Source organism: Oryza brachyantha, chromosome 6 (assembly GCF_000231095.2).
Source record: "Oryza brachyantha chromosome 6, ObraRS2, whole genome shotgun sequence".
NCBI classification, from domain to species: domain Eukaryota; kingdom Viridiplantae; phylum Streptophyta; class Magnoliopsida; order Poales; family Poaceae; genus Oryza; species Oryza brachyantha.
In genome coordinates, this window is record NC_023168.2 from 519,100 (window position 1) to 630,238 (window position 111,139).

The 111,139-nt window shown below is 42.2% G+C and overlaps 22 protein-coding genes and 1 non-coding gene across 47 annotated transcripts; 10 read left to right on the forward strand and 13 right to left on the reverse strand.

Moving 5' to 3' along the window:
- Window positions 1-800: 800 nt before the first annotated feature.
- LOC102704150 (6-phosphogluconate dehydrogenase, decarboxylating 1) lies at window positions 801-3,838 on the reverse strand. Of its 2 annotated transcripts, none has more exons than XM_006655647.2 (2): window positions 3,751-3,838; window positions 801-2,530 (listed from the first exon to the last, which is right to left on the reverse strand). In XM_006655647.2, the coding sequence occupies exon 2, from the start codon at window positions 2,522-2,524 to the stop codon at window positions 1,079-1,081; it is 1,446 nt and encodes a 481-aa protein (XP_006655710.1). In that variant the 5' UTR covers window positions 2,525-2,530; window positions 3,751-3,838; the 3' UTR covers window positions 801-1,078. The 2 variants fall into 2 exon arrangements, with proteins under 2 accessions (XP_006655710.1, XP_006655711.1); XM_006655648.2 differs by having other exon boundaries at window positions 3,746-3,828.
- A 2,866-nt stretch (window positions 3,839-6,704) lies between these two features.
- On the forward strand, window positions 6,705-12,553 carry LOC102703870 (extra-large guanine nucleotide-binding protein 3-like). The gene is made up of 9 exons (XM_006655646.3): window positions 6,705-8,263; window positions 8,348-8,485; window positions 9,312-9,416; window positions 9,520-9,702; window positions 10,149-10,326; window positions 10,408-10,652; window positions 10,934-11,106; window positions 11,415-11,612; window positions 11,876-12,553. The coding sequence occupies exons 1-9, from the start codon at window positions 7,304-7,306 to the stop codon at window positions 12,264-12,266; spliced, it is 2,571 nt and encodes an 856-aa protein (XP_006655709.1). The 5' UTR covers window positions 6,705-7,303; the 3' UTR covers window positions 12,267-12,553.
- A 220-nt stretch (window positions 12,554-12,773) lies between these two features.
- LOC102718563 (pentatricopeptide repeat-containing protein At5g27270) lies at window positions 12,774-16,956 on the forward strand. The gene is made up of 8 exons (XM_006656499.3): window positions 12,774-13,257; window positions 13,361-14,678; window positions 14,766-15,074; window positions 15,246-15,350; window positions 15,442-15,529; window positions 15,648-15,769; window positions 15,897-15,961; window positions 16,046-16,956. The coding sequence occupies exons 1-8, from the start codon at window positions 12,790-12,792 to the stop codon at window positions 16,601-16,603; spliced, it is 3,033 nt and encodes a 1,010-aa protein (XP_006656562.2). The 5' UTR covers window positions 12,774-12,789; the 3' UTR covers window positions 16,604-16,956.
- A 2,261-nt stretch (window positions 16,957-19,217) lies between these two features.
- On the reverse strand, window positions 19,218-21,752 carry LOC102718847 (putative F-box protein At3g25750). Its single transcript, XM_006656500.2, has 2 exons — window positions 21,666-21,752; window positions 19,218-20,779 (listed from the first exon to the last, which is right to left on the reverse strand). Exon 2 carries the CDS (start codon window positions 20,758-20,760, stop codon window positions 19,561-19,563), a length of 1,200 nt encoding a protein of 399 aa, XP_006656563.1. The 5' UTR covers window positions 20,761-20,779; window positions 21,666-21,752; the 3' UTR covers window positions 19,218-19,560.
- A 415-nt stretch (window positions 21,753-22,167) lies between these two features.
- LOC102719126 lies at window positions 22,168-24,695 on the forward strand. Its single transcript, XM_015838402.2, has 3 exons — window positions 22,168-22,337; window positions 23,318-23,969; window positions 24,365-24,695. Exons 1-3 carry the CDS (start codon window positions 22,246-22,248, stop codon window positions 24,533-24,535), a joined length of 915 nt encoding a protein of 304 aa, XP_015693888.1. The 5' UTR covers window positions 22,168-22,245; the 3' UTR covers window positions 24,536-24,695.
- A 747-nt stretch (window positions 24,696-25,442) lies between these two features.
- On the reverse strand, window positions 25,443-27,858 carry LOC102704618. 2 transcript variants are annotated; one of them, XM_006655649.2, is made up of 2 exons: window positions 27,789-27,858; window positions 25,443-27,054 (listed from the first exon to the last, which is right to left on the reverse strand). In XM_006655649.2, exon 2 carries the CDS (start codon window positions 27,031-27,033, stop codon window positions 25,846-25,848), a length of 1,188 nt encoding a protein of 395 aa, XP_006655712.1. In that variant the 5' UTR covers window positions 27,034-27,054; window positions 27,789-27,858; the 3' UTR covers window positions 25,443-25,845. The 2 variants fall into 2 exon arrangements, with proteins under 2 accessions (XP_006655712.1, XP_015693922.1); XM_015838436.1 differs by having other exon boundaries at window positions 27,621-27,850.
- Window positions 27,859-28,015: 157 nt separating this feature from the next.
- LOC102719400 lies at window positions 28,016-36,821 on the forward strand. 6 transcript variants are annotated; one of them, XR_005812041.1, is made up of 3 exons: window positions 28,123-28,364; window positions 28,456-28,614; window positions 28,706-28,961. XR_005812041.1 is itself a non-coding variant. In XM_040525065.1 (3 exons), the coding sequence occupies exons 2-3, from the start codon at window positions 28,479-28,481 to the stop codon at window positions 30,185-30,187; spliced, it is 1,296 nt and encodes a 431-aa protein (XP_040380999.1). In that variant the 5' UTR covers window positions 28,123-28,364; window positions 28,456-28,478; the 3' UTR covers window positions 30,188-30,467. The 6 variants fall into 6 exon arrangements, 3 of the variants coding, with proteins under 3 accessions (XP_015694293.2, XP_040380999.1, XP_040381000.1); XM_040525065.1 differs by lacking the exon at window positions 28,706-28,961 and adding an exon at window positions 28,972-30,467 and having other exon boundaries at window positions 28,456-28,558; XM_040525066.1 differs by lacking the exon at window positions 28,706-28,961 and adding an exon at window positions 28,972-30,467 and having other exon boundaries at window positions 28,489-28,558.
- Window positions 30,515-31,443, reverse strand: LOC102704893 (SKP1-like protein 5). Its single transcript, XM_006655650.3, has one exon. The coding sequence runs from the start codon at window positions 31,365-31,367 to the stop codon at window positions 30,891-30,893; it is 477 nt and encodes a 158-aa protein (XP_006655713.2). The 5' UTR covers window positions 31,368-31,443; the 3' UTR covers window positions 30,515-30,890.
- A 4,603-nt stretch (window positions 36,822-41,424) lies between the features above and the next one.
- On the reverse strand, window positions 41,425-56,104 carry LOC102705438. Of its 7 annotated transcripts, XM_040524897.1 has the most exons (8): window positions 55,953-56,104; window positions 53,643-53,740; window positions 53,453-53,499; window positions 53,282-53,365; window positions 53,156-53,185; window positions 52,758-52,919; window positions 44,956-47,184; window positions 41,425-43,088 (listed from the first exon to the last, which is right to left on the reverse strand). In XM_040524897.1, exons 7-8 carry the CDS (start codon window positions 45,408-45,410, stop codon window positions 41,789-41,791), a joined length of 1,755 nt encoding a protein of 584 aa, XP_040380831.1. In that variant the 5' UTR covers window positions 45,411-47,184; window positions 52,758-52,919; window positions 53,156-53,185; window positions 53,282-53,365; window positions 53,453-53,499; window positions 53,643-53,740; window positions 55,953-56,104; the 3' UTR covers window positions 41,425-41,788. The 7 variants fall into 7 exon arrangements, with proteins under 7 accessions (XP_040380831.1, XP_015694071.2, XP_015694070.2 ...); XM_015838585.2 differs by lacking the exon at window positions 53,156-53,185; XM_015838584.2 differs by lacking the exon at window positions 53,156-53,185 and having other exon boundaries at window positions 52,758-52,930.
- A 468-nt stretch (window positions 56,105-56,572) lies between these two features.
- LOC102705634 (ruBisCO large subunit-binding protein subunit beta, chloroplastic) lies at window positions 56,573-62,426 on the reverse strand. The gene is made up of 15 exons (XM_040524843.1): window positions 62,358-62,426; window positions 61,204-61,428; window positions 60,986-61,111; window positions 60,427-60,564; window positions 60,227-60,322; window positions 59,702-59,944; window positions 59,374-59,608; window positions 59,076-59,245; window positions 58,751-58,828; window positions 58,556-58,627; window positions 58,308-58,412; window positions 58,036-58,128; window positions 57,860-57,952; window positions 56,916-57,039; window positions 56,573-56,820 (listed from the first exon to the last, which is right to left on the reverse strand). Exons 2-15 carry the CDS (start codon window positions 61,420-61,422, stop codon window positions 56,807-56,809), a joined length of 1,806 nt encoding a protein of 601 aa, XP_040380777.1. The 5' UTR covers window positions 61,423-61,428; window positions 62,358-62,426; the 3' UTR covers window positions 56,573-56,806.
- A 1,396-nt stretch (window positions 62,427-63,822) lies between these two features.
- TRNAD-GUC lies at window positions 63,823-63,894 on the reverse strand. The gene has a single exon. It is a non-coding gene; the product is annotated as a tRNA-Asp (tRNA).
- Window positions 63,895-64,193: 299 nt separating this feature from the next.
- On the forward strand, window positions 64,194-65,760 carry LOC102705918 (ADP-ribosylation factor-like). Of its 2 annotated transcripts, none has more exons than XM_015838406.2 (5): window positions 64,194-64,440; window positions 64,530-64,620; window positions 64,695-64,810; window positions 64,943-65,042; window positions 65,323-65,760. In XM_015838406.2, exons 1-5 carry the CDS (start codon window positions 64,387-64,389, stop codon window positions 65,598-65,600), a joined length of 639 nt encoding a protein of 212 aa, XP_015693892.1. In that variant the 5' UTR covers window positions 64,194-64,386; the 3' UTR covers window positions 65,601-65,760. The 2 variants fall into 2 exon arrangements, with proteins under 2 accessions (XP_015693892.1, XP_006655716.1); XM_006655653.3 differs by having other exon boundaries at window positions 64,211-64,440; window positions 64,917-65,042; window positions 65,323-65,584.
- Window positions 65,761-66,296: 536 nt separating this feature from the next.
- On the forward strand, window positions 66,297-71,577 carry LOC102706201. Of its 3 annotated transcripts, none has more exons than XM_040525259.1 (3): window positions 66,297-66,631; window positions 68,927-69,039; window positions 70,360-71,577. In XM_040525259.1, the coding sequence occupies exon 3, from the start codon at window positions 70,371-70,373 to the stop codon at window positions 71,430-71,432; it is 1,062 nt and encodes a 353-aa protein (XP_040381193.1). In that variant the 5' UTR covers window positions 66,297-66,631; window positions 68,927-69,039; window positions 70,360-70,370; the 3' UTR covers window positions 71,433-71,577. The 3 variants fall into 3 exon arrangements, with proteins under 3 accessions (XP_040381193.1, XP_006655718.1, XP_006655717.1); XM_006655655.3 differs by having other exon boundaries at window positions 68,927-69,032; XM_006655654.3 differs by lacking the exon at window positions 66,297-66,631 and having other exon boundaries at window positions 68,879-69,039.
- Window positions 71,578-72,120: 543 nt separating this feature from the next.
- On the forward strand, window positions 72,121-73,659 carry LOC102719685 (pentatricopeptide repeat-containing protein At1g08070, chloroplastic-like). Its single transcript, XM_006656502.3, has one exon. The coding sequence runs from the start codon at window positions 72,121-72,123 to the stop codon at window positions 73,657-73,659; it is 1,539 nt and encodes a 512-aa protein (XP_006656565.2).
- Window positions 73,660-73,915: 256 nt separating this feature from the next.
- On the reverse strand, window positions 73,916-75,122 carry LOC102719968. Its single transcript, XM_015838383.2, has 2 exons — window positions 74,801-75,122; window positions 73,916-74,311 (listed from the first exon to the last, which is right to left on the reverse strand). Exons 1-2 carry the CDS (start codon window positions 74,884-74,886, stop codon window positions 73,939-73,941), a joined length of 459 nt encoding a protein of 152 aa, XP_015693869.2. The 5' UTR covers window positions 74,887-75,122; the 3' UTR covers window positions 73,916-73,938.
- Window positions 75,123-80,189: 5,067 nt separating this feature from the next.
- On the forward strand, window positions 80,190-83,330 carry LOC102720249 (protein SMG9-like). Of its 2 annotated transcripts, XM_006656504.2 has the most exons (8): window positions 80,190-80,466; window positions 80,997-81,105; window positions 81,400-81,515; window positions 81,629-81,748; window positions 81,859-81,948; window positions 82,171-82,304; window positions 82,521-82,785; window positions 83,087-83,330. In XM_006656504.2, the coding sequence occupies exons 1-8, from the start codon at window positions 80,221-80,223 to the stop codon at window positions 83,237-83,239; spliced, it is 1,233 nt and encodes a 410-aa protein (XP_006656567.2). In that variant the 5' UTR covers window positions 80,190-80,220; the 3' UTR covers window positions 83,240-83,330. The 2 variants fall into 2 exon arrangements, with proteins under 2 accessions (XP_006656567.2, XP_040381021.1); XM_040525087.1 differs by lacking the exon at window positions 81,859-81,948.
- A 1,391-nt stretch (window positions 83,331-84,721) lies between these two features.
- LOC102720531 (gluconokinase) lies at window positions 84,722-86,733 on the forward strand. 6 transcript variants are annotated; one of them, XM_015838682.2, is made up of 6 exons: window positions 84,722-85,101; window positions 85,474-85,516; window positions 85,639-85,690; window positions 85,768-85,889; window positions 85,981-86,060; window positions 86,168-86,733. In XM_015838682.2, exons 1-6 carry the CDS (start codon window positions 85,074-85,076, stop codon window positions 86,602-86,604), a joined length of 762 nt encoding a protein of 253 aa, XP_015694168.1. In that variant the 5' UTR covers window positions 84,722-85,073; the 3' UTR covers window positions 86,605-86,733. The 6 variants fall into 6 exon arrangements, with proteins under 6 accessions (XP_015694168.1, XP_006656568.2, XP_015694171.1 ...); XM_015838684.2 differs by lacking the exon at window positions 84,722-85,101 and adding an exon at window positions 85,154-85,302; XM_015838685.1 differs by having other exon boundaries at window positions 85,055-85,101; window positions 85,584-85,889.
- On the reverse strand, window positions 86,686-89,272 carry LOC102706663 (protein MODIFYING WALL LIGNIN-2). The gene is made up of 3 exons (XM_006655656.2): window positions 88,981-89,272; window positions 87,931-88,133; window positions 86,686-87,258 (listed from the first exon to the last, which is right to left on the reverse strand). Exons 1-3 carry the CDS (start codon window positions 89,074-89,076, stop codon window positions 86,940-86,942), a joined length of 618 nt encoding a protein of 205 aa, XP_006655719.1. The 5' UTR covers window positions 89,077-89,272; the 3' UTR covers window positions 86,686-86,939.
- A 1,953-nt stretch (window positions 89,273-91,225) lies between these two features.
- LOC121054697 lies at window positions 91,226-92,939 on the forward strand. Its single transcript, XM_040525037.1, has 3 exons — window positions 91,226-91,317; window positions 92,388-92,486; window positions 92,568-92,939. The coding sequence occupies exons 2-3, from the start codon at window positions 92,393-92,395 to the stop codon at window positions 92,708-92,710; spliced, it is 237 nt and encodes a 78-aa protein (XP_040380971.1). The 5' UTR covers window positions 91,226-91,317; window positions 92,388-92,392; the 3' UTR covers window positions 92,711-92,939.
- Window positions 92,940-93,835: 896 nt separating this feature from the next.
- LOC102720807 (uncharacterized membrane protein At1g75140-like) lies at window positions 93,836-96,392 on the reverse strand. The gene has a single exon (XM_006656506.3). The coding sequence runs from the start codon at window positions 96,324-96,326 to the stop codon at window positions 94,404-94,406; it is 1,923 nt and encodes a 640-aa protein (XP_006656569.2). The 5' UTR covers window positions 96,327-96,392; the 3' UTR covers window positions 93,836-94,403.
- A 644-nt stretch (window positions 96,393-97,036) lies between these two features.
- LOC102721089 (acyl-CoA-binding domain-containing protein 2) lies at window positions 97,037-99,747 on the reverse strand. 2 transcript variants are annotated; one of them, XM_015838353.2, is made up of 5 exons: window positions 99,633-99,747; window positions 99,115-99,232; window positions 98,614-98,676; window positions 98,262-98,368; window positions 97,037-97,421 (listed from the first exon to the last, which is right to left on the reverse strand). In XM_015838353.2, the coding sequence occupies exons 1-4, from the start codon at window positions 99,642-99,644 to the stop codon at window positions 98,286-98,288; spliced, it is 276 nt and encodes a 91-aa protein (XP_015693839.1). In that variant the 5' UTR covers window positions 99,645-99,747; the 3' UTR covers window positions 97,037-97,421; window positions 98,262-98,285. The 2 variants fall into 2 exon arrangements, with proteins under 2 accessions (XP_015693839.1, XP_006656570.1); XM_006656507.3 differs by lacking the exon at window positions 97,037-97,421 and having other exon boundaries at window positions 98,074-98,368.
- A 967-nt stretch (window positions 99,748-100,714) lies between these two features.
- On the reverse strand, window positions 100,715-103,378 carry LOC102721373 (superoxide dismutase [Fe] 1, chloroplastic-like). The gene is made up of 8 exons (XM_006656508.3): window positions 103,156-103,378; window positions 102,508-102,735; window positions 102,241-102,435; window positions 101,997-102,168; window positions 101,769-101,887; window positions 101,258-101,284; window positions 101,147-101,170; window positions 100,715-101,062 (listed from the first exon to the last, which is right to left on the reverse strand). The coding sequence occupies exons 1-8, from the start codon at window positions 103,306-103,308 to the stop codon at window positions 100,823-100,825; spliced, it is 1,158 nt and encodes a 385-aa protein (XP_006656571.2). The 5' UTR covers window positions 103,309-103,378; the 3' UTR covers window positions 100,715-100,822.
- A 953-nt stretch (window positions 103,379-104,331) lies between these two features.
- On the reverse strand, window positions 104,332-106,505 carry LOC102707498 (60S ribosomal protein L13-1-like). Of its 2 annotated transcripts, none has more exons than XM_006655658.2 (5): window positions 106,443-106,505; window positions 105,909-106,029; window positions 105,129-105,262; window positions 104,850-105,008; window positions 104,332-104,771 (listed from the first exon to the last, which is right to left on the reverse strand). In XM_006655658.2, exons 2-5 carry the CDS (start codon window positions 106,015-106,017, stop codon window positions 104,547-104,549), a joined length of 627 nt encoding a protein of 208 aa, XP_006655721.1. In that variant the 5' UTR covers window positions 106,018-106,029; window positions 106,443-106,505; the 3' UTR covers window positions 104,332-104,546. The 2 variants fall into 2 exon arrangements, with proteins under 2 accessions (XP_006655721.1, XP_015694094.1); XM_015838608.1 differs by lacking the exon at window positions 106,443-106,505 and adding an exon at window positions 106,335-106,423.
- Window positions 106,506-111,139: the final 4,634 nt, after the last annotated feature.

Sequence of the window (111,139 nt, forward strand, 5' to 3'; positions counted from 1 at the left end):
TATATCAATTATCCACATTAATCAAAAAGGGATATTATTCCAAGCCGTTAGATCATAGTAGATCTAGATTATAAATATTAATATTTTAATTAAACTATGTCTAAAATTTTGACTTGGTTGATTTTTTTTTACCTATGAAAATTTTGAGATATTACTGTTTTGACGATGAATCCAACTCTATTAGTTTTGTTAGGAGTTGGGTGTGAAATTCAATTATATTATCGGTTTTATATATATACCATAATTTCGTTTACAAAAATAGAATATATATATATACATATATAATTCAATTTTATTTTAAATATATACACAGTATGATCGTGCTAACTATATATAGATTGTAATGGTTGAGACGAAGGAATATATATATATATATATATATATATATATATAGTAAAGAAAAAACAACTGTGCATATCCTATTTGAAGCCGTAAGATCTCATTGAGTCTTTGCTCATCGTATTGCTACGGTAACAAAATTTTAAAGATATACAAGATTAATATTCTACGAAGTTATGATAAGAAAAATAAAGATAAAAAAAAGAAAAGATCATACTTATCATCGTAGTATCCCATTGTAGTTAAAACAGTAATTGTATTTTATAGATACTAATAGTCTAAAATGATAATTAGATCTAGCCGTGCAAATGCGCGGGCTAACATGCTAGTTTGTTTTTAAAGTAAACTAAGTGCAAATTCTTCTTCCATAACGTTAAGGAGATACTGGAGGCTAAAGAAACAGGTTTCAGGTTTCATGTAAACTAAACATGATGAGAGATTTATCTAAAAAGCACAATGAGAAAACAACCATGCCAAAATGCAAATTTATTCATATATAAGTATATGATAAACTTACAGAGATCATCACAACAAAGGTTCCAACAATAAATATCCATGTTCTCTCCACCCTGGACTGCTTACACTAAAAGAATGGAGATAGCTATGGACCTCCTTATCCAAATTAACCATAAACACAATAACCATAAAAATTTCAGCAACAGTTCCTCCCCGCTACAAGTGACTCAGCAGCAAGTAGCAATTCAAATTTTAACCGAAAATTTGAAGCATTCATTTCATTTCACATCTTGGCAGCAGCGCGGGCGATCTTGAACCACTCGGTGTGGAAGGCGCCGGGAACGTCGACCCTCTCGTAGGTGTGAGCCCCGAAGTAGTCCCTCTGTGCCTGCACCAGGTTGGCCGGCAGCCTGTCCCTCCTGTAGGAGTCGAAGTATGCCAGGCTCGCCGACATGCCCGGGGTGCTGACGCCATTGTTGATGGCGAGGCAGACCACCCGCCGCCATGCCGCCTGCCTGTCCATGATCTCCTGGGCGAACTCAGGGTCCACGAGCAGGTTGGCGAGGTCGGAGTTCCGGTCGTAAGCCTTCTTAATGCGGTCCAGGAAGATGGCACGGATGATGCACCCTCCCTTCCAGATCCTCGCGAGCTCGCCCAGGTTGAGGCTCCACCCCTTCTCCATGCTCTTGGCCTTGATGATGTTCATGCCCTGCGCGTAGCTGCAGATCTTCGAGGCGTAGAGAGCCTGCCTCACGTCTTCGATCAGCTGCGCCTTGTCCACTGGCAGGTCGCTGGAGAAGTCACCTTGGAAGATCTTGGCAGCCTCGACGCGCTCATCCTTCAGCCCACTGAGGAACCTGGAGTCCAAGGATGCCTCAATTGTAGGAGCAGCCACAGAGAGCTCGGCAGCCTGCTGCACGGTCCATTTCCCGGTTCCCTTCATCCCGGTCTTGTCCAGGACCTTGTCGACCAGGTAGCCTTCACCCTGGTCATCCTTGATGCTGAATATGTCAGCTGTGATCTCAATCAGGAAACTGAGGAGCTCGCCCTTGTTCCACTCAGAGAACACCTGATGCAGCTCACTGTTTGTGAGCTTACCAACCGACTTGAGAACGTCGTACGCCTCAGCGATCAGCTGCATGTCACCATACTCAATTCCATTGTGAACCATCTTGACAAAGTTTCCAGATCCACCTTTGCCAATGTATGTGACGCACGGACCACTGTCAGGAACCTGGGCAGCCACCTTGAGAAGAATATCTTCAATGTACTTGTAAGCCTCAAATGAGCCACCAGGCATCAAGGACGGGCCATTGCGGGCACCCTCCTCTCCTCCAGAAACACCCATCCCAAGATAGAGGAGGCCACGCTCCTCCATTGCCTTCTCCCTCCTCTCCGTGTTCTCGTACCACTCATTTCCTCCATCAATAATACAGTCACCCTGCTCCAAGTGTGCTGCAAGAGTTGCAATGGTCTGGTCCACTGGTGCACCAGCCTTGACAAGCATGATGACAACACGTGGCTTCTGAATGGAGTTCACAAAGGATGCAGGGTCATGGAAGCCATACACAGGAAGGTTTCCTTCTGCCTTGGCGCGCTGAACAGTCTCATCAACCTTAGATGTCGTCCTGTTGTAGACAGAGATGGGGAACCCTTTCTCCGCGATATTGAGGGCAAGGTTCTGCCCCATGACCGCAAGGCCAGCAAGACCAATTCTAGTGACAGCCATCTCTACCTGCAGATAGATGCAACAGAAACATCAATATATCATGCACAGAACAAAATTCAGTTTGTGCAGATAAGCACAAGTATGAAGACGTTGCCTTCTCTTTTAACAGAGTACAAATGCCATTTCAAAAGGACAGTACATCAGAGCTGTGTACTAAAAATATTAAGTCAAATATAAGGTGTGGCCTCATTTAAATGGCCTATAGCAATACTAATTTCATACTTTTAGAAGGAAAGCATATATAAGGACAAAAATTTCAGCATTGTGTGGGACATCATTCATGTATTGTGGAAAACATCCATTATTTTTGAAAAGAATGTATTGTGGAAAGGGTATATAAATGTATGAAGTGAGAACATCCTGAAAATATGCCTGCGCTAATCACCCTTGAGGTTTGATGCTTTTAACATGGGGAATCATTCGGTCAGTTTTGAGGTAGAGAGTACATATTGCAAAAACATTCCACAATTAACAGAAAGCAACGAGTGATAACATTTCATATGTCTGCCATCATAGCTAGCATAACTACCGCATAACAATGGTAACAAACATATGACCGGGCGATACGTTACAATGACAGACAGATCCATGCCTAACAAGCATTTGAGGAAAATGCGAAAGCAGTCGGGAGCAAGTTTCCTCAACATTATAGTGCGATAGGTGACACTGGATGGAGCCAGTAGGCAGTTAGGCACTGAAAGAAACCAAACTAAAACTACTAGCGGTAGCAACAGGCACCAAACTTGGCGCACACACACTGACACAAACAGTACAAATACCATTAGCAGCAGCACTCCATGTGCAAACCAACTAATCTATCATAGGCATAGCAACAAACTACTACTGCTACTAGAACATGCATCTAAATTCCAAGGTTCTTTTGAATCTCTAATAATAAATCTCTAATATAGTAGTAATTAGTAAGTTGTAACCAGAGGGAACAGTAACAGAGAAACGAAATCAGGCAGTAAAAACTGCCAATTCTCCAAGAAACCGCCACGCCATGCCCAATTCTTGCCCCTCAAACTCCACCCAATCCCTCCCTCCCACCGTCCCTCCTACACTCCCTCCCAGTAACCTCAGAGACAGATCCTTCCTCATTAAAACACTACGCCGGCGACGACGGATCAGATCAGCTGAAACAACAAACAAAAAAAAGGGCGCAGCGCAGCGCGGGGTGGGGAGAGAGGAGGAGAGATCGGAGCGCGATCGAGCAGATACCTCACCTCAGCTGCGTTAGATCTGGCTCAGGCTGGCTGATGAAATCGGCGCGCTGCGAGTCGACCACCTACCCCTCTCCCTCCCTCACTCCTCCTGCCTCCTCCGCTTTAAATAGCCCACCAAATATCCCACCTGGCGCGCTCTCTCTGGCGGGCGGGGCCCGCCACGGACGCGTTGGGGGTAGGCGGGTCAAACTCGGGGGCTGACGTGCGGGCCCGCCTCGCCACCGGTGGGGTGGGTCCCACGTGGCATAGGCAGGGGAGGGGTTGGTGGTGCGGTGTGGATGGGACCGTGGGCCAGCGGCGGCGGCGGCCCAGTTGAAGACCACGGACGTTCTTCGCATTTGTGCTGACGTCATTCTTCCACATGAGTTTGTTTTTTATGTTCAAATTCGAGTTTACATTGGATTAGATTATGGTTTGGGTCTTTGGGAAGGAGACCTTTGGCTGCAGATCGAGCGCGTGATGGATTAACTACCTGAAAGAGACTTCCATGTGCTATGATGCTATACATACATATTGGGCATGTTCCTAAGTGAGAATCCTTTTAGACTACTTTCTCGATATCCATTAAATTGTTTATAAACGACTAAATGATGTGTTTTATATAAAATTAGTTTACATTTCTTCAGTTACATATTATAAGAAATCATATTCTTGTCTAGATTTATTTATCTGCCAATGAACCTGGACACATATATAAAACATATACATTGATACATGGATAAATCTAGACAAACCTAAAAAAGTCTTAATATGGAACGGAGGAAATATAAAATTTACTTATCAATTAAAATCACTTTTTGATAAATTAATAATTAATACTAAATTGAATCTTACACTCCCTTTGCTTCTGTTTAGTACGTCGTTAGCTTTTGGGTTTATGTTTAAATATTTTTTTAAAAATATCTAATTCTTAATTACTTTGTTGTTTATTTGGAATACGCGGAGTAAGAAAGTAGAAATTGGTTTATTTTCATACAAAGTTTGAAATTGATGAGTTGATTTATTATGGGATGAAGAGAGTGTGTTGTAAGGTGTTTTTTGGCTTTGTCTTCTCTACAATTCACTAAGGCCACGTTCAGCGGTACGGGGGGAGAAGGTTAGTTATCTGGCACGAAAAACTTAGTAATAGATTAGTATATGTTTAATTGATTATTAATTATTAAAAAAATATAAAATAGATTAGTATGATTTTTTAAACAACTTTTGTATAGAAATTTTTTCAAATAATACACCGTTTAGCAGTTCGTGTAGTGTATGCACGGAAAACGAGGCGGTTTAGTTATCTAGCTAGCGGTGCCGAACGCTGCCGGCCCCGTTCGGCCACCCCATAAGTTAACTAAGCTTTCCTCGTTTTCCGCGCGCACGTTTCCCGAACTGTTAAACAGTGTATTTTTTATAAAAGTTTTCTATAGGAAAGTTGTTTTAAAAAATCATATTAGTCTATTTTATAATTTTTTAATAATTAATTAATCATGTACTAATCTATTACTACGTTTTCGTGCCAAGGCATAAGTTAACTAACCTACCCACGCCAAACGTGGCCTAAGTCTATGGAAAAAATGCACCGATATCTCATACCAAATTTGTGTAGTTATTTTGTGTTATACTAGATGCTAAATATTTTTCTATAAATTTAGTTAGGTTCTAAATGTTATAGTATGTAACAAATGACTATATAAGTCCTTGGGAAAGAAAGTTCTTAAATATAGAACTGTGCATAATTTGTGATTATCGCATAATGCACACCACTCTTAGTCCTTGAATATACAACACACGGTTCACTCCTTGCATAATTCCATGTTCCCCAATGTGATTTGCAAGTGTGTATGCTCGCTAACCTAAGAGAAAAAAAATGGAAAATGCTTCAAACTAACCTAATCTCATTTGCTAAAATTTGCAGGTCGAGAGACAGGACAAACGATCCCCTTGGCAGCTTGGCAATACAAGCTGTCTTTTTTCTATTCTTGTTCATAAGCTTGTCATTTTGATTTCCCTTGCAAATGCATGCTTATCACGGCATTCTCCTCGTTGTTCACTGCAGAAATAATGGCGTCGTACATCGTCAACTTGGGCGCCATTCCATACAAATTTTCAGCAACCACATGAGATGCTTGCTTACCTGCATTATTGCTTTGCCCAAATACTCAGAGCAGGAAGACCTTCATTTTTCACTCGCAGTAAACTTCAGATTTTCACTCAGATCGACTGCAGCTGCAAGCTGCAAAAAGGACACACTACCTTCAATCCACTGACAGTAATGTCACTGGAAAGAGAGAGAGAGACAGAGAGGTAATGAGAAAATTTTAGGCAGTGTCCTTTTTGTTCTGCACTACTGTTGCTGTTGCCGTTTTAGTGTCTGCACATGACTGTTATACTTTATTAACCTCCCTGCTTTTAATTTGTACTGTCACATTGAATCTCCCTTTTTCTGCTGGGACATAGGAGAGCACAAAAACAAAAGGTTGAGTGTAAAAGGGTCATTTTTGCAAGCAGGAGAGATTAAAGAAAAGCAATGGAGTACAAAGTGCAAAATACTAGTATCATCTTTTCCTTTTGCAGATACGCGCATGGATGTGCAATTGTGCACTGCTCAAGATTCACTTGACCCACACCACACCATCAGTCCATCACCCACGCTGTCACGCTGACATGATGATGAGTTGATTACACGCTGTGAAGGAGCAAAGCAGCAGCAACATCATAGAATCCATCCAAGTTTCAGGCTTTCCGCTCTGCTTTGTGCTTCCATGCCAGCCGAGCATTTTCCCATTTCCTTCGTGGAATCCAGATGTGCTTCCATTCCATCGAAATGGAGAAGAAAAGAAAAATAGAGAGCAAAGAAAAGAAAACCGAAAAGAAAATACTGTACAGTTAGATATTCTTTTTTCTTCCTCTGAGAGACCGAGACCATGGTGAGTTAGATATTTCTGAAATGATAGGATACGGATGCAGAAGCGAAACCGCTATAGGAAAGGGAAAGAAAGAAAGAAACCAAGGGTTGGTTTGTTGCTGAAACGGTCGTCTCTTCAAGTCTCGAGTCTGAACCCTCGTCGTCTCCATCCCATCCCATCCCTTCCAGGCTTCCACTACCATTTCGTCTCAATTCCCAATCCAAAAACACAACAAGAGGGGAAAAAAGAGGAGAAAAATCGCAACTTTACCGGTCCAAGGATTGGTAGAGAGCAGGGCGATAGATATTCAACTTCGTTAGTCCAAAGGCGACATCCCTTTCCTACTTGGGCATCAACTCGTTCAAAGGTCAGCCTTTTGGAAGTGGGAGTCCTTGACTGACCGGGGGGTGCAGTTGTTGGTGTTTAGTATGCTTGCTCTTGGTGGTCCAAAGATTGGGCTTTGACCCGGCTTTGGCCGTCGTCGAGGCCGATTGAGGCGGCGGCAGCGGGGAATTCCTCGATCCGCGGTGAAAAGATTGGGTTTTGAACTCCACCTGAGAGAGAGAGCTTGGGTTGGAGTGATTTTTGGTTCTGCTCCATGTTTACCCGATTTGGGAGGTGAGGAGGCTAGCTAGGTGTTGGAAGGATTGCGGCGAGGAGATATGGCCGGAGCAGGAGCCGTGGGCGGGAGCAACTGGGAGGAGATGGTGAGGAGGATGCTCCCCCCGGGGACGACCATCCCGGAGGCGCCGGCCAACCTCGACTACTCGATTGCGCTCGAGTATGACGGCCCGCCGGTGTCCTACGAGCTCCCCCGGATCGATCCTGTCGACCTGCCGGCGATACCCACGGCGCAGCTGGTGTCCGGCCCGATTGGGAATGGCGTGGCGCCGGTCGTCAGGCCTGTGTATATGCCAGTGCACCGGAAGCAAGATGCTCGACGTGCTGAGCCACCGGTTGCACAGGTTAGGAGAAGCTCGGAATCCGTCGATTCGGTACCACGGAATGAGGAGTTCTCCGACGATGACTCCTGCTCCGTGTCGCAAGAATCTGCGCACAATTATCATGGGCAGAGGGCTAATAGGACAACTGCTCAGGAGGGAAGAAGAGCTCAGGTAGTCACCTTTGGGGTCACTGAGGACAGCAGGTATGAGAGCAAAGAATTTGATGATGTATCAGAACAGTATGTGGCGGTGACCAAGAAGGAGAAGAGGGGAAGGACCTGCAGCCGTTGCGGCAAAAGGAAGTGGGAGAGCAAGGAATCATGCATTGTTTGTGGTGCAAGGTTTTGCAGCTACTGCGTGCTCAGGGCCATGGGCTCGATGCCAGAAGGGCGGAAATGTATAACTTGCATTGGCCAGGCAATCGATGAGAGCAAGCGGTCCAAGCTAGGGAAGGGTTCGAGGATACTATCACGACTGCTCAGCCCATTGGAAGTAAGGCAAATACTGAAAGCTGAGAAGGAGTGCCAAGCAAACCAGCTCCGACCTGAGCAACTCATCATAAATGGGTTTCCCCTTAATCAAGAAGAGATGGCCAGCTTGCTTAGTTGCCAACGGCCTCCTCAAAAGCTGAAACCTGGAAGATATTGGTACGACAAGGAGTCAGGCTTGTGGGGAAAGGTAAGTCTGTTTGTGTTGGTAGGAGAAGATCATACCTTCTTATGCAATTTGAACATTTCCTAACATTTTTTTTTGTGCTGGTAGGAAGGAGAAAAACCAGACAGGACTATCAGCACTAACCTAGCCTTTAATGGAAAGCTTCAGCCCAATGCCAGTAATGGCAACACGCAGGTTTATATGAATGGAAGAGAAATTACCAACATTGAACTGAGAGTTTTGAAGGTATCTGTGTTCTATCCTTGCAGACTCACTTTGAAAGAGGGGAGGGGGGGTATGATAGTGGATATCTCTATAAAAAATGTTGTATCACATTTTCTGAACACTACATAGCATAGACACACTTTCTTATTGAACACTGTGACATAAACCAGCCTACACTTTCCTATGATGTTCAAACAAGGAGGACAATATTACGATAGAAAATTAGGTGCATACCACACAAATTTTTGCCTGTGAAATGAATGCAGTCTAGCCAAGTCCTATTTTCCCTCTTTAGAAATACACCACCAAAAAAATGAGTTCACTTAATACCATCCAAACTTTACAATTCTTGTCGATCGACCACGCTCTTTACTTCATGTTGTTATCTCCTAATTGCTGATTGGCTTGACTTTATTTTGGTCGGTAAGAAGCCTTGGGCTCTGTCTAAGTACGCCTCACTTTCCTTCTGCCCACTTGCCTGGGTTTGGATGAAGTTAAAGACAGGTAAGCTATCTAGTCGAGTCTCTGTTAGGCCATTGGACGGGAGGTGATGGGAGTGGTAGTCGACAAGATTTGGGAAGTTTGGATGGTATTAAAGTGATCCAACAATTTTTGTCATATATATGTAAAGAGGAAAAATTGAGTGGTATATTGTCATTTTATTAATTACCGATATATAAAGATGCTTGTAGTCTGACTATAATATTCCACCAAAATAAGAAAGATTGTAATTAGGAACTTTGTGCCTGGATTTAAGAAACAGAGAAGGCACTTTCTTTGTGGGTAGTATAATTGTGCTATCACTATTGCTGTTGGGTTTGCCTCAATATATGAATCATTCTTGCAGATCGCACAAGTTCAGTGCCCCCGTGACACTCACTTTTGGGTTTACCATGATGGTGGCTATGAGGAAGAAGGTCAAAACAATATCAAAGGGAAAATATGGGAGTCAGTACGTATCTTGGTCAAAGGAATTTTTAACTCATTCACTGTACTTCCTAAAACTATTTTATGTCTTCTTGTTATCTTAACAGATTTCGTGTCCTTAATTGCAGCCTGTGACACGTTTTGCATGTGCCTTGTTTTCACTACCTGTGCCTCCTGCAAACTCTGATGAACCAAGAGACGAAGCTCCTTATTCAGCAAGAACGGTTCCTGATTACTTAGATCAGAAAAGAGTCCAAAAGCTTCTTATACTTGGATCACCTGGAGCTGGTACAAGCACCATATTCAAGCAGGTCTGACCAAATTGCACATAAATGCACTAAACTTTGACTTTGTTATACACTTTTTAGGGTGAATCCTACCTTTACCTACATGCCCTCTATGATATACAGCTTGAACTTGATTGCTGAAGTCCATCTGTTTAGGTAGTGCCTTTTTTGGTGATATAAAAAACTAGAAACCCTCACTGTTGGAAGCACGAGACTGTTGGTTAACTTTTGTAGGTGACAATCACATATGTAAACTAACATGACATGCATTCTGCAAGCTAGCATTGATCAATTTTCAGATGTGTAGTTTAGTTATCATTGGTATGTTTCTTTTTCAATAAAAATGCCTGCAAATTTCTATGGAGCACCACACAAGTTCATTTTGATAGGTGGATGTACAGTTTCCAGTGGATAACTGAGCAGTCAGCTTTTTTACCCTATTATACATGATGTTTTCTTTCCTAAAACAGGCAAAGTTATTATACGACACTAGATTTACCCAAGAAGAACTTGATAGTATCAAATTAATGATCCAAAGCAACATGTTCAAGTACCTCGGGATCCTTCTTGAGGGCCGTGAGCGTTTTGAGGAAGAGGCTTTAGCTGGATCAAATAACCCAAGCTCAGAGGATGAGAATACGCAGCATGGTAGAACCACAGCTAATATATTCTTCACTTCTAGTTTTCAGGAGTATATATGATAACTTTAAGTTTGTCTTATTGATGCAGATGGAAGTCAATCGAATGGTTCAAATTCTTGCATATACTCGATAAATGCAAAGCTGAAGAAGTTCTCAGATTGGCTTTTGGACATCATAGCGATGGGAGACCTTGATGCATTCTTCCCTGCAGCTACGCGTGAATATGCTCCAATTGTTGAGGAAATGTGGAAGGATCCTGCCATACAAGCAACATATAAAAGAAAAGACGAATTGCATTTTCTCCCTGATGTTGCTGAGTACTTCTTGAGCAGGGTATTTAGCTCAAAACTTACATATCAAACAACAGTGAATTCATCATTAAAAACATGTATTAAAGACTTGTTCACAGCCTGCCTTTGTTCAATGTCAGTGAAATCCCTCTAGATTTTTATACCATATTTGTTCTTACAAATGCTACAACAGCTTGAAACACTAAGTATTTGTCTTACTCCAGTATCCAGTGCTATATACTGTGCTCCTGCACTTCCTTGTTTTTATACACCATAGGTATTTGAATTCCTAAGTGACCTGTCCTTTTTATGACATCCTTGCAGGCCATTGAAGTATCAAGTAATGAGTACGAACCTTCAGAGAAGGATATAATTTATGCTGAAGGAGTAACACAAGGGAATGGATTGGCCTTCATTGAGTTCACCCTGGATGACCGCAGCCCTATGTCAGAGCTATACACTGACAATCACGAGGCGCACTCTCAGACACTAAACAAGTAAACTTTTTTTCCTCATGTCTGACGTGCTGTAAATCTTCTACATATACCCCAAACAGTGTCATTTATTTTCCTTATCCATCTGTCATTTTTTTACTAACTCTGTAAATAAAATAGCCTTAGATGTCATATTAACATTGTTGGTAACTTATCCCTTGGTTGCGGCAAACCCGTAGCAACCATAACTTTTTTCTACTGGGTTAGTGAAATAGGCAGGCTACTTGCTCTTTGCTTGGGTTAGTTACCTATTTCTTGTGAAGCAAGTAACGGAAAGCTTAATTGTCTCATCAGCTTTTACTCCTGTCCAGATATCAGCTGATTAGAGTAAGTGCCAAGGGAATGAATGAGGGATGCAAGTGGATGGAAATGTTTGAGGATGTCAGCATGGTGATATTCTCAGTAGCACTCAGTGACTATGACCAGCTGGGGGCCCCTTCAAGTGGCGGCAACAGTCCCCTTATGAACAAGATGATCCAAAGCAGGGACTTGTTTGAGGCTACAATCAGGTACCGGCCTTATTATTGTCATGAGCCAGATAGTTTTGTAAGTTCAACAGTTCCATAGTTTCAGAAGATCTAAAGAAGAGCATCTAAAGTGATAGGTGATAGCTTCAGGGAGGTTGATATAATTATTTGGTAGGATTGCATACTTCATACTTCCGAATACCGTATCGCCTATATAAAGTTTAGGAGAACACTGTTAAACCTTTCCTGAAATCAGTAAATCATCATTCCAGGATCAGAGTTACTGACCTATACACTTCTCTCAGGCAACCATGTTTCCGCGACATGCCATTTGTTCTTGTGCTCAACAAGTTCGACCTCTTCGAGGAGAAGATCGGACGCGTCCCGCTCTCCACCTGCGAGTGGTTCAACGACTTCAGCCCGCTCCGGACTCACCACAACAACCAGTCGCTGGCTCACCAGGCGTTCTACTACGTCGCCATGAAGTTCAAGGAGCTCTACGCCTCCTTCACTGACCGGAAGCTGTTCGTGTGGCAAGCGCGCGCCCGGGACAGGCTGACGGTGGATGAAGCCTTCAAGTTCATCAGGGAGGTGCTCAAGTGGGAGGATGAGAAGGATGTGGGCGGTTACTACCCAGATGAGTCGTTCTACAGCACCACAGAGCTCAGCTCCTCACGCCTGATCAGACAAGAATGAGGGGAGTGAATCACATTGCCCAGAAAGAAACAAAGACTGGAGCTGGAGAATGTTGCTCTTCTTTTTTTCTCAGTACCTCTATTTTTCTTCCCCTTGGGGTGAATTTCCAACCAATTTAGATCTGTGCAGGCAGAGATGGTTACTGATTGTATTGTATAGTGTTTGCTGTGTTAGATTGTCAGGTGGAGATGATGTTTGTGGTGTGTTCTTTATAGATCATTAATTAAAACATTTTCCATACTAATTTGCCAATCAAATATAGTGGAGGGCAAGAAATAGTTAGCTTGAAAAATCATGTGTTTTCATGGTCTGGATAAAGTATTCTTCTTTGGTCATTTTTTACCAGTTAATTACTGCAAAAAGAATTCTTTAAGCTCCTAAGATGAAATACAATCTGTTCTTTCGGTCATTGCTCTGACATGTTGGCCCCACTGTCAGTTACACATAACCAAGAACGGAAAAGAGAAAAAAAAATCTAACCTTATCTCCTCTCCCCTTCGCGCGCTCCTCCCGTCGCACTCCAATGGCTGCAGCGATCGCCGGCGCCGGCGCCGCATCCACCGCCGTGTCCATCACCTGCTCCTCTTACGAAGACGACGGCGCTGGCTCATGGTCGCTCTCATCCGGCACGTCGTCGTCCCCGCGCCGGCGCCCGTACCGGCGGCTCCTCCACGACGAGGCGCAGCGCCTCCGCCGCGAGCGCCGGGGCCAGGGAAGCGGCGCGCAGACGCCACGGTGGGTCCGGCGCACCCCGGACCAGATGGCGCGGTACGTCGAGGACGACCGCGCCGGCCACGTGCACGGCCTGCACGTGGTCGCCGCCGTCCGCGCGGCGCGCGCCACGGCGTCCCGTCCCTCCTCCTCCGCCGGCATGCGCGAGGCCATGGCAGCGTTCGTGGCGAAGCTCACCTTCCGCGAGATGTGCTTCGTGCTCCACGAGCTCCGCGGCTGGCGCCAGGCCCGCGACTTCTTCGCCTGGATGAAGCTTCAGGCAAGCCAAAAAAAGAAAAATCTTTTTATCTGAATCCCTAACGATTTCACCTCAGTTCCCGAGCTGATCACCATGGATGCATTTCATTTCTTGGCCATTCCAGCTGTGCTACGAACCGAGCGTCGTCGCCTACACAATCCTTCTCCGATTGTACGGTCAGGTAGGGAAGATCAAGCTCGCCGAGGAGACATTTCTTGAGATGCTTCAGGCCGGATGCGAGCCAGATGCAGTGGCATGTGGAACCCTCCTGTGTGCATACGCCAGGTGGGGGATGCACAAGGACATGCTGATGTTCTACGCCGCGGTGCGACGGCGCGACATTGTGCCATCCATTTCAGTCTTCAACTTCATGGTCTCATCTCTGCAGAAGCAGAAGCTGCATAGCAAAGTCATGCACATATGGGAGCAGATGCTGGAAGCAAATGTAGCCCCAAATCAGTTCACATATACCGTTGTGATCGGCTCATATGCCAAGGAGGGTCAATTGGAGGAAGCCATGGATGCATTTGGTGAGATGAAGCGACGCAAATTTGTCCCGGAGGAGGCAACATACAGCCTCCTGATCAGCTTGAGTGTCAAGCATGGCAAAGGGGATCAAGCATTGAGGATTTATGATGATATGAGGGTTAAGGGTATTGTACCAAGTAACTACACCTGTGCATCTCTCTTGACACTCTATTACAAGAATGAGGACTACTCGAAAGCGCTTTTGCTGTTCTCTGAGATGGAGCAGAATAAGATTGTTCCTGATGAGGTTATCTATGGAATTCTTGTTAGGATATACGGTAAGCTTGGGCTTTACGAGGATGCCCAACGTATGTTTGAGGAAATCGACAAGGCGGGTCTTTTGAGTGATGAGCAAAGTTATGTGGCAATGGCTCAAGTTCACATGAATGTTCGAAACTATGATAGAGCATTGCAAGTTCTGGATTCAATGAGGTTGAGAAACGTAAAGCCATCACAATTCTCCTATAGTGCTCTTCTTCGATGTCATGTTGCAAAGGAAGACGTAGATGCTGCTGAAGATACTTTCAGAGTGCTCTCCAACTATGGTGTGCCTGATGTGTTCTGCTGTAATGATCTTCTTAGGTTATATATGAGGCTGGGCCATCTAGACAAGGCTAGGGCACTCATTCTGAAAATGAGGAAGCAAGATGTCCAGCTTGATGAAGATCTCTGTTTGACTGTAATTGAAGTTTGTTGCAGAACCGGTATGAATGAGGATTCGGATAAGTTAACGGAAGAGATGCAGGAGAATGGAATGACCATGAAGAATGCAGCAATGGTGATTCAGAATGAAGGTGATTCATTGAAGGCTTCAACGGATAGTTTGGCATTTAGCACAACATTGAAATCCTTGTTGGACAAACCTGGGGGCTTGTCTAATGCATCCCAATTAATCACAAAATTTGCTAGGGAAGGTGAGGAGGCTAGGAGCCGCACATAACATTGTATGCATGCCTGAAACCTACTGCTTCTTACTGCTGGCTCTACATGGATCTCTGCAGGGAATACAGATGAGGCCAAATTCCTTTATGAACACCTTACTGAATTGGGAGCCAAGCCTGATGATACTGCAGTAGCTACTTTGATTGTCCAATACGGCCAGGCTCAGCAGTTAGAACAAGCACAAAAACTGTTTGAGGTATCATCGGCATCGTTTCCAGGAGAGGCTGTCTACAATGCAATGGTTGATGCATTATGCAAATGTGGCAAAACTGAGGAGGCGCATCGTCTTTTTATGGAGTTGATTGATCAAGGCCATAATGGAGATGTTGTGACAATTAGCATACTTGTCACCCACCTGACTAAGCATGGTGAGTTTTCCTTTTTTGCTGGTTGCTTTCTTCAAGCTGCTATATAACTTACATTGCTGCAGATGAACTTGTGACCAATTGACTGACTGTTTAGAGGCCAAAAATATAGTATCAATACGTTTATTGAGATATTTTATTGCTTTTACATTGACATATTGGTATTACTCACAGGGAAATTCCAGGAGGCAGAAAACGTCATATATCGCTGTTTACATGATGAAGCTGAGCTCGACACTGTCGTGTACAATACTTTTATCAAGTCAATGCTCGAGTCAGGTATGGATAATTTCTTCTGTTAGATAAACAAGCAAACCTTTCAGATCCCATGGTGTCATAGCTAACTATAACAGCTCTAGCTTCCAAGCAGGCAAACTATACTCCGCTGTGAGCATATATGATCGCATGATATCTTCTGGCATTCCAAAATCAATGCAGACATTCAATATAATGATAAGGTAAATAATTTTCAGAAAGACGTCTTGAAACTCGGCTCCATAAGTATGGAATTGTTTCCCTTCGATGTTTTTTTTTTGTTGAGATCGTTATATCAATGGCTTCAGTTTTCTTGTTCAGTGTTTATGGCCATGGAGGAAAACTGGACAAGGCTGTTGAAATGTTTACTGCTGCAGAGGAACTAGGCTCACCGATTGATGAGAAAACATACACAAATATGCTCAGTTTCTACGGAAAAGCAGGTTGTTTTTCTCTGCCTTGTATACAGATCTAAGGAACTTTGATAAAATTCATAGAAAAAAATCGTAGATTGTACTTGTTTTTTCTCTCTCTCTTCATTCTATTCAGTGTAAAATGTTATTTCTGCAGGGAAGCATCAGGAGGCGTCTTTACTATTCAGTAGAATGAAGGAAGATGGTATCAGGCCTGGAAAGGTATTGTTTTTGTTGGAGCAAAGCAAGAAATCGTATACTTATGCTTTGAGGTTGGCTGATTTGGACCTAACCTGCAATGCGCAGATCAGTTTCAACACCATGATCAATGCCTATGCCACTTCAGGATTGCACAATGAGGCAGAGATGATGTTCCAAGAGATGCAGGAAAACAATCATGTACCTGACTCGCACACATATCTAGCCCTGATCAGAGCATACGCAGAGAGTAAATGCTACTCCAAAGCCGAGGAAGCCATCCAGATGATGTTGAGCAGCAGCATAACCCCTTCATGCACTCATTTCAACCATCTCATGTTTGCCTTTCTGAAGGAAGGTCAGATCAATGAAGCCCAGAGGATCTACAACCAAATGAAGGAGACAGGGATAGCTGCTGATGTGGTATGCTGTCGGGCAATGATGAGGATGTTCCTGGAGCATGGTTACACCGACGATGGCATCCTGTTCTTCGAAACGGAATGTCGAATTCTGAAACCTGATAGCTACATCCTGAGTGCTGCATTTCATCTTTATGAGCATTCAAGCAGGGGGTCTGAAGCTGGGGATGTCCTGGATGCCATCAATATGAATGGTGCTTCTTTCTTGAGGAATCTAAAGGTTGGATCAAAGTTGGGAGCAAGATAAAACAGATAGGTGGGGTTCTACGAATGCATCTTGAACAAGTTGTGACATAATAGCTAGTTAGCTTTTCTTTTCAGAGTAAAACAAGCTAATCTTGCTAGAAGCAACCAGCAAAGCTACTTCAGCCTGCTGGGATGCAGTGAAAACTGAACCGAGCAAATGACTAGTAGTTCAGTAGTTCTCCTTTTTCTCCCAGAATGGTAGGATGTATGTAAATAGCCCTATTAATTTGGCCCAACACAGCAAATGAACATGGAACATTCTCCCAGAATAGGAAACGAGTGAATAAAAGCACAGTAGCATGTGCACACAAGCATGAAACATTCTCTACCATTAGTCCGTTAGCAGCAGGAATATTTAACAGCTCTCAGTTCAAGTGAATAAGCAACTAGTTAAGTACACTTGCATCAAGTCAAATCACACAATATTACACAAGCATTGTACGCCAATGACTCAAAGTGCCAGCTCCCCAAGTGCTCATACGCGCACACAGTTGCGGAACAGAAATTTGTTAAGCCCTAGTGCTTAAAATAAAATATAAATCTTTTAATTAAATTTTAATTAAAAATAGTAATTTTTCAATATAATTTTCTTGGTCGGGCGTGGGGTTCCAACCTAAATTGCCCCATGCCTGATACCCCTGCGCATTCATATCATATCGATCTCCAAGTTAGTTGGCGAGTGGACATTATATCCACCGGACACGATTCCTCTTATGTACTTTTAGCCTAGATTATTCATTGGCTTTTGCACATGTTTTTTAAACTATTAAACGATGATTATTTTTTAAAAAAGTTTATATTTATAAGTTCACTTTCTCACTATTATAGAGTTGATTTTAAATTTTATACTCCCATCGTATTTTTTTATATGACGCCGTTGACTTTTAGGTCACGTTTGACCATTCGTCTTATTCAAAAAAATTATATAATTATTAATTATTTTGTTATAATATGATTTATTATTATAGGAACTTTAAGTATGCATTATAATTTTGCATATTTGGATATAAATTTTGAGTAAGACGAATGGTCAAACATAATCCTAAAAGCCAACGGTGTCATACATAAAAATATATGGAGGGAGTATTAGTTAATTTCATTGCTTATAACATCAAATAGCTATCAAGAAAATCAGATAATCTTTTATCTTTTTATCTTTTATTAACCAAAAGAACATCACCTATGTATTTACGGTGATATCTCTTGCAATGTTACATTTCAAGTTATCTTCAATCTAGCCCTACCATTTACTACGTGGCTATCTTCCTTTTTCTTACATCCGCCTGCATTGCCAAAATCATTTATCTTTATATCTTATACTGTAAGACTCCGTGTTTAACAAGAAAGCATTCTTCCTAAAAAAAAACTAGACAGAGAGGTGGTCTAATAACACGTGCCATATGCGAGAGGTAATTCACTGAGGAATCTGAAGGTTGGATCAAAGTCGGGAGCAAGGAAAAACAAATACTATATCCTTCCTTAATATAATCATTTTTATGTTTTTAGTAAAAAATAAGTTCGAGAAAAATGACTGATGTATTTTAATAAATGAAAAATGAATGAAAATAAAAGAGTATACTCAGATAAAATGAAAATATTAATGAGAAATAAATGATGAGACAAGTAGTACTATTAATAACTACCAAAAATCTATATTTTAATATAAAATTTAAATTCTAAAATTGATTATATTATGTAACGGAAGCCTAACTTGGTTAGGGTGACATTTGAGGAACACGGTGAAAAATGCCATGAATAGTGTCAAAAATACTATAGCCATAATTATTTCAGGTACCGTAGCAAATACTATATATTACTGTATGTTTGATCTGATCCACATGTTTTAATCCAAGGACAAAAGGATGATCTAAATTTTGGTTACTGTAGCCCATCCGGATTGCTTGGTTAGACATATATTACCTCCGTCCTAAATGTTTAACGCCGTTAAATTTTTTATACACATTTGATCATTTATCTCATTCAATTTTTTTGAATATATAAAGCTATATATATGCATAAAAGTATATTTAACAATAAATAAAATGATATAAAAATAATTAATAATTAATTTTTTTAAATAATACAAATGGTTAAATGTATATAAAAAATAAACGACGTTAAACATTTAAAAACGAGGGAGGTAGTTCTACGTATGCATCCTTAACAAGCTATTACTAGCATCTTGCATTCCTTGTAGAAGCAACGAGCAAAGCTGCTGCAGGATGCACTGAAAACTGAACGTGGCACAGAACAACACTGAACCGAACATACAACTCCCAGGATGTAGAGAACACTATTTATTTGGCCTGACGCGGCAAATGGAACTTGGAGGATCCAGTTTTTACGACGTTTGTTTTTAAAAGATATATTATTTATACGTAAGCTCATTGGTTTTTCCAACTGATAGTCACGTGGGAAAAAGAAATACTACCCCGGTCATTTATATATACGACGCTTCGGACATTTAAACTTAACTAGTTTTTATTATAACCTTTTGTCCTAACGACAAACATTAATGATTGGAGGGAGTACTACACTTCCGTTAACACAAGTGGATTATTAATGTGATTTCTCAAATTCCAGATCAAGTTACCGTGTGGAAAAACACAAACAGATGTCCCACAAGATAAACACATGTGATTGAATGAAACACTCTTTAACGTCACCGGCACTCAGTTCTAGGCTTCCACCTTTCAGTTCCAGCACAAAAGCAACAGCTAGATAATTAGAAACAAAAGCATTCCAAAGCACCCACACAATACTAGACTAGACAATGCAGCTAATAACTGAACTGAACTGAACTACAAAACGACTGCAAGTGTTAAGCTAACCAATTATTACCACCAAGAGGAACTCCTAGATCTGTAGCCAAGTTGCTGGTGTGTCTGATCTACATCAGAAGGCAAAGTTTCTGAGAAGCTGATAAGATCATAAGAGCAGGAGCAGTTGTGATGCCAATCAGTACTGGCCGTCTCCATCTGAATAGAACATGCTTGGGTACACCCAGAAGGCTTGAAGCTGGCCATACCAGTTCCTTTTGAACACAAGGTCATCATCAGTGGTAGGATCCCACACAGCATCTGCATCATCACCCAGCCCATGAAGGCTCCATGGCTGAGAGTAGTGAGCATAGTACAAGCAGTTGCTCCTCCCTCCCCAGCTCTCCGGGTTCTTGAAAGAAAATGGCGGGCTCCTTGCATCACCCCCAATGAAGAGCGCCCAGTTCTCCAGCTTCTTCACCTCCACCCATTTTGCAGGCTTGGTCGACATGTCCAGACGGTATGTTCTGTAGACGACTGGTGCTCCAAACGAGAAACTCATGTAATGGTCAACGACGAGAAGCATGTCACCGCAAACCACGAACCATGGCCTTAGGTATGGGCATTCATTCATGCCATCCCACCAGAGAGTCTTCATCTTCTTCAGGCGAAGCTTGGGTGCCAGCTGCAGAGCGTAGAGGCTGTATTCGATCACAGCGAAGAGCTGGCCATTGAATTCCACGATCTGATCGACCCGATTGACCGGAAGCTTGAGCTCAGACCAAGAATCACTCCCAACCGGCCAATCAAACAGCGAGGACTGGGTGCTGATCAGGAGATGCGAGCCGCGCGACGTGATGGGAGCCGTCAGAGTGCCACAGTAGTAGAACTCCTCCCTGTCCTCGCTGAACGGGAGACGTGGAGGCGAGACCTCAGCGCCGGTGAACACATCAACAACGAGACAGTAACCACGGCGGCAGCAGATGAGCTGACCATGCGACGAGCCTGCGAAACGCATCTTCTGCAGAGTTTCTCGAGGAATCTGGCAGCGAAGCGGGGTGCTCCGGTTGGCAAGATCAATGACCTCACACGCGCGCAGCTTCTTGCGGCCACCATTACCATTTTCGCTAGAAGGGAAGCAAGGGGGCTTGACGCGGACATTGGGTCGGACGAGGAGGGGTGGAAGTGAAGCGCGAAAGGCAGATTTTGATGGGTAGGATGAGAAGGCAGCACGCCAAGCATGGCAGGTGCCAGTGAAGGCGAGAAGGTCACGGAAGGTGCCCAGCAGAGCAACAATGGAGTGAAGCAGGCTATCTGGGAGCTCTGCCCAACCTTGGATCACAGATGCAGCGGGTGGCGTCGAGCCAGAGGCATCGGAGATCTTGCTGTGGCTTTGCATGTTGGACAAATTAAACTCCCTGCGACACATAATGAATTCAAACACAAGTTAGAAGGATGAAGTGATCACAAGAATGAACAGAAGACGGCAAGTCCGCTTGAATTTTCACCTACCACATATACGCACAAGGTATTAAGGAGGTCATCTTTGGTTTTTTTAATAAAAAAATAATGAAACGACCTATTTATAAACGAAAAATAATTTGTAAATAAAAAACATATATATATTTATAGTAATCTAAAAACTAAAAAAATAAAAATAAGCTACAATGAAAAAACACAAAATTGACTCAAATGTAAGATTAAAAATTTAAATTTTAGCTTAAAGCATAAGTGAAAAGACAGTGTGCAAATCATCGTTATACACTGTAAAAAAACAAGATTCAACTATAAAACCAGTACATTTTTAATATTCAGAGGAAAAAGACTAGTTCTTTTTTTTCATCCAGATCATGACAAAAAATAGAATGGTGCGAAAAAAAAAATTCCATTTTGACGCCTCCCCTAGCCATTTGCAGATCAATTCGTGGTAACGAAATTTCTGCTCAAAATTCACAGGCAGGCATCCAAGTCGAGTATTTTCTTTTCCAGAATAGTAGATGAACATGCCGCATTTATCTGATCATAAACCTAATACGTGATCGGGCCATCACCAACCTAGGGTTCTTCATAGCTAGCACATCCACAACAAAATCAAATCAGCGCAAAAACCCCAACCCGCGCGCAGATCTCACCCACGAGAGCATCCGCCGCGCGTCTCTTGGTTAGGATCGGATTCAGAGGCAGGAGCAACACAACGTTAAACGCCAACACACACACACACACACACACACACACGAGGATGAGAGGTCGAGAAATGCATCAAGTACGAGAAGAGAAACAGGTGTCAGGTGGTGGGAGAGAGACCGCAGTGCAGCGCAGGCCTTGCAGGTGGCGCCTCCTCCTCCCCGGCGGCGTCCTCCTCCTGCTCTCCGGCGATGTCAGCGATTCCGGAGACTGAATGGAGTGAAGGCTTCCACTTCTGCTAGTTTTATGGCCTCCCGTCGTGGGCCCATTTTGGGCTTTCTTTCTAAATGGGCCTAAAAATATGGGCCCAACTTGGGCTGGCTTCTAATGCTATACGGGCCTGCGGATTATATGGGTCGCTTCGTTTTCGCCGGAATTTTTTATTTATATATATTTTTTAATTACAAATTTTAAAAAATATTTTTTTTGTTCGAAAAAATTATAACCTTGTAAATATTCCTTTTTCAGTTAACTGTTGTCTCTCTGCGGTCACCGAATGTCACGCCAGATTTCGCGTAGGGGCGTTTATATTTTTCACCGGTATTCGGTTATAGATTTGTAATTTTTACAAACAAAAATCTATTTTTAAAAAATTAATTATATATATATATAAATAAAAAAAATTCGCTTCGCCTCCGAGTCCGGACGCGCCGCCGATTCGGTCTTCTCGCCGGCGATTCCGGGGAAGCTAACAGCGCCCATGGCCAGGGTCCGGCGGAAGCGGCGGCGGGGAAGAGCACGGCCGCCGCAGGGTGACCCCTCGGCAACGGAGCTCACCGCTCTCGGCCACAGGTCCGCAACCCTAACCAGGAACCCATGCATGATAGGTTTCTCTTTTTGTTCGTCTCTTTTATTGCTTTTGTTAACGCGATTTTACTACGTGGGTGGTGTGGATCTAATCACGCTGAGTTCAGGGAGAAGAAGAACGCTCCTCATACCATGGACCGATGGTATAATTTCATCTCATGGTAGTATGGTGCCATGAGCCCATGAACAAGGGTTATCTGAGCAGTGCTCACTTGCTTTTGTTGGTGTGAAATTATTGTGCTCTATTGGGAGATGATGAATGTCTGGTGTTCAAATTCAGATATTGGAATCTGATGTGGTCTCATCACGATTCTAGTTAATTATATAGTTCCAACACGTTTATGGTACTTTCTTCAAGCAAAAAAAGACATATTATGGTACCTGACAAGACATTATTGTATGGTAGCACTGCCAATAGTGGCTAAATTTGGGCTGCAAAAGGAGTAAAAATCGGTCAACAAGTACAGAACTTTTTCCAGGCAAATGGGGTGTATTGCCACATATTCATGTTCTCAAAATGAGCATTTTCATCACTTTTGGTGATATTTATTTCAAGGGTGCTCTACAAAGTACTGTTCTGTCGTTGTTTTGAAGATTTTTTTTTAAAAAAAAACTAGATTTGGTACACTAAGCAGATTACAACTGTGATGTCCAAGATATCAAAGCTGTAGGCTGTTTTGGACTTCTGGTGCAGCCTATTTTGTTTGGCATCTAGGACAATGCACATTTTATTCTGGGGAATGTTACGGTTCAATGAAATGGGCATTTTTATTTACCTCAATGTGTCGTCAGAGCCTATTGCATGATAATGGTTCAAGAAGCTGTAGGTGAAGTTACTGCTTTATGTTGCTTCATTGAACCGACACAGTTTGGTCAACATCGCTCCATTTCTAAATCTTTACTAGTAATGTTATCTTTAGTCCTTTCTCTGATCCAGTAATCTTGAATTTTCCTTTGTTTGACAGGGAAGATCCTGTTGCAGAGAGGCCCTTTAAGAAAACCTACCACTCATCAGATTCTACATCCTCAACCTTGTGTGAGCCCCATGTTTGGTCAGGTCTCCTGGACAGCCTGCTTCACCAAGTCATTGCTTTGCTTAGCTCATTCCAGGACTTGCTTGCTTTTAGTGGCACCTGCCACTCTTGGCGAGCTGCAGTATCTTCCTTCCCGTCCATATATACTTTCACATTCCCACCTCTCCACCTAAAACCACATGATTCCAATCTCCATTCCCTTTGCAGCAATTTCAAGGACATCCTTTTAACTTCTTGCAAATGGCAGCTTGGTGATCCATCCAAGAGAAACCTATCCCTCCGCGAAATACTCCAAATTGCATGCACTATTTGGGTTGCTCTCATGGGTATCTCATCTTCTCGTATCATGAGAACTGCCTCCTTGTTGATGTGTACACTAGCATTAAGATGGAGCCTCCCAAACTCCAATCCTCGAGCAACAAGGAAATCTACTATGGCATCCTCACAGCTCCACTCAATTCACCCAACTCGCGTCTCGTGCTTTGTTCGAGATCCTCGATATTCTATTGGCAGGTTGGAACAAACTCTTGGTCAGAGCACCCCTTTTGCGGTGAGCGCATTCTTCAGATTGTGCTCTTCAAAGGTGAGATGTTTGCCATGGACTTTCATCATAGGCTCCATACGGTGCATTTCACACCTCAGTTCAGCATGCAGTAAGTAAGGGTTGTAATGGGCGAAAAAGAGCTTGTGGGCTTACATTTCTTACATTTGAAGCCATGGTTGGTGATCTGTGGTGACATGCTTCTCATGCTTGACGTTTCAGTAGGCACTCGCCAATTATATAGCTTCCCTGCCAAAGTATTTTCTTCCTTTCAAGTATTTCGTCTTGACTTTTCTGCTGAAATAGCCAAATGGATGAAGATGGATAAGTTGGAAGATCATGCTATCTTTGTCAGCCTTGATAGGAGGAACCCTACTTTTTCTTGCATGAGCCCTGAAAGATGGGGTGGAAAGAGTAACTGCATTTATGTTGCGCAGCCATCTGAAGATTCTGATGAACCTTGGACTACAGTCGAGCTTGGTCAGTCAGTTCTTCGTACAGTTCGCTGCTTTCCATATGGCCATCGACTCTTGCAAACCAATGGCCATGGCAGTCAATTAGAGAACCTCTGGGTGCTCCCCCGTTTTGTTTATGGTGCTGATCAGTGATCGATCATCTCCGTTTTGTTGACATCAAGTTTTAGCCAGCGTTGCACAAGCTCTATCAATACTGCTTGTACCTGTAAGGCTGTAATGGTTTCTTGACTTGGCATAAATGGATTCTTGTAAACTTAAATCGAAGTTGTAATGTCAGTTCCTCATTTTCACATTAGACTAGAGAAAAATATCCGTACGCCACACCGGATCAAGTCAATTGAAAGTTAATTGAAGTTGTGGTGAGTGGTAGTTGTGTCGGGTTGAGACCAAAATCTGAATTGAAAGTTAATTTCACATCCTATTTAGGTGAAACGTATGTTTGTTGTTTTTTTTTTGAAAAAAGTATAAACAAAATCATAACACTATTACAATTTTATTTTTGTTGTTAATTGTATTTTTACTTAGATTTTAAAAAAAACTAGTGCTATTCCATTTTTGTTGTTAATTGTATTTTTTTAAAATTAAAGGTAAATTATGTTCCCGGTGCACTTTGCTATTACAATTATTTTGTTGTTAATTGTATTTCAGCTAGAAAGAACATGACCTTAATAGGTTCTGTACCTACCTAGTAACGATATCATTTATATATTATTTCTATGAAAATAGTCTATAATTTTTTATATTTTTAAATTCGACTATTTTGTGGTGACTTCAATACGACGCTGACAGAATTGTAAAAAAATATTTTTGTATTATTTTAGGGAAACCGATCGATATGGTCGTGTTTACAACATCTCCCTGCTCGCTTAGACATTCGATTCTGTCAGAATGCAGCAAGGATTCAATCTTGCTGGCCCAGTAAGCCCAACTAGATCCGCCCATTTTTTGGGCAGTTACAACTACCAGCAAAGTTTTCTTTCCAACACCCTAATGACAAATGACAAGTGGATTAATGTGCAAATCAAATTAAAGAGTCCACATTCGCATTCATAAGCACTACCTAAAGTGACCTATCTTACAAGAAAATTTAGATGTCCTGCAAAGCAAAATTTAGAGCATCATATCACAAGCCAAAGTGCACACAAGCGCATCCCAGCGAGTAAAAACGAAAGCTCAAAACACATAGTACGGAACATTCTCAACACGACCAGTGGCAATGCTCAACAGTATCGAGTTCCAGATTTCTAGCACAAAATGACTAATTTTAACTACAGAAGCATACAGTGTTAAGCTAAGCAATAGAACGATTGCAAGTGTTAAGCTAAGCAATAAGACCATCATGAGCATCTACTAGTATTCTAGCCAACTCGCAGATATCTCTCGCTACGTCAGAAATGGAAGTTTCAGAAGAAGCTAATAAGAGCAGAGCACTTGTGTGCCAATCACTGGCCGTCTCCATCTGAATAGAACATGCTTGGATACACCCAGAAGGCCTGCAGCTGACCGTACCAGTTTCTTTTGAACACAAGGTCATCATCAGTGGTAGGATCCCACACAGCATCTGCATCATCACCCAGCCCATGAAGGCTCCATGGCTGAGAGTAGTGAGCATAGTACAAGCAGTTGCTCCTCCCTCCCCAGCGCTCCGGGTTCTTGAAAGAAAATGGTGGGCTCCTTGCATCACCCCCAATAAAGAGTGCCCAGTTCTCCAGCTTCTTTACCTCCACCCATTTTGCAGGCCTGGTTGACATGTCCAAACGGTATGGTCTGTAGTTCACTGGTGCTCCAAATGACAAGGTCATGTAATGGTCAACAATGAGAAGCATGTCATCGCAAACCACTAGCCATGGTCTTAAATATGGACATTCCTTGCTGTCATCCCACCAAAGAGTTTTTATCTTCTTCAGGCGAAGCTTGGGTGCCAACTGCAAAGTGTACAGCCTGCAGTCAATCATGGCGATGAGCTGACCATTGAATTCCACAACCTGATCGATCCGATTAACAGGAAGCTTGAGCTCAGACCAAGAGTCACCTCCAAACGGCCAATCAAACAGGGAGGACTGTGTGCTGATAAGGAGATGTGAATTGGGTGACGTGATAGGAGCCGTCAGAGTGCCACAGAAGTAGATTTCCGTATGGCTCTCGCTGAACGGAAGACGTGGAGGTGAAACCTCAGCACCAGTGAACACATCAACAACAAGACAATAACCACGGCGGCAGCAGATAAGTTGACCATGGGAAGAGCCTGCGAAAAGCATCTTCTGCAGAGTTTCTTGAGGAATCTGGCAACGAAGTGGGGTGTATTGGTTGGCTAGATCAATGACCTTACATGAGCGTAGCTTTCGACGACTATTGCTGCTACAAGGGATACAAGGGGCTTTGACGCGGACATTGGGTCGGACAAGGAGGGGTGGGAGTAAGGTGCGAAAGACAGATTTTGATGGGTATGAGGAGAAGGCAGCACGCCAAGAATGGCAGGTACCGGCAAACGAGACAATGTCAATGAAGGAGCCCAACAGAGCAACGATGGAGTGAAGCAGTCTTTCTTCGAGTTCTGCCCATCCTTGGCAAACAGACGTGTCAGTGGGCTTCGAGCCAGAGGCATCAGAGACCTTGCTGGGGCTTTGCATGATGTTGGATTGCCAGATTGCCTGCAATATATGCAGTTACAGTTAGAAGGACGAACTGATTAAAGAATGAAACAAAAAACTGAAAGCTTGCTAGAATTTCAGCTACCAAACATATGCATGTCATTATACAGGAGAAGAAGATTACGATTCAACGAGATGCATTTTTTATGTTCAATGCAATAGACTATCATATAGGAAAAAGGTTAGTCGTTGTTTTATTTTTCTGGAAATATTTGCCTGCTTATATTACAGTTTTGAGTTTATATGCGAATCCACTATATTCAAATCGTGAGAATAAAAAATGGTCAGAGACTTTTTGGCGTATCGATTGCTCTCTCCACTTGCAGTTGCAGATGAATCAACTCATGCATGGTTTCCAAATTTCTATTAAAAAACCACCATCCCCCATCCAAGTCGAGTAGTATTTTTCTTTTCCACTCCAGATTGATATCATTGATCAGGGGGGGGGGGGTTTATGAACTATGCCATACCATATTACCATTCAATAAACAAACCCACTTCACTTGATCAACCATATCATTCTAGGGTTCTTAGCTAGCACATCGAAAGACAAAATTCACCCCTACCAAACGCGGGACGATCCCAACCAACCGCAGCACGCCCGTTTCCCGGTTAGGTCAGGGGTGAGACGAGCACTAGAAGTACACACTATACACCAAGATGCGCGCACACAAGAGGCGCAGAAATGTATCGAGTGAAAGGGATGGGGGGGAGAGGGCAGAGAGAGCGCAGGCCTTGTGGAGTGTCCTCTCCGGCGACGTCGGTGCGCGGCTCGCCTCGCCCTGCCCTCCCTTCCTCTTCTTCCAGAAACCGCCTCTCTCTCTCTCTCTCTCTCCTGCTCGTTTTATGGGCTTCAACCGTGGGCCCAGTATGGGCTTTCTTAACGGGCCGAAGAAGCAATGACGGCCCAGTTGATTGGTTGGGCTTTCGTTCCTTCCATTCCATCCATCCCAACCGCCGCGTCGCTTGGCTTCTCCTCCTCGCCTCCGCCGCCGCCTCCTCGGTCTCCTCGCCGGCGCATCTCAACCCGGAAGTAAAGCCGCTGGTAAGTGCGCGGTAAAGGGGCATGGACGGCCGCCGCCGCAAGAGGCAGCGGCAGCGACAGCAGCAGCAGCCCGGGCCCTCGCCGCCAACGGAGCTCACCACTCTCGGCCGCAGGTCCGTGCCCTAACCATGATTGGTTGATTGGTTTTATGCATTTCTGTTTCACTTTTTGTTGCCTCGAATTTACTGAGTGGACGCGGATCTAATCCTCCCGAGGCGAGGAAGAACCCATGGTGTAATTTCGTCTCGCGATGACACGAACGAGGGTGAGCTGACCAGTGCTCGCTTGTTCTATGATCAATTGCGAAACTATTGGTCTAGTGGGCGAAAATTAATTAGTTGCTGTCCAAATTTTAGATACAATTTAACATGGTCTCGGCATGATTCTAGTTGACTGCCGGTACCTGTCATTCTTGAATGGTGGTGGTCATGCCAATCTACAAAGGGGGTTGCAGAAGGGGTGAGCCGATTAATGAATTGATCAAATGTTCGTTTAAAGCATTTCCAGTTATTGAGGTGAATTGCCGCGTGCTCATGTTGTCCAAATAATATTTCCGTCGCTTTTGGTGATATTTGTTCTGAGGGAGCTCTACAAAATACTTACTAGATTGGGCACTCAAAAGAGATTACAACCGCTGCTGTTGCAGCTGTACGGGGGTGATCAAGAATATCATAGATATCAATGTTGTAGGTGGCTTCTGGTGTAGCTTATTTTGGTTGACATCTAGGATGTTGGTGCACATTTTATCCTGGGAATGGTTACAATTAAATGAAATGGGGCATAATTCTTTGTAATATGCCACTCCATTTCTAAGTCTTGGTAATATGCCACGTTCGCTGGTGCAGCCGTCTTGAATTTTCTTTGTTTGATAGGGAAATTGCTGTTGAGGAAAGGCCATTAAAGACAACCTGCCACACATCGGTCCCCACATCACCTGCCTTGTGTGAACCCCATGTTTGGCAAGATCTCATGGACAGCCTTCTTCACCAAATCATTACTTTTCTTAGCTCATTCCAGGACTTGGTTGCTTTTAGCGGCACTTGCTACTCTTGGCGGACTGCACTCTCCTCCTTCCCATCTACATATACTTTTACCTTCCCACCTCTCCACCTCAAACCAGATATCCCTGATATCCATACCTATTCCAGGAATTTCAAATACAGTCTTTTATCTTGTCGTAAATGGAAACTTGGTGATCCATCCAAGAGAAACATATCCCTTTGCTGTTCAGCTCCACAAAATACTCCAAATCGCATGCGTTATTTGGGCTGCTCATATGGGTACCTCATCTTCTCATATCGTAAGAACTGCCTCCTTGTTGATGTGTACAATGGCACTAAGATGAAGCCTCCCATACTCCAATTCCTAAGCAACAAGGATATCTACTATGGCATCCTTACAGCTCCACTTAATTCACCGAACTCGCATCTCCTACTTTGTTCGAAATCCTCCATATTCTTTTGGCAGGTTGGAACAAACTCTTGGTCAGAGCACCCTTTTTGTGGTGATCGCATTCTTCAGATTGTGCTCTTCAAAGGTGAGATGTTTGCCATGGACTTCCATCACAGGCTCCATACCGTGCGCTTTGCACCTCAGTTCAGCATGCAGGAACTAGGGGTTTTGTGGGCAGAAGAAATGTTAGTGGGTGTACATTTTAAGCCATGGCTGGTGATCTGCGGTGACATGCTTCTCATGCTTGACCTCTCAGTGGGCACTCACCAATTACATGGCTTCGCTGGCACCTTTCAAGTCTTTCGTCTTGACTTTTCTGCGGAGACAGCCAAGTGGATGAAGATGGCAAAGATGGAAAATCAGGCTCTCTTTGTCAGCTTTGATAGGAGGAACCCTACTTTTTCTTGCATGAGACCTGAAAGATGGGGTGGGAAGAGTAACTACATTTATGTTGCGAAACCATCTGACGATTCTGATGAACCGTGGACCGCCGTCGAGCTTGGTCAGCCAGTTCCCAGTACAACAGACTTTGTTCCAAACCATCATACCATCCTACGAAGGGAACCCAATGGCCACTGCAATCAACTAGAGCACCTCTGGGTGCTCCGCAGTTCGACTTACGGTGTTGGCCAGTGATCTATCATCTCTATTTTGTGGTCGCCATGCTTTGGCGTTGTACGAGCCATATCCATACTGCCCGTGGCTCTGTACCTGTGATGGTTTCTTTTGCAAACGTGCATTGAAGTTGTGATGCCAAATCAGTCGATATGATATGCCTAGTTTTTACTTGTCCGTGTGAATGCATGCTTGGTGTTACATTATCGTTGATTGTGTTGTGTGACTCCACAAGACCCTTCAAACTCAGGTGTATATACATGCTGTTTCATGAATGACTAAAGTACATTGAGGGAAATCTGCATTATTGAATCACCGTATGCTACCCAGTAGTAAAACCGTACAGAGAGCAGTGTATGAGATTAATTGTTGATTGCTTTTTATGAGATGATTGCTAGCTATATATATATAGTATATCTTGACATCTTTGACAATGCAGGAGCTGCATTTTCGTTAATGAAGGTGTTTGAGGTTTGAGCAACTGAAGAAACTTTTGCAAGGTAAAGCAATGCATATACTCGTATATGCGAGCAATAACTAATTAAGCATAAACCAAACCATACTAAACAAAATTTGTTCCCAATAATTACACTTATTAATACCTAGCTAGTAATAACTAGTAGTAGGAGTAATTAACAATCTAGGAGTAATTAGCAATCACATCACATGTGACATAGGAGTAGTAGACTAGCTAATTAAGTAGGAGTAGATGTGTGTAGCTGGGCTACTGGAAGGCCCATTCGTGCTCTTTAATGATCGCCTGCTCCTCCTCCGGCGTGAAATCGTTGACGATGCGGAACAGCTTCCTTATCTGCTCCGGCGACTTGCCCCTGATGTGATCCGCCGTGCGCCGGATGGCCAGGCCGATCAGCCCGTCCACGCACATGAAGTTGGCCGCCGTCAGCAGCGCGTGCAGCATGTCCATGCCCACGTCGATGAACTCGGCGTCGAACCTCTCCAGCTCCTCCGCCGCCGCCTCGTCGCCGGCGCCAGCGCCGGCGTGCCTGGTGCAGTACTCGACGACCTTGGCGAGCGGCTTGGCGGCGACGTTGGGGAGGACGACGCCGGCGGGGTCGACGCAGTCATCCTCGATCATGTGGCGCAGGATCTGCGACAGGCTCGCCGCCGCCTCCGACACCTCGAAGCGCTCCCCGTCGGAGCTGATCAACGTGATCATCTTCTTGCTGCTGTCTCCTTCCATTGATGATCTATCGAATCGAAACGAAACGAAGATGCTAGCTGATCGCGATCGATTTCTTGATCTTGATTGAGTTGAAGATTTTGATTTGGTTGATTGGAGATCAGGTGTCATGTCTGTATTTATTGCGTGATGAATCGATCAGCTGCTAATCGGAAACGGATTCGATGAGATGAATTCGATTCTGAAAACCGCGCGTGGATGGATAAATTCGAACTGAAACCGAGAGGGGTTTCCTGGTGTAAATTCGAACTGAAACAGTGCTGTTTCTGTATAATTGGTAACCGTTGGATTAGAGTTGTGCGGTTTGGATTCGGAGATGGATAATTTTCAGAAAGATACTTTATATATCTTATCTTATACAAGGCTGCACGCACGTAAAACGGAGCGACTCATTAACCCAAAATAATTAGTTACTTATTAGCTTAAAAAACTTAAAAATAAATTAATAATATTTTAAAGTAACTCTAATATATATATTTTCAAAAATTAAAAAATATTATTTAACGGTTTAGGAAGCATGCACACAATAAAATGATAGAGTGTGAGTTAGGAACTTGCTTGTTCAAACATAGCCGGTTAAGAGCATCTCCAACAACTTCTCTAAATTCAACTGCTAAATGTCTATTTGGCTACTCCTATTTTATTTGTCAAGTTAAATTCATTTTTCGCTCGAACAGTCTCTTTATCCATCTTCTCTATTCCGAGTCTATGACATCAAGACCCCACGTGTCAGCCTCTATAGCCATTATTCCTCCTCTTTCTCTCCATTTTCTCTCTCCCTCTTGTGGCGTAGCTGCGGTGGTAGTGGACGGCGACGGCATAAGGGGAGGCAACAGGTGGCGGGGATGGCGCGGCAGCTGCCGGCGTTCGTGCGCAGGGACGACGCGATGGCGTGGGCGGCGCCGGCGACAGGGGACGGCGTTTGGCTAGGGGGACAGACACGATGCACTGCAGCACGAGGAGAGAGATGTGGTGGGAGGGGGAGTGGTAGGGCCCACGAATAGCCAGCCAAACAGATTCTCCATGTTTGGCTAGTGAGGGATGTGATTTGGCCATCCAGATGGCTTGGTTAACTGGATGGAGAGACTGTTGGAGGGTATTTTCTTTTCATACTTGTTAAAATTTAACTTGGCCAACCATTTGGCAATTCTATTGGAGTTGCTCTAAGATGTTTAGAGTTTAATTCTGAATAGAGAAAAAACCACCATCTCTAGCAACATCACCGGTCTCAATCTAAGGCAACACGACAAAGTAGCTATCACCCTAGCTTATGCTTATGTTTATAAGTCAAAATTTGAATTTTTTACCTTAAATTTAGGGTTGATTTTGTAGTTTTTTCATTGAAGTTTATTTTTCAGTTTTGGCTTTTAGATTGATAATAATACGTATATAAAAATTTTATTCACAAATTATTTTTCATTTGTAAATATGTTGTTTAGTATTTTTCATTAAAAAATCCAAACAATCACCCCATATATCTGCCTTCACCTATGGAGATCAGCATCCAAATGTAGGCTACCTAAAACTACCTATAGTCAAAGTTTATTAAAATGCACTAGAATGCATTTTAAAGCACTTTAGATACCTAAATATCTAAAGCTACTTATAGTCGAAGTTTTTAATTTTTGCTTATATCCTTATTTAAAACAACAAGAATTATGGAATCGGACTGAGCAGGTCAATGTGGATCATCATTTCACCTATCTGGAACTGTTTTACAATTATACATATTCTTGTCCAACAATTTTTACCTTACAGTCTTTTAGAAAACTTTAATCATAAATAGACCCTTAAAAAGCTTCAACCAAAAATAGACTTTTTTGCTTGACGACAAGGCCCATTGTCTCAGTGCCGAGGTCCAATGTCTCGGCGCCAAAGATGATGGTGCCAACAACCTTGACCCTCGGGATGGCTGAGTCATTGACAGGGAGAAGGACGGCGGCAACAACATTCGTGCTAAGGGCCTATTTACAAAAAGGTCTAAAAAAAACTTATACGTAAGAAAAAATATTTACAAAGATGTTCTCGGTATTGAAAAAATGTATTATTTAGTAGTTTATTAAGAGTGTGCGTAAAAACAAGCAAAAAGCTGAGAAAAATCCATGTAAGAACGCAGCCCTGGTATGCAGCTTAGCCTAGTTGTTTCACAATTTACATTACTAGACAAACTTTAATGGCCAGTAAACATTTCTGAGTACAAATTAAAATTACAAGAAAAAACGTTGGCAACAGGCCAGTGATCCAGCCAGTATCGGGGCTATTTGGTAACATGGGCTGGGCCCAAAGCTTCAATTCCAGCAAGGAAGTTCCAATTGTTGGTTATTTGGGCTAGCCCAAAAGATCCAGGTCTGCAGCATTTGTAATCATCTGTCTTCAAGTAGCAGACAAGCCTCCTGTTCTACATCCATCCTTTCACTTTCATCCTCTTTTTTTTAAAAAAAAATCACAAACAAATCACTGAGCACTAGTGCTAGTCTCTGCTATATTAACCCACTATGATGGCTGTGCTGTCCTTTTTATTGGCAGTAATCAGTAGTACATGTATATCCACTCTACAATAGACAAGTTTGTCTCTTTGAGCTTTCTTAATCTTGCCATCCAGACAGCTTCACAAACCTAATCATTTGATGTTCACCACCTGTTCTTGCTTCCCCAACTCTACTGCTACAGTGTTACCTGTAAGCAACATGACCTCAAAATGATTCTTCACTATCCATGTTTTGCACTCCATGTGGACAAAATCTCACATACAAGAAAAAAAAGGAGGTATTCTTGCAGCCAAACATGTGTGTAGTTTCTCTCAGACCACATGCCTAGTTCACCAGCCTCAAATTTCAAAGTCACACTTTTAAAAAAAGAATTATGCCTCCAAAGTAAAATGTAAGAATCTACAACTCTTATCTTCTTTTACATGTGGATGTGATCACTTTGAACCCTTTTTTGGGTCAAAAATGACTTGATGCTCACCTAGTTGCCAATATGGAAAACCAAGCTGCATACCTAGCCGGCCAGTTGCCGTTTAACAATGACTGGAATAAAGCTCATCAGCATCAACTTTTGTCCTTTTATTTCACCTTTAATTTTCTCTCCAGCATGCCCCATCATTTGTAGCCCTGAGAGGCCTCAACATCTTTGATGGTGTTGCAACATTTGCTTCAAGTGAGAAAGAAAGAGATTGCATCGATGGATAGCACACATCCACAGCAATGACAAACAGTGCAAGTGTTCATATGGAACAAGACTGGACTTGAGACTTTGAAGTTAACCTTGTGGCCTTCATTGGCTTTGGGTTGCCAATACTGGCCCAGGGGTTCTACACTTCTACTATACTTCCAGACCCTGCCAACTGAATGTGACCAGAAGATGCTGCAGGCCAGAGCTGAATGTCGTCATGAATTGGACAAGTTTTGAATTTTTCATGGAAAAGATTGTGAGTATTGACCAAGTTGTGTGTATTTGTGTACACCCGGTCCAAATTCAAGTCTAGTCTGCGCCTGGGTTTTTCATCATATTTGACTAAGGCCTTGTTTAGATTGCAAAAAGATTTTGCAAAAACATCACGTCAAAACTTTAAACACACATTTGAAGTATTAAACATAGTCTAATTATAAAATAAATTTCAGTTTCCGCTTGGAAACCACGAGACGAATCTTTTGAGCCTAATTAATCCGTCATTAGCGCATGTTGGTTACTGTAGTACTTATGGCTAATCACATACTAATTAGGCTTAAAAGATTGTCTCACGATTTTTCACATAACTGTGCAATTAGTTTTTCATTTTGTCTACGTTTAATACTCTATTTAGGTGTTCAAAGATTCGATATGATGTTTTTAGGTGAAAATTTTTAGGAACTAAACAGCCCCTAAGATGAAAATGGAGGGTGCCGCTTTTATGTTTAGGGTCAACCAGGTCTAGAACTGAATTAAATATTGTGCATGGTAATTGGTAAGTTGGAACTATAAGATCAGTGCATCCAAAATCCCTGGTTATCTTCCAACCACATGAAGAAACAATTACTAGTTATAATGGATAAAATCTATAGGTGAAATCCAGCAAGGAAAACATAAAGATTCCTAAATTGCAACATGACATGCAGGTCACTGTTGTGTCAAAAAACGGTGGTGAATTTTTTTTTAAAAAAAAAAACATGTAGAGATTTAATTTGTTTGCAGTGAGAACTGTGGTCTCTGAGTCTCCACAACACACACACACAAAAAAGAGAGTAGATTTTGCATCGCACACAGGAAAAACCGAAAATGATGTGAGGAGGAGTAGATGAGACGGGTTGGAATTTGGAAGATGCGAAAGGATCGCATAATTTCATACCTAGACACTTAAAAGACTTCTACTATGTGCACTTGTCACCTCAACTTTAATTTTCTTTCCTCCTTTCTTTCTTTTTCTCTTTTCTTATCTAGATTGCAGAGAAATTTCTGGCTGCTGCTAACTGCTGCTTACATAATCTATCTTGGCTCAAATAAATGGATTTGTTGTCCTGTCCTTTTTTCTTTATGACACCTGCACTTCTAGATACAAGATGTCATGTGTAAGTTCTCTTATTGTTCACACTGAAAGCTACCATCATGAACAAATCTTTTTGGTAACCTCCAATATCCCCCCAAAAGAAAAACCATGTTGTACATATTAAAATTTTATGAACTGTTATTGTTTGGACAGAAAAAGATTTTATTTTTATTTTTGCAGCCCCAGCAAAAGATTGCAACTAGAAGTCAGTATAACAGAAAAACAAATGAATTTGAGTTTTCACAGGCCTTTGGGTCGTTTCCATCTTCAAAGTTTATGTATTGCCTAGCTAGAAGATTGGCAGCTGTAATGCACCAGTAACTTTGCTGCATCTTTGTTAATTGTTTCTACAGCACCTCAGAATTCTTGGGACATACTCATGCTGTCTGTTTACTGCTCCTACACCAACTTTGGCACTAAAGGAAGGAAGGAGTAGGGATTAGGAGTTCTGTGGCCTTGTGTCATGTCCACCAATATGTCTACATTATCCAGCCATTGTTGGCTGTCATGGGTACACAAATCGTATGCATCAAGTGACAGCAGATTTCAGTTAGTGCTCAAGATAGGTGTCATATGTAACTTCAAACCTAGGCTTTTTGGACACTTTGCATTCACATGACTTGTTCTTGACTCCATACCTGAAAGTTGAAACTAGCACAATCCAATTAAACAGTTTCTCTGAAAGTTTTTCCAAAATAATATAATTGTTTGTATGGATAGATCTGCAGAAACCTCCTGGTCTTCAGAGATTTGCAGGGTCTCCCCAATTTCAGCAACAGTTAAACGATGGAGAAGGAATGAGTTCATCTTCCACTATTGTTTTTGTATTTATTTGTGTATCTTTTTTTGCCGTTCAAAAAGAGTTGGCGCGCTCGCTTTGATTATGCTGTCCTTTGATTTTATTTCTTATTAATTATTTTGCTCGTGTTGGTGATGACTTTTTTGCGATACTAGCATAAGCTTATACTACTAGTTTGGATTGATTAATCAAAAGGAAATCATAAAGCAATCTGAGCATGGCTGAACTTTTGAATCAGAGCAGTTGTACTACCTTTGTTCTCAAGGTGTGTGCTGCTACTTGTTATTGTCCTTAATCAATTGTATTATTATCACACTCCTTTTTTCTTACCATCTGAAGTCTGAACATGATCTGAAACCCCCTTTTTAGATAATATCATGATCTGAAACTGTTGGCCAGAGCATTGACAAACCGGAGAATTTGGCCTCAGCTGCTGCTGCTGCTGCTGATCCTGAGTGAACTTGTTTCTAAACTACAATTCTGAACTGAACCTGAGGCAGGAATCTTGCCGGCTCAAGTTCCATCATTCTTCCTGAAGAAACAACAAGCAAGCAGAGGGCTTGATGCAGATAAGAAAACATGGATGTTTGGTTGGGTTAGGGCATCTTGATTAGTTAATCTGACATGAATGACTCCAAAAACATCAGTTTGTTGTCTAGTGCAGAAATTGCGCCGGTCAACTCCTTAATACATCCATATCTTGCCTTCCATCGCTTTAATCCAACCGGCGATCAGAGAACGGCTATTAGCAACTTGCATTAGTTAGCTGGCCAGTACCAGTAAACAAGAATTGCAGCGATGAGTAAAGTAATCAGAATGGCAGGTGAGGATGAGAAGAGGGCAGAGGGATGGATGAAGCAAGAAAAGACGAGGTGATTGTGAATGAATGATTAAACAACAAGAAGACAGAGGAGAGGCAAACCCGGCATGTTATGTATAGTTCCTCCTGCAACGGTAGCTTTTCCCGCCTTTTAAGCGACGTTTACTTCTACAGCTCACTCACTCTATGACAAGCACATGTACATGCTACTTATCTACTCCTACGTGATAGTAGTATCTACTACGTTTGTTACCTAACGGTGAGTTTGAGCAGTAACGGCTACAATAAGCAAGAACAAACCAACACTCAGAAGGAGTTCCTCATCTTTTCAGCCTACCAGATAATAAATTGAGAACTACCAAACGGTATATTTTTTATAAAAACTTTCTTTAACATTTTCAAATCAAATTTCAACTTTATGGTAAAGAGTTCGGACATGATAATATCAATACAAATACTTGTATGCATTTTTATGTTATGTAGCATAGACTAAGATGTTAAATTGATTAAATTCAGTTTCTTAGCATATGCTTGGCTCTGGAATAATTGAAATCATGATAATAAGTGTAGAAGTATCTATATTATGGTACATAATTTAAATTATATTGGAAGTGTTTATATTTTAAAACGGATGAAATAACAGCTAAGCTGATCACAAATACTCTCCGTTTTAGATATTGATACAGGTTAAATTTATGCACATCTGCGTTTGAGACGTGCAATTTTTGCTTGACTGACGTACAAGAAGGGATCAAGGGAAGAGGAGAAAAACGTTGGGGGAGGAGACGACAATGGCATGGCAGCAAGTGCCAGCGTGGTGGTCAAAGAAGACTTTGCTTGCAACGGTAAGAAAGAAGAGCTTGTCTGTTTCTTCTGAACTTGCAAAAAAATTCTTACTGTACAGTAGAGAGAGAGAGGATGGGGTTGTTGCACTAGTGCAGGAGATGACACTGGGGCCCTGCACCTCTGCCTGCACATGTGCAATCATGATGCAGCCTCACCAGGGCCATCTCTATACCTCTATCTCAATACTTTTATCAAGAAAAAAAATCTCCCTATTTCAAATATATCAATTTTAGTGTTCCAAATTTATACCAAAACATCTAAATATTGTATCAAGAATAAATTCTCTCTATTCCAATCTAATTACAATGAGGCCTATTTAATATCCATGTAAAACTCCATAAACTATTATATTTTACGACAGAGATAACATAAGCGTGTAGGGTCATTTTACATATTTTTCAAAAATAAAAATAAAAAAGAATATTTGCTCTGATCTTTTTTTTCATTCTAAGAAAATTTACCACTTGTGAGGGGCAGGTCAGGTAAGGTGATGAGAGGAAAACAGGCAGGGGTGCAACCCACAGAAATCATGGGTTACCTACTACAGCCCAGTGGCAAGGCAGGGCACATTAGGAAAACCAAACAGGGGCAGCACAAGCCTCCCTCATCATCATGCCCACCCCATGCTGCTTGCCTCCCTGTCTCCCAAGATGTCAATATGCCATGCCACCACCACATAAATATCTACTGGTACTACTAACATGAGTAGGTTAACCAACCTTACCATCATAAACTCAACATCAAAGACATGGTTGTAAATGCTTCTTCTGTAAAGCTAATATTTGACTATTTGGTTTTAGTTGGAATGACAGATATGAGTTTTAAGGCTTATCTGGCTTAGAGAAATTGTAACTCAGCAGGAATAGGAAAAGTGTATGAATATGAACGTGTGCCCACACCAATCGAGATTTTTTTAAAAAAAGATTTGAGTCGATGCAATTTTTTTATGTTCTCTCTATAATTTGTATCAAAGAAATTTTTTTATTGATTTTCATTTTATTTTTACAAACCAAATAGCTTTCAAAGAAATTAATCCTTAAAATTTTAAATCATTTTGAATTCCTCCAAACCAAATAAACCATTGGTTAAAGGGGCTATTTGGAATGTAGTCACACAAGAATTTGTACGCGCGACTTTAGCTTCCAACTGTACGAATTCCTTGTATATATCTTTGTTTTACTTTTATTTACATATACAGTTGAGATTTATATATGTAAAAAATATGAAAATTTTATTTTCAAAAACAAAATGCTGATACATCATCGATCGTTTTCTTCATTTGAGAAAAGGGGAAAAGATAACCATCTTGCCTCCCTGGCTTATAATTTAGTCACTTGCCATCAATAACTGTCTTATTGGGTAGGAAAAAGTCGCACTTATGGACCCCCAAATCACAATTAATCTTCTCTAATACGCTTCTAAAAACTTTGCTCTTCACGCATCCAAAGTCTACCACTTAATACAAATATAAAATGCATGGATGATTTCATGGCCACTCAAGCCTCTAGAGGCTTGCACATTAGTCCACTTATTATTGATGGGTTGCACATTAGTCAAACAGGGTATTTTTCATAAGCAACTTTTGGACTGCATATGAACCCCCATAAATCATAGTTGCACTTCTTTTCAAAATTCTCCTAATGATATGTCCAAACAGTAATTAATTAATCGAGCTGACCATCACACCCTTCATGCACAATGAGAATAATGAAGTGATTAGTAGCAGTACTAGTAGTATATATTACTTAGTGACTCGATGTGTACGTCGAGGCAGCTTTGATATGGACGGCTCCGTAGACCTCCTTGTACGTATGCTTCTTGACCTAATCACACATAAATTTAAAAAAAATCCTTATTTTTTTCGTTGTTAATTCTGCCGTAGATGGACTGCAACTTGAACTAATTTGCAGTCATTATTTGGTATAGTAGTTGATTGGGATAAGTCGACTCCTGATTTGTGATGTGCTTGCTGTTGATGTCTTGATGATGTGAGAGATTCTTTGAGCAGGTGCATTTTCTTTGCAAGAGGGTAGAAGAACACAACACAAAAACAAACTCTTTATTTTGTGTGTGTGTTTTAAACAAAAAATGAACCTGACTCTTTAATGCAGAAAGGTGAGCTCATCCCAACAAACCCTGAAAGAGCAACTAAGGTTTGATTTTTGTCATGATGCTGTTTTCTTAACCCTTATGGTTTGTCATGCAAAGGGAGCAACATGTATGTGTCAGGTGATCATCAGGCATAATGCACATACAAAAAATTATCCAGAGGTTTTAAGTAAGAACTAGCTGCTGGTGTTCAGCTATTTGTGCTGATGTTTACACTAAACAAATGGTTGAAAGTACAATGTTTTGTGCAATGATCAGCTTATAAAGTAAGGAGGATTACATCACATTCTATCGAAATAAAGCCCAGATGCATGGTTGGTTGGACAAAGGTGAGGAGGGTATCCTTAAGGGCTGCTGCGAAATGGCATAAAAGTCAATAGGATGGCATCACATTTGAAAAATAATTGCCAAAATCCATGTGTATCTCATGGTTGACCATATATACTTCCATGCGAACTTATTTGATAAAAAAGAGAACTATTTGTCACTCTTAAGATTAAGTGATAAACATATCATCTCTAGCTATGACATGTCACTCTTAAGATTAGATGATAATATATCGTCTCTGGCTATAACATGTGGATGATAATAGATCGTCAAAGTCTATGACATGTGGATGTCTATGACGTATGGTCTAATGATAAATCTGTTATTAGTGGCAAAAGGTTAATTATTCCGATAAAAAAGTTGGTACTAAAAAACACCGAGGAACGGTGATAACGTAGAGTTGTGGGCGCAATACTTAACCAGTTCATTCAATAGGTTTTTTCTTAGTGTCACCCATAATTCTAACAGGGATAGCGGGGGCCACCCCATAGCGGATCCCATAAACTGCCTGAAAAACATATGAATTTGATCCGGAATTACAATGGTGGCCGGCCAGTGACAAGAAATCATGACAAGGTTATTATATTTTGCACATATATATAGCCATACAGTAGAGATTGTGCATGCTGGTTGCGCAATGCACTAAGAAAGACTATATAGAAGGGTTTTATTTCACTTTCACAACCACATTTTTTCCAACAGAAACCAACCACGAAGCATGACTGCCAGAGATTTTCGGTGGCGATGAACAAAGAACCATATTTCATCAGTTACAATTGTCTTCCAAGCAAAGAATAACACATTAACAACTAGCACACTTCCTCTACCACTATGTCATCATCATCATGCATCCAAGGGGGGGCAAAGCACCGAATTAACAGTGTCACTGAAACATGAACAAGAAAGAAACAAGAAAGAAGAACAAATCCCTCTCACAAACACAACCTCCACAGCAATTTCCAATCTTTCCATCCCACAGCCCCGTTTAATCATCATCATACCCTCCCCCTTCCCTCGCCAGAATCGGCGACCGCACTCATGCCTTCCCCTTTCTCCATGCCCAGCCTCTTCTCATCTTCCATTCCCTTGAGATGACCTGCAGCCTTCAGCGCCCCGATGTTGCTCACATTCCCAAAGATCAGAACAATGATGCCGAGGAAGCTGCCCAGGAACGCGGCAGCAAACGATCCTCCAGCACGCCCAGGGCCAGCTGATGCAGCAGCGAAGCCAATCATCGCACCGACGCAGCGTACAAATGCATACCACACCGCGAAAGCACCCTCCTTCCCAGGCGGTGAGGCATCGAGCAACAGAATGCGACCAAACGAGTACAGCACACCGTTGGCTGTGCTCTGGACGAGAGCGATCACAATGATGTGAGCAGCTCTCCACCTGTGGCTCTTGAAGTAGAATCCAGCACCGGACACAAATAGGCAGATGATGAACCCAAGCAGCTGCATGCGAACAGCATCAGCACGGATGATGATCTGGATTGGGTGCAGCAATGGGAGTGAGATCAATGGGAACAGGAAGTAGAGTATCCACAACACGAGCACAAGGACTGGCTTGATGCAAACACCACCGATAGCATACAATGTGCCACTAGTGAAGATGCACATTGTGGCGAAAGATGAAAGGAACACTGCAACCAAGCTTCCAATGGCCTGTGGGTAACGCACAAGGGTCATGCTGTAGCTGAGCTTGGTGAAGAAGTTGGGCTCAAATGCCGTGGTGGGTGATGAGCTGCTGGGCCGGTTTGTGAAGAGACCATGACAGATGCCAATGAACCAGATAAGGCCACTGAAGATGGAAACGACCCAAAGGCCTGTGAGCTGGTCAGTGCGCCGAAGCATGTGGTACATGAAGGCAGCCATGAGTGCTGCCCCAATGCCACCAATGGCAGTGCAATACAGGGTGAGCTGGCTGGCAGCAGCACGACGGCGAAGGACAAGGTGCTTGCCAGAGTCATGTGCAGCAAGACCACGGATCATGAGTCCAAGATTACGTGTATGCACAGCCTCAGCAACAATGATGGATGAACCAATGAACAGAATGTAGAAGAGGAACACCCAGACTGTCTTGAAGAAGCCAGTGAGGAGGCAGAAGAATGAGCCAAAGGAAGTCGCAGCAATGAGGATGAGCGACTGATACTGGCCACGATCAAGGTGGTGTGCAGCCTGGGTGAGGATTGGAGCTGCAATGAGGATTCCGATTGCCCATGACAGGCCACTCCAGCCCAACGGGGACAACCGAGATCCATCAATGGCAATCGAATGCTTGGTCAGCCTCTGGTACCTGCCAAAATTTCACAAACTTGGTGTGAGGATGATGGTTTGGCATGTACAAGTAAAGATTGCATGTTATTAGCTCTAAGTATAAACTTCCAAGTGATACAGAAAATGTGTGAACATAAACTGCAGATGCACACGCATTGCCTACCGAAAATCACCGTGCTAGAATTCCCCAGATTAACCCGGCAGGAGTTTAAGTTTTGTGAGTTGAGGTGTCAACGTTGACACATTTAAGTAGCATCAACAATCTCCCATGCAATCAAGGGCAGTTAGTTGGCCTGATGCAATTTAAGCATGCCATACTATGGTGCACCTACCAGTTGGCTGGGCATGCAGTTAGCCCTCAACAGCATTTGGGGTTAAAAGCAAAATTGCAACGGTTAGAGGCCTCTTTTCCTGTTCAAAAGAGAATTAAAAAAAGAAAGAAAGAAAGAGGTGGGCAGGCCAAAGAGAACAGGCAAAAGCATGGCCCTGCTTTTGCGCACTCTTTTTCTCGGTTCTATCAAAAGCGAGAGACGAAAACAATGTAACCCCTAAACACAAACTAGATCTATCAGCCTGAGCTCCCCATATGGCTGCATCTTCCAGGGACAAGTCACTGCATGGATTACAGAAGAAATTTTGCAGTACTTGTAGTTGAAATGAAATGGTATGGCTGCTTCTGAACAATGGAAACAATTTTCAGAGGCCATATTAAATGAGACACACAGGCCTCGGCTTTGGGTCTCCTCATAAATTTCACACTTATGGCTTCCACTGTCTATTCAGTACTACCATTTTCGATCTCACCACCAAATGTTCTCAACGTTCGGAAAAAAATTTAAATTAATTTACAGAGTCACCCATAGGAATTTCTTGTTTGACCTTATCCTCCTCCCAAGAAATCTTGTCTCACAACAGCAGAGCTACTACTAACAAGTGACAAAAAATGCAGCTCATTACGTGTGTAGCGAGCGAAAATCTAAGAAAAAGAAAAATCTTCAATAAAAGAGAAATATAGTATATAGGAAATAGCCTCACTGGACTGTATCTAGGACCAAACAGTAGCATCTTTTGGATGCTTTGTACAAGAATCTCTTATCTGCTAATAATGGAGCGCAAGGAAACATGGAATCTCAGGAATCACGGGCTATTTCTTTTTAGGATTTGCATATACGCCACATATAAAGTGCAGGTAGGAAAAATCCAATCTTTGTAGTACACTATACAGCAGTTTATTTTTCACATTTGAAGTACCTTGAAGATGGGTGAGTAAAAGAGGTAAAAATAGAGTAGTAGAGAAGTACAAGTACAGATCACAAGATGAAGCGCAAGGAAAAGCTAAAACAAACTCAAGACTTGAAGCCAAGAAGAAGAGCAAGGGAGACTGGCGAGAGAAAAATCCCAAGTTTTTTTTTTCCTGAGTGCACTATACTTGCTCGGTTGCTGTACAAACCAAGAACATTTTTTTAGGAAGACATCAGGTGGAAGCCTCAAAAGTTCACATAGGTTATAGAGCTCTTAAACAAGAGGGGATATGGGGAAAGTGGAAACACTAGGAAGAAGATAAAAGTCACTACAAGAACCTCTAGTCAAGAAGCTCAAATTTTAAAAGAGAAGAAAGAGGGAAAATGGGAGGTTGGTAAATCTAGCTTAGCTCGACAGATTTATGTATTTCTCAGCTCCTTCTAAAAAAACAAGAGCAGGAGAAGAATACACCCAGAAAAAAACAAATCAAATCAGCAAGGAAACAAACTGAACACCCCTCAAAACTCAGACCAAAAAACCCCACCAAACCCCCCAAAAAACAAAAAGAAAGCAGCCAAGAAGTGAAAAGATTTGAACACACAGTAGAGGGAAGAGGATGGAGAATGGAGATGTGCCTCTCTTACATGGACATCTCGTGGATGGAGCAAGTGGCGCCCTTGACGATGTACTTGGCGTCCGGGGTGAAGTCGGAGGCGGGGAAGGCGACCTGGGTGATGATGGCCGGGAACAGCACCGGGAGCAGCAGGTGGGTGATGAAGTAGGAGCAGAAGCCGTAGAGGTACCACCCGACGAGCTCCACCATGGCCGGCGGCTCCTCCGGCATGACGTAGGCCGGCGCCGCCGGCTCCCTCCGGTAGGCCTCCCTCACCACCTGAATCTCCCTGGTGGTCTCCTCCCCGGGCTGGGCACCGGCTCCCCCGTTGCCCCCGCCGTTACCCCCGCCGTTCTTGCCGCCGCCGCCGTTCTTGGGGACAGCCGCCTTCTCCTTCTCCTTGGCCGCCGCCGCCTTCTCCTTGTCCTCCTTCTCCAGCGCCTCCCGCATGCTGCTCCGAGGCTGCGGCAATGGCTGCTCCGACATTGCGCCTCCCCACTTCTCCTCTCCTCCTTTAAGCACCAGCTACCAAAGCAGCAAGAGGAGAAGCAAGAGAGAGAGAAGAGCAAGCTCAAGAAGCTCTATATGAGGTGAGTGGTTCTTTTGAGGAAGCAGTTCTTGGGTTTTGTTTTTGATTTCTTGGGCAAGGCAAAGCAAAGCTACAAACAATGGAGGGTAGAGTTGTGTTTGTGTGTATGTACTAGCACTACACACCACCGCTGCTGCTGCTGCTGCAATGTGTGTGTGCTCAAAAGGTGGTGATGGCGGATTTGAAAGGGTGGAATGAAATGGGGTTTTGGGGGAGCTGGAGGAGTTTGCAAATGCCAATGGCAGCCAACCAATGGAGAGGCAGTTTTATGGGGGTGGGATCTGCTATGGGGACCAAAGAGGGGTGGACACTGTTTGGTGTTGATGAGTTGGCCTAAGCCTTCCTTGGTTTGGCCTGGGGGTTGTGACTTCCCCTGTGATTTGGTGGTGTTGTTTTTATTCATAGAAATAGAGATAGTTGCAGCTATATTACGCTGTTCTTTTGTGCTTTTGTGATATGGTCTTTTATCATGTGCAGCGAGTAAAATACGGGGAAATTGGTGTATTGTGAAAAATATACTCGGTATCTAACATGTAGCTCGTATATTGCAGCATATGAGACGAGATAGGTCACAAGGTTGGTATCTTCTAGAATAGTGACCACATCATATGCTTGGGATTTTATGGGGCATATGCATAAGTTCAAAAATAGAGTTGGTCAATTTTGTAGTTATCAAATGAAATGGGTTTGAATGGTTGGCAAAAGGGACAGCTGCTCTGTCTTCTCGTGTTGATGATAGAAGATAACAAAACTAGCCATTTTAACCTAGTTATCTTCATTTTTCTTTCTACGTTACTAAGACCGCGTTTGGCCATGACCATAAGTTAACTAAGGCCCCCTCATTTTCTAGGAAACTTGTTTTAAAAAATCATATTAATCTATTTTATTTTTTTAATAGTTAATTAATCATGCACTGATCTATTATTATTTTCCGTCCTAGGCATAAGTTGACTTATACCCCATGCCGAACGAGGCCTAAATAAGTGCTAATTGCATTAAAGGTATCATTAAGATTATAAAAAATTATAATCATAATCATATTCAAATTATATATTACTTATTAACCATGTCTGGCTAGCTAATTTTATCGTTCTGCGCTGCAAATTGATGTAACTATAGTGGTTGGTGTTGCTGAAAGGAGAGCTGCGATTATTTTAGGGGGCATGGATGGGGGGTTTATAGCATTTCCTGGTAAATAGAGAGACATGGGCCTTTGGATACTTGGCCTTATTTCCCTTGCCCTATCCCCTAGGAGACCTGCCCTCAGGAGGGGTCACGGCTTAGAGAATGGCAAGTTTTTAGCCGTTTTACAAAGAAAACAGCCTTGTTCCTTGCACTTGCACAACTCCTCTTGACCTGTGTCCATCACTCCATGCCCCCCCTTGGCAAGTAGGCATGGGAGGATAGGGTTTTTACAACCATCACCAGACTTCTGTTTATTTTCCTACCCATTTTCTTCATCAGAATCCACTTTCTGAGATCAGGTTTTGTTTGCAACAGGCATCTCTCTCTCACACACACAGTGACACAAAAGCTAGATAGGATTTTGATGGATGCTTACCAGCAGTTACCATGCTTGTTGGGTTTTGTCCTGGCCTCATGGCCTGCCAAGCGAACGAGCGAACACGCACGGCCCTCATCACGTCCATGACGGCGACCTCCCTCTCTTCCCTGTCATGACATTAACCAAGCAATTATATCAAACATCGTTTGCCTAACATCACACAAGCCATTACTGCTACATTACAAGCAAATAAAAAATGTTTTCCAGTTCGCATCGAACGAACGTATTGCTGATGGAGAAGACAGTGATACGTCGCGACGCGATCATCAGCATGTCACCAGCAAAGGCCATTTTCGTGACCAACATGGATGTGTATATAGTATACACTAATAGGAGTACAATCATATCATATAAAGAGGATCAGGTTAAGATTTCGGCGGACAATGACATTCACACACATATTAGAGATGTTGCAAGCAATGTACAGGAGTAAGTGCCTTTTAGGATCAATGTACTTTGGATTTTTCATGCGAAACATCTCCAATAGAACTGGAAAAATTGAAAGTGAATTTGAGCCTGGTTTTTCACCTTACCCCCACTCACTCCGATCGGGTAAGGACCTACCATGTGTGTATACATGCCGTGTGGCCAGCAGCAGCAGCAGCCTGGTCACATGTTTGCTCAAGCTAAAATCTGTCCTCCAGTTCATTGCCCTGATTGAAGCAAGAAGCTACTACCATTGCACAGCAGAGATCCTATAGAAAAAAATTGTACAGCAGAGACAAGGACCACCCAGGGCCAAAATGGCGCCCATCCAGCTTGTGTCCTCGCTACTACGATAAATCCCGGGTCATTTTCACATAATAGTAGGAGTAAGTAAAACATGAGAATTATCTGAGCTGGTAAAAACATGTCCTAACTTATACTACCAGTGTTAAGTGCTACTACTGTTTTACTTGACAACTTTCCAGTGAGACATGAATTGATAATCCTGATTCTTGGAGACCAGCTCACCCAACAAGCAAACAATCCAGAGCCTAATTAAACAAGATTCCAATAATCCTCATTGAAATAAAGCAAGCCAGCACTTTGTTGCCGCTCAATGAAGATATCAAGCCACAGTATATCCAGGGAGAAAGTAAACAAAACTCAGGAAAGACCACCATTAGGAGAATTAGGAGGGATAATTGATCCCTGTATCTGATATAACTAACAATAACTAACAACTATCTGCAGTTGCTAGTTTTTGTTGAGGGTCCAAGAGCTTTGCTTTACAGAGGAGCAGTCTCGGATGCCAACAGAGCAGAAAAGAGAGAAGGTTGGGCAATGATGCGGGCATGCTGGGGCAGCCCAGCCAGCAAGCCCCTAGCTTAGCTTTGAGCTTTCTTCCCGGGCGGCCCTTTTGACTTGGAAGCTGGATTGGAAAACCCTCTCCCCTCACCTTTTGCTCCCCAAAACTTATCATTATTTTCACAAAAGGCCCCTCTTGCACTCTCTCTCACTCACTGGCTTTTGCCCTACTAATCATATGCAAGCCCAGACAGCTGTTCTTGCTGTTCCCCAGGACCCAAAGTACTCTATTTGCTTAAAGAAAAATCTAAAGATAAAAACAATGCATCCTCCTCCATTGCAACAATCGTTGCTGTAGCTCAGTAGCTGTCCACTGCATGAGCATGAGTACAGAAGATTGCTAGCAGCAACATTGGAGTTTTTTTTTTCCCTCTCTTATAGTTAATTGATCAAGACAGGCTACACACTATCTGTATTCCGGCCACTAGCGAGCAGGTAATGTTGTTACATGTGGGAGTTTTCTCCTCCCTGTGCTTGGGTTTGCTCGTTGGAGAATATTGCAGAACTTTCGCTGCAAGATTGTTTTTCTTTTTGTGCAGGTCAGGGTCACCTCCCAGCTCGACAATTTCAGTTGGAGAAGCATTACAATTACATGTTGGCTGCAATCATGACTGATAGCTCATGCGGGATGTATTAACATCCCGCTGGAACCAACTGAATCAATAATAGGTGTAGTAGTATTGTAGTAAGACACAAGAAAACACATCAATAGTGTGAAATATCCTTTTGAAGATCCTAGAAATGAATGAATTCTACATGAATGAGCTGAGAACTTTGTGAAATTTACCATGTGCCTAAGGGGCCCGAGTTGCATGGGCTACATGATTTGCTTGCAAAGTTAGCAAAACCTCATATACTAGTATTATACTAGGCTACTAGTAGATGGAGTACTTTTGGGGCCACCCAATTCTATGTATATGTGGCTGTACTCCTGTGTACAATTCCGTATGGATCGCATTTGACCATACTACACTGTGAGAAGATATTGCAGAAGGGATATGAATACTCCTGTATTGTTTGTCCCTTACCAATGGCCAAAACTGACACAAGCCGTTCATTCCAGCCCAAAGTACGAAGTGTACAATATCCAGGTGGCACCAAAGATGGCCGAGAGAGATTTTCGCTGCATTAAGAATATACTAAGAATTGACCAGCTGGAGTTTTCTGGTTGATTTTCTGTTCAGTTGTTGAGATTACAGAATAAATAGGCAAGCCACTTTGTACTGGTGTATAGCAATGATATGTCAGTTGTACAGCTGTGTGATAGCAGTACACTGTTAAATTAGTTATGTGGCTAAATTAGAAGGCACCCATGCTTTGGGTTAGTTAATATTTTAAATTTCCACCACCAGTTTCACAGGTGTCACATATTGCCATTTGCTTTTTGAGGCCGCAATTGTTGTCAACAAGGAAATGACAGAATCATTGCACACCCACATTTGTTGGGGGTAATCTACAGCTACATACATTTGTCGAGGGAAGAGCCTGGCAGGATATGACTAATGCACTACTAGTCCATAGTCATTTAGTCTTATATTTTTGTTTCTGAGTTAAAATTTAAATTTTTAATATTAACTTTACGTAAAATTTAGGGTTTTTTCATTGATGTTTATTTTTTAGTCTTATTTTTTATATCGGTAAAAACATGTATATAAAAATTTTATTTATAAATTATTTTTATTTATAAATATACCGTTTGCTTGAAAAACCAAACAAGCACCCCCATTGCTGGTAGAGTCTATCTTTGGGGGTAACTGAAATTTCTATTCAACTCTCTGAATAAACACAATCGACGTTCTACTATAGACTTGAATAGATGCATTTCCAAAATGGTTGGATGTAAAGGCCAGGTGTTAATCCATTTCTGAAAAGGTAGGGAAATCCTCCTGAAAACATTATAAAGTTGCAAGGATTGGAAGGGCAAAGGAAAGGAGAAAAATATCAAGAAACCAATTCTCCTGCCCATTGTTTGGTTTGTTTTTTCGCAAGTAGAGGCCCTATGAGTAGTACAATGTACAGCGAGGCACCAAATAGGCAAAGTACTGTTATTTTGGAGGAAGGGCTGTTTAGGCCTTGTTTAGTTTCCAAAATTTTTTTCTAAAAATATCCCATCAGATTTTTAGACACCTAAATAAAACATTAAATATAGATGAACCAAAAAACTAATTGCGATGTTATGGAAGAAATCTTGAGACGAATCTTTTAAGCCTAATTAGTTTATGATTAGCCATAAGTGCTACAGTAACCAACCTATGCTAATGACGGATTAATTAGGCTCAAAAGATTCGTCTCGCGGTTTTCGGGCTAACCGTGAAATTTGTTTTTTCATTCGTGTCCGAAAACCCCTTCCGACATCCGATCAAACATTTGACATAACACTTCTTCCAAAAATTTTCTCAGTCTAAACACCCCCTTATTCCAAAAATTTTCACAGAAAAACATCACATTAAATCTTTGGACACCTAAATAAAATATTAAACATAGATAAAACGAAAAGCTAATTGTACAGATACGTGAGAAATCGTGAGACGAATATTTTGAGCCTAATTAGGACGTGATTAACCATAAGTGCTACAGTAACCCACATGCGCTAATGACGGATTAATTAGGCTAAAAGATTCGTCTCGCAGTTTACAGGTCAGCTGTGAAATTCGTTTTTTCATTCGTGTCAAAAACTCTTTCTGATATCCGATCAAACGTCTGATGTAACATGCAAAAATTTTCATTTAAAGGACTAAACACGCCCGAAGTATAGAGCTTTGGAAACACAAGACCGGCCATCCATGCAAGCCAGATCACACGAGGCAGGCACACACACAACACAGGCAGCGTGCAACGGCGCTAGGCTACACGGGTGTGTGTGTGTGCCGGTGCCAGTGAGGCAGAGAGAGAAGAGAAGAAAGAGAAGGCGTAGGCTAGTACACAACTTTTCATGCAGGCATCGAAGAGGGAATATTAATGGCCGCCCGTTGGCCTCTCAACCTCTCCTCTGGATAAGAAAGAAGAGGATGATGAAGATGAAGATGAAGATTGCACGGAGCGTGGACGGCCACCTTCCACTCCTAGGCCGGCCGACCCGGATCTGTGTGTGTGTGTTTTTCTTGTATTCTCTCCAGTATTCTTGTATTTCTAGTACTAGGCTTTGCCTATACATTAGTATGGTATTCCACTTATAAATGCTAACGTTATACTTCAACGACTAGTACTACTCATCTACTACAGCTAATGCACATGTCTAATAAGTAGAGTCGCAGGGAGTAGTTACCCAACCCACAAAGGCACAAAACAACGGTCACAATACGCATATGTGTGTATGTATGTGTGTGTATCTGTAGTATGGGTGTTTGGGCAGTAAAAGTACCAAGGGTTTTGGACTTGGAGCAAACGGTATTTTCCTTTTGTCGAAGCACGAAAGAGCTCAAGGGTTTTGGAATTTCCTCCCAAGCTCCAGGTAAAAAAGGTCAAGGAGAAGAGAAGGGGGAGAGAGGGCCCCCACTGAATTTGCCTTGCTACTGCTACTGCTACTACTACCTCCCAACTGCTGGCACTGGTGAAATTTGCAGCTGTGCAGGCACAAGCAGAAACAAGCGGACACGAAGCCGAGCAGCGGCATGGGCATCCTATGTGACAAGCAAAATGCGCACGCACCTGTTTAAAATTCCGGGCCTTACATAATCACAGGCTTTCACTTGAGTATCCAATGAAACCTCACCCCTATTTCACTTTCATTCCTATGCTAGTTTGGTTATAGGTCAGAAAACTAGTACTCCCTCCTTGTTAACAAGTATTTTTTACTATCCAAGAGAAAAAAAGAAATTGTTATGCGTACGACCAAGTTGTATGACTTACGTACGACTAAATTGATCAACGGCTGCAGTGCCACTCCTTTTATTAATCTATGGTTACATATTTTTAGTCACACGCAAGTCGTACAACTTGGTCACATGGATAACAACACTGAAAAAAGAATTGACTACCTTTTGTATCAAAGAAAACTCTAATGGTGGCATCCATTCATCGAAACACTTGACTTGCTACTATAAGAGTGAGTAGAGTAGTGTCACATAGTATCTGCCATATCTAAGAAAGAGTACAATAGCATGATGTGATTATAGAAATTGATACGCTGGATTTGTATTTCGGTAGAGAAGAGGAAAGAGGAAAAACGGGATTTATAGACAGCTGTGCCACTCTTAAGTAAATGAGTCAAATATTAAGGCATGCCAGATATTGTATAGGTGTCCATTTTTATAGATATTTTTAGCAATACTATTGACCTTGTTCTAAGCAAATATTTGTCTCAGTTTAAAACAAAGTTGAAGTGATTTTGTTCAATCAGAATCCATATAGCACAGTCAAAGGCATGTATGGGATCAGGTGCAGAGATTACCCAGAGCTAGCCATTGGTTTGCAGGTGGCACTGTGGCAGATATAAGGACACCAGGTGTACGTTCACGCTCTATGGCGTCGACAACCACGTCTCAACACTCAAGCCAGGAATGTCTTTGCCACCAATGCAGAATGCTCCAAGAAACGCCTCACCAGTTACCACCTATTTTGTTTCTTTTGCAAAAGTAACTCTCTTAGAGCAAACAATAAGTAAAAACTTTTGAGGGTATCAATATGTAACTACAAAGTTAATGCTTCATATCAAACACTTAATTGACCAAGAAAACAAAAATAGGGAGCTAATGAGTAATGACCTTATCAGAATGAAAGGTAAAATGACTAGAAAAATGAGAAGAATTAACAAATGTTACTGTGGGTAAAATTTCAGGATGGCTCAACCTTTTTAGATAATGGACTAAAATCCAGCCTCTACATCCAAACATGGCCAATGAGCATGACTCAATTGAATTGATAAGATCTTCATGCAGCTACCAGGAACCAGAATTCCATCATATAATGGCATACCTTATTAGTGGGGTCAATAGTCCCAGCAGCCATTTAAGTCCTCGTACTTGCCAGTAACAACATTAAGTTGCCATTAGCAAGAACCTGATTGTAGAGATCTATCTTAATGCGGGCTAACCGCTTGTATTGAATCATGCATTAATGCTTGGAGTAGCTAAATGGTGCGCTAACCTTTCAGGGATTACACCGAAGGCCTTCCTTGCAATTTCAACCTCAAACTACAGTAAGAGCAATGTGAGCTGTTAATTGACCAAACAAGTTTTACAATATGCCCCCATGAAAATAATTTCCACCAAAAAAAGATGAACCCCATAAATAATCACTTTTATGAGCTGCATAAATGATAACTCTATTCACCCACCTTCTGCTCATCATTCTTTAGATTCGATGATGAAGTCAACTTGAGATGCCAGCCTAAAAAAAGAGTACAGACACCAGCAACAGCAATAGCTTCCTCCACTGCAGCCAAGAAAGCAAGCAACTAATTGTATTAGTGCCGGATTACAAAATAAAGTAGTGCAACTAAGACAATAATGCAGTTCATAAAAGTGCCAGAAGTTTATGAACTGCCAGTACTGAATGCTGACAAAGGAAATTTGATGGCTGATGAGCAATACATGTACCAAGACTGATGGACTAAAGATCTTGGAAGAACATGATTTTTTTTTATTTTTTAAACCATTTTAATAAATAATTTTATTATTAAACCTCGAAGGAAAATATTTTCACCGTATGAACCTTTTAACCAAACCACCAATACGTGTGGCAGTTCCTTTTGCCATGTCAGGAGGGGTGGGGTGGCCAAAAAGATTCAGATGGTGAAAATGTTCACCTTGTATTGTAGGGGTAACGACCATAAGACCATTGCATTCAAATCATCTTCAATTCTAAATATCTTCTCCTTTGAGCTCAGTTTTAGCCTGTGCAGCAAGAAGAACAAAAAGGAACATCCTCCCCCCAGGAAAAAAAAGTTACATAGAAGTTAAAGCTCATATCATCTCCAGTCAGAAAAGCAATATTATCCATGTTTTTAACTCTTGAAAGCTCCAGAACAAGGAGCCTTTATAGCAGAATTCTCTGATACAGTTCTAACCCTTAACCACAAGGATTGCAACAGTGTCCTGATCAATATCCTCAGCAATTGACAGAACTGGATGCCCACGTTTTTACCATTCTCCAGAATACTGATATATGCAAGGAATGAGCATAATTAATATCGTACTTCCCATGCTCAATTGATTATTTTTTTCACTAACTGCTTACCATCACCAACAGAGGTTATATTATCAGCACATTACCTTGCTCATAGCCTCAGCGATCGTGTTACCAATCCCATATACAGAGTAACATCAACAAGCTAATTGTTTCAGACTGCCAGGCTGCAACACCACCAGATTCTGATAAACTACATACATTTTTTTTGTATCTAAAAAATAGATCCAGGTACTATAGCAAGTAATGACAACGTAGTTATTTGACACTGCAAAATCATTCATAAGTTCACAGGATAACAGAAGAGGCGTAGAGCCATCAGGAGCAGATTTAAATTAAGTGCTGATGCACCACTTAAAATTGTAGGCCTCATACAAGACTTAAAACCGGGCTGGCATCACGTATGCAGGAAACAGTCACATTTAGTGACTAGTGTTTCTGCAGTTTGTTGATATCACAGGTAGTCTGAATTAACTCCAGCAGAATCTGCCTACGGAAAATAAATTCCCATTTTTCTTTCATAAACAGAATAGCGTTTGATTAATGCTTTGTAGTACATCAACAGTTCCAACACCCTCAGCAATCATCTTTTAGGCAAGCACAGCTGAATCTCCTTGTTCAACATATTGTGTCTAACCAACTTGGCTCACAACACAAGTTAGTGGCAAAACAAAAATCGTTCCTATTTCATGCTGGGTCTTGAAGTTAGACCTTTTGCATTCGAAGACATTCCTTTAAGTCTCTAATTGGGATCACAACGTTAAACAATATTTATTATTGAAGTAAGATAAACAGACTATGAAAATACAGATTTACTGTTTTAACTATAGATTTAGTTAAACTATGCAGGAGATGCGGTAGACAATAGAACAGATAACGCAATGGAAGAAGAAACAAACAAAACCAACTAGCTAATACATTTTCTGTGTCAGAAAGTTCAGATGAGATGTACGAAAACCATGTGCAGTGTTCACATAGACACAAAACTAGAGAAGTCGCCACAGGTACCAAACAATCTACCGATGCATTTCAAAAAGCAAGAACAACCTACTAGTGACGTGTTAACCAGTAAACTAGTTCCAAGTCTTTCCTCGGAGAAGGCAGGCAGTGGCTAAACATATGAAACACGCACCCAAATGGTCCTTAACAGAAGAGGGCCCTAGTAGCAAGCATTCCATGATTTCAAGCAATTTTCTTTTTTTCTGCCACAGTTAACAACCCTAAAATTGCAACTTCTTGATACCTCCGACCGATCCATTTTGAAATGCTTAAGGATTTAACCCCATTACCCATATAAACTGTGTAACACATCGCGGAATCAACAAACTGACGTATATGCTAATGCTAAAATTCAAAAGAAGAAGAAGATAAGGATAATGCTACGATCCACCAAACTAAGTAACCAACCGATTCCATACAGACGGATTGAATGGAACTGGAAGAGGTCACCGGAACTGACCAATCGATCGGGTGGCCGGAATCGGACCGCAACTGCGCCAAAATCTGCCGCGATCGAGATCGTTCACACCGGCCGAGATGGAATCCATCCCTCCACAATCAGGAGAGATCGGTGGAGTGGCGGCGGAGGGAAAGCTAGGGCGGCGGGTGGAAAGCAGCGGGAGAGGCGTGATGGGGATGGGGTTTAAGGGGGAGGGGATGAATCATGGCGGCCGCTGGATGGACGGAGACGGGGAGGGAGACGCGGGGAGAGCGAGAGATTTCTGTTTCGCGGGGAAACGACGAGCGTCTTCCTCCTCGTTCCACTGACATGTGGGCCCCATACTCAGTGGCTTCTAAATTCTAACCCCTGTGAGTTCTTGCAGGAATTGGAGCGCAGAACATCTCTCTCTACTCTTCACAATTAGAAAAGTGTGATACTAGTACTGTATAAAATTAAATTTGCTTGCAAAATTCATCATCTTAAACATAATTAAAGTGTCATTTGTTCGTGTAATATAGTAGTAGTATTATACTCGCGTGTGCACCGTACAAAGGTAAAGATGTGCGAGCCCAATACTGATTGCATTGACAATCTGCCACGAAAACGCAGTAGGAAATTACGCCAGAAATGGATGGAAATAAACACAGCGTAACTGCCTGAAAATTTTCAAATATCTTCCTTCGTAATATGATAGCCGTTCCAGTTACACCACAAATTTTACTATAGTGTCCCTGCTTATTTCGCTTCCAGGTGAAAACAAATCAAATTGTCTCGAAACTACTCAAATCTCACCAAAATTAAGATTCAAGCCTACTAAGCAAAAATTGACGGCCGGTGACCTTCCCGCATAACAAGGGACTGTGACTTAGTCATCAGTACCCGTAGCCTGGATAGACAAAGCAGAATTTGGTTAGCGACAGAATTGTGTCGGTTTTAATCGCATGAAATTTAAGTACAGTGATTCTTGGCAAAATCATTTACCGGAGTTGTCCATCGGGTTGGTGACGGGCGCAGGCTCAGGCTCCTTGATCTCGACGACGACGACATCCGATGTGAGGAATGTCTTGGCCACCGACGCAGCATGCTCAAGACAACATCTCACCACCTGTATTCATTCCATCAAAGCATACTCTTTAGTTCGTCACAGTTCGGTATCAGGAAGCACGGTTGGGAAAAGCGGATAGACAATCATAGTGCGTCAACCATGTGCAGGGCTACAGACCTACAGTCTGATGCTACGTTCTTTTATTGTGGTGATGCTTTTCCTTTAGCGTCTCCCGAAGTTACTTTTACTTTCTCTTTCGGTAACTAAATCGAACCTAGCAAATTGGGATGCCGTATCCAATTCAATCTTTCTAGTACTATTACAACCCTAAGCCTTATCTAGAACCTTCATTCGAAACTATTAACATCTACACAGAAAAAACGGATGTAGATATAAGAACTAAGGCCTTGTTTAGTTCCCAAAATTTTTTTCCAAAAACATCAGATCAAATTTTTGGACACCTAAATAAAGCATTAAACATAGATGAACCAAAAAACTAATTGCACAGTTATGAAAGAAATTTTGAGACGAATCTTTTGAGCCTAATCAGCCCATGATTAGCCATAAGTGCTACAGTAACCAACATGTGCTAATGATGAATTAATTAGGCTCAAAAAATTCGTCTCGCGGTTTCTAGGGTAGCCGTGAAATTCGTTTTTTCATTCGTGTCCGAAAACCCCTTCCGACATCCGGTCAAACATTTGACGTGACACTTCTCCCAAAAAAATTCTCAATCTAAACACCACCTAAAGCATAACAAAAAATTTCTGCACAGTCCACACTTTTATAATTGTTTCAGCTAAAATATATCGAAGTCATCAATCTATACCATTACCAATCTAAATATCTAAGCAAAAACATAGGAAATCGGGCAACATACCTTAGTGGGGTCAATGATACCAGCAGCCATCAAATCCTCGTACTGTCCAGTTGCAGCATTGTAACCATACTTGAAGTTATCGTTAGAAAGAACCTGGCAAAACAGCATTTTGTATGTTATTCAGATGTGCAATGTGAAATAAAAATATTGGTATGTTTTAGTGAGCAAGCTCTAACCTTCTCAGTAACAACACTACCATTAACACCAGCATTCTTGGCAATCAATTTAAGCGGGTAGCTCAGCGCCCTCCTTACAATTTCAGCTCCAACCTAAAAAATTCAGCATTACACATAGCAAGTCAATTGGAAAGGACAAGAAATTCAACATGGTCATATCTGATCCATAAACAGTACATTGCAGCAGGCACAAAACAGAACTTATTTTCTGAGGTGTGATTTATAAAACATTCAAACAAAAAATAATTAATAAAGTAGATCATGGTTGTGACCTTCTGCTCATCATTCTCTAGGGTGTCCTTAATAGCATCAACTCTAGCTGCCAGTCTCAGAAGGGTGCACCCTCCACCAACAACAATACCTTCCTCAACAGCAGCCTGCGTAAAGAGAAGTGGTTTAAAGATCCCGAGCCAGAAGAACGTTGAGATCAACTCAGCAAGCAACCAATACCTTAACTTTTCTTCCTTAAGAAGCAAACATGAATCTATTGACTCAAAGCAAGTTATATCAACAGACTCACCTTGGTAGCATTTAGGGCATCCTCAACTCTCAACTTCTTCTCTTTTAGTTCAGTCTCTGTTTGTGCTCCCACCTATCAAAAGTAACAAAAATTGGATTACAACCCACAAAACCACAACATATATCTTTCCAAACATAAAATCAAGGAAAAGAACAAATACAGATAACATGGCATTTTGTCCATTTGTTATTATACCTGAATGACTGCAACACCACCAGCAAGCTTTGCTATCCTCTCATTGAGTTTCTCCTTCTCGTATTCCTGTTCAGCAGCCTGCAAATAGATCAATAAAAATGCAATCAGGGGCAGGATTGATGCTTTCTTTTCTCCTATAAACAAGGCAATTCCACTATATAGCACTCATAATAGAGAATCTTTCAAGTTGAAACCAGATGAAGTATGTAACCAATCGAGCTACATTTCCAGAGCAGTACAGCCTATAAACTAGATTGAAGAAATGGTGGAATCCAGAACCACACTATTGCGCCAAATCCGCCATGGTAAACAAGAAATATCATACCTCGATGAGATTTTTAATTTGTGCAACCCTCTTAGTTACTTCTTCTTGTGTGCTGCCATCACCGACGATTGTGGTTGCCTCTTTTGTAAGGACAACCTTTGCGGCTGTTCCTAAAACTGATTTGTCTGCCTTGTCAAGTGACAACCCAACTTCATCCCTGATCACAGTTGCTGCATAAAAGAATCGTTATAAATAAGCCACATTGATTGTCATCCAGCCAGATTGCTCCAGAATCATCATAAATAAGCAGCATTAATGATCATCCAGCCAAATACTCCAGGTCGTAAGTCCACCTCACCTCCAGTTAGAATGGCAATATCATCCAAGTACTGGGTCTTGCGTTCACCAAAACCAGGGGCTTTGATAGCAGCAATCTTCAATGACCCTCTAAGCTTGTTGACAACAAGAGTAGCAAGAGCCTCCTGCTCAATGTCCTCAGCAATTATCAGAATTGGGTATGCACCTCTTATGGCCTCCTCCAAAACATTGATAAGATCCCTTGCGTTGGTGATTTTTTTGTCCACCAAAAGAAGCTGAAATACAGTAGCACGATAAGAAACTGAAACAGATTAAAGGAGCCTACAGCAGGAAAAAAAAAAGGCATTTGTGCTCAGGTCTGAAATTACTTTGCAGTTCTCATATTCTGCAGACATTTTCTCGCTGTCAGTTACAAAATACGGGGAGATATAACCACGCTCAAACTGCATTCCCTCCACAACATAGAGATTATTTTCAGAACTTCTCCCTTCTTCAAGGGTAACCACACCCTTCCTGCCAACCTTGCTCATAGCCTCAGCTATCATGTTACCAATTTCATAATTGTTGCCAGCACTGACTGCAGCAACATCTGCAAGCTCACTGTCTTCAACCTATAGCAAGAAAACGTTTTTGTAAGTAGATCAAAAAAAACATATACTCCTCAGTTGCAAAATATAAGGATTTCTGCATGCTTTCCAAAATGCACCTAGACATCCCTATATCCAGATAAGCTTTGAAAAACGCACAAAAATCCTTATATTTTGGAATGGCGGTAGTACTACATACACAAATCATCTAATTTGAATCAGGTATTAGCTAAGCATTGTTGCACTAAACACCATGTTGCCACAACTAGCGCATTCTAAAAGATTAGAGCCTGAAGGTTATTTTACCTCCTTTGACAATTTCCTTAGTTCTTCAACTAGTGCTTTTGCAGTTTTCTCGATACCACGTGTAATTTGCACAGGATTAGCACCAGCTGCAACGACCTGAAATGAGCAAACGGATCATTTTTACTTAGTTCACAAAATAATGATTCTAACATCCTGACCATACAAGTGACAGAAGTCTCATGTCTTAACTAATGGCGTACCTTAACACCCTCGGCAATCAGCCCCTGAGCAAGCACAACAGAAGTAGTTGTGCCATCTCCAGCTAAATCATTGGTCTTTGCTGCCGCTTGCCTAACCAACTTAGCTCCAATATTTTCAACAGGATCCTCCAGCTCAACCTGCAGTAGAGCAATCGTTACTCAAAAATTTTGCTCAGATTCTGAAATTAGTTTACACAGATAGTCCAAAAACCTCCATTTGACTTGTTCAATAAGGAAATAAAAATGAAAAATCTTATATCATGACTAAAACAAATGGTGCAGAATCAACTGTAGTAAAGACAATGGCCAGTTAATTAAACTTTTGTTCATCTTGTCAGAGTATCATATATTAGAATGCAGAAAGGCAATTATGACAGAACATGGTATGCAAAAATTTAACCAGTAATAGTAAACAGAAATACGGGCATGAAGTTTGTGAGGAAATGTGCAGACTTTTTGCTTTTGAAAACAAAGATATTTTTTTTTGTGGAAGTAAAGTGTAACAAGCAAATTATAAGGAAATTCAATTCTATGTGACATGATAAACATTGCAACATACCTCTCTTGCAACTGTAACACCATCGTTAACAATCTTAGGGGAACCATACTTGCTCTCCAAAACAACATTCCTTCCCTTTGGTCCCAGCGTAACTCCAACAAGGTCAGCAAGCTTGTTTACTCCAGTCTAGCATGTGGAAATAACTAATGAGTTTCTGGACAAGACATGGAATCATAGTAACCGAAATTTAAAAAGATATGTTCAACTGTGAAGCTCGCCTGAAGCTTCTTGATAGCCGAGCCATCCTTGTTGAAGTACAGCTCCTTGGCTGCTTTTACTCTGAAGTTGCACTTCCTCTGAAAGCGTGCATTAAGTGGCCGGCTAGCAACAGAAACAGATGACACTGAAGATAGAGAAGATGGCTTCTTGTCTGATACAATCCCGGTTGGAGCAGCCATGAGGCCAACCGTAGAAGTGGCACTGAAGGTTGAAGCCATGACTTCCTGCCCAGTAATGACAATATTAACATGGAGCAATAATTATAAGCACGCACAAGCTTGTATTCAGGAAATGGAAGTGGGGATGGAAGCCCCGCATGGATGTCCATGTATTGCCAACCAAAGCTAAGAGCTTAAAATTGCTGTGCATTAGAAAAATGTGCAAATGGATTTTCCGAGCCTCATGTTTTTTGTTCTCTTTGCATATTACATACGCATGACATAGCTTAAAATAAATGAAAGAGACCACTAAAGTATCTCTGCTGACATGATTTCTTCTCCAGTATCATGTATGTCCAACCAGTATATTTTACCACTTCAAACTACAGCTTCAAATTTAGGTGCCATTGAACCACCGTAACAGTTGTGTCAGCTGCGAGTGGCTGGCCATCACCGGCATACATGAAAAACACTAACATTCCAAGCACCAAACTGAGTATCGCCCGTACGCTCTAGCCTGCTTATCTGAATAAGAACATCTGAACATCTCAAATGCCAAAACCACAACGAGCAGAGAGCTGGAGCCAGCAACATTCCGTAGCACCATGCATGCAGACTAACCAAACCCCCCAAATAAAACCCACTAATGTAACAGTTCTAGCACGAAATGGTCCAACGCAATCCCGAAGCCCAGCACCAGCAGCGCCAACCCTAAGTCCTTCGGGGGTAAAATTAGCCGCACGACTGCACGAGCAACCACAAGACGCCCCCACGCAACCAAGCGAGGGGGCCGACCTCGAGCTCTCCGCCCGAACCACACGGCGAATTACCCCCACCAAATCCCCTCCAACCGCGGCACCGGATGGCACGGGTCAACACGCACACACGCACAGACACCCTCATCTCACCAGCGGAAGACTGAGGGCGGCGGCGGAGGGCAGAACCCCGGAAGAGGAGGAGGAGGAGGAGGAGATAGGGGTGGGGGTTGAGCTCACCTGAGGGGGAGAGGATAAGGCTGCGACCTCGGGGGAGGGGAGGGCTGCCGCTGCGGGTGAGGGGTTTGGGGGAGGAGGGGTGGAAGGGATGAGGCCTTAAATACACGCAGGGTTTTTGGCAAAAGGATGCTGCTACTTTTAGCTTAACCCCCCTGAATAAACATGAATTTAGATAAAACATCATCAACCAATTTAGATAAAACTCATGCTCAATGTCTAACTCCACCCTTTTCGTATTTTAGGATGTTTTAGCTATATTTAGATTTATCTTATATTAATATATAGCGGCATTTGTAAATTTATCACTCGTTTTTTTTTAAATTGTATGGATGTCACTCGAATGATAGTTCTAGTGACATTTTTTATAATTTTCTAATGAAGGATTTACAATAATATTTTAAATCAGTGGCAAATTTGTAATTATCCCTAATATATATTATTATGAGCTGCCACATAATGAAACCACCCAGAATCGTGAATATATCCTTTTCCTCTAATCTAATATTAGAGAAAGAATATGTAAGAGGGACCTGTGGAGAATATGGTCATAAACCCATAATCAATATATATTGTTTATACATATACATTAATATTAATTAATATCCATACAAATCTAGCAAATACCAAAAGTATTGTATTATGTAATGCATGTAGTAGTTTATAAGGTACACTTGACGGTTGGATACACTTTTTAAAATGGTTGGTTTCAGTTTGATATGGTAGGAAATTATATATGTTCCATGATAAATTATGCAAGGCTATTAAGGTCATTTTCTATTCAAGGGATACGGGTGGATAGGATATGATAGTTGTGTTGTTTTGATGTGGTTAGTCCGTGGCAGAGGATGTATATAGCCACCCATTAGAGAATAGTCTATCCCTCCTGATATCTTGCATCATGCACTCGTGCTACCCCATATCCTCAATAGCCCTGGTACCTTTCCCTCTCCTACGTAGCTTTGGCGACACATGAGGACATCAAGCAGGGGCTATGACCACTAACTGTACGGTAAGTAGGAGGACGGCGATAAACCGAATAGACAGTTCACCACCAGAGACATCGACAGGTAGAAAAGGTATCAACCAGAAGAATAGCAAGGAGGAGGTGTGGCTTGCAGGTGTGAAAAAAGCGGGTGGACAACAAAAGCAAGCAGATGAAGTCCTATAAAAAGAAAAAGTCCTATATTTGTAACAGAAAGCAGCCAATTCAAAAAAGAAAAAGGAGAGAAGAAAAATCAAAAAAGCATATGGGCCTCCGGGGCACCAAAGTGAATAGGGCAGTTTTGCAGGGTGCAGAAGGAAAGCAAAGCGGAGGAGAGCAACCTCGACCGTTGTGGAACTGTCTAGAAGCAGAGCAAGCGACGAGCAAACGCTTTGTCGCGGGCTTTTCCCCTTTGGGCCGGGCCGAGGCCTTTTCGCTCAACCTAAGCAGCTAAATGGGCCGGCCCAAAAATAAAAAAAAATTCGCCGTTGCCGGGGATCGAACCCGGGTCACCCGCGTGACAGGCGGGAATACTCACCACTATACTACAACGACCCATTTGCTTATTGGATTAAGTGTTTGTATAATAATTATGTTATTAATCACACACGGTGCCATTTCGCAAACGAAATCTGCTTAAAAATCTACAGCTACAAAAATGCTTTTATCTTTTTCTACAACTGGTTACGTTGGAATTAATGTTGTATAGTCCAGCAATACATAAATTCAGTTCAACACTGTCCGTTGTGCCCGTCTGGTCATGATTCCATCGTCTCTCCAGATCGATCGACCAGCATCCCAGCAAACAATCACAAGTGTTATTCTGTTGGATCGGTGGTAGGTGCAAGTCAAACCTGCAACGCGAACGGCATGATGAGCACTACTCTCTCTTCTCAGGCGATAAATAAAAAAGGCAGCCTGAATCAGAACAGCAAGAAGAAACAGATCGAGATTCAAGATTCAAGACCAGAAAAAATAAGACATTAATTAGCATTTAGCAAGAAGAACAGCAAGAGATCATACGAATAGATCATATATGCAGCAGGCATGGGGCAGTCTCTGAGGAAGCTGTTCGACAGCTTCTGCACAAAGGAGATGAAGGTATGTATGCGCTTGCTGAATCTCGAGCTGCATCTGCAACCATTCATCCTTTCCAATTTCCATCTCTAATGGCGGCATAATTGAATCAGGTTCTGATGCTTGGGCTGGACGCTGCTGGGAAGACGACGATACTGTACAGGCTGCACATCGGCGAAGTTCTCTCGTCCATACCCACAATCGGTAGCTCTAAATACATCATGTTCATAGCCATTTCTTGGCCATGACCCATTGCTGAATTGTTCATCGATGAACAGGGTTCAATGTGGAGAAGGTGGAGTACAAGAACGTGGCGTTCACGGTGTGGGACGTGGGAGGGCAGGACAAGCTGCGCCATCTATGGAGGCAATACTTCAGCAACGCCGACGCCCTGGTAATAACTACTGAATGGTTTCTCGTTCGTTGCTGCTTTATCTGAAAATCTGAACTGAATGTTGGGTACAAAGCTGAACTGAACCTGCGTGCATGACTGCCGTCAGATCTACGTGGTTGATTCGATGGACAGGGAAAGGATGGGAGTAGCCAAGGAGGAGTTCCAGGGCATCATCAGCGACCCTCTCATGCTCAACAGCGTCATCCTCGTCCTCGCCAACAAGCAGGACCTGGTAATCTAAAGGAGTCATCTTTTAGGTTTCTAAATGAAAAAGTTAAAATGTAAATGAAAAATAATTTGTAAATAAGACATTTTATACATGTTTATAGCAATCTAAAAAATCAAGACCGTAAAATAAACTTCAGCGAAAATAATCCTAAATCAACTCTAAGTTTAAAGTTGAAAATTCAAATTTTAGCTTATAAACATAAGCAAAAGTCAAAAGATGGGATCAAACCAAACAATTAACTTGATGTATGACGATTACTTGACGATGTGCATCCATGGTGCAGAAAGGGGCGATGAGTTCGTCGGAGGTGTGCCAGCGGCTGGGGCTGTACGAGCTCAAGAACCGGAGGTGGCACGCGCAGGGAGCCTGCGCGCTCACCGGCGACGGCCTCCACGGCGGCCTCGACTGGCTGGCGTCCACGCTCCGGGACGCCCACACGTGGGGCGCCTCCGTCCGCTTCTAGCAACTCCACACCTACTCCATCGGCGTCGCCGGTGGCCTCCTCAAATTCTTCGTGTTGAGATTTCGGAAGCTCGATTGATCATCGCTGTATTGTTCTGAATTTTGAAGAAGAAAAGGCAAACACAGACAGAAGAGTTCAGAGATTATCCTCGTATTCAATGTATAAGCCATTCTTGAATTAGGAATGATACAGACCTTTTGGAATAATTGTGTTTTTGACCCTGTTTTGAAGTCTAAATACTAATTTGATCTCGTTTCGTCAACTTTGCTCATTTGCCGATGCTATTCAAAGAAAAAGTTATCGCTAGACCATATTTCGTGAAGTCAACTTAAAAGTGTTAAACTTAAGGCCAAAATTCTAGTTATACCCTTACTTATTTGACCATATCTTTTCAAAGTTTTTTTTTCGCCAAGATTTATACTAAATTTATTAAGGTTCAATCAAAATTTTGTCAAATTTGTTAAATACACAAAATCTTAAGTAGGATACAAATAGGCAAGAGCACAAGTGACGTTGTGGCTTTAATTTTAATACCGTTGATATGAATTCACATAACAGGGTCAAGTGATAGTTTTATTTTCAAAAATCAGGATTAAATAAGCAAAGTTAAGAAAAACAGAAAACAAATTGTAGTTAGAGTTTAAAATAGGATCAAAATTTGCCCCAGCCCTTCTTATGATGCTGCATCCAGCATCCTGCAGCCCATATATGTGATTCGAGCTACAGTGTGCAGGTCATTTAGGTGGGCCTGACGGCCATTTTCTCTGGGCCGGGACGGAATATAAGCCCGCGAGTTCACCGGCGGCGGCGGCGGCGACCGGCGAGCCATCCTCAGCGACGTGCAGGTGCAGCCATGTGGCACCTCCATCCGCTTCTGCAACTAAGGTCAACCCAACCTCCGGCCTCACCTGTCAATCCACCGGCCACCACCAGTTCTTGGATGCGTCAGCCATGTTCTTTCCTCGCCATGCGTGGGGGTCGCCGCCGCCGCCGTGTTCTCCGGAGTCTCGGGGGAATCCTTCTGCGGTTCTTTGTCAGCTGAGCCTCCAAAATCCAAAGTGGGGGAAGGTGGAGAAGGAATCCAAAACTGGAGAAATGTGCCTTCTTCTTCTTCTTGTTCAAAGAGGAGGTATTATCCCAACTCAATACTCTTCTGCAATATGCACGAACCCGCGATTAAATTAGCGAATGCTGTGAATCTGTGATGATGAACACCAATTGCCACTGTCCTGTTTGCGTTACTGATATTCTGCTCCATGGATTTTCTCCTTAACTAGGAAGCAGCATTCCAGCACTTTGCAGTTTCGAATGTAAGAATCCAAATCTATGGTAGTACCCTGACAGGTTAGCTACAACTGTTTTGACTCACTGTACGGGATGGCTTGCAGGATTTTATTTGTTTTTGTTCAACTGCATGGATTCCTTTTTTTTGGGACCAACTGATGATAGATTATGGTAGGCAAGCCTGTCAAGCTCCGGAACAATACCATTTTTGTAAAAACTTTCTTCACCAGAATTTCTTTTAAGCCAACGGATGATAGATTATCGCAGGCAAGCCTGTCAAACTCCGAAACAACACATTTTTGTAAAAACTTTCTTCATCAGCATTTCTTTTAAGCCAATGGATGATAGGTTATCGCAGGCAAGCCTGTCAAACTCCGAAACAATGCCATTTTTGTAAAAACTTTCTTCATCAGCATTTCTTTTAAGCCAATGGATGATAGGTTATCGCAGGCAAGCCTGTTAAACTCTGAAACAATACCATTTTTGTACAAACTTTCCTCATCAGCATTTCTCTTAGGCCAACGGATGATAGATTATCGCAGGCAAGCCTGTCAAGCTCCGAAACAATATCATTTTAACTTTGTCAGCATTTCTTAGGAAAATTTTTGAATCAACTTATTTGTTTGTGCCCTTGAATATTTGTTCTAAACTCAGTTTCATCAATCATCCATAGCCACTTTAGAACTAGGCCATGTGCATGAGAATTTCAAGAATTGTACTAATCTTTTTGCGCTCTGGATTTCCGAACAGCATGGCTGTTACTCTCTGAAGTTTTAACCTTGTTTTATCTCCATAATAAAAGAAACATTGTTTAGACTCTTCTTTCCGAATAATATGTGCTTGCATCCTAGGTGAAAAGGTGTATGTATATCCAGTTGAGTTGTTTACAGTATGTTTGTGGATCAGCTGCATTTTAGTTGTGAAAAGCTCTTCAACTATACCGCCTTGCTGGATATTAGTGCGTTCAAAAGTGCCAACAGAACTTGACCGAATTGACCATGCTTTGCTTGGATTTTCATATGCTAGTATGTTCAATTCCTAAATAGTAAGGTAGACAAAAAGTTTCCCATTTAGGCTCTGATTCTGCTGCCTATAAGTTCTTAACAGATAGAAACCAGTAGTTGACCTGTTGTAACTGTGCTGGTTCAGAAATCTTTGAAACTAAACTGAACCTATTTTTATTTGCATGTCCTAAAAACTTGATTTACACAAAGTCGTGAATCTAACATTATGCTGTCCCTGTGCACTAGAACCAGCAAGGATAGCTCTACTGGCCCTAGAAACCCATATGACAGTATTGTGGTCCTACAAGGCTTGATAAAAATAATCTCAAGATGGACAATATTAAAACAGATCATACAGGAGATTAAATTAATTGGTTAGTGTAAGAACATAAAATAGTTTAGTTAATTGCACAGGTTTAAAGAAATTATACACACAACATAAGCAAGGGTATACCATGGTTCACTATTTCAGAATACTTAAACCTACCTCCAGGGACCGAAATATCAGAAATTGGGAATGCAAGTTGAAGAAATTTTGCTAAATCTGAATATGTCTATGCATTCAGAAAAATAAAAAATCTGACAAGAAGAACCTCCTACAGTTACCTGCCGGTAAACACAAAATTTCAAGATTTTTGAAAATTCAGAGCCAAAATTGCAAACCCCTGGGATATTACCAAAGTAATGAAAAGGGCCCAATTGTCTAAACAGTGTGTGTGTGAACTGGTTACAGGGAGGGGCATACGCATCTTATCTTTTTAGCATGAAAAAAAATGGAAACCACCTGTAACCATTAGATAAAATAGGCATGTCATTTCCCCCTTAATTGGATACACAATTACCGTATAAAACCCACTCGATCCCCTCTCCTCGTTCCTCCCAAACCCTAATCGTTGGCCAATTCCGCCGTCACCCGCTGTCGCTTCATCTTCCCTGCTCGCTAATCCTAACCATTGCAGACCTTCCATGCATCCTCATTGATATCGGCAACGGCCATTTTTGCTCTTTGTTGTCCTTGCTATCATTATCATCTTCATTCATCGGTAAACTTCACTTCCTGCATACTTTCTTTGTGTTGTCTCATTGTTTATATGCATTACTCTGTCTGCTAACTCCTCTACAATCTATGTTCAAAGCTTGGAGGATGGCGGAATGCCAGAGGACCATGCGTACACCATCATAAGTCTTGGAAACCTATTCTGACTCGGTGTAGTGGTGGAATAGTTTTCGACTGTCAACAAGGTAGCAGGTATTTGATTTTTTTTCATTATTTTTTTATTAATCAAACTAGGGGATTGCCCCCCATAGTTTTGCACAGATCTAGATAATTCATGTTGAGTTAGATTTAATATACAAATCTGAAATTTTATTTTATAGATACCACTGTATGTAGAAATATATTTGGATTTTATACAACTCTTAACTTCTATTTCTACAAGGTTTGGATTTTATATACAACTCTTATATTCTATTTCGATATGTGTGGATTTCATATATAACTTCTATTTCTATAAGGTTTGGATCTTATATACTACCCTTATATTTTATTTCTATAGGTCTAGATTTCATATATAACTTCTAATTCTGTAGACATAATTGTATTTTATATACAACTATATCGATCTATCTATACCGTTATAATCTAGATCCACCATAATCTAATGGTTAATATCTTTTTTCTTTTTATCAGATTATTATGGTAATTTCTAGCCTCCAGAGCGAGCATAGTGACTTTTTCCAAAGCAATCTTTATATTGTAATAGATAGGTGCCAAATAAGATTTTTTTTTTTGAGAAATATTGAAAATACACATGGCATATTTTTTAGCAGTTAATACCTCTCAACTGAAAGTGTGTTCTTTGGATACATGCTACCAAATTTATATTGACAACATTAAATGCTACTGATAGTTTTCTTTTAATAAAACGTTCAAAGAAGGCATTACAAAATATATTATGGATTAAGTTATTTTTCACTACAAGTAACCAATGTTTTAGGCCGTTAGAACATCCTATCAAATATGATTTTTTTTGTATGATTGGAAATAAAGCGATGGGCAGTTATTGTAGTTGAGGATCCAGCAAAAGAGAAGGGTACCCTATATTTCTTTAGTAGGAGAATGATGGCTACAACACATGATTTACTTAATAAAAGACAGATTCTTATTACTTTCAGTGTCTTATATGTTGTGTGTATTATTTTAAGTTATGAACGATATAAACAAGTTAGATGTAGTGCTACCAATATAACACACCTGCAAAGTGTGAATACTAAATTCATACATATTATAGAATAAAATAAATCATTAACTATCCATTCTCTTCAATGTTGTTTGGAATGTGAATGAATTCAATCATCCAATTTTGTAACTACATACTGCATTCATAGCATTGCAAAATTGTGATGCACCACTGTAATCCATTATATGTCATATTCGTAAAACTAGAGGATTGGAATTCTAATACTCATTTTTTCGGGTCCCCCAGGGAATAGTTATCTATTTTTCTTGTTTTTTAATCCCAAATTTCTTGTTCTAATTTCTCACGTTGAATTCATAATTGATTTCCAGGGTCTGCTATCATGGAAAACACCTGCAAGAGAAAGACCTCTAAGACACCCATTCCCATGCCTGTACTGCAAGGATGGGCAGACCTCCCAGATGACCTATTGCATTCTGTCCTTCCTCTGTTGAGTTCAGCAAGTGACCTTGTTGCCTTCATTGCCACCTGCCCCAGTTGGCATGCCGCCTTCAGGTCTGCAAAATCTATTTTAAGCACCACCCTCTTCCGTCCTCTCGCCATCCGAAGTTGTTCATCCTCTGACAATTATCCAGAAGTATGGGAGCTCTTTGATCCAGCTAAGTCAACCATCTGCTTACACCGCGTAACTCCGCCAGGTTTTCTGCGGGTGATGGGGTTTGAATGTTGTTCCTATGGTCATGCCATCTTCTCCAAAAGTCTATTCAATGCTACTTCCTTTGCCATCGTCAATGCGTTCACTGGCATTAGTGTTTCACCTCCACCCTGCCCATTTTCTGGTTTTCTCAACTGTCGTGCCCTCACAGCTCCCTTTGATTGTCCTGATTCACACCTCCTTGTTAGCAGCATTTCCTCCATGTTCGCATGGCGAGTCGGAAGCAACTATTGGTCAGAGTACCCTTGCAAAGACATATCTTCATCTCTTGAGCACTTTGTGTCCTTCAAAGGCCAGCTGTTTGCCCTCGAATATCCGCTGCTTTACACCATTCGCTTGGAACCCCAGCTCATCATGGAAATACTACAGGTTGTTTGGAGCGAGGTGATGGCCGATCCTGAAATCTGGGAGCCATGGTTGGTGGTGTGTGATGACATGCTTCTCATGCTTACCCGCTCCACCGGCGAAACCTTTCGCCTTGACCTGTCATCTGAACCTGCAATGTGGGTGAAGATGAAAGAGGAGAAGATGAAGGAATGGGCTTTCTTCTTCGATGAGAAAAAGTCTTACCAGCCACGGCCACCGCTGTCTTGCAAGAACCCACAGAGATGGGGAGGAGTTGGTAATGATGAATACTCAGCGACCTCTTTTGCACCATGCCAAGGCACCTCCACAGGGTTTCTGCCCAGCTGGGTGACGCCCACAATTATTCTGTCTTGCGATTATTGATGCCAAAACTTTGAATTCTCCTCAAGTACTACAAAGCAGCTGGGTTTTTTGCAACCTTGCACTCAAGAAGCTGTCCATGGTCATGGTGGTATCTGAATTACTGATAGTAGTCAACTAGACTGTAACTGCAAGGGATGGCTTGCACCTTGCAGGATGGTTATGGTTTTTTTTTTTTTTTTTTTTTTTTTTTTTTTTTTTTTTTGTGAACTGCCATGTCCGTTTCAATTATCATTTGCTAGAAAGACTTGCGACAATCGTTTTATTACTTGTGTTAATTTCTGGAGGCGAAGTGTTGCACTTGTGGTGCTCTGAATGTCTGAAACTAACTTCATCTCCATAGAACTAGAAGAAACATGATACCTTGTTGCATCCTGGGTTTTATGCCGTATTACTTGTATGCTCAGTTTGATTCTTCTTCAACATGTTTATTATGCATGAGCTGTGTGCACCGACGATTCTTGGATGTGATCCATACATTGCAGCTTGATCCTTTGGAGGAAAGAAAACCGGAGACCGTCGCCGGAGAAGACGACGTCTCCGGCAGCGAAGAGAGTATAGGCCGTCCGTTATTCGCGGCCCAGCCCATCTGAACTCCAAAGACCACGTCTCCTACTCTTCTTCTGTCCCCACCTGTCAGTACTCCGGTTTTGATTTTTTGACCCACCCGGACTCGTCTCCGCCACCGGCCATGGCGCCTTATCCATTGCCGCCGCCGCCGCAGCAGCAGCAGCAGCAGCTTCCTCAGGCGCGCAGCAGCAAGCCCGGGAGACCTCCGCCTCACTCTCATGGTGGCTACATGAACAGAGCCGTCTCTGTGGAGTCCGGCGCACCCCACGACGCGCGAGGTCTTCGGGCCTTCATCAAGGCCTTGGCGACCGAGCACGGCGAGGCCGCGCCGGCGGTGCACGCCCACGCGGCAAAGATCGGCCTCGACCGCTGCCGCGCCGTCCGCGACGGGCTCGTCGAGCTCTACCTCGCTCGCGGCGAGCTCGCCTCCGCGCGGGCGCTCCTTTTCGACGGGTTCCCGGCTGGTCGGGACGTCGTTTCTTGCACGGCCATGGTGACCAGCCACGCGAGGCACGGGTTCTTGGAGGATGCCGTGGCGCTGTTCTTCGCCATGGCCGATGACCGCGGCGTGTCCATCGACGCCGTCGCCGCCGCCGCGGCGTTCTCCGCGTGCGCGCAGATCGGGGACCTCGCGCTGGGCAGGGAGGCGCACCATCGCGTCGCGGACAGGAAGGTCGCGATGGACGTCGTGGCGTGGAACGCGCTGGTCGACATGTACGCCAAGTGCGACGACATGGCGGCCGCGCACCGGTGCTTCAGGAGGATGCCCGTTGAGAAGAACGTCGTCTCCTGGAACACGATGATCTCCGCGTCCGCCCGCGCCGGCGAGCTCGACGAGGCGCTTGCGCTGTTCCAGGAGATGCAGGCCGCGGCGGTGCGCCCGGACGACGCGACGTTCGTCGCCGTCCTCGGCGCGTGCGCTCAGCTCGGCGCGCTCGACACCGGGAGGTGGTTGCACGCATACATGGGGAGGTTGGGCCACAGCGCCGATGGCGTCATCGGCAACGCGCTGCTGGACATGTACGCCAAGTGCGGCGCGGTCGACCAGGCATCAGAGGTGTTCGACGCCATGTCGCGGCGAGACGTGTACACCTACACATCCATGATCCTGGGGCTCGCAATCCACGGCCGCGGCGAGAAGGCCCTGTCGCTGTTCGCCGTCATGCGGCGAGCCGGCGTGACGCCGAACGAGGTGACCCTCCTGGGCGTCCTCACCGCGTGCTGTCATGCCGGACTCGTCGACGAGGGACTCGAGCAATTCAACGCCATGCCCAAACCTCGCATCGAGCACTACGGCTGCGTCGTCGACATGCTCGCCCGCGCCGGGAGGCTCGACGAGGCAGAGGAGCTCGTCGCGGCAATGCCGATGCAGCCGGACCCTCTCATCTGGGGCTCGCTGCTCGCCGCATGCAGGGCGCACGGCGACGTCGACCGAGCCGAGCGGGTGATGCGACGGCGCACGGCCGACGCCGACGCGGACGCTGGCGACTACGTGCTCATGTCGAACACGTACGCGTCCAAGGGCCGGCACGGCGAGGCGGTGCGAGTGAGGAAGCAAATGAGAAGAAGCGACATCGACAAGGTCCCCGGCTGCAGCCTCATCGAGATCGACGGCGTCGTGCACGAATTCAAAGCAATCCCAGCAAATTCCATCCGATAGACCAGAATGCAAAGATGCAATTTTTTTACTAGATTTCATCTGATTCCTGAAGATAACAAGATTTTTCATCTGACCCCTCAAGATTACAAGATACTAAGAGAGAATCAAAGATGAAAAATTTACTAGCTCTACATGACCTTCATCTGATTACTGCAGAAGATAACAAGAGATTTCATCTGATTGCTCAAGATTACAAGAGAGAATCAAAGATGAATTTTCACTAGCTTTATTGGTTATTGCTGCTGCTACTACTGCAGGCTAAGCCTGAGCTAGGCTTGTTCATTTCGCCTTGCGATTGGCGGCGGCCATGTCGACGGCCGGCCTCTCGACGTCCTCCATGTCCTCCTCGCGGACGAACACGGACTGGTCCAGCACCGACGAGCCGCCGGCCGCCGCGCCGTGGCTGAGGCTTTCGGTGCAGGAGACGGCCTCGTCGGCGGGGGCGAACACGCCGGTCTCCTGGTCGGGCACCCAGGCGTCCTCCGGGCCGCCCTCCAGCGCGTCCACCATCTCGTCCGGCAGCACCTCCACGTTCTTGCGGTTCAGCGCGGCCTCCACCTGCTCCCCGGCGACGCCGTCGTGGATGCTCTTCTGCTCCTCCAGCTGGGCTTGCGCGCTGCTTGAGTGATTCAGGGACTGAGCTCCTCCTCTCCTGCCACAATCATTTCATCAGCAAATGAAAGTTTTTGTTCTGTGAAAAGATGGCCATGCAATTTAAGGGTGCAATCAATATGACATCTCAATCAACAGCCAACCATACACACAAAAAAGAAGTGGATTAAACACCGGCCTAATGATTTAAAGATGGAGTAATAACAGCAGGACACCTTAGGAGGATCAAGATCTGGGTGGAAATGAACAGTCAAGTCAAGAGGGTCAGAGAAGCTTCTCCAAAAGGAATTTACTTGCTAGGCTCATTTCTTTCTTCACCAGTACCACACTACTGCAAGGTTCATTCAGGGTTCGACGCAAAAAGGATGCATTTGTTTACCATCGATTCAGAGTTGCACAAAAAAAAAACAGAGAGAAAATCACAGACATGAAAAAGGTCGAGATGCTGCCGTCCACTGAAGCCAAGAACCAAAAAGGTGCAACACAGAAACACACGAACAAAGTGCCATTCTTTCAGTTAGACAGTCACCTGGAGGAGGCAAGAAGAGGGGAGCCGCCGGTGTGTCCAGCCATCCGGCGAGCGGCGGCGGCGGCGGCCAGTGCTCGTGCGGCCATGGAACAAGAGCTAGCAGATCGCAGAGCAGCAGAGAGTTCTCAGAGTGACTGGAGCTCATCCTCAGATCAGAGCAGTGCTGCTCCAGTTTACTGCTCCCTATGCTCTGCAGATGCAATTGTAGACGATGAGGGATGCAAGTAATGGCGTGTTGACACGCGGGAGGGGGAGCGCGGTGGCAACACAGGGAAGGAGATCGAGGACCGACCGACCAAGGAATGCTGCTGCATGGCACCGCCCTCCTAGCTACGATTCTATCACATCACAGAATCTGATGAGAAATACTCCTTCCATTTTTTATTGAGTGAACTTTTGAAAAACTTTAATTATTTCTTCAAAACTACTCCACTGTTACTTGACTGGAAGTCTGGAACTTTATCTTGGTATTTCATATAACCACAATAATAATAAATCATAAAACTATAACTAATCCAGAATGTTACATTAAAATTAGTTTATGAATCTGGATGGTACATTAAAACAAGTTCATAGATATAAACATGCATTTTCTAAATTTATAGACTAAATGATACCGCACCAAGTTTAATGACCGGCCATATACTTTACTCTAAAAAGAATTATTAAATATCGATGGTAAAAGTCTAAATATCACACATGACAAAAATTGAAGGTATGGAGTATTAGTTTACTCTGTTGCTTTCTAGTTTTAGCTGGTGAAAACCAAACTAAATATAAAATCAGAAAACTATTGTGTTTTCGAGAAGGAAGAGAAGACAAGGAGAAAAGACAGGCTCGGAGGTTAAAACAATAAGTAAAGATAAGAACAGTTATAATATTATTTACAGGACAAATTTTTATACTAAAACATTTTCTTTTGGGCATGGTCTCAATATTACTGCAATATGTCGTTTTGTTCTATTGGAACGTATTGGTTTGCTTTCCTTTCTCTCCGTCAAAAAAGTTAATCCAGTATTGAGTGCCACCTCCGACGGTGACCCTGAATTTTAATATGATTTGCGGCTGAACATAATAAAGTTCTATGCAAAGGACGTGTTTCCGTACCAGTTTCGATTTAATTATTATATTTCGTACATCATCTGTACATGCATTTGTTGATTCAGACAGCCACATGGAAAGTCGGAACTAACTTATCACATCGAAGATTTAGATACTTATATAAATAATAAACTTAAATTATTAATAAAACTTATTTATAATTTAGGACTAATTTATGAGATGATCTATTAAGCCCACTTAATCCATAATTAGCTTGTGTGATGTTACAGTAAACATATGCTAATTATGGATTAATCAGGCTTAAAAAATTTCTCACGTGAATTAGCTCTTATTTTTATAATTAGTTTTATAATTAGTCTATATTTAATACATATAATAAGTGTCCAAAGACGTAGGACTAAAAAATTTAGCCCCATCGGAACACTCTTGAGCGTGTCCCCAACAATTTGACACGTCCCCAATGACCTTGTAGTATGATTCTGTCGTTTTTTCAGGTCGCATCCGGAACATTATGTGAAAACTTTCAACTGAACCCAATTCGAAGCCGAGAAATTTCCCAGCTTGACATAGATGAATGCTGATGCGAAAACGACCTAGAGAAAAAAAAAACAGGGGTGCAAATCTCTTGGATAGAGACTGTTTTTTTATCTATAAAATTACTGGCAGTAGTATCAAATGTGTCACACACAAATCTTGATCAAACTAGCAATGTGAATTTCTGCTAGCTGTGCTGCTTTCGTGTGCAAGAAAACACAGCTTCATCATGACTGAAGAAGCCTCACGAAAACGGCTAGATGCTGTTGCAACCTAACTCCTGGTAGGAGTAACTTCAGATTGAGATTTGAGGGGACACCTGGATTCTGGAGTTTACACAAGTGGCCTCAAATCTTTTGCATCCATAGGCCAGGCACATATTCCAGTGTGACAATAATTCAATCCACTGACAATAGCACAGGCACAAAGTAGAGGTTACTGCATAAGAACAATCACCAAGATGACAATGTCTAAAGCAGATATGCTTCAGGTTCTGTTCAGGCTGCACTAGACATAGGGTACTGTTTTATTGAGATCCAGTACTCATGTACTGGTTTGGGAGTACATCATACATAGGTAGTTCGTAGCCACGGCCATTGCCATCTTACTCCAGTGCAATCTTATGCTACCATCACAATCTGAACCAGCAAAGAAGCTTTAGCATCAGCACCTTAAATGAAAGATGAAACGAGGCATCACATTGGCACTCATTCGATTGAGTGGCGAAAACAGCGCATTACACTATTAGCGTTACCTTAGGACTCAAGATCCTTGACTATGAAATTCTGGCGACTGATGGGGTTCATGACAACTGGTGGCCCAGCAGTGCGAGGCCAGGCTTGAAACTTCTTGTCAGTCGCTTGCCACCATTCTTTGTCGGACACAGTCTTTGGTGTGGTACCTGATCAAGAATCAAGATGATCGTTTTGCACATATTCTTTACCCAGTTACAAACTTACCTATGGTGTACATTAAGTGTGCTGTCGATCTACAATTAGTACTTGAGATCAGATACCATACCTCCAAATATCTTCTTCTCAGCGATCAAATGGTCACAAGCATATGAGATGGCAAAGGAACCAACAATACCAGCGGCGATGTACTTGGCAGCCATTGGAAACTACAAAATTAAGTATACAGTAGTTATTATCAGCAGAAGACTGAAAAGCTTTAAAGAATACAGATGTGAGATGTGAATGATGAAATATCATAAAGCTCTACTTGCAACGGGAGAAGAAACTACATGGTAAAAAAAATAAGTCACAGTTTATGAGGAGGAATTATTAGAAGAGTATCATTTGCACAAGGCAAAGCAAAGCCATGACTACATTCAAAATGTCTTACCAAGTACTCTCTTCGTCTGTTAATAGATGATGTCTTTGACTTTTTTGTCACATGTTTAACCATTCAAAACTTATGTAATTATCATTTATTTTGTTGTGATTGGATTTATTACTAAATGTATTCTAATTATAACTTACATTTTTGTATATTTGCACAAAATCTTTGAATAAGACGAATGTTCAAATCTGTTATTGATCAGTTGAAAATTTGAACACAAGACAACAAACCTCAGGTGATGCTTTTAGGTCTACACACAATCTGTTATTGTTTCCGGCTACTTGCTACAGCTACAAAAATAAAATAAATATTTTTCCAAATGATTAACCAGTATTGTTTCAATTACAAAAGAATTTGTCTGGCTCATCTCTAGAACTGGTTAGTAAACAATTTATTTGCAAAAACAGGAGGTATCTAACTGTTAACAACCACAACTGTGATGCTTACTTGCAGTTGCAGATCCACAGTTTTACAATTGGTTAAGCTTTAAGACTAAAACAAGATAGACCCATACAATTCCATCCCCCATTAAGAAGCAAATGCATGTCAAACCTACCCACGTTTTAGTCATTTTTAACCTTCCCTGGAGATGGGATGCATTCGCTTCATAACACTTTCTGCGAAATTAATTTCACTCTCACATTTTTTTATTTGCCGCATCCAGGAGAGAAGTCATGCCAGAACATTTCAGTTTATCTGTCAGCATTGAAACTCGGGAGCCTCTCAGATGATCTTTTCACTCAATTTCCATTACGTGGCACACACACACTGATTTCCTTTATCCTCTTGTTGTTCGCTCAAACGTTCGTGCTTAGGGCTTCAACATCGCTGAGCTAGGCTGAACTTGACAGTGAGATGCAAACAAAAGATTTGACAGAAAGAGAAAACCCCATAAACTTTATAGCCCTTGCTGGACTGCTTGAACACAAGCAGCGCTCTAAACTGTGAACTGTGGGAGCTCTGGTTAGTAAAGTACAGACTACAGAGCACGAACATAAGAATGAATCGGGGGAACGGGACAGGTTTCTGCTACCAGTGGTCGTATACATCTAAAATCATGGGAGGAAAGAAGCAAAATTGAACCTTTTAGGGTTCGACACACTCGCTCCCCCACGCAGACAGATAAGCTGCTACAACTTCGTGGCAAGAGCAAATCAAGGTTGCAAGATTTCAAAGAAGGGAAGGTAGAGGCACAATCTTTCACCTAAGGATGGATGGGCGGATCCCTTTCTTGCTTGGTGGTCGCCTCACCAGTCACCTCCAAGTTCTTGGTGTTCTTGGCTGCTTCCCTATCCTTCTGCTTGCTTCTGGTGGGGTGGGAGTGCTGTTCCAGAATGCAGCAGAGGTAGGGGAACGATGAGCTGTCTCGGACTCTCGGTCCCAGCCTCCCACTCTCCCAGTACCAACATACGTGGAGGAACATGGCTGTACCTACAGTCCTATAGGAGAGAAAGCAGTAAAACTGCACTGTTACTTCCCCTGTCAATAATAATGTTATTCTTTTTTATCATAAAATAACTTTTTTATCATAAAATAATTATTTATCTTACATATAAGTCAAAGTTACGTCAAATGATATGGGACATATGGCTAAACATTATCTCAAGAGTCAAAACTTTATCTATTTTTAAAACAGTGTATTTAATATTTATGACTTTCGCTCTAATCATAAGTATTTGCTGTTTCCAATAAACCATTATTTTATACTTCCTCTGTATTTTAATAAATAACGTCGTTAATTTTTTGACGCATGTTTGATCATTCGTAAAATTTTAAGTAAACATATAAAAATATAAGTTACGTTAAAATTTATTTAATAATAAATCCAAACATAATAAAATAAATAATAATTATATAACTTTTTAAAATAATATAAATAATAAACATATGTTAAAAAGTCAATGACCTTGTAAACCTACGGAAGTATTTATTATATATTGTAAGATAAACCTAAGCATATCCGTTCTTAATCTACAATTAAGAAATTATTGATGGCCTTGATATTAGTTCATCCGTTTCTACACGTGCCAAAATCGTTCGGTCGTTGTGTTTACGTTCATCTACTCGCATTTTTTTGGTGGCATTTAAAGATGTACTCCAACATATATAAATAAACTTCTCCCTGTTTCATTAACATATTTTTTAAAAAATTGGATCAATCATTGTTTCTCTAGATATCAAATACTACGTCTACGTACCTAGGAGTATATGCAACTTCTGTGGAAGTAAAAAGTTCTCTGGTTTTATTAGTTTTATCCTTCTCTGGTCAAATTACTTCACACGGTACAAATAAATAAACAGAAAAAAATTAAAAAGATCCGGCACAGTAGGATGGCCCAACCAGACGCTTAAATGGGCCGGGCCACCTTGCGGATGACAGAGTGGGCCCACACAAGGCCGGCCCATAGAAGTAAGCGACGGCTTCCTCTCCTCTCCTGAACGAGAGAGCGAGCCCAACTACAGACGCCACGGCAGCAGCAGCGATGGCCGCCGGACCGCCGCCGCTCGCCGGCGCCGGGGACCGGGGCTCCTCCTCCCACCCGCCTCCGCCTCCTCCGCCGAAGATCCTGCTCGCCAAGCCTCCGCTGCCGCATCCCTCGTCCTCCGGCGCCGACGACGACGGCGGCGGCGGAGGGGGCGCGGGCCGCTCGCGCCAGGCGACGACGCAGCCTGGCTCGCTCAGCTTCGTCTCCGACGCGTGGGAGGTCCACACCGACAAGATCCTCCCGGTGCGTGCCTCCTTGTTGCTGTGGCTAGTGCGCAACTCCTCCTTCCTCGAGTGGTTTTGCGGGAAGAAGCTTTTTTTTTTTTGTGCCCTTTTGCTGTTCAGGGCTTACTTACTGGTTTGATGCAAGCACTGTGATAAATTCTGCTAGGTCCTAGAACTAGATTCGGTTCCTGAAATTGTCTGCATTTTTATGCCTGGTTAATTTAAAAGTCCATTGTTCAATAGAGTTGTTAAGGCTGGTAGCTTCTACACTTGAGTTCATGTTTTTTTTTTGTTATTTTAAGATGAGTTCTAAACTTCGAATATCCCTGACGGTAAAGCTTATGAATCACAAATGTTAAAAATGAAACCGGATTCGAATGACAACAAGATTATTCAAAAGTACTTGTAGATTTATCCCTCAAAGCATTAAGATAATTTGCACCATATTGGTGAAAGTAATCGTGTATAACATGATTTCTAGAGTTTTTTGAGTGTCAAACTGCTGATTGCTCGAGATCTTCACGTTTCCTTTGGGGCTATATTTTTCAGTATTTGACCGAGAACAATGATTTCATGGTGATTGGAGTAATTGGTCCAACCGGTGTGGGCAAGTCAACCATCATGAATGAGCTTTATGGATATGACGGAAGCTCACCTGGTACAACCATTCAGTCTTCCAATAATTTCAGTTGAATTCACTGTTGTTCCCCATGTGTCAAATAACATGCACTTGTCAGAATTATTTTGTAGATGCACTCTGTTGTTGATAGTATGCACTTTTTTAACTCCTCAAACTTCTATTTTTCTTCTTTATATCAAAATTCCTGTAACCACTTTTGCATCAACTGGCTTGCTGAAAAAGTGTAGCAAAGAGTTGTAATTTGGCTAGCCATTTGTCCAATGTGGACACCTAGATCCCACCAAAGCTCATGTAATTGAGTATTGCCTGTAGGAATGCTTCCTCCTTTTGCTACACAAACTGAGGAAATCAAAGCGATGGCTAAGCACTGTACTGCTGGCATTGACATCAGGATCTCTAATGAACGTGTTATACTCCTTGACACTCAGGTGAGAAGAGTTATTTAACTCAGTTTCTGCAATGCAATGTCCCAAATGCCAGAGCAGTCAAGTTAAACGTTTTTCTGGTGCCGTTCTAAAAACCAATACCTTTGGTCTTGCAGCCAGTATTCAGTCCCTCCATACTAATTGATATGATGAAGCCTGACGGTTCATCCGCAATTCCTATTCTCAGTGGTGATCCATTATCAGCAGACCTAGCTCATGAGTTAATGGGAATACAGGTAAATGCTATATTTCAATTCTCGCACTTGATTGCTCCACTGCTAACTGAGCTTGGCAGTACTGAATAGTTGATCAGTGTTTTATGTTGTTCTGCAAGGAATTGCTGTAGCTTGGTGTTTTCCTGGCGTCTGTTTGTAATATTTTGTTGGTCGTATCGGAAGGGATTAATGATTTGTCCATGTGGGACCTCATGCTTACGGTAAGGCGTCTGTCTTACCATGGATAGTTAAGAACACATACCTTTTCTCATCCAGCGTATTAGAGAGCTCAGGCCTGAAAATTACGCTGTATATTTTACTTATGAAAGTTCATATTTATGCTGTGTTGATGGAATTAAGGCGTTGTGACTGACGAACCAAAGCTATAATTTAGTTTTTGCCTGTACCAGAAAGTTGAAAGTTGTTTTAATACAATTTTGCAGGTTGATTTACTGAAGCACAACATACCCGATCCATCATTATTGACCTCATCAACTACCCAAGACAAGGAAAACAAAAATGATAACCAATCAGGCATTGAAGATTACATAGCTGATCTTTGTTTTGTGCATGCTGGGTGAGCACTGCTCAGTTTCATGCTTGTTTGCATTTTCTTATGATATTCATTGTTTATTATTTCTATTTTGATGAACAAATATATCTTTTGTGTTCTTTGTATTCCAGCAGTGAAGTTAGTTGCATTCTTAAACGCTTTTGCACTTCATTCTACAATCCAATATTTTGAACTAAGTAATCGATAATCTTAAATTGGTGTGGTTTTATAACTCAACAGATTACGGAACCAGGACTTTTCTCCTTCAAAACTCATGTTTCTGAGGAAAGTTCTTGAGAAACACTTCAACTCGTCCTCCTTTAGCATTGGAAGCTCCGGGGCAACACCTCAAGTTTGTGACCCTTCAGTTCCTTCAAGCATGAAAGTTGAGGATTTGAGGTCCAATCAGCAGGACATATATCTTCTTCCATCAAGAACACCTGATAACTCAAAAAATTTTGAGTATGGGACATGTCCATCCATGCTAGGGATGCTTCGTGATCAGGTATGCTTGCAGTTTTTGTTGGCGCTCAGTAGGCTAAGCTCTTGCATGTTTTGAACTAGCACTTTGCATTATACGAAGGAAACACCAAATTGACTTGCGACCATTCCCCTTTTTCTCAATTAATAAAAAGGAATAGTTGCGCATTTCCTTGCGAATCGACAGATTGCATATCCTGATTCCTGAACACGGTGGTTACTCTTGTCCTGATTTCAATGTAAAGGCAGAATAACTGATTCTTTTCAGAGTACTAGGTTTATTCTGGACACAAGTCACTTAGCTGTGGATATTACTATCGCTGCAGATCCTATCAAGGCCATCAAGGCCATTCTCGAAGAATCTAACAGAGCGTGACTGGTTGAGAAGCTCAGCTAAGATCTGGGACATGGTGAAGAGATCTCCCGTCATCTCAGAATATTGCAAAGCACTTCAGGATTCAGGGTTTTTCAGAAAGTAGCCATAGTCACCCAGCTGTTTTCATGTCCTCACACGACTAATTATTAGTTCAGATGAGTTTGGTATGTGATCATGTATATTTGGGATTCTGTCCCCCCACCCCCCCCCCCCCCCCCAATCGTTTAAGTACATCTTTGCCCTCACCTTTACCAACATGTTTTTCCCCCATCAGAAGCCAGAAGCAATGCTGAAAGATTTGGGGTGATTGTCTGACTTTTTTTAAAGAAGAAAAACCAAATGATATATTTAAAAATGAAAAATAATTATGAATATAATTTTTATATACTTAAAAAAATAAATTTTGATTTATAAGTATAAACTGGAGCGAAAAATGGGGCTGTCAGATGCCTTAACATTCATAGCAGTTCAGTAGAAGCCAGTGGCTGGGCCACCTGGTGGCTGCCAGGGCTTCACCGGTGCCAACTTCACCGTGGATTGCCGTTAACAAACTGGTTGATCACAAAAAAGTACTATTAGCGTCCGGACCTATTAGAACCAAAATTTGGATGAGCTAGAGGAACATGAAATAAAAGCTGAAAGTATCAACTTGAATCCAACTTGAGAGAAGTTGGTATTTGTATGATCACCAGTTCTCATCCTAGCTTCTTTTTCTCTCTAAATATCTTCCCTTTTCTTGCGGGGACTATGTAAACAATATCCTTTGAAAGATCCGTTTTGTTGATACAATGCTATACTTGGATAAGGATGTGTGATAAGCTCTGAGTCAGCAGCGACTACGCGACAGCATGGACCTGAATAAAGAGACTTTGAAATACAAAGGTCCAGTCTAAAGTGGCTGTGATTCTGTGAACACACCTGATCAACCCCTTTTCCATTTTTTTTCCTATCACATTAAATATTTAAACATTAATTAGAAATATTAAATATAGATTATTAATAAAACTTACAGCATAATCTGGACTATTTTCCGAGACGAATCTATTAAACATAATTAGTCCATAATTAGCGAATGTGATGCTACAGTAAACATTTGCTAATCCTTGATTAATTAGGCTTAAAAATTTTGTCTCATGAAATAACCTTTATTTATGCAATTAATTTTGTTACAAGTATATATTTAATACTTCTAATTAACGTCCAAACATCCAGTGTGACAAGAGACTAGGGGCCTGTTTGGGGGAGCTTCTCCCAAAAGCTACTTTTGCCAAAAGCTGCCCTAAACGGTTCACAGCTTCTGAGAATCTATAGTTACAGATTCTGGAAAATGAACTAAGAATCCAAAATAAACTAAGAATCCAGAAGCTGTAGAAATTGGGTTTAGGAGCTTTTCCAGATTCTTAGAAACTGGTTACCAAACAGTTGTTTCTCAGAATCTAAAGCTCCCAAACAGATCCTTAAAAAAAGTCTCGGAATCCAACAACCACTAAAACTGTAAGTTGAAACGTCGTCAGGTCTTGCTATGAACTGAAGACGCTTTTGTCTACGTCTCATCCTTCCAAGTCGTCAGAAGACACTTCTCTCCAAGTCGCTTTCTTCACCGTCCAATTGCCCCCTACATCAAAATGTAAATTTGCCGTGTCCATGCAAGGCTATTGCAAATTATCGTTTTCCGTGCCCAAGAAAATTCAAACGAACGAAGAAATTTCGATCAAAAATAATGGAATTTGTTCTTCGATCAACTTTGAGATACAAAATAAAGAAGAAGAAACCAAGAAAGCCTACTGCACTACAGCTGTTGCCGCCTTCGTCGTCTACTCGTCTTCTTCCTTATTTACTCGCCACTTTTGTACTCTCGTCCTCGACCACCTGTAGAATCTTAGGCAGGCGAAACAAAAGATTACAGCAGATCGAGACACGCCATTGGAGCTCGATCTATGGCCGTTTCTGATCTCACACACCCAGGTCAGTAAGGAAGATCAGTGCTGTGTGTTTCTTTCTTTACTCGTTAATATTTTCTTCTTGCAAGTTTCTCCACACTGAATTCACTATTGGGGAAATTAATAACTATTGTCTCAAATTTCCTATGATTCATGTGCCTGTTCATGTTCTTGCGACCTGGATTTCTTGAGCACTGAATTGATGGGTCGCAAACATGTATGACAGGTTAGATTCAGTTTCGAGATGCTGTTTTTTTTCCCTGAAGTGCTAAGGTTTACTGTATTATTCAAATTTTGCATAGATGAAAAGGATTAGCAATTCAGAACTGGTTGTAATCGGCAGTATTTGGCTCATGGATGGCTGCTAATTCATCTTGTTCAACATCTGGGGTTGCAGGGCTGGCTGTTGTGATCATGGGAGTCAGTGGCTGCGGTAAATCGTAAGATTGTTATCTCTTTCTGATTATTATTACTCTGTCAAGTATTAAGCTGGTTGTGTTGTTTTAGAGGAACAAGAACTGTACCAACCTGAACTCTGTTCATGCTTAACATTATGACCCAGTTGGCTAATTCTAGGCGCATCAAATATAAACATAAACCATCAGACGAGAAAGGTAAACAGTAAGGAAAGATACACAATATCAGTAGACACTGATATATACTATTCATTGTGTCAACAATGTGATGTCAGATGTGGATGTTGCTGCGTCCTTCTCTTTTCATGGCACTGCAACAAACTGGAGACAGCAAGATCTTGCGTTTTCTGAAATGGTTTCGGGATGTAACTCTCAAACCAGATTTTGGAATAGCCCTGTTCAGTTTCAAAACCTGAATTTACTTTAATCTTTTGCGCCTGGCATTAGGACAGTCCTTGTGAACTCACCATTTTACTGCGAATTTACAGGACAGTAGCTGCACTGCTTGCTGAAACCTTAGGTTGCAGCTTCATCGAAGCAGACGACTACCATTCTCAGGCAAACAAAGGTCTGACATGAGTGAGACTTCTCTGAAGAATTGTTCATCTCACAACCAATCAACCTACATTTTATTTTTCCTGAACTTCTCTGCTCCTCCCTGAACCTGACAAACAGCAAAGATGAGCAAGGGCATCCCTCTCACCGACGACGACCGCATCCCGTGGCTGGAGTCCCTCCGCGACGCCATGAGGGAGCGGCTGGATGGTGGCGAGGACGTCGCCGTCAGCTGCTCGGCATTGCAGCAGAAGTACAGGGAGATCCTCAGGGAAGGAGACAGCAGCTACAGGTCAGGTTCAGGGAGCTACTCCAGCTGCAGGGTGAAGTTTGTCTGCCTGGAGGCATCAGCAGAGGTGATTGCTGAGAGGATCAGGAGGAGATCCATGGAAGGGGAGCATTTCATGCCGGCGAGCTTGCTGCAGAGCCAGCTCGACCTGCTGCGGATCGACGAGGCGGAGGGGATCACCGAGGTCGATGCCACGGTGCGCCCCGACGCCATAGTCAAAAACACCATTGTTCAGTTCAGGGAGCAGCTAGCATCCACTGTGTGCTGATTGGGTCCTCACTATTTCCAAATTCAGTTTCACAGTGTCAGACAGATTTATCACTCCATTTCCATAACCCATTTATCATGTAAAGAACATCAGGATTTGCAAACCATCACAACCAAGCTTTCTTCAACATTACCCAGTTCATGTAAAATCGAATATCCGCTGTGATGAAGCAGAACGTGCAACAGTATTGCTCAAGAGTGGGAGAAGAAAGAAAAACATGATTCTACTACCTAACAACAATTGTTACCGCTACTGTTCTAACCTGGAGGCCTATACAAACCAAACATAAGGACATAATGTATCAAAGTGGCCCTCGAAACGGCTTAGATCATAATCTATGGGAATTGCTGCCGATTGTAGGTGTCCTCATGGACAAACACCGGTTCGCTGCTCTGTGGTGGGATCACAGGCTGGCCCATGGCAATGCCTTGGTTCTGCTGGGGGCCCCAATTTGGTGGACTTTTCGACGATGATAGGGCAACATAGTAAACTATAGCCAGTGCCACACTGGCAAGTGAGAGCACTGCTCCTCCTGAGAAGACCCCAGGCTTGACAACGTAGCAGAAGCTGCCGAAGTACATGTTCTCCTCACCCCTTTGATCGTTAAGCGCAGCTCCAGTCAGCAGGAGAAGGAATGCGATTATGAAAGTGGCCCTGCAGAATGTAACAATAGCCAGGACAACATTATGGTAAATAGTTGCTCAAAAGCTAACAATAGCACAGCATTTTGCTAGAGTATAGCATTCAGGAATAAGTGCCTTTGCAAAACAAGCAGCAACATTCTGATCTGACTCTACCATAGAATAAAGCACAACTAGCACACCAAAATGTTACAATGAAAAGGCAGAATAGCACAGCACATTATTAATTGCACTTTAAATATGTGCAAAAGTTATTCCATTAAGCCATCATGTGGACCGTTCGTATGAACTCATTGCAAAGAATAAAACAAACATCAGCCTCTAGTGTACTAAACTGCTAATTCACAGAAAAACACACATTCTAATAAAGGCTAGTGATACAACATATTAACTGCACAGAATCTTTGTAGTGGCCGTATACAGAACTCAAGATGGAGAATGTCCTGGCTATTAGACAACAGCTCCAACAGTCACACCACAAGCTTGAACAAGTGAACAGATACAGCGTATTTGGATAATATAAGGTCACCTGTTTCCATAAACAGTGTTTAACAAACTGTTGAGGCTAAGTTTGACGTTCAACAAAAATATTTATAATTGTCTTATATTAGTAAGATACTCTAAAATTGCCAAATATAGGGAACAAGGGAAAATAAAATAATAAACATGAAGGGCAGAATATTACCAAGACACGATGAATGAGATCAGAGCTACACTCCAGTTAGTGTCTGAGGGAACTGGGTGCCTCTTACAACAGATGCAACCAGCAACTGTATTTATAATAGACTGGGCAACCATAAGAGCAACCGCGGATATTAACCCTAGGGCTAAGGCTGGGCTTCTTGGGTATATACATTCACCAGGTGAATTCGTTTGCACATCTGAAACCTGCAGGAGTTAAGCAATATGCATTATACCTGGAGCGTGATAATTAGATATTGTTTTCATTACATGAAGTTTTTGTGTAGAGTCTATACCGCACATAGTGAAAAGTCAATACTATAGTTAACATGCTCACCGTCTGTTGGTTTTTAAGTTCATCTACAGTAGAGTTTCACTTGCAGTCAGAAAACCAACTTGGTATCCTTGACACTTTGAGGTTTGAATATATGTAAAGCTCTCAGTATGTACCTATATTCCTATATCACAGACATGGTTTTACAAGCATTTCAGTGTAAAATTAGTCTGTCCTCAATCTTTTCAAAGAGGATGTCTGCAATGTGCTTACAGGTATCAAGAGTTAAGGAACGATAGAATAATGGGTCTAAAAAATTATGTTATGGAAAAGGTGGTTCAGCATATACTGCTATCCTGGCAAACAAGATGAACACTGCGAAAAGGAAATAACTCGGGACAAATCATGATTCACACCCATATAGTTTTACAGATACAAATCGAACCAGTTTGAACTAAACATCCAATCTACCCACCGACATGATCGCATCCCTAGCTCTAGAGCAAATCAAAAGGACCATAAAAAGCTCAAAGATTCACCTTCCAGCAGTTCATTTTTCCTAGCCCACAGCCGCGGATACACATGAACTACGCATCTACTACCCACCAGTGCAAAAAAATCCCCGATGGGACGCTCTCAAATGCAAGATCCAAGGAGAAGCTCCAAGCTAGCAACTTTTGGCAGTGAGGCCGAGATCCAAGTAACGGAAGCGCGCGAGTTCATCCACAAATCAGTAAACCGCCGGGGCGGCGAGAGGAGAGACGAGGTGAGGGCGCGCACCTTGACGCGGGTGCCCTCCGCCGCGAATCCGAGCGCCGCCGACAGGACGCCGAGGAAGCCCACCGCCGCGCACACCACCACCACCTTCCTCTCCATCTCCTCCTCTTCCTCCTCCTCCGACCAACCAAACCAAGAACCAACCTAACACCTCCCTACTACTTCTTCTCCTCTGATTCCTTCACCGATTTTCTCCAACCTCGCCAGCAATGGATAGGAAAAATTCGAGCTTTGGCAACACCACAGCGATATCCAATCGTCCGAATTTTCCTGCCTTTTTTTTTTTCCGGGAGCTTTTATTCTGCGGCTTTTTATGAGCAGCAGCAGCTGCTGCTCGTCGCTTTGGGAGGTGGACCACCGTGCTGCCACTGCATGTGGGGCCCCGGGGATGGGTGGTCCCACATGTCGGTGAGTACGCGTAGGACCCACGTGTGTGCGTGCAGGAGGAGGACTGCCCATGCCACGGCATGTACCGTTTGCATGCTCGAGGTCGAGGGATTCTGGCGCCGGTCCACCGTGGACCGGTCCGGTGGTGCAGTGCCCGCTCTCGGTCGGTGTGCCGTGGACGTGGTCTAGGAAACTTTCTATCTCGCTCTCTCTTTTGCTTTGCTTGCCAAGTTGCTTGCTTTGGTCGGTAATCAAAGGTGATATCCAACCATTGAAATTGTGGTACATTCATTGAAATAATTAAAACTGGTACTCTTCTACTATAAAAAAGTGTATTTCTGGAATTAAGATTTATCTCATAACAACACTTTGTCCAAAACAACACGAATTATAGAACTTTAGACACAACCAACCATCTTATTAATTAATAAATGATATTTATATTATTTTTCCTCTTCTCTACTAATTTATTTCTTAAGTGTTAAAAATATACTTATATTGGACGCATGTAGTACTATTTTTCTATTTTTCCCCTCAAACAGCTTCGTTAGCTCAAACAGCCGATAACATTTGCTTCATCCGTCATATAATGTTTGTAGATTATTTAGCAAAAATTTAGGTCGAGAAGAAAAAAATATGTTACCTCTTAAATTAAAATGAGGAATTGATAATGTACAAGAATAAATATTATTATGAGTAATGTAAGAAATGCTTTATATTTTAAGACAAGATTATAATTTTACAAATGTTGGTAAGTGAACAGTAGGCTGCAACGCTTTTCTTGACCTGACGTATTAGAGAGTACAATGAAGTCTGAAATGAGTGAAGTTGTGTAGTAAGTCATGGCTTTGCTGGCAATCTACCTACTTTTTCCTTCTACTCGCTACTGGTCAAGAAATCGTATGATATGGTAATTAACTCCTGTTCTAAATCAGGAACGGACATAATCATCATGCCATTTGGGATTACCTTTTTTCCTACACCTCACTTGCCTGGTCTTAGGCTCTCAGCATTACTGAAGCATCCGAATGCATCATATTCGGTACATTTCTCCAAATTGTGAGAGGAAAATAGACGTTAACAAATAGGTTTTCTGTTTCATATTCAGTGCCCATTTCACATGGCTCTGTTTTCCGTAGAAATTAGAATCCTGATTTTTTTTAACTGTGACGATCTAAGCCTAAATTACTCATGTTTACTTGAGTGACAAAGTACCGGAAATGCTTAGCTCAATACGTGGAATATCGGGAAAATGGCTGAGATATATCATATCATGATTTCTGATGAGAAGAAAGGAAGGAGAGCTGTCTCTTTCTCGATGATTTCTTGCGTTGCACGAACGGCAAAGCAAATTATATTATTCTCAGTTTTTTTTCTCGTTTTTACAATTTTACGTGCATATTTTCCTATATGTTAAACGCTATATATTTTACAAAATTATATATTGATTTCATCATCTCAACTTTTTAAAATATTTTTTAAAATTTCTAGTAGCTAATTCTATTGTCTACGCTATTAAATAGTACTACGTACTAGCTATCAAAACACAAAAATAAAATAGTCTTTCATCTTTTATCTTCCGCAGAAAAAGAACCTAACATGATTTCTTCATTCTTCTGATATACATTTCTGACGAACAACAGCCACTCATGTAATCCTTTGGTTCGTATTGGACCATCATTAACTGCTGATGCATTTGTAGCCAGCCTAATCAATGGAGTTTTTTTTTTCAGAAACTCTGCAAAAATTTTGGATTGCTACGAACTGGGCTGGGCTGACTGAATGGGCCAGGCTTTGTTAGGCCCACATGAGGCCCAAATGCAAGTCGCCATTAATTAACCCGCACGAGAGAGAAGAGCAAGCCATCCGTCTCCTTATTTCCAGGAACGCGTCTCCTCCCTCCTCTCCGGCGGCGGCGGGCGGCTCCGACTCCGATCCCGACACGAACCAAGGGTACGTGCTTGCCGATCCAACCCCTAGGGCTCCAGATCTCTCGCAGATCTGCGCTCTCCGTTGATCTCCTCTGTGCTGTTGCGCGCTCTCTCCCCGTCCGGTTCCTCCTCGCCGTGCCGCCTCGTCTGATGCGATCGTGAGGCTGCCTCGAGCGCGGAGGAGGAAGCCCTTCCTAAATCGTGGGTCCTTCCCTTTTCTGCGAGGACGGTTGGCCGGGATTTGGGTGGCCCGTTTCGTCTTGGTCTGATGATGAATCGATTAGAATTGTTTAGAATTTAGGGTTTGAGCCTCCGGCTGATCCAAATTTTCTCTTTGATCCCCTTAACTAGATAGTAGGATGCAAAAACCAATCAATTGATTGGAGGAACCGTCCCACGTAATCTGGTTAACTTCTTGCTTGAGCCAATAAGCACATTGAAGGTGTCTATTATCGTTAAATGGTTTTTACTAGGGTGTATAATGGCTGCGATTTGAATTCTACTGCAAATTTATTGTCCCACAATAACTCCAGTATGATTCATCATAGTATTACTTGTTTCAAGAGGACAGCTATTTGGTCTTGCAGCAATCTTATCGAATGTGTTAAACTAGCTGGAGATTCAGCTCAACCCCATCTTTTGGCTCTTGCTTATGCTTATAAGCTAATATTTGAATTTTCAACCTTAAATTTAGAGTTGATTTTGAGTTTTTTTCACCGTAGCTTGTAGATCGCTATGAACACATATATAAAAGTATTCACAAATTTATTTTCAGTTTGCAAATATGTTGTTTGGCCTTTTCCTTTAACAAGCAAAAAGATGACCCCCATAGATGACAATGTACAGTTCTACACAGTGCGTTTGACGCACAATTGATTTATTTTGTAATCGTAGATGACTATGTGTGCTGGAGCTTATTCCATTATACCAATGAACAAGAAAGCAGCTGATTTATTGTTTTAGAACTTCAACAGTTAGCTGGGGGTCTATTTTTCTAGCCTGCGATGTTCTCTGTTGCTTTTATTCATATGAACAATTTGATTCACTTTTTTTTAGACTTGACAATCTGTATGCCATTTCATGATTTTACAGCAAAAATGACGGCTGGATACATTGCTGGGTCCTTGGTTGGATCCTTCGCCATTGCTTACCTTTGTGACACATTTATTTCTGATACGAAGGCATTTGGTGGTGAGTATAGTCTTACACATGCATATGTGCTTGACCTCCTGTAACACTCTGGATCTTAAGCTGGTTCATTTTTGGAAGCAGGTTCCATTCCAAAGACTGTCTCTGACAAGGAGTGGTGGCAAGCCACTGACACCAAGTTCCAGGCCTGGCCTCGCACCGCTGGACCACCGGTCATCATGAACCCCATCAGCCGCCAAAACTTCATTGTCAAGTCCACTGAATAGACGAGAGAAGCTGGTTTAGCGTCTTATTTTTACCATGAATATGAAGTTTGCTTATTAGGTCTTGAGATTGTAATAAAACGTGACAGTCAGGATACCTTTTTGCAACTTCACTTCACCTGTGAGCAAACATTGGAGCTTACAGCATACTACTTAAACATTTGATGAGTTCCGTTCCCCGGTGAAAAGTTTCCACCGGGCAGTAAAGAATTGCATTGTTTTCCCATATTCATATGGTTTTTTCAGTAAGTTTTTGCTTAAGCTTGAAGCTGTGATTCTTTGTCCTGTGTTTCTGCATTTTGGCAATGATAAAAGGTCTTTTGTGCTCAAATTATGTTGTGATCCCGTAATTTCTGCTCTGCTGTTATCCGATCTATTAACGGTGATTTAACAGGTGCTGCAGTTTTTGGCGATATCTTGTTGATTATGCAAAGGGTCTAAAATGAATTTAATCAATTCGTTCCCACTGAAACAGAGCAAGATTATACCTACAAAGAAAGATGGAAAGGCAAGCTAATGCATAAGGGCACGGTTGTCATGCATGACAACCGTATTGCATTAATGAAAACTAACGTAATAAAAATATTTTATTAACGTGAATTAAATAAGAATCGGTAATGGGCCCTAACTTTGAACATGTCCTAAGCATACTCTTCAATTAGAAGCATGAAAGTTTACTTTCAGGATGCTAGGCCTAGCCTGCACATCCTGCTCGTCTAACAAAACGATTTGTCGATTACAGCCCTTTGCAACCTTTCAGAGTTTTGTCGATTACAATCCTTTGCTACTGAAAGTCAGAAAAGAGTATGAAATTATGGTATGATACCTTCCAGATATCATATAGATGAAACTGGTTTATCATCTAGATGGCAACCGAAGGGATCATGTATCATGCTAGAAGAACACAAATATTAGACAACTGGAACTACCATTCCGGATATCATCATCTAGATAGCAACCAGATCGAAGGGATCATGTATCATGCTAGAAGAACACAAATACGGAGTATTAGACAACTGGGACTACCACTTTAGCTCCATATCATTGTCACCAACTCAATATGATGTAGCAGTACCAACCACTAGAAAATATCTGCAATGATAGTCAGCAGACCCTGCTTATCTTGAAGCAAAAAGGAATCAGAGGGATCAGATGGCGATGTAAAATCAAGTTCAAGCGTAACGCGTGATGTATTCCGCTTTAAAGTGTGCAAAACTGTGTCGCTAATAACTTTAGTGAATTATGAAAAATCTCACTGATGTTGATGTTATAGTGCCTATGGCTAAAAATATTTCAAATGCAATTTGCTGGATTTGTTGGTTCTCCCCAAACTATTATCCAGAACTTTCTGCTGTTAATTGACACCACATTAGAAGTAAAGCAATTCCATAGTATATCTTACCAGCATATCATTGTTGAAAGATCAGTGTAAACTTGGCCACTTACCCTACATCGCTAAAGATGAAAGTCATATGAAAACAGCTCAAGAATTCCTTCTTTCATAGCTGTTAATGTCATAAAATTTCAGTTATTTCGCCATCTTCAACATCATGCCAATGGCTGTAATGTACTCGTGCAAATACAATATTTTTGAGTCACATCTTCCAACAGCCCACATGTGAATCGCGCTGCCCACACAGGTGCAGGGTCTTCAAAACCCCTTCAAAATTTGTTGTCTGTACCACTAACGAAACCTTCAATCAACATGATCATCTACTCCTGTCTGGTTGCTTGAGAACAATGTGTCTCTTTTCTTGGGGAAACCAGGGGGCTCCATACCTGGGCCGCGATACTTCAGCTCCGGGGTGGCTCGAAGCACAGGCTCTGTTGAAACAGGTCGATATGGAATAACTCCACCCCCTGAATATCTAGTAGGTGATGGATACCTTCTTGGAGCACCTCTCAATGCCCCACCCCGTATGTCCACACTCCTGGTAGCTTCAGCATAACCCCGGTCCGTAGCTCTTGTGGTGGCATCCACATAGCTTCTATCACTGGCTCTTGCCATGCCATCAACATAGCCTCTCTCACCAGCTCTTGTTGAGCTATCTGCGAAGGCACGGTCACTGGTCGAATGATTCAAAATGCTCCCAGTAGGAGCTGTCAGCGAGGTGTTAAACGTCTCCTCTGGAGTCCAGCCCAACGAATCCTTCTTCTTTACATAGACTTGCCAAATGCCAATCAAGAAGAGGAGGAAGAGCAGCGCTGGACCACTCCACACCACGGCATTGCTCTCTGGCTTGTACACAGGGAAGTTGGACCTGTATATAGCAATGTAACCATCTCCAAGACCCAAGATCACGAGCTTTTCCCTGTCTGCGGCAATAAGCGGCTTCCCAGCTGGTGAAGCAGGCATCACGCCAGAAGAACCCGCAAACACGGACTTGATATCCTTAATTGTTGTGCCAAATAGTGGCCGGGGAGCTCCAACCCTCCCATAGTACTGAGTTGAAGTGTTGTACACAAGGACCTTATCTTGGCTAGCTACCAAGAGGTAGCCTTTGGTCGTCTGTATCGATACAGGGTTGTCGATCTCAGCCTTCTTGATGGCCCGGACCCTGCACTTGAGGCTGGCAATGTCACCGAGCAAAAGGACATGCACGAGATCACCGGCATCAGTGAAACCATAGGCCTTGAAGCGCTCCGAAGGATCGAAGGAGTAGGCCTTGGGGAGGGAGCCATTGAGCGCTTCAACAAGGCCCTCGCATGGAGTCTCGCGGACAGACATTGATCGGAGGTCGAGCGACGCGGCGCCTGCCTCGGTGAGGAAGAGGAGGCGCTGCTTTACAAAGGCAAGAGGCGTCGACGAGGCGATGGCGGTGCCGTAGAGCGTGCCGTTCTCGGTGAAGACGCGGATGCGGCCGCCGGAGTCGCAGGACAGCACGTAGCGGGCGCGGCCGGCGTGGTGGGCCTCGAGGTGGAGCACAGGGGCGGCGTCGAGCCCGCGGACGAGGAGACGGGACGACGCGGCGGCGAGGGTGAGCCAGTCATCGCCGTGCGGGGACGACTCGATGAGCCGGTGAGCGGCGATTGAACCGTCGGCGTGGCCGGCGAAGAGGAAGCAGTCGGTGCGGCGCGGGGAGAGGTACGCGAGCAGCGCGGTGACCGGCGGCTCGCCGGACGCCCCTGCCTCCAGCTCGAGCAGCGCGTCCCCGGCGGCGGAGAACACGAACACCCGGCCACGAGAGTCACCGACGGCGAAGTACTTGGTAAGCCCGTCGGCATCCTCATAAGGCAGCGCGGTCGCCGCGGCGGCGTAGGCGCCATCCCCGAGCCGCGCGGCCGCGGCGAAGTGGAACCGCTCGGACCAGTACGGCCTCCGCTTCGTCACGGCCACCCCCTGCGGCGCCCTCCGGTCACCGGGTGCCGCCGCGGCGGCGGCCGGCGGTGGCGGCGGATCGGGCTCCACGGATCGGGCGAGCGCGGACTCCAGCGCCTGGACGGACTTGGCGAGCGATTCCGTGAGTTCCTCGAGCCGCGCGAGCTGCGCCTCGTGACGCACCAGTAGGCCGGCCTCGAGGTCCGCCGCCGGGTCGGCGCCCGTGGCCTCCTCCGGCGACGCGGCGGCGGCGGAGACGGCGGCGAGGGTGAGGAGGAGGAGAGCGACGTGGTGGGGCATGGTTGTCAGTGACAGCGGAGCGGGAGTGGAGTAGGGTTTAGAGTAGTTTATGTGTTTTCGGAGGTTGGGATTAGCCCCAGCTAGGTGGGGGGAACGGATCTGGTGTAGAGGAAAGCGGAGAGGGGAGACGCAACGCCTCGGTGGGCCCCACATGTCATTGGCTGGCCTGTCTTCTGTGGGTCCAACATGTCAGAGGTCGTTATGTCTAGGTCGGCGGCTGTGTGTTTGTTCCAGGAAGGCCTCGTTGACCAGCTAGCACTCCGTTGTCAAAGAAACACTTTGTTTATAGCTCTTCGTATTTACTACTATTTCACAAAGATGTCATTTTTAATTGATTATTGAATGTGACTTGAAAAAGGTAAATATCATTTTACTCTATATAGACTTACGTAGGTATATGTAAAGTATCATTATATAGGAGTATATGTGAAGTATGTAATTCTTCTTGAGATCGATGGAGTAGTTGCTAAGACCTATTGTGTTTCCTGCATTTGAAATAAGTGGCATAGTGAAAGTATATTACATCATAAAGTTATCAAATAAAATTATCATTAATATGTTATTATCATTATTTTTTGCATATATAAGTTCTTAATTGTTGCATATAATTGCTGGTTACATGTGGGCCAGTAGATTTGGGTACATTAAAGAAGTTAAGGTTTGAAAAGAAGCATAATTCACATGGTGACTAAAACATTGGAAACATTGTAGTTTATCTCAAGTAAAATTATCCTTACCTGACCAAGAATTACACATACTTGAAAGTATAAGGAAAAAACTACCTTAAATATGTGATAAGAGACCAAGTGGACAAGGAAACTAGCGTGTACTAGGAGATGACTATCTAGTTTGACCCGGTTACGACTAGAATTGCTTGGTTATTTTCTTCCTAAAACATTACAGTCCTATTTTGATATCTGAGCATACAAGGCTATAAATACAAGTTCTTATTGAGTTGTGTAGAGTATCGAGTTCTTAAACACATAATAACAAAACCATATATACATTGAATCACCACTTGGATACAACAGTCTCCTCTAGCAGCTGCTTCAACTTCGTGATGTAATCGGGACATCGCTTCCTCCTTACATTTCCCTGAATTTGCCAGGATTTAGATTTATAAGTATTAATTGCAGTTTGTAAATAGCAAAGTAATATAGTCCTAAAGCTAAGCAAACTGTTGAGAAAAAATAATTAATTTGATCGGGTTTTCTATCTCCTACTAGCACATGTAGAATCCTAAGCACTTCTATCAGGTTCAATTTAATTTGGTTATTTTTTTTCATTGTTGTTAACGTTTTCCATCTTTGTCATTGCTTATTGTTCATGCTATCATGATATTTCTTCACCAGTTCATATCATCGATCACCGATATTGTTCCTACACACTTACTGTCCAACTGCACTGAAATCATAATTGCCCACAAAAAATAAATTAAACTACTACTGCAGTAGGGCTGTAGAGGCAATAGAGAGAGTAGTGGAGGTTCATTGCAATATTACATCATCCTGTAAAAGTGACAAGAGCAATCCTCGTTCTCATCCGGACGATTTAGGAGGTACACTCCACTACTTTATGGCACGTCATCCTTGAAGGATGCAATATATGTGTAGGAATTTGATGTCAGGTGAGCATTTGCATGAATTTGAAAGCAAATTGTTTAGTTCATTCGGCCGCTACTAAAATTTTCCCACAATTCCAAAGCATAGCTTAAACAAGTTAAATTCGGAGGAGACAGACAAACTTCTTGATGATGATGATGATGATGATGATAAGCCATTATTAATAGAGGTAAGGACCGAGTCTGGTTCCCGGTTTCACAGGGCTTACTGCCTTATACGGCAATGAAACTATTATGTGCATAGAGAAGATCATAATACACCTAACAAGTAAGGCATGTTGATATTTCTATGTTTTATTGGTATAATACATCACCATTGGTGGTGTTTTCGTAATAGCCTAAGAAGTGGATGCAGCAGTCTCCTCTAGCAGCTGCTTCACCTTCGTGATGTAATCGGACATCGCTTCCTCCTTGGATTTCCCTGAATTTGACAGGAATTAGATTTGTAAGAATTAATTGCAGTTTGTGGATAACAAAGTAACATAGTTATCTACTAGTATTCTCTCCAGTCAATTATATTTGACGTTATTGATTTTTAAAATATAAGTCATGCTTAAAGTGTCTTGAATATTAAAACAAATCACAACAAAATAAATTATAATTATGTTTTTATAAGACAAATGGTATAAGTTAAGAAAACCAAAGTGAGTATATTGACATATATACCTTCAACAGCCTTCCAAGCATCCCACTTGTATTTTTCTTTCAGGTTGAAAATACCTGGGCGCGCTGAAAGATGAAACTGAATTGTTAGATATGATAACTCGAGGATGGTGCATGCTTATTCATAGGGATATTTAAAGTCCACTTTGGAATGAAACATAAGAAAATCATCATATGTTACTTAGGATGGGGGATATGTAAAGTTAACTTGTGCTTCTACAATCTCAAATAACAACCTTAGAAATTGTAATGATAAATTCCCTAAATTCAAACACAGAAATTCAAGTAAAAGGTGAGCCTACACTCATCAAGCATAGGGTTGGTGGCATAAGCATATCATCCTTTTCAGTCATACACAAACAATGATTCAGAAGCAAGTATATGAAAACTAATCATCATGACAACCTACTTCTTCAGCAAAACACACTTTAACAGCAACAAATTTACTAGCTCCATGAATTAACACATCGTTTCAAGAAGAGGAAAAGGCCTAGATATACATACCAGTGTTAACGGGGCCGACGGTTGCCTGCTTGTACAGGCCATAAAGAAGCAGCTTGTCCTCATTTGTAATTGTGTCAGGCAAAGTCTTGGCCTTCTCAGCATACTCCTCAAACTCCTCCTGCAGCAGAACAAAATTCAGAAATCAGACTCGACTTGAATTGTTTACAACCAACAGGAAACTGCTCTTCATATTTGGTGTTCAGAACAGGATAGGCAGAGGTAACAACTGCAATTTCTGGATGGCTCTAGCATCTAAATCACAAGAATCGATCGACTTTCTCTACATCACCTGATCCAGAACACTGTGAACTACTGATCAACCAACGAAGGAACAGCAGGTCAATTGGTTAGAAATTAGCATCCTGTTACACTACATGGTAATCAAACAATGATTGCAAACATAACACCAAACCCCAAACAAGGATACTATCCGCCAAATTCTGCACCAAGATGAACTCCAAGAAAAGTGGGAACTATCCGCTGCAACCTATGAAATCGCAAAAAGAAGATTCCTTTACCTGCAAACCCATGGCGGCGGCGGCGGCGGCGGCGAGTTCAGAGTTCTTCGATAGGATCAAGGCAGGATCAGTGGAGCTGTGGAGGGATCATCCACAGGAGGTTCGTGGTTGTGTGTCCAAGAGCTTGGTGCGTTTATAAAGGAAGCGGATATTTGCAGGTGTTTCAGGAACACGTGTCCCGATCAGGGCCGTTGGTGGGAGTTGACTCTTGATCGTGGGGTGGTGGTGTTGGAACTCGTGGACGGCAGGGACAAGCCTCGTGTCTTGTGTGGCGATAATTTCCACGGGAGAGGGAAAAAAACACAACCTTTCTTTTTTTGGTTGTTTTTTAATCTTTTTTTATTTTATCACGTCACTGATTTTCAGCCTCATCTCTTCCCTCGGTGTGAAATTGGATAAGTCAAATTTTGATTTGTTTTTTCTTTTAAAACCTAAATATAAAATTGATTTTAGATATTTTTAATATAGTTTATTTTTCAGTATTTACTTTTATATCGCTAACAACACATATGACCACCTTTACGGCTTTACGTTGGAAGAATCCGGTAATAGCACAATGCTTGCACGCGTATAAAAAAAGAGAGAGAATTTGGATATTCCAACTTCCAAGTATGTATAGAACTAGGGTCATGTCCTGATACCAGGGGGAAAATATACTTCTTTCGATGGGTTGGCTAACTGTCCCAAAGCTAAGCAAACTGTTGAGAAAAAAAAAATCAAGAGTGCAATTTGCAAATAACACGGCTCACTCTTATGACAAAACTGTAATTTCAGAACCTGCAACTTTCTTTGGTTTTTCAGTCACAAGTTCAGAACTTAAACGTGGACAGCACAGGATGACAATACCATTTGCTCCTAGTAGTGAGTAGTGACTACATTCTAGTCTACCTCTATGATATTCAAACCTAGTTATCAAAATTTAGGTCAGGACTGCGCCTTTGCAACATGTATTTCCTGAAGTGGCATGAACTACAGATCTATTCATCAACAGCGACAGAAATTGCAAGGTTGCTGCCCTTACGACAACATTTGCTAGGAAGCAAAGAGTTGCCCACATTATGCGCATAAATCATTCGATGTTCTTGAAGATTTTATCAGTTGTTCTAGCTTCCTGTGCTACAAGTCATCATCGTCATGGTCCAATTTGACAATACGAGCCATCTGCTGCACCTCACTTTCTGGCTCTGTAGTCACACCCCTAGGGACCTTTCTTGACTGTTAGTATGCTCCCTTGCATCCCCATTGACCTGCTGAGGCCTAGCTCTAATTCGGTTCTTTTCCCGAGCTAAAAGTTGCTTCCTTATAAGCTTTGTGCTGACATATTCATCTCTTTCTAATGCCCTTTGTACAGCTTTCTTAAGCCTAGTCTCAACCATTTCCCATGACACAAGCTTCTCTATAAATTTGGAGACATAGTCAGCTCTTCGATCCTGGAAGCACAGGTGATAAATAAACTAAGTAAAAGAGTGTGTTTCGTTTAAGTACTGAATGCAAGCATCATTTTGCCATCTAACCTCATAATCCAGGTAATACGCATGCTGTTTCCCAAAGAAAGAGGACAGTGTTAGTATAGTTGTTTAGAAAGAACTTGCAAGTAAAAGAAAGTTGATTTGCAACGTTCATACCTCCCAGACATCAATTGCAAGGAGTGGCTGCCAAAAGAATAGCCTCATGAGATCCCAATTGGACATAGCACATGGAGAAAACCAGAAGGCATACAATGCAATGGACATGTTTTACATTTAAACATTAACCAAAAGTCATTCATTGCATCTTATGATGAAAGTATGTTTCTTAAAAACGATTTGTAAGATTAAGCTGTAGTATCTGATACTCAGTTGCAATTGTCACATAATTAAACAGATAAAATAGTTGGGGTCTTCTAAATGACAACCATATCTTGCTAATATTCAGATAAAGGATAGATGAAATACTCAATTGGAAGTTGGACCTCACAATGGCAACCATATATATTGTTAATACACAGTAGGAGACCACATGTATTGATTCTTTTGGTTGATCAACCTTTGCATACTGGACGATGAGGAGTACGAATCATGACAAAACAATGGTATACAGATGTAGGGTAAAGAATGGCATAAATATGTAGGATAAATATTTCAATTTAGTACTCACAGAGTGACCCCAGACAAGAGGATTGATGGCATTCGGAGTCTTTGAGATGACCAGCCTGCCATAATTATCAGATGGGATTGGACTTCTTGAATTCACATAAGGCAGCTTGCTTGTTTTATCTGCAGAGATTTACAGAGGAGTTCAGTTCATCACACCAACAAATACAAATTTTGAAACTGGCATAGTGAGGATAATAATTTTGCTGTTTAGCATATGTACATCACTTACAACAAAGCCAAACCCATCCAGAACCAAATTGAGTTAAGGCAGCATCCATAAATTGTTGAATCATGCCATCATAAGATCCAAAATCCCTGTTAATAAATTTCAGAAGACGTTCCGGAGGCTTTCCCCCACCACCAGGTTGCATAGATCGCCAATAGAAATCATGGTTCCATATCTAAAAGAATGTCCAATATTTAGTCATTTGGAGGACAAACGGTTCAAAAAAGTACATGATACAGAATGATACCTGCGCAGCATGGAAGAAGGGGCGATGGGGTGCCTCCCTGTCCTCATTGAAGGAGGATAGCATCATCTGCCCCAGCGACATCCCCTCCCACTCGCTGCCACCGATCATGCCGTTGAGCCTCTCCACATGAATACGCTGATGAACTCCCCAGTGCTGCTCCACCGTCTCCTTGCTGATGTATGGCTCTAGGGCATCCTACATTTCCATCTCATATCCATCACACAGTTTTCACTACTAATCAGTGCAAATTGGTATTTGTGTACTTACTAAAGGATAAGGAAGAGGCTGATGTTCTATCCAGGAAACAGAAGCAGCTTCATCGGGGTCCGAGGACTCATCACCATTTGCTTCAGCATCTTCATCAATTTCAGCATCAGAAGAAGTTTCATCATCAGTATCATCTTTGGCAATTTCTTCCTCAGTAGTCACCACATTCGCCTCATTGGCACACTGGAATATACAGGAAAAGTTGTGTCTTCTCGTACTCCTCCCTCCCTACAAACAGACATACATAGTACATCCATTCTTCACATCAAATTACACATGCACAGGACTGGGAGAGGATTTTCTTTTATCCTATATAAATGGTGCATGTATAATACATGCATTTCGCATTGGAAAAAGTTGCAGCCGAAAATTTCACAAATCAAACATGTGGAGAATTTAAAATGCATCTTATTGAGATTCAAACGCATCCATAAAGAGATCCTTAGGAGGTAGTACTTGCTTGATAAGTATGGCGAATTCAACACAGTGTGACACTGCAACTTATCCAAAAAAACGCAGGAATCATACACGAACAGCGAGAGCCTCATCCAATCAATTGTAACGCGGTGTAGAGCTACCAATTGGAACGGAAATGCTAAGCCGGGGAGTAGGAGAGGGAGGAGTGGGCCGGCCGGACGGTTTACCAACCCTGCAGGAGGAGCCGTCTCGCAGTGGAGTGACGAGGCGGCGGAGGCCATGGCGCCCGTGGGCACGGAGGGTGAAGGAGGGGGCGAAGAGGGCTGGCGACAGGGGCCCCGCTGCCATTGGCGGCAGCAGCTGGGAGGTGAACGCCATGGCCATGGATGGAAAAGCTTGGAGTTGGAGGAGGGGAGGAGCTGGGGAAGGAGACGAGACGAGACGATGAGGTTGGGACGGGATGATGTTAATGATGGGCCTAAACTAAAATGGTCTTTATTTTGCCTTTGGGCCCAACCTAACACCAGCTGGGTGAAATGGAAGATAGTGAAAAAAATAAAATCTCACAACACAACGCATAAAATTAACTATTATATGAAAAAGATAAACAATACAATTAACTACTACTCCCTTCCATTTTATAATGTAAAATCTTTAACTTTTTGTTTAATGTTTGATCATTTGTCTTATTTAAAAAATTATGAAAATATCGTTTATTTTGCTTGTGACTTACTTTATTATAAAAAAACTTTAAGCATGACTTGTCATTTTTTATATTGATACTAAATATTTAAATAAAACGAATGATCAAAAGTTGCAAACAAAAAGGTCAAACATCTTATATTATGAAACGGAGGTAGTACAAGACATTATGTTTTGTATATAATGGGGACAATTTGCAAAAGTTCGTCGACGTAGGCCGCGTTCGGCTAGTGCCCCTAAGTTAACTTATACCCTGGCACGAAAAACGTAGTAATAGATTAGTACATGATTAATTAATTATTAAAAAATATAAAATAGATTAATATGATTTTTTTAAAATAACTTTTCTATAAAAAAACTTTTACAAAAAATACACCGTTTATGAAAAACGAGAGGAGATAAGTTAACTAGTGAAGAGCTCAAACGCAGCCTTAGTATGAAAAACTTCATCGACCTAGGATGAAGAGTCGTCCTCTAGTCGTCTTATGTTTAGGCTTAATAGCTAAAATTTAAATTTTCAACATTAAATTTTGAGTTAATTGAGATTTTTCATCGAAAATTATTTTCAAGCCTTGCTGCTTGGATCCCGCTATTTATTTTTCGTTTAATATCTGGCATCTGGTGAAACACAAGCGGTAAATTTATTTGAACTGTTCAACTTAAATTTACTACGTAGTAAAAGAAACTACTGTTACAAACATGAAAAATTGAGACGTAGCGGAATGGTTGAATTCATCTCAAGATAAGTATGCGCTTAGTTTGATTCACTTCAGACAAAAACCCAAACAAGCTCAAACTGCTGGAGAGTAGACAGACAGCAACATCAAAACGCCAGTCTCGCATCAGGTGAAGCTGATAAAAATAACGATAAAAACTTGGTGCAGGATCTCTACTCTTAACCGTTACAGGTTGCAATCCTTTTACTTCTTCTCTTCCTTCTCGGCCTCGGCCGCCCTCTTCTGCCGGGCGCCAACGTGGCGCTGGTTCATCCTCTCCACACGCAGCTTGGCGTAGGCCTTGAATGACTTCATCTCATCTGTAACCTTCACGACCTCGACCGAGCGCTTCTCGCCACGGGTGATAGGCATGTAGTCACCCTGGACCTGGGTGGCTGTGGCAAGCTCCTCAGGAGTGGAGTCACCAGCCTGCGAAAGGAATCGGTTAATGGAAGGGGTATTCAGAATGGCGTGTTTAACCGTATGGGATGCGGGAAGTTCCCTCACCTTGACCTTGCGGGCGCGTCTTGGGAAGATGACAAGCTTGGCCTTGTAGGTCTTCAACCTTTGAACATTGGCCTGCAGACCTTCAAGTGAGCGGTTCTTGCGGCGGTGATCCACTGAGATGCCAATGGTTGGGGCAAGCTTCTTCGGGATCCCAGCTGCCTGAAATGTGCAATAGGGTAATGGAGGTCAGAATCACAATCTGAAGAGAACACATGCCTTTCAGCAGTAGTGTAACATTGAGGCTACAATGCTGCTATCTACATGAGCAATCTGATTTACCTTCAGCTCTTCAAGGGTGAAACCCCTTCCAGCCCTAGACTTCATGTTGTACTTAAGTGTTTGGCACTGAACAATTGGGCGAAGTGGTCCAGCAGTAGGGCGGGGGAAAATCTTCACAGCTTTCTTTTGCCTAGCTGCAACGCCAGCACCAGAATAACATTAGTTGCTGAATAAAAAGGAAATAGCAGCATCCTAAAGCATAAAGTTAATGGCTCATGCAACACTAAAGTGAGCACTTGGGCATTCATTGACAGCAACAACATCATTCACAGCGTAGTGTGGCAGGCCAACCACAAATTTATATGCAAAACTAAAGAGAATGTGCAGAGCATTACTACACAGACAAAATCAAACAGAACATGGTACAATGTTCAGTTTAAGCACATGCACAAATTACAAAAATGAGGATTTTATCAATATTCACGGGCCACTGAATTTTAAGCTAGCCTGCGTGAGAGAAACATATGCACACACCAACAGATCATAACATATTAGGAGAAGAGTATAAATTATCAAAATAACGTAGCAACTTAACTTCTACATTGCCACATATGGTTACTGATCTTATATTAGCATAGACATTAAAAACAAAATCTGTGCATAACTAAAATGCATCTAAAGCAGTGTGCAGCAACTAAAATACTACAGAGCAACACGCAGCGAAAGAAACACTACTACGAGCATTTAGCACCACAATTGCAGTTCACACATATGTTAACACAGCACAATCTCCCGAGCACACAATAAGCAGTAGAGAGACGAAGAGGGATCAAATTTTACCGATGCGGCGCCTCTGCTTGCGGGCGGGCTGGTTGAACCATGTCTTGACATAGTTCTGCCAGTGCTTCTTGAAGTGCCCATTCGGGATGACGTTGTTGTGCTTCACCATGGCTTACCTTACCTACACCAAATCAAACCAAAACAGCACCCATAAGCATCACCATCTCCATGTGATTCCTTCCTAGCAGCACAGGGGCACCAACTGCTGCACCAAATTACTAAAAGAAAGGCTTGCAAACTGTTCTAGATCCCACCAAAAACGCATTCAAATCAACCAAAAGTTACTACTACTACAGATCACGAGCTTCCCTTAGGCTGATAATTCCCCATCCTACGAACGCGCGCATGCCACAAGATCCTTCGTCCGAGCTCACATCTCACTAAAAGAAACCAACACAAGAACGGAGCGCGCGTAGTGCAACGAACCGAGATCCGAATGAGCGAACGAAGGTTTAGGTCGAGCTAGAGGCCTCGAGCGATCCAGAAATGGTGGGCGAGAGAGGGGGAGGAGGCGATGGACGGGGAGGCACCAACCTTAGGCGGCGAGGAGGAGGAGGAGGAGGAGGCGAAGTGGCGGCGCGCTAGGGTTGGAGAGGAGTACGCGAGACGGGGTGGGGTTTTAGAAGAGAGAAGCCGAGACCGCTCTAGATGGGCCTCCTCGTGGGCCGGCCCATCTCAATGCAAAGCAATCTTCTACGTGGGCCAGATGCGAGATGTAAGGCCCATATCCCACATTCCGCGCACGCCCAAAGGCGTATAGTTTTACTTTACGCTTTATCACGGCGGAGGCGTCTTTTATACGCTGCGAGCTTTCTAAACCTTGGATTGACCAACGCACTCATATTTAAATTTTAAATTTTAAAATTGAATTTGATTTTAAGTTTATTTTATTATTTTTCAGCTTTGTTTTTAGATCTTAATAGCAAGAATATAAAAGTTTTATCCATAAACTATTTTTAATAATTAATAAGCGGTTTAGCTTATACTTATAAAAAGAAAAACAATGCGGCTGCAATCCAGTAAACAATTGAAGGTATTGTATGACCTATGAATTCTGAAGACTTTTTGCAAACAATCAAGTTGCTGTTAAAAAGTGTTTCATCGCCCAGCACTAGGCCTGTATGATATTAGTTTATGTTTATATATATATATATATATATATATATATATATATATATATATATATATATATATATATATATATATATATATATATATATATATATATATATATATTCGCAATTGTGCAGGCAAGCACAGCTTGCTTGGAAAACTTCAAACACAAAAATTGCAGGAACAAGTTGCAGACTTGCAGTATGGTTCTCCGGCTACATCACAAATCATTAGAAAATGGAAACAATGGCAGGTCGTCGTCGGCGATGCGCGTCGTGAAGCCGGCAGGAGGATCCATCCATGTTGCAATGGACAACAGCAACAGAATGGGAGCAGGTTTGGGCGGGATGAAAAGCTACTGTGACCGTCTGGTGATCGTAGCTGATGCTGATATGCCAACTAATCAGCTGTCAGGGATATATAAATGGGATGTGTCTGGATGGTCAAGAGAGATCTTCATTGATGTCTTCGTCAGACCTCAATCGACAAAGTCGTGTTCTTCCCTAGATGCACAAAGAGTAGTAAAGTTTAAGGTCAGCATCAGTGTGATCATGTTTTACTAAAGAGTCTTAGAAAAGAGCATGAAAATGCAGGGTTTTGTGGTACTTTATCAGTGAAATGATTAGGAATTTTGAGCTTGTTAGAAATAAAGGCACAAACGAGACACGAATTTAACGTGAAAAACCCTTGCGGGAAAAACCACGGACGCCAACCGGCAATAACCACTATGAGGATATGATTACCATGCGAGGGAAACAATTAGAACTCTCCTCTTCCCGTGCAGACTACAAGAGTATATACAAGGGGAAAATCTAAAAGTCCTAGTAGGATTAGGCGAAAGAATCCTGTTAGAAAACTAATCTGACTCCTAGTAGGAAACAACTGGGAGAAACCTACTAGAAAACTAATCCGAATATCATTCCAGTTAAAATTCGGATCACATATTTAACAATCTCTACCTTGAAACGAATTTCCTCTTATAGCATCAAAATCATCAATCACCAATAAACACCTTATAGGTCAAATTGATTACGCGCCAAATAGTCTCTTAGACTATACCGTAACACCAACCAAGCTTGAGCAAAGCTCAAACTTAGTAGCAGGAACTGACTTTGTCATCATGTCAGCTGGATTATCATGAGTACTTATCTTGCATATCTTAACATCACCATCAGCAATAACACCTCAAATAAAGTGATATCTGACATCAATGTGCTTAGTTCTCTCATGAAACATCTGATCCTTTATAAGGCAAATTGCACTTTGACTGTCACAAAATATATTTATGCAAGACATAACTCCACAAAGCTCAGTATACAAACCTCTTAGCCAAATAGCTTCTTTGCAAGCTTCAGAAATAGCCATGTAATCTGCTTCAGTAGTAGATAAGGCAACAGTTATTTACAAACTTGCCTTCCAACTAACAGCATAACCTCCAATAGTGAAAACATAACCTGTAAGTGATCTTCTCTTATCCAAATCTCCAGCAAAATCTGAATCCACATAACCAACAAGTTCATCTCTAGACGTCCCGAACTGCAAACAACCATTTGAAGTACCACACAGATATCTGAAAATCGATTGAACTGCTTTCCAATGCTCTTTGCCAGGATTAGTCATGTATCTACTGACAACACTCAATGCATGTGACAAGTCAGGACGCGAACATACCATGGCATACATAAGTGAACCAACTGCACTTGAATATGGAACTCCAGACATGTACTCAATATCAACTTCTGATTATGGACAGAAATCTGAAGATAATCTGAAATGTGCAGCTAAATGAGTGCTCACTGGTTTTGCATCATGCATATTGAATCGACGAATGACATTTTCAATATAACCTTTCTGGCTAAGATATAACTTGCCGGATTGTCTTTCTCTGGTAATTTCCATACCGAGAATTTTCTTCGCTGCACCTAAATCTTTCATCTCAAACTCACTACTCAGTTGTGCTTTCAACTTTGCTATCTCTGATTTATCTTTTGCAGCAATCAACATATCATCAACATAAAAGGCAGATATATAGTTTAACCATTAACCTCTTTGAGATAAACACACCTATCAAATTGTGATCTTTTAAAATTCTGAGAAAGCATGAAAGAGTCAAATCTCTTGTACCATTGCCGAGGTGATTGTTTCAACCCATAAAGGGACTTATCCAACCTACAGACAAGGTTTTCTTTACCAGGAACAACAAAACCTTCAGGCTGCTCCATATAGATGTCTTCTTCTAACTTCCCATGTAAAAATGCAGTTTTCACATCTAATTGCTCTAGTTCATAATCATGCATTGCAACAATACCAAGTAAAGTGCGAATTGAACTATGCTTCACAACTGGAAAAAACACATCATTGAAATCAATACCTGGAATCTGGCTATATCCTTTAGCAACTAACCTTGCTTTGTATCTTGCCTCATCAGTTGGAGATATACCTTTTTTTTCTTTTGAAAATCCATTTGCAACGGATAGGTTTCTTCTCGTTTGGCAATTCCACCAATTTCCAAGTTTGATTCTTTTCAAGTGACTCCATCTCATCATGCATGGCAGCTATTCATCTATTGCTATCATCAGAAACAATAACCTCAGAATATGAAGAATGTTCTGCATTATCTTCGATTTCTTCCGCCACACTCATAGCATAAGCAACTATGTTCGCTTCTTCGATCAATCTTTGAGGGGCTTTAATATTTTGTCTAGCTCTGTCTTATGCAATAGAGTATTTTGGTGACTGTTCAATAACAGAAGAATCTGACTCTTCAATAACCGGTGCATCTTGGTTAATAGCAATATTCTCTTTTTCTGGTACATGTCCTGAACTGATCAAGCGCTCCACCTGCCGCTTGCTTTCTGCTGACTCTCAACAGGAACATTAGTAGAAGACTTATCATTCAACATAACTGATTCATTGAAGATGACATTTCTACTAATCACAACCTTTTTGGTTTCAGGACACCATAACTTATAGGCTTTCACACCAGAAGGATAACCAAGAAAAATGCACTTAATAGCTCTAGGCTCCAATTTACCATTATCAACGTGAGCATAAGCAGTACAACCAAATACTTTCAGGTCTGAATAATTAGCTGGGGAATCAGACCACATCTCAATTAGAGTCTTCTTATCGATGGTATAACTGTGTGAGCGATTAATGAGATAACAGGCAGTGGAAGCGGTTTCCGCCCAAAACTGTCTAGGTAAACCTGCATTTGATAGCATGCAACGGGCCTTTGAGATAATTGTCCTGTTCATACACTCAACTACGCCGTTCTGTTGAGGTGTATGCGAAACAATGTAGTGGCGCACAATGCCTTCTGACCTGCAATATGATTTAAATTGCCTAGAACAGAACTCCATCCCATTATCAGTACGAAGGATTTTCACCTTCCTTTTAGTCTGTCTTTCGACCATAGTCTTCCACTCCTTAAATACTGAAAAGGCTTCAAATTTGTGCTTCAGAAAATAGGGCCAAACTTTTCTCAAATAATCATCAACGATAGTCATCATATAACGAGCACCTCCAAATGACCTCTTACGAGCAGGACCCCATAAGTCAGAATGCACATAATCAAGAATACCTTCAGTAGTATGTGTGGATGTGGTAAACTTTACCCTCTTGTGTTTGCCAAAGATACAATGCTCACAAAAGTTCAACTTTTCGATGTTTTTTCCATCTAGTAATCCTCTCTTGTTCAATTCTACCAAACCAATTTCACTCATATGCCCAAGACGCATATGCCAAAGATCAGTAACACCGGAATTCAATAGTGGATCGGTAACTGCAGCAACATTACCTATTATCGTAGTACCTCGTAGATGGTACAAATCGGCAGTCTTAATGTCAGCTTTCATCATAACGAGAGAGCCTTTTGTTACCTTCAAAATTCCATCTCCACCGGAATATCTGTATCCTTTGCGATCAAGAGTAGACAAAGAGATGAGATTTCTCTTCAAACTGGGAATATGCCGCACATCTGACAATGTTCTAACACAACCATCAAACATCTTGATCTGTATCGTACCAATGCCCATAACTTTACAGGGCGTATTATCACCCATCAAAACATTACCACCTTGTACAGGTTCATAGGTAGCAAACCAATCCCTATTAGG

What these genes read in the sequence shown, in the direction of transcription:
- LOC102704150 (XM_006655647.2), bottom strand. Translation starts at nt 2,524, where the DNA reads ATGGCTGTCACTAGAATTGGTCTTGCTGGCCTTGCGGTCATGGGGCAG.
- LOC102703870 (XM_006655646.3), top strand. Translation starts at nt 7,304, where the DNA reads ATGGCCGGAGCAGGAGCCGTGGGCGGGAGCAACTGGGAGGAGATGGTG. An exon ending in CAAGCACCATATTCAAGCAG is followed by an intron (nt 9,703 to 10,148) that starts GTCTGACCAAAT and finishes TTCCTAAAACAG; the next exon opens with GCAAAGTTATTATACGACAC. An exon ending in TTGTTTGAGGCTACAATCAG is followed by an intron (nt 11,613 to 11,875) that starts GTACCGGCCTTA and finishes CACTTCTCTCAG; the next exon opens with GCAACCATGTTTCCGCGACA.
- LOC102718563 (XM_006656499.3), top strand. Translation starts at nt 12,790, where the DNA reads ATGGCTGCAGCGATCGCCGGCGCCGGCGCCGCATCCACCGCCGTGTCC. An exon ending in CACAAAATTTGCTAGGGAAG is followed by an intron (nt 14,679 to 14,765) that starts GTGAGGAGGCTA and finishes GGATCTCTGCAG; the next exon opens with GGAATACAGATGAGGCCAAA. An exon ending in ATGGTATCAGGCCTGGAAAG is followed by an intron (nt 15,962 to 16,045) that starts GTATTGTTTTTG and finishes TGCAATGCGCAG; the next exon opens with ATCAGTTTCAACACCATGAT.
- LOC102718847 (XM_006656500.2), bottom strand. Translation starts at nt 20,760, where the DNA reads ATGCAAAGCCACAGCAAGATCTCCGATGCCTCTGGCTCGACGCCACCC.
- LOC102719126 (XM_015838402.2), top strand. Translation starts at nt 22,246, where the DNA reads ATGGCCAGGGTCCGGCGGAAGCGGCGGCGGGGAAGAGCACGGCCGCCG. An exon ending in CTCACCGCTCTCGGCCACAG is followed by an intron (nt 22,338 to 23,317) that starts GTCCGCAACCCT and finishes TTTGTTTGACAG; the next exon opens with GGAAGATCCTGTTGCAGAGA. An exon ending in TCAGATTGTGCTCTTCAAAG is followed by an intron (nt 23,970 to 24,364) that starts GTGAGATGTTTG and finishes TATGTTGCGCAG; the next exon opens with CCATCTGAAGATTCTGATGA.
- LOC102704618 (XM_006655649.2), bottom strand. Translation starts at nt 27,033, where the DNA reads ATGCAAAGCCCCAGCAAGGTCTCTGATGCCTCTGGCTCGAAGCCCACT.
- LOC102719400 (XM_015838807.2), top strand. Translation starts at nt 28,121, where the DNA reads ATGGACGGCCGCCGCCGCAAGAGGCAGCGGCAGCGACAGCAGCAGCAG. An exon ending in CTCACCACTCTCGGCCGCAG is followed by an intron (nt 28,213 to 28,971) that starts GTCCGTGCCCTA and finishes TTTGTTTGATAG; the next exon opens with GGAAATTGCTGTTGAGGAAA.
- LOC102704893 (XM_006655650.3), bottom strand. Translation starts at nt 31,367, where the DNA reads ATGGAAGGAGACAGCAGCAAGAAGATGATCACGTTGATCAGCTCCGAC.
- LOC102705438 (XM_015838587.2), bottom strand. Translation starts at nt 45,410, where the DNA reads ATGTCGGAGCAGCCATTGCCGCAGCCTCGGAGCAGCATGCGGGAGGCG. An exon ending in TCCATCCACGAGATGTCCAT is followed by an intron (nt 43,089 to 44,955) that starts GTAAGAGAGGCA and finishes AAATTTTGGCAG; the next exon opens with GTACCAGAGGCTGACCAAGC.
- LOC102705634 (XM_040524843.1), bottom strand. Translation starts at nt 61,422, where the DNA reads ATGGCTTCAACCTTCAGTGCCACTTCTACGGTTGGCCTCATGGCTGCT. An exon ending in CGGCTATCAAGAAGCTTCAG is followed by an intron (nt 61,112 to 61,203) that starts GCGAGCTTCACA and finishes TCCACATGCTAG; the next exon opens with ACTGGAGTAAACAAGCTTGC. An exon ending in TGATTGCCGAGGGTGTTAAG is followed by an intron (nt 60,323 to 60,426) that starts GTACGCCATTAG and finishes TGCTCATTTCAG; the next exon opens with GTCGTTGCAGCTGGTGCTAA.
- LOC102705918 (XM_015838406.2), top strand. Translation starts at nt 64,387, where the DNA reads ATGGGGCAGTCTCTGAGGAAGCTGTTCGACAGCTTCTGCACAAAGGAG. An exon ending in TCAGCAACGCCGACGCCCTG is followed by an intron (nt 64,811 to 64,942) that starts GTAATAACTACT and finishes TTCGATGGACAG; the next exon opens with GGAAAGGATGGGAGTAGCCA. An exon ending in TCGCCAACAAGCAGGACCTG is followed by an intron (nt 65,043 to 65,322) that starts GTAATCTAAAGG and finishes TCCATGGTGCAG; the next exon opens with AAAGGGGCGATGAGTTCGTC.
- LOC102706201 (XM_040525259.1), top strand. Translation starts at nt 70,371, where the DNA reads ATGGAAAACACCTGCAAGAGAAAGACCTCTAAGACACCCATTCCCATG.
- LOC102719685 (XM_006656502.3), top strand. Translation starts at nt 72,121, where the DNA reads ATGGCGCCTTATCCATTGCCGCCGCCGCCGCAGCAGCAGCAGCAGCAG.
- LOC102719968 (XM_015838383.2), bottom strand. Translation starts at nt 74,886, where the DNA reads ATGGCCGCACGAGCACTGGCCGCCGCCGCCGCCGCTCGCCGGATGGCT. An exon ending in CCTCTTCTTGCCTCCTCCAG is followed by an intron (nt 74,312 to 74,800) that starts GTGACTGTCTAA and finishes TGATTGTGGCAG; the next exon opens with GAGAGGAGGAGCTCAGTCCC.
- LOC102720249 (XM_006656504.2), top strand. Translation starts at nt 80,221, where the DNA reads ATGGCCGCCGGACCGCCGCCGCTCGCCGGCGCCGGGGACCGGGGCTCC. An exon ending in CTTTGTTTTGTGCATGCTGG is followed by an intron (nt 82,305 to 82,520) that starts GTGAGCACTGCT and finishes ATAACTCAACAG; the next exon opens with ATTACGGAACCAGGACTTTT. An exon ending in TAGGGATGCTTCGTGATCAG is followed by an intron (nt 82,786 to 83,086) that starts GTATGCTTGCAG and finishes CTATCGCTGCAG; the next exon opens with ATCCTATCAAGGCCATCAAG.
- LOC102720531 (XM_015838682.2), top strand. Translation starts at nt 85,074, where the DNA reads ATGGCCGTTTCTGATCTCACACACCCAG. An exon ending in GTCAGTGGCTGCGGTAAATC is followed by an intron (nt 85,517 to 85,638) that starts GTAAGATTGTTA and finishes ATTATGACCCAG; the next exon opens with TTGGCTAATTCTAGGCGCAT. An exon ending in CCAGATTTTGGAATAGCCCT is followed by an intron (nt 85,890 to 85,980) that starts GTTCAGTTTCAA and finishes GCGAATTTACAG; the next exon opens with GACAGTAGCTGCACTGCTTG.
- LOC102706663 (XM_006655656.2), bottom strand. Translation starts at nt 89,076, where the DNA reads ATGGAGAGGAAGGTGGTGGTGGTGTGCGCGGCGGTGGGCTTCCTCGGC. An exon ending in CGGAGGGCACCCGCGTCAAG is followed by an intron (nt 88,134 to 88,980) that starts GTGCGCGCCCTC and finishes TAACTCCTGCAG; the next exon opens with GTTTCAGATGTGCAAACGAA. An exon ending in ATCTCATTCATCGTGTCTTG is followed by an intron (nt 87,259 to 87,930) that starts GTAATATTCTGC and finishes TACATTCTGCAG; the next exon opens with GGCCACTTTCATAATCGCAT.
- LOC121054697 (XM_040525037.1), top strand. Translation starts at nt 92,393, where the DNA reads ATGACGGCTGGATACATTGCTGGGTCCTTGGTTGGATCCTTCGCCATT. An exon ending in TGATACGAAGGCATTTGGTG is followed by an intron (nt 92,487 to 92,567) that starts GTGAGTATAGTC and finishes TTTTGGAAGCAG; the next exon opens with GTTCCATTCCAAAGACTGTC.
- LOC102720807 (XM_006656506.3), bottom strand. Translation starts at nt 96,326, where the DNA reads ATGCCCCACCACGTCGCTCTCCTCCTCCTCACCCTCGCCGCCGTCTCC.
- LOC102721089 (XM_015838353.2), bottom strand. An exon ending in CGTCGGCCCCGTTAACACTG is followed by an intron (nt 98,677 to 99,114) that starts GTATGTATATCT and finishes TTCATCTTTCAG; the next exon opens with CGCGCCCAGGTATTTTCAAC. An exon ending in TGCTTGGAAGGCTGTTGAAG is followed by an intron (nt 98,369 to 98,613) that starts GTATATATGTCA and finishes TGTCAAATTCAG; the next exon opens with GGAAATCCAAGGAGGAAGCG.
- LOC102721373 (XM_006656508.3), bottom strand. Translation starts at nt 103,308, where the DNA reads ATGGCCATGGCGTTCACCTCCCAGCTGCTGCCGCCAATGGCAGCGGGG. An exon ending in AGCCTCTTCCTTATCCTTTA is followed by an intron (nt 102,436 to 102,507) that starts GTAAGTACACAA and finishes ATGGAAATGTAG; the next exon opens with GATGCCCTAGAGCCATACAT. An exon ending in CGTATTACCTGGATTATGAG is followed by an intron (nt 101,063 to 101,146) that starts GTTAGATGGCAA and finishes CTGTGCTTCCAG; the next exon opens with GATCGAAGAGCTGACTATGT.
- LOC102707498 (XM_006655658.2), bottom strand. Translation starts at nt 106,017, where the DNA reads ATGGTGAAGCACAACAACGTCATCCCGAATGGGCACTTCAAGAAGCAC. An exon ending in CAAGCAGAGGCGCCGCATCG is followed by an intron (nt 105,263 to 105,908) that starts GTAAAATTTGAT and finishes CTGGCGTTGCAG; the next exon opens with CTAGGCAAAAGAAAGCTGTG. An exon ending in TCACCCTTGAAGAGCTGAAG is followed by an intron (nt 105,009 to 105,128) that starts GTAAATCAGATT and finishes TGCACATTTCAG; the next exon opens with GCAGCTGGGATCCCGAAGAA.